This window comes from Meles meles, chromosome 13, assembly GCF_922984935.1.
Source record: "Meles meles chromosome 13, mMelMel3.1 paternal haplotype, whole genome shotgun sequence".
Lineage (NCBI taxonomy): Eukaryota > Metazoa > Chordata > Mammalia > Carnivora > Mustelidae > Meles > Meles meles.
The window spans coordinates 12,928,479-13,072,657 of record NC_060078.1 but is presented as its reverse complement, the minus strand read 5'-3'; the positions used below and the strand labels follow the sequence as shown (position 1 = coordinate 13,072,657).

At 42.4% G+C, this 144,179-nt stretch overlaps 1 protein-coding gene and 1 pseudogene across 4 annotated transcripts; one reads left to right on the top strand and one right to left on the bottom strand.

The window, feature by feature from the left end:
• Positions 1–17,026: 17,026 nt before the first annotated feature.
• Positions 17,027–17,207, bottom strand: LOC123955579 (annotated as a pseudogene).
• A 23,771-nt stretch (positions 17,208–40,978) lies between these two features.
• On the top strand, positions 40,979–113,746 carry MINPP1 (multiple inositol-polyphosphate phosphatase 1). Of its 4 annotated transcripts, XM_046027646.1 has the most exons (6): positions 40,979–42,651; positions 45,481–45,678; positions 50,558–50,655; positions 58,256–58,389; positions 110,319–110,378; positions 113,551–113,646. In XM_046027646.1, exons 1-5 carry the CDS (start codon positions 41,490–41,492, stop codon positions 110,353–110,355), a joined length of 1,629 nt encoding a protein of 542 aa, XP_045883602.1. In that variant the 5' UTR covers positions 40,979–41,489; the 3' UTR covers positions 110,356–110,378; positions 113,551–113,646. The 4 variants fall into 4 exon arrangements, with proteins under 4 accessions (XP_045883602.1, XP_045883600.1, XP_045883599.1 ...); XM_046027644.1 differs by lacking the exon at positions 110,319–110,378 and having other exon boundaries at positions 113,551–113,746; XM_046027643.1 differs by lacking the exons at positions 110,319–110,378; positions 113,551–113,646 and adding an exon at positions 82,426–85,924.
• The last annotated feature ends 30,433 nt before the right edge of the window (positions 113,747–144,179 follow it).

Sequence of the window (144,179 nt, the reverse complement as noted above, 5' to 3'; positions counted from 1 at the left end):
CTTCTTTTTGTGGTGAGTTTTTCAGCCTTGTCATTTTGTCCAGATAAGAATATATAAAGGATCAAATAAAATGTTAAAAGGGTGGCAAGGACCCCAGGGAAATGTGCTTTAACCCAATCAGAAGAGACCCCAAATTGTGGGAGGGAGAAGGGGGATAAACAAGAAAAAAAAAAAGAAAGAAAGAAAGAAAGAAAGAAAGAAAAGAAAAGAAAACAAATAAGGAAAAAATATTTAAAAAAGAAAATATATGTATATACAAAAAATATAGTTAGATACAATGGAGGATAAAATATGACTATAATAATGAAGGTTCAAAAAAGGTTATTATTATTATTATTTTTTGTAAGGTATTGTTAAGATAAACTAGTTAAAAAAGAAAAAAGTTAAAAGAGGAAAGGGTAAAAGTTTTTTAAAAATTAGTAGAAGAGGGGTGCCTGGGTGGCTCAGTGGGTTAAAGCCTCTGCCTTCGGCTCAGGTCATGATCTCAGGGTCCTGGGATCGAGCCCCACATTGGGCTCTCTGCTCTGCAGGGAGCCTGCTTCCTCCTCTCTCTCTGCCTGCCTCTCTGCCTAGTTGTGATTTCTCTCTGTCAAATAAATAAAATATTAAAAAAAATTAGTAGAAGAAAAAAGCAAAAAAAAAAAAAATTAACTGCAAGACTAAAGAATCATGGGGAGAAAGCCACGAATTCCTTGCTTTGCTTTCTCTTCCTCTGGAATTCCACTGTTCTCCTTGGTAAGTGAAGCTAGTCCTGGCTGGATTTCTTGTTGATCTTCTGGGGGAAGGGCCTGTTGTAGCAATTCTCAAGTGTCTTTGCCAGAGGCGGAATTGCACCGCCCTTATCAGGAGCCAGGCTAAGTAATCTTTCGGGTTTGCTTTTGGAAGCTTTTGTTCCCTGAACACTTTCCGTAGAGTTCCTGAGGATGGGAATGCTAATGGCAGCCTCCTGATCCCTGGCTGGGAGGAGCTGAGAGCTCAGGGCCCCACTCCTCAGAGAAAAGAACCAATTGCTCCCGTTTCCCTGGCTTCTGGTCGCGTTTGGAGAAAAGTGCCCGGTCGCTCGTGCCTGGAGAAAAGTGCTCAGTCGCTTCCTTCTCCATGGCCTCTGGCCGCGCTCCGAGCTCACCCAGCCCACGACCAGTTCAAAGTAACCCCGAGCTGAGAGCTCACTCCTCGGCTCTGTCTCTGTAGCCGGCTTCCCTGCTCTAATACCTGTGAGCTCTGCGACACTCAGACACCCCTGGTCCTTCTGTGATCCTGCGGGACCTGGGGCCACGCTGACCCCGCGTGGGTTTCACCCCGGTTTAGCCTCTGGAGCAATGTCCCTCAGTGGAACAGACTTTTAAAAGTCCTGATTTTGTGCTCCATTGCTCCTCCGCTTGCTGGGAGCCGTCCCCTCCCCCCGTGGTGTATCTTCCCGTAGCTTCAGACTCACTTCTCCACAGGTTCTACCTTTCAGAAAGTGGTCGATTTTCTGTTTCTAGAATTGTTGCTCTTTTCTTCGATTTCCCAATTGATTTGTAGGTGTTCGCAACGTTTAGGTAAGCTATCTAGCTGATCTCCTGCTACCTTATATCATCTCAGCCTGCTACTTCTCCGCCATCCTGACCACTCCAAGCCTTAATTAAAACTTTTAATAAGGAGGGGCACCTGGGTGGCTCAGTCGGCTAAGTGGCTATTTTGGCTCAGGTCATGATCTCAGGGTCCTGACGTTGGGCTCCGTGCTGGGCCTGGAGCCTGCTTAAGATTCTCTCTCTGTCCTGGAATAAGAAAAGACCCCAAATATCCAGAGGAATGTTGAAAAAGAAAACCAAAGCTGGTGGCATCATAATTCCAGACTTCAAGCTCTATTACAAAGCTGTGATCATCAAGACAGTATGTTACTGGCACAAAAACAGACACATAGATCAGTGGAACAGAATCAGAGCCCAGAAATAGACCCTCAACTCTATGGTCAACTAATCTTTGACAAAGCAGGAAAGAAGATCCAATGTAAAAAAGTCTCTTCAACAAATAGTTGGGAAAATTGGACAGCCACATGCAGAAGAATGAAACTGGACCATTTCTTTATACCATCCACAAAAATAGGCTCAAAATGGAAGAAAGACCTAAATATGAGACAGGAATCTATCAAAATCCTAGAGGAGAACACAGGCAGCAACCTCTTCGACCTCAGCTGCAACAATTTCTTGCTAGACATGTCCCAAAAGGCAGGGGAAACATTGGCAAAAATGGACTACTGGGACTTCAAGATAAAAAGCTTTTGCACAGGGGCGCCTGGGTGGCTCAGTGGGTTAAAGCCTCTGCCTTTCGCTCAGGTCATGATCCCAGGGTCCTGGGATTGAGCCCTGCATCGGGCTCTCTGCTTGGCAGGGAGCCTGCTTCCTCCTCTCTCTCTCTCTGCCTGCGTCTCTCCCTACTTGTGATCTCTATCTGTCAAATAAATAAATAAAATCTTAAAAAAAAAAAGTTTTTGCACAGCAAAGGAAACAGTTGACAAAACCAAAAGACAACTGACAAAATGGGAGAAGATATTCACAAATGGCATATCAGATAAAGCTCTAGTATCCAAAATCTACAAAGAACTTATTAAACTCAACACCCTAAGAACAAATAATTCAATAAAGAAATGGCATGAACAGAGAACATGAACAGATATTTCCCCAAAGAAGACCTCCAGATGGCCAACAGACACATGAAAAAGTGTTCAACATCACTCAGCATCAGGGAAATACACATCAAAACCACAGTAAGATACCACCTCACACCAGTCAGAATGGCTAAAATTAACAAGTCAGGAAACGACACGTGTTGGTGAGGATGTGGAGAAGGGGGAACCCTCCTGCACTGTTGGTGGGCGTGCAAGCTGGAGCATCAACTCTGGAAAACAGCAAGGAGGTTTTTCAAAAAGTTGAAAAAGAGCTACCCTGTGACCCAGCAATCGCATTACTGGGTATTTACGCTAAAGATACAAATGTAGTGATCTGAAGGGGCACGTGCACCCGAAAGTTTATGGCAGCAATGTCCACAATAGCCAAACTATGGAAAGAGCCCAGATGTCTCCTGACAGATGAATGGACAAAGAAAATGTGGTGTATATATATAATGGAATACTATGCAGCCATCAAAAATGAAATCTTGCCATTTGTGACGACATGGATGGAATTAGAGGGTATTATGCTAAGCGAAATAAGTCAATTAGAGAAAGACAGTTATCATGTGACCGCACTGATGTGAGGAATTTGAGAAATAAGACAGAAGATCATGGAGGAAGAAAGGAACAAATAAAACAAGATAAAACCAGAGAGGGAGACAAACCATAAGAGACTCTTAATCACAGGAAACAAACTGAGGGTTGCTGGAGGGAAGGTGGGTGGAGGAATGAGGTAACTGGGTGATGGGCATTAAGACGGGCATGTGATGTAATGAACACTGGGTATTATATAAGACTGATGAATCACTGACCTCTACCTCTGAAACCAATACTATATTTATGGTAATTAATTAGATTTAAATAAGAAATGTTTTTAAAAAATGAAAAAACAAACAGAAAGGGTGCCTGGGTGGCTCAGCGGGTTGAGCCTCTGCCTTTGGCTCGGGTCATGATCTCAGGGTCCTGGGATCGAGCCCCGCATTGGGTTCTCTCCTTGACAGGAAGCCTGCTTCCTCCTCTCTCTCTCTCTGCCTGCCTCTCTGCCTACTTGTGATCTCTGTCAAATAAATAAATAAATAATCTTTTAAAAATAAATAAATAAATAAATAAAATCTAAAACAAACAAACAAACAAACCCGGAAACAAAAAGATTCTCTTTGTGCCCCTCCCCTGTTCACATACACACACATTCTCTCTCTCTAATTCAAAAAAATTTTTTAACCTTTTTTTTCTTTTCTTTTCCTTTTTTTTTTTTTTTGAGAGAGAGTGAGTGAGCCAGGGAGGAACAGAGGAAGAGGGAGAGAGAATCCTAAGCAGACTATGTGCTGAGTGTGGAACCCAACATGGGGCTCCATCTCATGACCCTGAGATCATGAACTGAGCCAAAACCAAGAGTTGGGTGCTTAACCCACTGAGCCACCAGGCACCCCCCAAAAAAGTACCTCCAATAAGGAAATCAGTATAATGTATTTTGGATGTTGTTAAATTTTTAAAGGACTTTCTTTCACATTACCATATACTTGTAATTTTTTTTTCTGATTTCCTACAACTAAGCTAATTACTTCTGGGATTATTTCACATTTTTCTTCCCATTTAGATGATAAGCCTCATGAAACGAGGAACTGACTTATTCTTAGCACTTATCACGTAGTCTGCACTAAATAAATACATACTTTATAAACTTGCCATCTGCACCACTACTTGGAGGTAGGGAGTTTCCCAAACTTACTGCTTTCTTTTTATTTACTCAAAAATTTATTTCAAACTCCTAGGAATGCTCCTTTGTCTCATTATTCTAGGGTTTGGTGAGCAGAATGTGTGTCTCCCTGTGTCCACCCTTTCAGAGCTATCTAGAGTGACATCACACCCTGAGATCTCCACTTTTCTCATCAGTGAGACCCAGTGTACAGGCTGCCCACAAAGCCAGTTCCTAACACCCTCGTCAGTTCTCTTGGTTGAAGGACCAACCTTCAACCTTGGTTGAAGGCCAACCGTGGTTGGGCATGATGTCCTTCTCAGGATGCCTGGGGATATGAGGAAATAAAGACAGTGATAGTAATCCCTTCACTTCATAGTCCGAGCTGCTCCCACCCCTTAGGTAACTCTCTACGACCGAAACGGAGCATGCAGCACTGAGATTGCATAGGGCTTGGTGGGATGTTTGCTGAAGTTCTTGCAATCATCCAGGGCATAATCTTTTCTCTTTCACCTCTCCTTCAGAATGTTCTTCCACAAAAGATACCTTGAAGTGCAGAAGGAAAGCAATTTTGAGCATGCAAATGGTCCTGCAGTTGTATCAGGATGGAAACCCTCAGTGGGCTCCTGCTGTGGGCACCTATCGGGTGCTCAGTGCTGACTCCCTGAAGCCCCATGCTCTGAACGCTGGCCCTCATTACTTCCTGCAAATCCCAGCAAGTGACCAAGGATCAAACTTTAGAACTTCCCCTGTGCCTTTCTCTCCAACCTTCCCTTTTTCCCAATGTTGCTGGCCTCATAGCCTCAAGGGTCCAGCCCAGAATCCACAACATACTCTACTCAATAAAGCCCAGATAATTACAAACGTGATCTCATTTTTCACTTTGGCTTGGTGAAAATTAATAGGTACTTGGGAATTTTATAGGTATGACTCCAAGTTTCAGTTTGTCTGTCTAATTCATCCTGACTTCTACATTTATAATCTAACTCTAGAGCACTTTCTTCCAGCTTCCTTGAGGTAAAAGGCATCAGCCTGCAAGTGTTCCACTTGGTTCCATGATGAAACGATTCTCTCTAGAGCGAGCTTCCTTACTGCAGGTCGAGCAGCTCCCTTGTTCCCGATGGAGATATTTTCTGTCTTGGACTTTGGTCATCTTGAAAGCAAGGTACTTCATTCATGTCTGTCTCCATCTTCTGGTTGACACATTTCCCATACTTTCAAGCCATGGTATCTCCAAAACAATTCATATTTCTTTTATTATTAAACTCCCTTTTCCAGAGTTCTCCTCTGTAGCCTATAATCCTCCTTCCTGATATCTTTAAATCCTCAAGGAGGCCTTAGACCCTAAGTATACATTTCCCTTCATCGTTTCTCATTACCAAATTTAGAATGACAAAATATTTTATTTTTCACATCATAGATCTTTTTTTTAATTAAAAAAAAGATTTTTATTTATTTAACACGCAGAGAGAGATCACAAGTAGGCAGAGAGGCAGGCAGACAGAGAAGGGGAAGCAGGATCCCTGCTGAGCAGAAAGCCTGATGCAGGGCTTGATCCCAGGACCCTGAGCTGAAGGCAGAGGCTTAACCCTCTTAGCCACCCAGGCACCCCCATCATAGATCTTTTATTCTTTTAAGGGGAGGCATTCTCAAGGGGTCACAAGTACCCAGAACTGCTCATAGTATTCCTGGGAAGGGCACATAGTGAATAGATGAAGATATTGTTTGGCATTGATTTTTATTTTTCTTGACAATGCTGGTCCAATTTTAAAAAACATGCTTATCTAATTAAGAAAGAATACAATAGTAACAGATATTAATTGTATATTATTTAGAAAACTTAGCTAATATCACCATCCAGAGAGACTTGATCCCAGGACCCCGGGACCATGACCTAAGCTAAAGGCAGATGCTTAACCGACTGAGCCACCCAGGCACCCCCTGATTACATTTTAAAGTACAAATTTAAATACATGTGTATAGAAAGGAAGATTGAAAGGAAAAATATAAGTCTCTCTGAGTGGGGAGCCTGATTCATGCTCTCTCTCTCTTAAATACATTGACCCTTTTAAAAAGGTCAGTGGCATTAAGCACATTCTGATGTTGTATAATTGTCTTTACTATCTCTTTCCAGAATCTTTCCATCATCCTACATTGAAACCATGTATCCATTAAACAACAGCTCCCCATCCTGCCCTCCCTACAGCCCCTGGTAAAGTTTATTCTTCTTTCCGTCTCCATGAATTTGCCTATTCTAGGTGCATCATATATGTGGAATCACACACTACTTGGCCTTTGGTGTCTGGCTTATTTCTCCTGCTATAATGTTTTCAAGGATTATCCATGCTGTAGCATAGATCTGAATTTCACTCCCTTCTAAGGCTGAATAAAGTCCACTTTATGTGTACATGTTTATCCATCTGTTGATGAACATTTTGCTTGTTTCTACCTTTTGGCTATTCTGAATATTGCTGCAAGAACGCTGATGTATGAGTTTCTGTTTGAGTCCCTGCTTTCAGTTCCTGGGGGTTTACCCCTGGAAATGTAATCACTGGGTCACATGGTACCTCTGTGTTGAACTTCCTGAGGAACCCCAAACTCCTCTCAGTGACTTCACCATCTTACATTCCCATCAGCAATGCACAAGGGTTCCAATTTCTCCACATCCTCGCCAACACTATTTATTTCCTAGGCTTTTTGTTTTGTTTTGTCTTAATAATAGTCATCCTAATGGGTGTGAAATGGTGAGATTTTGTTTGTAGCAAATATTTATTTATTTGCTTGTTTATTTATTTATTTTAAAAGATTTTATTTATTTGAGAGAGAGAGTGAGCAAGAGAGAGAGAGGGAACACAAGTGGGGAAAGGCAGACGGAAAGGGAGAGGGAGAAGCAGACTCCCTGCTGTGCGGGGAGCCCCGTGTGGGGCTTGATCCCAGACTCCCGGATCATGACCTGAGTCAGAGGCTGTATCAAATTCTTAAAAAGCATGCAGTTTAAAATGTCAAATATTTTGTTATGGTTCACTAAGGAAAACATCAGTCTTAAATCCCTTCTCCCTTCCCCTAGGACAATCATTTTTATTTCGTTTACTGGACATGTGGGTATCTATTGCCGCATCTCCAAAGAACGAGCATTGACTGGTATTTCTGGATCTGCGGTTTTGGGAATCACCCACTGACTTCCCACCATGGGCTATGACGGCCCCTACCACACCTTTACTTTTTCACCCCCATGATATGGTGGCAGCAAATTTCCTTTCGATTATATCAAAAGGTTGACAATAACATGACTATGTGAGAACTACTCACACCTGAGCCAGGTAAGAAACTATGGTTGATTTTCCTTTCCTGAACAGCCTTTTACTTGCTCTGCAGCAAATTGTCTTATTTCATCATTAGTCTAGTTTTTCAGGTTTTTAGGTACTTGTCACTAATTTACACACCATTTTTTTTTAACCAGTTCTCTAAATCTTAAGGCTTATTGATTTCATCTTCCCGGTGAAATATCTTCTGGATTCTTCTGACAGCTCCCGTGTTGGTCATCGTGCCCAATCTACAGCTGCTGTCCTGGGACTGTGCCTTCACCCTCCTCGTGGGCTGGCTTCTTCACTCCCTGGTCTTCTGGTCCTGGGTCTCATTTCTTCTTCTGGTGAGGCTGTAACCATCACTGTGGAGAGACTGGGCTGGGCAGTTCCATTAGGGAACCTCTGAGGTCACTGCTTTTGGTTTTTTCCTCCTGGGCTGGTCCGCCAAGATTCTTGCAGTCCTCTGGAGAGGAAAGTGGCAGCTCCCAGCTCCCGGAGCCGGGGAGACCGGGTGAGGGAGGGTGAGCAGAGATGGCTCCACATGTATACATTCTCACTGTTTCCCAGGAGATTCCCCAACTTGGACTCTGCTGGGGGTGCCACAGCCAGAAACCTGTTTTACTCTCTCGACATACCCCCAATGGAAGAGGAGCAGTAGGGCAGCTTCTCAGAGGTCAAAGGGATCTGGTATTCTGATTCTTTTTTTTTTTTTAAGATTTTATTTATTTATTTGAGAGAGAATGAGTGAGAGAGAGCATGAGAGAGGAGAAGGTCAGAGGGAGAAGCAGACTCCCCAAGGAGCTGGGAGCCCGACGCAGGACTCGATCCTGTATGTCTGGGATCATGACCTGAGCCAAAGGAAGTCGCTCAACCAACTGAGCCACGCAGGCGCCCTGGCATTCTGATTCTTCAATAAACTTTCGATGCACCTTCCTTTTCCAGTCTTTCTTCTTCACCTCATTTCCTGAAGAATCTGAACCTGTTAATTCCTGAGACTTCGAGGATATAAAACAAGTTGCCCCTTGGCTTTGCTGATTCCAGCAAAGTAATTTGGTTGTGGGAGGCCTGCTAAGTCATCCACAGCCCATCCACCATCTTCCAAGTTTCCCGTTTTGTTCTTTTCATTTCTTCCCCTATTTCTCCTATCTTAGGGGCTTTAAAAATTCAGTCATTATTTTTGGCTCAGGTGATGATCTCAGGGTTGTGAGATGGAGCCCTGTGTTGGGCTCTGTGCTGGGCGTGGAGCCTGCTTAAGATTCTCTCTCTCTTGGGGCGCCTGTTTGGCTCAGTTGTTGGGTGTCTGCCTTTGTCTTGGGTCACCTTCCCAGGGTCCTGGGATTGAGCCCCACATTAGGATCCCTCCAACGGGAAGGCTGCTTCTCCCTCTCCAACTCTCCCTGCTTCTGCTCCCTCTCTTGCTGTGTCTCTGTCAAATAAATAAAATCTTTAAAAGAGAGAGAGAGAGAGATTCTCTCTCTCTCCACCTCTACACCTCTACCCCCTAAAAAATAAATAAATAAATAAATTTTTAAAGAAATTCAGTCATTTTCACTGGATTTGGGGGGACCCAAATTTGATGCATGTGTTTATTTTACCCTCTGTCCCTGAGAACTCCATCGAATTTCTACCAAGACTAACTAAGACAGCTGACACCAGAGGTCCTGCAGATCTGAGTGTGAGGACGACGCCCTGCAGTGTGCTCATTCACCAGCTGCTTCTTCACTGCCTGGTCTCTGGCATGCGGCGGTGGGGCAGCCGCCAACACTTTCCCCTGTGCTGAACCAAGACAGGATATAGGTCGAAGGGAATGCACGGACCCGTGCACGGTGTCTAATATCGGAAAGTGCTGGAGAAAGATCCGTTGAAAGAATGTGAAACTGGGAGGCTGCTGCTAAGGACCACGGGTGCCCTGAGCCATGCAGAAGACAGCCGCAGAGCCGGTACAAACCCCACATGTGTGAGTCAAAGGGCTCCACTGGCGGCTCTCATTTTTATTTTTTTCAAGATTTTTATTTATTTGAGAGTGAGAGAGAGCGCAAGAGAGAGAGCATAAGCAGAGGGAGCAGCAGACATGGGGAGAGGAGAGGGAGAAGTAGCCTCCCCGGTGAGCAGGGAGCCCAACCCTGGACTCGATCCCAGGACCTGAGGTCATGACCTAAGCCAAAGGCAGATGCTTACCCCACTGAGCCACCCAGGCGTCCCTTGTGGACAGCTTTTAAAGAAACCCTCATCACTGGTGACCGAAGGGATGACAGGGCTGAAGACCAGACATGAACTTTGATGAAGACTGGCAGAACTTCAGGGAAGTTGACTTTTCAGCCCGGGCAAATCCCTTCCACAGTGTTGGGGCCTCATAGCAAAGGAGTGGGACCGTGAGTCGTGCAGCACAGACACCTTTAGACACTCAAGGGCCCTCATCACCAAGTTTCCCCTGAACACTCCAGACCTACAGAGGTAAACCGCTCCCTTGTCGGGATACAGAGCACCTCCCTGTTTGGAAACGATATAGAACCTTCAAATGAGCAGAGTATCTTAGAAAACAATGCTGGCCCTGCTCAGAATTTGCCCCCACATTTCTCCGGGCCACCAGGCTGTTCTCGGATCAAACCGTACTGTGATTCCAACAGAGGAGTGCAGGGTCAGCTAAGGGAAGACAGGACTCTATGGCAAAGGCGCCCGCAGGACCTCAGAGAATCAGGCTGCGGCAGGTCCCCAGAGGACTGGATCCAGCAGAGGGAGTAGGAGTTAACATGCTGGCGAGGGCTCTGGAAGGACTCTAGAAGTTTGGCTTTCTTCCTATTGCTGTGACATTCAGAAATTCATTTCTGACCACGTTTACTAATGGATTGTTTCTACAAGTGTTTACCGGCCACCGGGTAGGTACGAGGCGGTGGGTCTCCAGGGCTCCCCAGGACTGATGTGCCCCTTGACCTCGTGGGGCTCAGTGGGAAGGACCGGAGCCCACTAGGAAACACACAGGTAAAGCACATCAGGCTGCAGCCAGGTCTCTGAAGCCCAAGCAGCGGGTGCTGTCACAGGGACCGGTGGAAGGAGCCTGGTTCAGCAAGATGGTCAGGGAGCGCCTCTCTGCAGAGGTGACACGAAGCGGAGAACTACAAGATGAGGAGCCAGCCATGCCAACAGCTGCCCTAAGAGCTGCCAGGCTGAAGGGAAAGGAAACACAGCTCCCGAGGCGAGAAGGAGGCTGGGTGTCTCCCGGAAACTGTAAAAGGCCAGAGCTAGAGCGACACGCTCCCTGGCTGCTGTTTTGCTGCTTGGGCTTTAAAACTCAACTTGATATTCGGAGCTTTGTGCTTCTGGGAAAAATGCCTTTGACGGACGGGACAGGTACATATGTCGTAAAGTTTTTGCTAAGAACTCACACATTGTTATTTTTGGATAGAAACAGTAACATCAGTTTCCATTTATTTATCCCACTAAACGCCAAGTACTTTACGAATATTTCTTATCGCATTTAACCATCCCACCAGTCCTGAAGAGTGAACGTTACCCTGTTTTACAGATGAGGAAACAGACTTAGAGAGGCTACGTAGCGGCCACAGGATTTCTTCCACCATCTGCCCCCCAAACCCCACCCCAGCAGACTCGGTTGTGGGATTCCGAATGGAAAATTCTAAGGCCTTTATTTTATTTTAATTTCAACCTTTGGCCCGAAATGCAGCATATTACTTTAGGATAGAAAAACAAACGGAAGAGGGCCTCTCCTTGACAGGTACAAGAGAGCACCCGCGTTCTGTTTCACTGGCCTGCGTCTAGCAATTCTCTTCTTAAGCCCAGAGGATGCTACTTCGACCAATCAGCCCAGGTTTGGTTTGGAAGGCAGAGCGAAAACAAAACCCATCTCGGTTTAAGTTAAATTCAGCAAATGACAGGACCAGGAACTAATCAACAATAACGACAAAAACAAAGTAAGATGATATTTGAAGAAACTTGTCAGTTTTTTATATTCCAAAGGGATGCTGCCAGAGACTTACCAGGGACGTCTGGAGAGCACCAGAAAAGAATTCACAAATTAAACTCTCATTTTAAGGGCCAATCCAAAGGCTATAAATATAGTCATTAAAATCCAGGCATGTATAAACATATAAACAAGCAAACGGTATTGTTGCTAGGGCTCCAATTTCTTAATTACAGAGTAGAAAATCAAGGTTACCATCTCGAAATCCCTGGGATAATTACAAAGGACTAAAGGAAGGCAGATTTTTGGCCCCGAAATGTGATTGTCAAGTTAGTGCAGGATCAAATTCAAAGGCTGTTGCCTACATGCAGTGAGCACGAGTAATGAAAGGGTACATCTGGCCAAATGATTCAAGTGGTGGAGGAGACGGGCTGTTTCAGCGTGACGGAGAGGAGAAGAAATGGAAGAGAAGTCTGTCTAGTCCAAGTAGAAATCCACTCCACGTCCCCAGTGACTCCTGCTCCACACAGAGATGAGCTGCTGGACGCGCACGCCTGGCAAGGCCGGCTGGCGAAAGAGGCGGACGCTGGCTAAGAGGAGCCGAAGAGACACTTGTTCTCAGCTGGACCGTGTACTGCCCTGTGGTCATTTTAAGGAAAAGAAAATGTATGTCCCTGGGAATGCGTGGCTTTGAGAGGCTAAAGGTGTCTGTGTCCCTTGGTGGGCTACAGGACAGGGAGAGGAGAATGAGCCACCATTCTCCACCCCCTGGCTCCCTGTGGACTTTGTATGGTTTAGGAGATAGGATCAATCCCCAGCTCAAGGAGCGTGGCTCCTTCCACACTGTTGGTGTGTGACTAGCTCAGATAACCAAGTGCAATACCAAACTGCCCCTCCTTCAAGCGCACGGTACCGCTACATTATTCTCCAAGGTTGTTCTTACAAACGAAGGAGAAAAGTTTCTGATGGACTCACTCTCTGCTGCTTGTCACCTGTCGATTGCTTCAGTTTGAGCTGATGTCTGTGGACCAGCAGGGCATGGTTGCTCAGTGTTGATGGTGACCGGGCCCCTCACAGCCTGATCTGGTTGAGTTTAACAGAGCTACCTAGATGTGACTGATGAAAAAACATTACAGCGACTCCGTCACTGCTACTAGTGCCTATGAAAAGAAATTCTAAGAAAACAGAAAGATGTTTTCTCTTCAGGCCTTGAGTTAAGGCAAATTTCAAACAAGTCCAGATTAAAGAGGAGACCAAGAAGCTGAGATTTTAAGGATCTCAGGACAGATATTTTTTCCCCCAACATAAATGTTTCTATGGGTCCTGATACGTCCCATGTTAACCATTTAATGGGCTCTGTACAAGTGCAAATGTTACCTGAGCTAAATAGCAGCATTCACTCGATTTATCCTATTAGCCAGTCAGATGACAGAACCCCAGGAAAATTGAAAAGAATCAGTAAGTTCTAATAAATAAAAAGAGAGAGCTTCAGGGGCCGCGGGGTGGCTGTCGGTTGGGTGTCTGACTCTTGATCTCAGCTCTGGTCATGATCTCAGGGTCATTGGATTAAGTCCCACATTGGGCTCAGAATGGGCACGAAGCTTCCTTTTGATTCTGTCTGTCCTTCTCCTTCTGCTCCTCTACCCCTCTCTCTGAAAAAGAGAGAGAGAGAGAGAGAGAGAAGAGAGAGAAAGAGAGAGAGCACATGCTTAGGTTTGGGATGCTACCTTGGGCTGGTAGACTTCAAATTGGGAAGCTCCAGACTCAAGCAAGTCTCCCGAACTCAGTGGGTACATATGGCGCCAAACAAAGGGAGTGTGGACAAAGGAATAAAGAACTCCAAATGCATATATTGGCTGCTTTTTACGCCTTAATCTAGAGTCTTCTTGAACATGATAAATCCTGCTCAACTCAGAGGAAAACATTGACAGAGCTAGGATGAAGTATTTCAAGTTGTGTTCCCTGCGTTTCATGGGAAATCTTAGGAAAATGTGCTAGATACTCACTTTGTATCAGGCTTTGACCCACTCTATCTAAATCATGTATTTCACTGGAGACCTGAATAACAGATAGGGTAATTATACTTTCCCCTTTGACAACATTTCAGTCAAATATTCAAATACTCCAAAAGCCTCTTTATGCTAGGGATGGAAGTATAGGACTACACAACATTAAGCACCAATCTTTAAGGAGTTCTAATTCCACGGGGAACAGTCTGATGTGGAAGCAACATATTATCTGCCTAATATTCCATTTGTCACACATCTATCCTGCTCTTTTTTGGCATGCTATAAGTTTTAAGATTCTCAAGCACACTGTATTTGCTATCTAATCAAATAGCTTTAAGAATGTGTTTTGTGGTAAGAATCTCAGAACGAGAAGGAAATATTCCCTTAGATTTGCAGAAGAGGACATATTATCCCATATTTTAAAGCCAGTTCTGATCAAGTGGAGAATTCAGTCCATTCATAAAATTATCGCTCTCATTCTCATGACTTGTATAAAAACTATATAATCTTATTCTAATCTTCTTTGGTTTAACATGAAAGTCTTTTAACCATTTTTTTTTTAAGAGAGAGAGAGCGAGCAAGAGTTGGGGGAGAAGGGGGCAGAGGAGAGGGAGAGAGAATCTTAAGCAGGCTCCACGCCCAGCACAGAGCCTGACATGGGCCTTGATCTTACAACCCCAAGATCAGGACCTAAGCTGAATTCAAGAGTCGGGCAACCAACCAACTAAGCCACCCAGGTGCCCCAACAGCAAAGTCTTTCAAAGACACCTAGACTTTTGAGTCTATTGCGGCATCCTGTGAAAAGAACCTCATAACTGCAAGAATTCTGTAATTCTGAATGGTTGACTTATGCAATAATTTCTTGCTTGAGGAAAAATGTTGAAATTGATCTCTCTTTTCTGAGAAGGATAAATGCGTGCAAGATTACTTCAGTAAGCATGAAGAGCTTCATAATGTCCTTTTTCTCCCTTCATATACAAAAAGGTAATAAACCTATGATTTTGTTGCATTCCTTATTCAAATCAAGAGCTTGAGAGTCTTTGTCTCATGTAAATTCACATTGCTAAGTGCTCTGATGGAAGTTAAACTAAGAGTCATTGCAGTCGGGACAGGGTGCCTGGGTGGCTCAGTCGGTTAGGCGTCTGCCTTTGGCTCAGGTCATGATCCCAGGGTCCTGGGGTCCAGCCCCACATCGGACTCCCTGCTCAGTGGAGAGCCTGTTTCTCCCTCTCCTTCTGCCTGCTGCTCTTCCTACTTGTACTTTCTATCTCTGGGTCAAATAAAAAAATAAAAATTAAAAAAAAAAAAGAGTCATCGTGGTCAAGAAGAAATAACAGTCCCTTCTGAGGACGGGGACCTGAGAAAGCTTCACACAGGAGATGACATCTCTGATACTGTAATAGAAGAGTCGTATTTCTGCAAGCGAACAAGAGAGGAAGGGGTTTGGTGAGGTAGTGTTTCTGGTGGAGGGAGTGGCAAGGCCTTGAAAACGCAAGTGCTGAAGGAGCACTGCCTGTTTCGGCGTGGGGAGGAGTGGGAACTGCTTTCTCAGAGAAGCTGGGAGAGTCGCTTGGGTCAGATCAAAAGCTGAATGACGCATTCTGGGACTTTAAGAAACATAAGCAGTGGTGTGCAGTAAAATACTTGTGAGTAGGGGGTCATGTGATTTGCTATTCACTGAGAAATGTAAATAGCAGGAGGATGAAAGATGTATGGAAGAGAGGAAGACCCAGGGATAGGGTCACCATTTAGGAAGCCACCTGAATAGTCTCTGTGAAGGGTGACAAGGTCCGTGGCCATGGAAGGAGAAGGTGAACAGAAATTCAAAAGATGTTCTAGAAGTGTAATTCCCTGGAAATGAGAACGAAGACGGGAGCAAGGTTGGGTATATCCTGTGTGTCTATAGGATGTCTCAGAGGTGAGAGATAGGGGAGTGAACTACATAATTGCTGGAGGTTTTCCCCTAATTCTGTTATCTGTTGTGTGTCCATGTCTGATCTTCCCACCCATCTAAACGCATTACTGAAACCAGTCAGTCTAGCAGATGTGCAGCTTCTGGGAGATTTAACAAATACGATACATCATCTGGATGTACTTGCAATTTTATGGTTTTTTTAAAGATTTTATTTATTTATTTGACAGACAGAGATCACAAGCAGGCAGAGAGGCAGGCAGAGAGAGAGGGGGGAAGCAGACTCCCCACTGAGCAGAGAGCCGGATGCAGGGCTCAATCCCAGGACCCTGAGATCATGACCAGAGTCGAAGGCAGATGCTTAACCCACTGAGCCACCCAGGTGCCCCATTACTTGCAATTTTAAAGGTGATGATAAAAATTATGAGAGAACTTTTAAAAGTTTCCTAATTCAGGCATTACACGATATGACCATACACCACAGGGGCCATGGAACAGGATCAGCTCCAGCCCGGCTCATTTCACTATGAAGGCCACCAGAGGGTAACTGCAGACTCTTCTCTGCATGGACCCGTCAGCTGCCTTGACAGGATGGTTTGAGGGAAGCTGGAGAGGACGGCTTTTAACCAAAAATGTTCCATTACTTCCTGCTCAGAATCCAACTTAGTACGTGGTAAGTATCTTAGCTTGAGTTCACCCTAAAGCAGACCACTCAAAGAGGACCTGCGACCAGACATTTCATTTGATGGTGATTCTAGGAATTAGACATGAGGGAGCGGAAGGAGTGAGACACGGAAGAGAGCAAGCTCTGGAGAAACCTGAGAACAGAACATCCGTCCTTATCTCACCTCATGTGAGAGCTCTTAGTCTATAAACCAATTTGCTGCTAGTCTAAGAGAGAAAAATACCCCTACGTTATTTTTCACTGAGTATTCTGATTTAAAGGAACCTAGGCCCATTTAAGAGAACATAAAGAAAGGGTACTGAGTAAACGACTAGAGCAGATGACTCACACTCCTGCAGAAATAATGGAACAGGCTGAAGAGCTCTTCTGCAATGAGATGAGAAGTCTCAGGGAGATGGAATTAGAGAGCACAAAGTAATTTCTGAAACTTAATACATGATTTCCACTTAAAATTCGGTAGAAAATCTGCGGACAAAAACACCCCCGGAGAAAAATGACGTGGAAGAATAATGAAGGAAATGTAACACGAAGCCAGATATAAATAAGAAAAAGTAATGAAAGACAAGTCAACAAAAAAGGAAGCATAGATTCAGAAGACCTTATGTGAATGGAATTTCATAAGATGACTAGAACCTCCGATGAGTTAAAAAAAAAGAAAAATCTTTTTTTTTCCCCCAAACAAAAGGTCTCACAGACTTATTACCGTACCAACCTACTGGTGCAGAAGCACTGTATAACAGAGAAAAATCGCTTTGCTGATAAAGCATGTCTATTGCTCAGTAATGTACTTTACAGAGCATATGATGCAAGCAGGGGCACTTTGTGCCGCACAAATATGTGTGCTGTGTCATGTGTGATTGGACCCTTGCAGACCCAGCTTGGGTCTCCTCCAATACCTCCTCTTGGAGTTGTACGTTACCTGTTTTCATCTGAACCCACTGGGGAATGGGACGATTCTGGGTTTGTTTCTCAGCCAGGAATCACTTGATCTTGAAAGTCTTGTGAGGAGACACGGTGAGGACGGTCATACGCACCACGATGGTGGAGGAAGGGAGCCAAGATGGTCAAACTTTGATCCCGGGAAGTTAATAAGAATGGGAAATATGAGCAACAATAAGAAAAACATTAATTCTGTGATGTAATAATTCTTGAAAATAAGTTTTGTTATCAAATTGTAATTATTGCATATTCCTCTTTTTGCTTCTTAAAGTGGAAATACATTGTGTTTGTGAAATTAAATGTTTGAAAATGTTGTTTGTAACACAAAATATTTCTTAAGGTTTTACACTTTAATTACTTATATAAGTAGTATAGATCTATTGAGAGGAATTTTGATTGTTTTGTGATTTAAAAATGCTAGTTTTTAAAAAAATGCTAGTTTTTCATAGATATTCATATTAGTTTGCCAGGATTGCCATAAAAAAGCACCACTGACTAGGTCCTTCGGGTACCCGGGACACTATTTTTTTTTTATGCTGCTTAAACAACAGAAATTTATTTTCCCATTTGGGAAGTTCAAGTTCAAGGTTCTTGGAAGTTCAAGATCAAGGTTCTTGGAAGTTCAAGATCAAGATTCTTGGAAGTTCAAGATCAAGGTGTCAGCAGTGCTGATTTCTTCTGAGGACTCTCTGTTTTGTGCATGGCAGTCTTCGCCTCGTATCCTCACAAAGCCTTCCCTCTGCGCTTGTGTCCACAAACAATCCACCTCATTGTTTCTTACTTCTTGGTTTGTTTTGGAAAGTTGAAGAGAAAAAGAATGCCATCTTGGCAAGCTAAAGCGGGTTGCTGACTGGATTGAAGGTTTTTTAGACGAGGGGTTGAACGGGGATCAGAATAGGGGACTTGTGAGCGGGGTCCCCTATGTGCCACTCATAGATTTTTATTACAAAGTTTCACTTATCGCATCACAAGATTTTTTCCAGACCCATCTGTTGGTTTCTTATTGAGGCTCTCACAAATGACCACAAACATCGTGGTTTAAAACATGAAAATTTGTTCTTTGACAAGTTTTAGAGTTCGGAAGTCTGAAATCACTTTCAGTGAGCTAACGTCAAGGTGTGTCAGAGCTGGTTCTCTCCGGGGGTGCTGAGCAGAGAATCCACTTCCTTGAATTTTTTCAGCCCCTAGCGGCCTCCTGTATCCGTTTGCTTATAGCCCCTACCTTTGTCCTCAAAACACAGTGCTCCATCTTCTGTCCCAACATCCCACCACCTCCCCCTCTGACGTGGACTCCTCCTCTGTCCATCCTGCAAGGAGTGTCGTGATGACACCAGCCTACCCGCATAATCCAGAATCATCTCCCGTCTTAAGGTTCTTAATCCATCTGCAAAATCCCTTTGGCCATATAAGGTAAAATTCACAGATTTGGCAGGATTAGGACAAGGACCTCTTCAGAAATCATTATTCGGTTTACCACACTATCCCTAACACATTTCATGCGTATAGATTTAAATTTTAGAAAACTGAGGGTTTTTCCTAGAATCGAGGTGTTCTGTAGGCTGGCTGCACCTAATTTTTATCCTTTCATAATGATATATTGACATAGTCTGTCGGTATCATTGGAAACTTATGTGTGTCTTATATGTGAAGTATGTCTACTTCACTATAATTACAGGGTTATCTAAATGTTTTATTTCCTGGAAGATGAGAAAATGAGTGTGTGCAGTTAGCTTTCTTTAGGGGGGACCTTTGTCTAATTTTTCATCTTGAAGCACGTCTTCATGCATACCACTGGACTCTCATTTAAATGGTTACTGTGTGTGATCGGCTGATCACACACAGTAATCGCTGTGTAATAGCTGATCGGCTATTACCTTCTGTCCCCCAGGAAGATCCCACTTGCTGATTAACCCTTCCTTGATACAGGTTTGTTTTGTTTTGTTTCCAGAACTGTTGGAAAAAAATTCACGAACATCAGTTCCCTTTTTCTGTCCATACAAATAGAAACAGGAATGTAACTTCTTTATGAATGGATATACTTACTAAAAATAGATATATTATAACTACTAATTATATATTCTATAATAAACATTATCCTACTTACTAAAATTAACAAAAGATAAATATAACCTATTGACCTTTTTATGTATTACAATGATCACTTACTAAAATTAACAAAAGGTAAATATAACCTATTGACCTTTTTATGTATTACAATGATCACTTTTATGCCTTGTATAAGTTTTCCTTTTTCACATCATTATAATCTCATGGTCTTTTAAAAATTCAATGAGTTCTAATTTAACATAATTTTTATAATTTTTTGCAAGTTGGCTCAACTTGGTGATAGGGAACCCCCTAAAATTGGCCTCTTCGTCTTTTTAGAATTGCCTCCAAAGATTTCGAGAACACCCTGACTTCTAGAAAAATATAGGAATTTCTGGACGCCTCCTGATTGTTTCCTGCCCCAGGACATTAAATTAACTATCCGCAGGAGCCTTGATTTCCTCCAGTAGAGAAGGATGTTAGCAATTGAAATGTGGGTTCCAGAGGTGTATAACAGAAGTGGTGGTAATGAGCCGAAGGGCTGCTTCTGCGGCTGCTCAGGACAGCCACAATCAAGATTTCTTTTTGGGGTTCTCACAGGGTTCACACGTTCCAACTGAACGCATTCTGTACTTTGCTTATTGGTATATGGCTTCATCAGCCACCAAGAGTTTCCCATGTTGGCACTTGTAAACAAAACAAAATAAAAGCCAGCAGTGGGATATCATTTTTCATCTTTCAAAAAGGAAAAGATTAGGAAGATTGATGATGCTCGGCGTTGGCCAAAGGGAAGGGAAATAAGACATTCCATGTAAACTGCTGTAACACTTGGGTGCCTGGGTGGCATGTCAGTGAAGCCTCTGCCTTTGGCTCAGGTCAGGACCTCAGGGACCTGGGATCAAGTCCCACATCAGGCTCCCCGTTCCACGGGGGCCTGCTCTTTCCTCTGCCTCTCTTTCTTGGTATCTCATGAATAAATAAACAAAATTAAAAAAAAAAACCTGGTATAACACTTTCAGAGAACAACTTGGCAACATCTATTGACAGTACAATAATCTTTAGCCTAAAAAATTTTACTCTTAGGAATTTACCTAACATATAAATTTCTACACAGAATGTATGACTACCTCGGCATGGCCTGAGCTGGTGTGTAACAGGAAAACATCTAAATGCCATCATAAGCAGACGGGTTAAATAAATCATCGTGGTACAACCATATACCGTGAGACACTATGGAACCATTAAAAAGAAAGAGGCTATACATGTTCCCATGGAAAAATACCTACAATACATTTATGGGTTAAAAAAATAAGGTAAAGAAAAATTAGTTTAGACTGATCCCATGTGTGTATGTGTCTGTGTATTTGTGTGTGTACATATATCCACATATATGTACACACACCTATGGATACATACGTACATAGACACATTTGCGTTCTAAGCAAATGGCTGGATATATAAGAAAAAATGGTTTTACCTCTGAACATCTAAATGGAGGTGGTTAGAGAGTGGGAGACTTTCACTTTACAATATTTTATAATAATAAACTTTATAAATACTGTCAATATTATCTCGGGGAAAACAGTTTTATTGTTGGGCTCATCAGTTTATGCTCTTAAACAAAATTCAACCGAGTAACCTTCAAAAACCTTTTGGCTGTATTCAGTGATTCATGGATTGGGCAGTATCCCATGGAGCAGAGAGGAAAGAGCTCCCCGAGGAGCTGTACAAAATCAAAGGCTTCTGTAGCCAGAAGGGAGTGGTAATAAGACAGGGACACTAGCAGGAAGTGGACTGCTTTAGGGGATGGCAGGGATCCATCAGGCAGATTTCTTCACTAGTGCTGATCAGGTGATTCCTGATTAACTGGTGTGAGATTCCATTTCTGGGAGAGATCAAAACTTGGTTTGATTAAGTCTTGGTTTGGTGACCCGGGGCTTAGCGTAAGTGACTCCATTTTGGTTCTGCTGTCTTGTTTTTTAACAATATGGACTAAGGGTTAAGTTTAACCTTTGTTTCAAGTTTTCCCTACTACTGACTGAGGATTCCTTCTTCCAGTAGTTTCTCTGTTTTCAATAGCATCATTCTCTACACTGAGTCACTGCTGAGCTTTGTTTCCCCTAATTATAGTGTCAGTACCTGGTAAGAAGGTAAACTCCCTTCCCCAGGAATCTGATTGCATTAAAGGCTGCAGTGTTCTGTGTGACTAGAGTAAAACCGAGGCTGCATGGCCTACCAATGACAGATTCTTAAGGGGGAAAGGTAAATTTTATTAAACAATGAAAACCTTTTACAGACTGCCTTCATTTTGCTGCTCTAGTGACCATTTTCTCTAGCAAAAGCGGTTAAAATGAACTGATTAAAAGAATTCAAGGGTGGGGGCGCCTGGGTGGCTCAGTGGGTTAAAGCCCTCGCTTTCGGCTCAGGTCATGATCCCAGGGTCCTAGGATGGAGCCCTGCATCCGGCTCTCTGCTCAGCAGGGAGCCTGCTTCACCCCCCTCTCTGCCTGCGTCTCTGCATACTTGTAATCTCTGTCTGTCACAAAAATAAATAAACTCTTAAAAAAAAAAAAAGAATTCAAGGGTGAATCAAATTCTTAGAGATTTTCAAAGAATGATACTATTTCCCTCAAAATCACACATCTGTTGTGTATCAAATAAATTTTCTCCTCCTCTTCAGAGGAGACTATAGAAATACGAGATCGGAGAAATCAAGGCTGCTTTTAAGTTTTATTTCTTTAGATATTTCCTCTCTGGGATTTCTTGTCCACACACCTCATTTTTATCCAACCAAGTAATTCACCAAACACCATACTTATCAAAATAAATACCATGACCAGGACTGGACTTAGATTGGGGACTATATATGTTTAAAAAAAAAAAAGAGTAGTGTTTACATTTACAAATGTATGAAACAAAAAGAAAAAATAGAGGGTCAATCTGTAGCTAAAAAAAAGACTTAAAAGACTATAAACTAAGTTCAAGATGTGAACCTTGTTTATATCCTGAGTCCAGAAAGCATATTTTAAAAATGATGAAAAATTAGAAATTTAAATTCTGCCTGGATATTTGATGATATTAAAGATGTTTAATTCATTTCTAAATGTGATAGTGGCATTGTGGTTGTTATAAAAAGGACTGTTTTTTAGAAACACATACTGAAATACTTGCAAATAAAATCATACAATGTCTGAGACTTCCTTCAAGATAATACGAAGCTGTGGGGAATGGGTAGGGGTGTGGTAGGGACAGGACCGTCCACGGTTCGTGGTGACTGGGACTAGGAGATGGTACATGAGGACTTATTGTTTTATTCTGTGTCTTTCATCTACTTTCAAAAAATTAAAAAATCTGCCCTTCTTCCCTCCCTTGGAAAAAAAAAAAGATACAAATTTAATCCCTACCTTCCTGGAGTTTTCAGTCTTAAGTAAAAAAGCAACATTCACTGAGTAAATAAAAATGAAGTGTGTTAAAAAGGAGAGTGTGGGGGGTGCCTGTGTGGCTCAGTCAGTTAAGCGTCTGACTTGATTTCGGCCCAAGCATGATCCCAGGGTCCTGGAATGGAGCCCCGGGTCATCAGACTCTCTGCTCCGCGGGGAGTCTGCCTCTCCCTCTCCGGGCATGACCAACCCCCAACCCCAGCTCATGCTCTGTCTCAGATAAATAAAATCTTAAAAAAAAAAAAAAAAATGAGCGTGCAGGGTGATAGCAGAACTTGCAACTGAGCGAGATCCCTGGAGACTGAGGGATGAATTAGATGAAAGTTTCTTTAGTGAAATTTAGTTGAACCAAATACTGAAAGCTGGGGTGGAATTGTGGGAGGGGAAAGACGGAGGTCTTCGTCAGGCAGGAAACAACATGTTCAAAGGCCTGGAGAAGTGGGTATATATGTATGTATCTTACAGTCTGTACAAGTTAAAATAGGACGTAAATTTAAAAAGTTGGCTAAAAATTTTGTTTGCGTACGTCACAACATTTATCTGAAGTTGAAACAGGTCTTTTATACCGCGGCACCTCCAATCACTGCGACTGAATTCAGGGAGCTGTGGTCTCACTATCACCGATGTAAAGTCACATAATAATGTACGGGTGCTGCCTGTAGGAACCTCACAGTCTAATGACAGCAACAGACGTTTCGATACCTGTGTATACCTTCTCAAAATGAAATGTGACAAGATCTCTACTAACAGAATACAGTGAAGATTGTAGGGATACACAGGAGGAGCGGTTCCTTCTGCTTCTGGGAACAGCGAAAGGCTCAGAGAAGCACGGCGCTGGAGCAAGGTTTTAAAAGCTAAGTAGGACTTGGTGACTGTCAGCCAGGGAAGACAGGGCATTCGAAACCGAGGGAACAGTGTGAGCACCCACTCAGAAGCATGAACGTACATATGATGTCTGGGGAGTCACAGGTAAATGATGTAGTTAGAACATAGAATTAAAATAAAATGTAAAACAACTCTTTAGTGCTGTGATAAGAGGTCACATGGACGACTGTGTTTCTCAAGCTCTTCACAGGTAAATAAACATTGGTGAGCTTCAGTCACAAGCATTTCAGGAAAGGAAATGCCTCGGTGGAGACGCACACAGATAGTACAGAGGAGCCGTGGATAAAGACAGAAGCTGGATCAGGATGTCTCTATTTTTTTTTTTTTTTTCATCTAAGAAACTGTTGACAGGTACAACTGAGGTAACACCAAAGCATCAAACCAAGTTTTGGTAAATGAATTTGGTTATTTTCATGATGCTAGAGTTTCCTTGCTGGCTCTTCTCCTTTGGTCTACCTCTGGGTTTGGTAGTTTTTCTGGGCTTTTCCCTGAATCTCTCTTTAAAAAAAATCATATTAGTTTCTTTTTATGTGGCCTCAAAAAAACATGTATTATTGTATTTACCAACAACTTAAACTCTTCTGAACCCCCAATTGGATATATGGTATATCCAAGGGCTTTCATGCCACTGTGACTTGAATGTCACACAAATATAAGACCTACAGAGCTGTCTTGGGGCACCTGGGTGGCTCAGTGGGTTGAGACCTCTGCCTTTGGCTCAGGTCATGATCTCAGGGTCCTGGGGTCGAGCCCCACATCGGGCTCTCTGCTCAGCGGGGAGCCTGCTTCCCTCCTCTCTCTCTCTGCCTGCTTCTCTGCCTGGTTGTGATCTCTGTCTGTCAAATAAATAAATAAAATCTTAAAAAAAAAAAGACCTACAGAGCTGTCCTCTTGTTCTTCCCATCTTCATTAATCACACCACCCTTGACTCTCCTCCCTCTTCCTTCCCTACACATCAAAACTCTCACTAAGACCTTTCAGTTCTCCCCCAAATCTTGAATCTCTCCCTATCTTTCCTTTACTGCTGTGGTTGGCATAAAAACCACCATCCACCAGCTAACACGGTTGCCCCAACAATGCAATCTCCATCTGAGAATGACAAGACTGGGTAATTCCTCTGATTAGATCCTTTTTTTTTTTTTTTTAATTTATTCATGTGACAAACAGAGATCACAAGCCGGCAGAGAGGCAGGCAGAGAGAGAGGGGGGGAGGCAGGCTCCCCGCTGAGCAGAGAGCCTGATGTGGGGCTCGATCCCAGGAACCCGGGATCATGACCTGAGCCGAAGGCAGAGGCTTTAACCCACTACCACCCAGGTGCCCCTGATTAGATCCTTTTAATGGCATCTCTTTGCTCTTAGACACAATGCAAAATCCTCAATAAAGCTGACAGCTTTCTGCAAGATCCCACCCCTGCCTCTCTCTCCCATCTCATTTCTAATCATTTGCTAGGTTACTGTTGTATCAGCTTTTAGGTTCTTGAATGTGGGTTAAGAACTTTCCCAGTTTATAACCTTCACACTTGCTCTTTTCTGCCTGGGAAGTTCTTTTCCACTCTCTTGCCTGGTTATTTCTTTTAGACTAGGCTTTAGCTGGGGGTTAGATGGTGAAAATCAGCTCCATCTCTTACCAGGCTGGTTAAACCAGCACAAAGTTTACAGGAAACTACTTCTCTCAAGAACATGCTATTTCTCCCAAGGTCAAGTGTCAAAACAACCTTTTCGTTGAGTGATTACTGTTGAAAATCTTTTTTCTCTAAAACCACAGACTATCATAAGCTTTGTTGTTTGTAACTATACATTAAGAATAAAATATCTCACTCTTACCTGGAGATTCTAAGACAATTTGACACAGAGACTCAGCCTCAATTTCCACCCCAGTAAGTTAAGGGGGTTCTGGACACAACACTCTGCATCTATCTTAACTTCGTAGTTTCTAAGGAAACAGGATGCCAGCTCCTTCTTGGACCTGATGCTGACCTCTGATTTGATTTAAGTCTATCCAAACACTGCTTCATTTCTGTTTCAACAAAACTGCACTCTTACCCCAAATCCTATTATAACTTTATCTTTTCTTGGTTTGGTCAGATGCCTCACAGTCTTCTGTGTGTGATCTCCCTCACTACAATGGGTCAGTAAAGCTGACGAGTCCAGGGTGGTCCCTTGTAGGCTAATTGTGCTAGGACAAATGACAGTTCTGATGTTTTATCCCAGGATAAAGTAGTCTTCCCAATACACTCCATGATAAGCACATTCTGCTTTTTTTTTTTTTTTTAAGCACATTCTGCTTTTATTTCTTGGTTTATTATATCCTTCAACTCCCCTAAAGCAACGCAATGATTTAGTTAAAATATCTAGTTAGAAATATTAACTAGTTATTTTGTTCTTCTCTACTGGCAACTGTAGAAAGTCGAGAGCAGCCTACGTGTTCCCTCTTAATGTCCGAAGCAATTTAAAAATATGCCTTGCCTCCTACCCCACCTCAGGGGTGGTACATAAAAGGTGTAAAAATTTGTAGCACTTGGAAACATTGTTTTGACCAGTTGGGGGAAAAAAAACGTTTCGAAACAAATTAAGTAACATCACCAACTAAGCAAAGCAGGCTTGACAAACCGCAAATGAATCAGAAAGAAAGACACTAAAATAGCAGGAAAAAATTCTAACATTTTTTTGTTGTTTCTTTTCTTATATATATTTTGTTGGTTTTTTTCTTATTCTGAAAGCAAGACATATAATTACAAAAAAAAAAAAAAGACAAAAAGAACATAAAGGACACCGTAATTCTAGCTTATCCGCAGGTAACAGAATTTAACACCTGGGTGCCGTTTCCTTCCTGAACACACATTCTCGCTCTTCCTCTGAACACAACCACCTTGCATCCTCAACTAGCAGCAACTCTGTCCCTGGAGGCCTTTGGTAACTAGTTTCCAAGCTCTGAAGCCTGAGGGGGGAGCAGGGAGGCTGAAGGCTCGAGAACAAGCATGGCAGCGAGACTGCAATACACCCTTCTGTGTTGCGATTTTTGCCTTGAGGTCAGTCTGAGACCTAAAGCCAACCAAGCAGCCGCTGAGAAACTGTCTCACAAGCCAATGACCAACAGATGTGTCAAAAAACAAAATCGGTTTAACACGTGTCTATGTGATGGTCGATTGTTTCTAAGGATGCTATTTCCACTCTCGGGATTAAAAAAAAAAAAAAAAAAAAGAGCACAGTGTTTTCAACTCTTGACATGGGCTAGGGTGGGCACAAGTTAGCTCCTGCCTGCCCCCCCGCCCCTTCCACTATCCACATCCACCAGCCGCGGCTAACTAGCACCTATCGCTCCACATTTTCTCACCGCCCCTAGGCGGTGACACGAGATATTTTGTTTAATCCTACTTGGTTACTGCTCCTGTCAAAAACTGATACCTTATCACTGGGATTTGACCTGAGGGCAGAAACTCCACTGTACTCAGCAGTCCAAACATTAAGAGCCTTTTCTTTTAAGGGGGAAAAAAAAAATATATATATATATATATATATATATATATATATATATGTACATATATACCAGCCATCTCTCATCTACATTCCAAATCGAATGTTTACAAATTTTGAATTTCTAATCAAATTTTGAATTTCTTTTGTAAAGAAATTTACAAATTTTGAATTTCTTAAAAAATGGTTTATAGTGTTCATACGTAAAAGAGAGTAAATAAAAGTGGCCCAGTATTAAGCACCACTGCTACTTACTTCAAAGAATGCCCTCTAGATTTGCTATTGTTTGCCAAACAAATATATAAGACATACATTAAATATTCATTGTGAACAATTATGCAAAGCTTCAACCAACGGTACTTGTGCCTAATCTATCATGTAACAATATTCATTATGAAGTAGTTTTAATATAGAGAATATTCTTTTTTCCAGAAATTGTAAGAAAATGGAACTTTCTTTTGGGAACATCTAAGGCGTGTGAATATTTGACATTCAAATGCCCAAAGCAGAAATGGCCAGGTGTTTCCATGCTTCCTGCTTTCCTAAACTCCCCATGTGAATGAGAGCCACGCTATCCTGAACTGAACTTTCCTGAAGACGCTGAAGTACCCATCCCCAAATCTCTTTCTATCTTTTTCTCTCTCAGACTGGTAACTCTCTTACTGGTAACAACTGCCTTTAATCCATCACAAGAAACCGAAAGAGCTCGGCTCGGGGCTGTTCTCCTTCAGCACACGCCCAATCATGCCACTACTACAGGCCCTTAAAGAAATTAACCTCGTAGAGCCTGTTTCCTCATCTATAAAAGGAGATAACAGTACCTACTCAAAAAAGTGGTAAGGAGGGCGCCTGGGTAGCTCCGTGGTTTAAGCCGCTGCCTTTGGCTCAGGTCATGATCTCAGGGTCCTGGGATCGAGTCCCGTGTCGGGCTCTCTGCTCCGCCTCTCTGTCTACTTGTGATTTCTCTCTGTCAAATAAATAAATAAAAAGTGGTAAGGATTTTTGAAATAAAGTATGCTAAGCTTTTAGCACAATGCTTTGCTGGAGAAGGCATTGTAAGCGGTAGTATTATCCGCATTCCTCTCTTCAGCAAGGAGAACAATCCTTCTCAAACCTATACTCGTAAGTGAGTGATAGAAAAATAGTGCTTGTGATAAAACTGTTTCTCAAAAAAGTAATAAAAGCTTTGGAAGTAAAATTTGTCATTGCATTTATTGTGTTGCTGCTGTAACAAATGTATGATGACAAACTTAGTGACTTAAGTAACACAAGTTGATTATCATAAAGTCTGGAGATGGGAACATTAACATGGGGTCTGCAGGACAGTTTTCCTTGTGGGGGCTCCGTAGGGAGAACCCATTTCCTTGCCTGTTCTGGCCACCAGCTCCGAGAGGCCACCCACATTCCTTGGCGAGTGGCCCAGCGTCACTCTGACTTCTCTGCCCCTCATCTCTTCACCTCCTTTCCCTCCGCTGTCTTCACTCTGACCCTCTTACCTTCCCTCAGAGGGACCCTGGTGATGACTTGCTTACACAACGTACTCTACCCATCTCAAGATTCTTAACCACATCTGCAATGTCCTTTCTTTAATTTTTTTTTAAAGATTTATTTATTTGACAGCCAGAGATCACAAGTAGGCAGAGAGGCAGGCAGAGAGAGAGAGAGGGGAGGAAGCAGGCTCCCAGCTAAGCAGAGTGCCCGACGCGGGGCTCAATCCCAGGACCCTGGGATCATGACCTGAGCTGAAGGCAGAGGCTTTAACCCGCGGAGCCACCCAGGCGCCCCTGCAATGTCCTTTTTTATCATGTAATGTCACATATGAACAGGCCCCAAGAATTTGGATGTGAACAACACTGGGGCCATTATTTAGCCTACCAGAGTCATTTAAACTGATCAGGCCATTTAACCTTCTGGAAACTGTCCTGAAATTTCACCAGAATCTACAGAAAAGTTTCTATCTTCTCATTTTTTCACTAATAAAATCTGCTTTTCTTTAGGTGTAACCAGTTGATAAAAATAATGCCATTTCAGATTCAATGTGTTTTCCTAATTTGGCTAATTATCAATGTTTTGGTAGAGTAGTACACTACAAGGTCATGGCAAATGTGTATTCTGTGCGCAAACTGAGACGCAAACAACCATCATGATATTTATCCTCTAGGTGAATTATCTCATACTCCCAAACAATGTGCTCACCAACTTGCAAGACAAACTATTTTTTTATTGTGATAAAATATACATAAAGTTTGCCATTTTAACCACTGTTAAGTATACAATCTAGTGTCGTTAATTATACTCACAATGCTGTGCAACTATCACCACCATTTCCAAAACTCTCTCATCACCCAAACAGAAACCTGTACCCACTGAGCAATAACTCTCATTCCCTCCCTCTCCCAGCCCCTGCAAACCTCAAATCTACTTTCTGTCTCTATGAATTTGTATATTTTAGATTATTTCATTCAAGTGGCATATTATATTTGTCCTTTTCTCTCTGGTTTATTTTACCAGAGAGAATATATATTTTTTATTTTTAACATTTAATTAATTAATTTATTTTTTTTCAGCGTAACAGTGTTCATTGTTTTTGCACCACACCCAGTGCTCCATGCAATACGTGCCCTCCCTATTACCCACCACCTGGTTCCCCCAACCTCCCACTCCCCGCCCCTTCAAAACCCTCGGGTTGTTTTTCAGAGTCCATAGTCTTTCATGATTCACCTCCCCTTCCAATTTCCCTCAACTCCCTTCTCCTCTCCATCTCCCCATGTCCTCCATGTTATTTGTTATGCTCCACAAATAAGTGGAGAATATTTTTTAAGGTTCAACCATGTTGTAGCATGTACTAGTACTTTGTTTTGTTTTGTTTTAAGATTTACTTATTTATTTGAGAGAGTGGGAGAGAGTGTTTATGCAAGTGGTGGGGGGAGCAGTGGGAGAGGGAGAGAGAGAATCTCACACAGACTCCATGCTGAGCAGGGAGCCCAATGCTGGGCTCCATCTCATGACCCTGAGATTATGACCTGAGCCAAAATCAGGAGTCAGACACTTACCCGACTGAGCCACCCAGATGCCCCAGTACTTTCTTTTTATTACTGAATAATATTCCATTGCACATGAAATACCACATTTTGCTTACCCACTGATCTGTTGATGATACTTGGGTTGTTTCCACCTTCTAGCTGTTATGACGAATGCTGCTGTGAATACTGCTGTGTGCGTTTCAGTCTGAGCCCATGTTTGCATTATACACTGGGAGTGCAATTGCTGGATGACAAAGTATTCTACATGTGACTTTTTGGGGAACTGACAAACTGTTTTCCACAGTAGCTGTTCCATTTTACGTTCCCACAAGCAATATACTAGAGTTCTCCTTTCGCCACATTTTCACCACCACTTGTTATTATTTTCTTTTTAATTTTAACCCTCCTAATAGGTGTGATGTGTATCTCCTGTGGTTTTGATTTGCATCTTTTCATGTGCTCACTGGCCATCTGTGTATCTTCTGGGGGGAAATGTTTATTTCAAGTCCTTTGCCCATTTAAAAAAATTAGGTTTGTGTTCTTGTGGTTGAGTTATAGGATTCTCTATATGTTTTGGATATCTGTCCCTTATCAGGTATATGGTTTGCTAATATTTTCTTTCATTCCATGGGTTGCCTTTTCGCTCTCTTTTTTTTTTTTTTAGATTTTTTTTTAATTTATTTATTTGACAGATAGAGATCACAAGTAGGCAGAGAGGCAGGCAGAGAGAGAGAGAGAGGAGGAAGCAGGCTCCCCGCCAAGCAGAGAGCCCGATGCGGGACTCGATCCCAGGACCCTAAGATCATGACCTGAGCTGAAGGCAGCAGCTTAAACCACTGAGCCACCCAGGCGCCCCCTTTTCGCTCTCTTGAAGTCCAGCTTATCGCTTCTTTCGCTACTTGTGCTTTCGGTGTCATATTTAGGAAAATATTACCACACCTAAGTTTATGAATATTTTTTCCTATTTTTCCCAAGTTTTATCGTGTTTAACTTTTATAGCTTTTAAACTTAGGTCTTTGATCCATTTTGAGTTAATATTTGTATACGGTGTAAAATAAGAGTCCAACTTCATACTTTTGAATGTGCATATCCCAGCACCATTTGTTAAAAGACTGTCCTTTCCCCACTGAATGATTCTTGGCAACTTTGTTGAAAATGAAGTGATCATAGATGTGAAGGTTATTTCTGAGTTCCCAGTTCTCTGAAGTCTCTGGAGTGGTTTGTAGGTCTTCCTTAAGTCAGTCCCACACTGTTTGGAGCATTGTAGTTTTGTAGTAAGCTTTAATGTCAGGAAATGTGAGTCTTATATAACTTTGTTCTTTTTCATAATGTTTTGGTTATTCTGGGTCCCTTGAAGTTTCACATGAATTTTAAGATGGGCTTACCATTTTTGAAAAAATACTGTTGGGACTTTGATAGTGATTACACTGAATTTGCAAATCACTCTGGTAAAATTGTCGTCTTAATATTAAGTCTTTCAACCCATGAACACAGGATGCCTTTCCATTTATTTAGATTTTTTTCTAATTCTATTAGCAATATTTTGTAGTTTTCAGTGTAAAAGTTTTGTGCCTCATTGGTTAAATTTATTCCTAAGTATTTTATTCCTTTGGATGCTGTTGCAAATAGGATCATCTTAATTTCTTTTTCAGATTTTTCACTGCTAGTGTATTAAAATTCAACCAATTTTTGATTTTGCATCCTGCAGCTTTGCTAAATTCATTAATTAGCTCTAAAAAGAGTGTGGGAGGGTATGTATGCATATTTGCACGTATTCTTTATGTTTTCTACATTTATATAATCTATGATATAGACAGTTTTACTTCTTCCTTTCCAATTTGGCTGCACTTTTTTATTTCCTTTTTTCTTGTCTAATTGCTCTGGAACTGCCAATACCATGTTGAATAGAAGTGGCAAAACAGGCATCCTTGTCTTGTTCCTGGTATTAGGGGAAAAGCTTTCTCTTCTTTCCCACTGAGTATGATGTTAGCTGTGGGTTTTTTATATATAGCCTTTATTATGCTGAAAAGGTTCCTTCTGTTCCAGGTTTATTGAGTGTGAAGGGATGCTGGATGTTATCAAGTGCTTTTTCAACATCAGTTGAAATGATCATGTGGTTCTCCCCCCACCTTCATTCTATTCATGTGGTGTATTACATTGACTGACTTTGTATGCTGAACCACTATTACATTTCTGGGGTAAATCCCCCTTGGTCATGGTGTATTATCCTTTCTATATGCTGCTGAATTCTGTTGAGGATCTTTCTGTCTACATTCAGAAAGGATATAGGTCTGTAATTTTCTTCTGGTGTCTTCTTGGCTTTGCCATCAGGGTAATGCTGACCTCATAGAATGAGTTAAGTATTTTCTTCTCTGCTATTTATTTAATAAAAGGCTTTCCTTTGTTGGGAGATTTTAACTTTTATTTTTTTCTCAGTGTTCCAAAATTCATCGTTCATGCACCACACCCAGTGCTCCATGCAATACGTGCCCTCCGTTATACCCACCGCCAGGCCCATCCAATCTCCCCCGGCCCCCAAAACCCTCAGTTTGTTTCTCAGAGTCCACAGTCTGTTGGGAGTTTTTTTTTTAAATGCATGTGTTATTATTTTTTTCATGAATAGAAACCACATCACTTTATTTGTTGCAGTGAGTAAGGCCAGGCAATAATTCAAGAGGGCTGCAGAAAGCTTTTTCATCCACGTAACAGAAACAATAAGCACCTTCGCCATCCATCCTTTTTGTTAGTTTTTCCATTTGATCTCTGTCCCCCACCCCCCAACATTGCAATGTTACTTCCAGAATGGTACTCTGCCCTCAGATCCAATAATCTAATATTCATAATATTAACATAACATAAACATAATTATAATCTAGCTGGGAGGCTAGTCTATCATTTTGCCTTAATAAGCATGGAAGTTGTTGGGAGATTTTTGATTGCTGTTCCAGTCTGCTTACTTGTTATGGATCTATTCAGCTTTTCATTTTCATTTTCTTCTTGAGTCAGTTTGGGTAGCTGGAGTGTTTCTAGGGATTGTCTGTTCCCTCCAGGATATCCAATTTGTTTGGCATACAAATATTCATACTAGTCTCTTATAATGCTTTTTATTCCTTTTATCAGTAGTAACACCCTCTCTTTAGCTTCTGATTTTATAGTTTAAGTATTCTTTTTTCTTTTTCTTTTTTTAAAAAATTTTTTTAAAAGATTTATTTATTTATTTAACAGAGATTACAAGTGGGCAGAGAGGCAGGCAGGCAGAGAGAGAGGAGGAAGCAGGCTCCCCGCTGAGCAGAGAGCCCGATGTGGGGCTCCATCCCAGGACCCTGGGATCATGACCTGAGCTGAAGGCAGAGGCTTTAACCCACTGAGCCACCCAGGCGCCCCTCTTTTTTCTTAATCTAACTAAAGATTTGCCAAATTGTTGATCTTTCCAAAGAAAGAATGTTTGGTTTCACCAATTCTATTATTTTTGTATTCTCTATATATTTTTGCTCTAATCCTTATTATCCTTATTACTTCCCTCTTCTTTATGGCTTCAAACTCAATTTAATATATTCCTAAATTACTTTTTTCCCTCAAATACCTAAAATGTAAAACTAAATAAGTACCTCTGTGCCATCAGACAAAGAATAGCCTATTCATTAGATTTACTGTGTAAATCCACACGAACAGCCCTCAGGTAATAGAATATTACTATGTCTTTATGAAGACCTTCAGAAGAGGCCTAAGGTCATGGGGGAGAGCTACCCCAGACCGCATGGTAAGGCCATCCTCTAGTTTTCAGGACTGTGTCAGCCTGAGAGAGAGCAATACCACGAGCCTCTTGGCACTTACACGAAAAACTGAAATCAAGCCTCTCATTTTTGGACTATGGCGTCATCATGAAACACATCAAAACTTGGTCTGTTTCTGTGGAAAATAAGTATGACAAGAATCCTCTGATAGCCTATAGACAATGATGCCTCCCCTTGAGAGAAAACCGTGGATCTAAGTGACACCATTACTATAATGCGATTCTATAACTCTCCCCAGAGATGTGCTCTTATGTCCCCAAGACCAGGTTTCTAAGGGTGTGCTGGGGAAAACTGCCTTCCCGCTCATTCCCATTTGCACTTCTTGCTTAGCGTTCACACTTCACCTTATCTGACCCAGATCACCATGACCAGATATCTCGTCCTACCCACCTCTCTCCTTCTCTTCTCTGGACTTCCCATGCTTCATAAACCATGCTCATACTGAGTGAGACACCCCAGGTCAGGTCAAAGGAGATGGGATCAGGTGGCTTCAGCAAAATCAAGAAAGGCATGACAGGTTTCACCAAAAGGGTTAAGTGAGGTCAATAATTACTTACACCAATTAGGAGACTTTCTAAGGAAAACAGTGAAACACAGTTCAGACAATAAAGATGGTTATTTTCTTTGATGACAGGAAGCCCACAGGTGATATACTCCAGGTTGACTTCATCAGCTCAATGGCATCAGGAAGGACCTGAGGTTCTTTCCACAATTGGCCGTGTTGTCTAGCTGTGTTGGCTTTGTTTTCAAGCTGGATCCTCACTGGTTCTAAGAGGGCTGGAGCAAATCTAATCTTTGCCTTTGGACATGCTAATGCCCAGAGAAGTTGCCTCTTCCTCAAGTGTATCATTCTCTTGCATTGTAAGAGTGAAGTTTTGTTTTGTTTGTTTAAGATGTTTAAAATTATTGGCATCTCTGTGCTTTCAATCTGTCTCATCTTTCCAAACCATGAATTGCATTTATTAAAAACAAAATGTTGGTATAAAATAAAATCTTAGAAATAAGCATCATAGAACAGAAGCCGAGTGAGCTGGGTATTTTAAAGAGTTGGATAGAGGGAGAGGTGCATAGACTAGTAGAAGGTGGGGATCTAGTGGGGGTTAAATCCTGCTGGAATAGAAGTTTAGAACCAGGAGCAAAAGTTTTGAGCCAGGATTTCTTGACCTCTCCATTTTTTGTTTGTAACTTTTTTTTTTTTAAGATTTTATTTATTTATTTGACAGAGTGAGTGAGAGACACAAGCAGGCAGAGCAGCAGAGGGAGAGGGAGAAGCAGGCTCCCCATTGAGCAGAGAGCCCAATGTGGGGCTCGATCCCAGGAAGCTGGGATCGTGACCTGAGCCGAAGGCAGTCACCCAACCGACTGAGCCACCCAGGCGCCCCTGTTCGTTTGTAACTTCTTAATTCTAAAAGATTTGCATTCTATAACTTGTCTTAGCTAAATTTTCTTAACCTCATGTTTTAAACTGTCTTGCTGAATCACGAACAAGTACTCCATCATCTCTGAAATACCTATTTTAGGCATTTCATTCACTGAATACCATCTCCTTCCCTTCCAGGACATTTAGTGTGCCAACTGCAATATTCCTTTGAGTCATCAGCACCTCTGATCCACTCATCCTATAAAGTGTTGTGGATTTATCACCCTATCATGTCTTTTTTAGAACCAAAAAAACTTTCTCAGAAACTACTAAGTAGACTATGCCTTCTATCTCAGTGACTAGAATTGAGTTACATGCTCTTTCCTAAACCAAAACTGGCAAGAAAAATATAGTTACCAGGATTGGTTTAAACCAGTCAGGACTTTTTCTTTAAGTGGGGACACAGTGACCTTCCTGAAAGGTGAATATGTACGCATTGATTCCAAGAAAAAAGGGAGAACAAATGTTGAGTGGTTAGCTAGTATAACCGCTATAGTTATATTATATAGTTATAACTATATATAGATATTTGTAATATATCTATATATATGACTTGCAGTTATAACTGCAAGATTTATCCTTTTAGCCCCATCTACAAATGACACTTTTTGAGCTCATTATTCATTTGTCAGGAATGGGTAGGTATCAGGAAAAGAAACACAAAGATAGCTCTCTGTCCACTAATCATATTCTAGAACTGGTTCTACTATGTACTTGTTAGATGAGATGACTTTTGGCAAGGCATCTAAGCTCTCTTTGTTTTGATTTCCACATCTACAACATGGTCTAAATGCTGTTCTTCAGAGGTCATGGGATAACTGGGAAGGTAAAATAATTATGTTGCATAAATACAAAGCAATGTTATTTCCACAGTTTATCTTCCCACACTGTTTTTTCTTTTTTAAATTTTTATTTATTTTTTCAGCGTATCAGTATTTTTTGTTTTTGTATGACACCCAGTGCTCCATGCAATACGTGCCCTCCCTATTACCCACCACCTGGTTCCCCCAACCTCCCACTCTCTGCCCCTTTAAAACCCTCAGGTTCTTTTTCAGAGTCCATAGTCTCTCATGGTTCATCTCCCCTTCCAATTTCCCTCAACTCCCTTCTCCTCTCCATCTCCCAATGTCCTCCATGTTATTTGTTATGCTCCACAAATAAGTGAAACCATATGATACTTGACTCTCTCTGCTTGACTTATTTCACTCAGCATAATCTCTTCCAGTCCCGTCCATGTTGCTACAAAAGTTGGGTATTCATCCTTTCTGATGGAGGCACAATACTCCTTCACCCACAGTTTTCTATCTCATTTATTCATTCATACATACAACCTTTTAACAAATAATTGCTGACAGTCTACTTGATGTAAGGGATGGATATTTGAGTATCAAGAAAGTTTCCTCCTGGCTCTTGCATCTAAGGTAATAACTAAGAATGAGTTAGTAGCAATTGCTTTATCTCTTGGAGTACTGAGTCAGACAAGATAGTGCTGGATATAAGACAGGAAAGGTGGGGTAATTAGGGTGTTGTTTATGGAACCATAATGGTTGCTTCAATTGGAGTGTGAACTGTCCTGTTTACTAAAGTTGCTACAAACAAGTATGTAAGTCCACAGATGCCAACATTGTTTTTCTAGCTTAGGGTAATGTTGGATTTTAATACATATAGGCAAAGCAACTCAACTCAAGAAAGATGGTTTTATGTTACAAGAAAATAATGAACAGGGGCACCTAGGTGGCTCAGTCAGTTAAGTGTCTGCCTTTGGCCCAGGTCATGATCTCAGGGCTCTGGGATCAAATCCCATGTCGGGCTCTCTGCTCAGCAGGGAGACTGCTTCTCCTTCTCCCTCTGCCTGAAGCTCCCCCTGCTTGTGCTCTCTTTCTCCCTCTCTCTCTGTGTCAAATAAATAAATAAATAGAGTGAACAAGAACTGAAAGACAGGTTCATGCATAGGCTAGGGAGACAACATGAAATTGACATTAATGTACTAAGTAAAAAACATTTTTCCTGATAAAGAGCTAATGAAAAAATTTTCTCTGAAAGTTTTCTCTGTACTTGGAAATAAGGAAATACTGATGGCTTTAAAGTCAGCTCATCCATATTCTTAAAGGTCACATTCCTCAAAGAGATTTTCTGATTTTGGAAAACTAACACTTCAGAAAAATATAAGATGTTTCAACAATTGCTATTGTCTATGCTTGTTGGAAGAGATTTTCCCCCCAAGATTTATAACACATTATTCATCTTTGTGATGGGGTAACTAGATATTTTGGGGGGCACTTCTGGAGGAAATTATGCCTCTGAGCAACAGTACTGCCATGTACAGGAAAACCAGTACAGAACAAGACTAGAAAGTGAATAGCTACAGTTTCCTCCTATTAAATGGAAGTAGCAAAGCACAGAAAGAATGCTGGCAATTTAAACATTGTATCTGGTTTCTAAAATATAGCTCAATGGATTTCAAACCAACATTTAATGGGAGGGAAGAATTCACATCAAAGTCCTATGATGTGTCAAGATACCAGAAGAGAACCAGAGAGTCTAGTTTCAGAAACCATGTTTTTAATAAATATTTTCTATCATAAAGTAACTCCCTTAGCAAGGCATAATCGAGAGCGTAAAAAAGCAAGTCACCCCCATCATTGTTCACAATTCGGTGAAGTTCTACTCATCAAATCAAACACAATGTTAAACAATTCAGCTTGGTTTTTGTATGCTGGGGAATGATGTGGTGCTTAGCTACCAGAGATGCTGATACTGTTCTTTTGAACAAAGGTATCTTATCCATGGAGTCTGGTGATCTATGCAACCTCCACATTCAAGCAGGGTTGAGGGACTGCGGTTGAAGCATGGATCACTCCAGCCCAGGCCATACACGTGGACCCTTCTTCTGTTGGCTGTTTCAAAACCGCAATAAAAAACAAAGAAGCACTAAATTGATAACCAGGAAAGGAAAGATGAAATAGCAGGGTAGTAAGATACTAGAGTTAAAATGGTCTTGGAATAGGCACAAAGTTAGTTGCTTAATGTAGTTGTAAGATAACAAATATCTATGACAAACTGGCCATTGTCCATTTACTTGATTAGAGCAAAAGCGGTAACAAGAAACATTTTAATTATGTTCAGTAAAATTTACAAATTGATTTGCGGCCAGAACTATATAAAGTCTTTATGTAAATTTCCTCATTTAACCCTATCAACAACCATATAACATAGGTATTATGCCCAATTTATAGAAGAAAACAAATTGAAGCAACAGATTAACTTGCTCAAGATCTCATAGATACTAAGCAAAAGCTGGAATTTGAGAACCAGAGAGTCTAGTTTCAGAAACCATGTTTTTAATAAATATTTTCTATGCTTACACAGATAGCCTGCCCTATCCCCCAAAGCATTTAGCCCTTTCCCTTCCTTTTTGCTTCTTCACCAGAAAGCCTCTTCTTTAGTAACCTTTAAAAAAATGTCACAGATGTCTGTAATTTAAAATGTTGTATTTGACACCATGCCCTCTTTAGAGGGAAACAACTATTTCAGAAATCCTATGAATAAATAATCTGCAAATCACCATATCCTGTAATACAGTAAATTGATTAGAAAAGTTCTACTTAAGACAGATTAGAATAATATAGAACAATAGAATTCAACTTTTTTCTTTTCCACTAGGAAGGACAAAACAGATAATGTTCACTTCTGGATAAAATTGTACAACCACTGGCAATTCAAGTTTTTCATTCTCTGTTGGATATCCAGGGCTGGCCAACCAACTTTTTACTTGCTTCCCCTTCCTCTTAGTTGCAAATTCTTTCCCATTTTTCTCAGTTCTAAATCCAATCCATTTCTACATTCCAAAGACCTAAGTCCTATTCTCCCATCTCTTCAGACTATCTTGCCTCCTACATCATTGAGGAACCTGAGGCCATCAAGCTTGAAATCCATCTCAGAAAAACAAGGTCTCCTCTTGTTCTGGTCCAAATCAAATTCTCTGTGCTCTTAGTTCTATGTTCTCATCTCTTCAAGGAATCTGAACCACTAATTTTCCATTCTACCTCTTATTTTGTGGTAGATTTGTCAAATACATTGCTATCATCCTTGCCGCCTCCCATGAGGGAAAGCGATCCATCCAAGGTCTTTATCAAGGGGCAACCATGTTTTACACCGTGCAAACTCCTGGGTACTAGCTGCTTGGACAAGGTGGGCAACTATCTCAAAGGGCCCCCAATTTACAATTCTGGCCAGAGAATTAAGACTTGGCCTGGCAATGAAAAGATGAGCAGGGCCTGTTGCCTACTTAAAACTTCTCAAAGGTACTCACTACTTTGAGAATGAGAAACCCATTTTAAGGAAGATGAGTAGATTTTTATTATTAGAAAAGTTATGAAATGATCTTTGATGCATATCTTGCTTGTGAAAGTTAATGTTCAGTGGAAGTTTATACAGAGTTATATGGTATTTATATTCAGTGGAATATAAATATTGGAATTGTAGAATATATATATAGGAATATATACTGGAAATAGTGGAATATATAAATATTTTAATGTTCAGTGGCAGTTTATACAGTCTTATACAGTACTTATACAGTAGTTGCTAGAGAGCTATGTATCTTAGCACAGAAAAAACCTATATTACTGGAAATTACTAACAAAAATACCTTTCAAAGAAGCCTATTGTACGAATTTTAAATGTCATCTGATTCTTAGAATAATTCCACAATGTAGGTTCTAATATTTGTAATTTCCAAATAAGGAAACTAAGGCTCAGAGAACTTGAGTTACTTCCGAAGGTCACTCAGTTAATGACTGGCAGAGTTTGGCAGAGTTTGGCGTCTGGATCCAAGGCTTATACTTTGATACTACCTCTGGCTTTTTCCTAGTGAAAAACATGAAGGCATTGCCTAGCTTTATCATGTCATCTTGGCCATAACAACAAAATGACTGGAGCTGGCTTAATAAACATCTAAAAAGCGTAACATTAACAGATGAGGAATCAGAGGAAGGGAAAAAAAATCAAGGTGAGGGCAAATTTAGAGTACAGCAAAGCATGCCATTGATTTTGTAAGGTAGACAGGATCTCTAAAGATTACTTCATTAGGAAGGATAGTACCTTTGGGAAGACTTGGTAGCTCCTTGAGGATACAAAAGATCAAGCGTGAGAGGTGATCATTAGGCGCATATATTAAGCAAAATACAATGACACACAACTGGCACACATGCTTGCTTAATGCACTTAGAAATATCAGGCATTTCAGCCGATAAAAAGTAGGGGTGAGGAAGTCCATAAAGAAAAGGTACATGTGGGCGCCTGGGTGGCTCAGTGGGTTAGACTGCTGCCTTCGGCTCAGGTCATGATCTCCGGGTCCTGGGATCGAGTCCCGCATCGGGCTCTCTGCTCGGCAGGGAGCCTGCTTCCCTCTCTCTCTCTCTGTGCCTGCCTCTCTGTCTACTTGTGATCTCTCTCTGTCAAATAAATAAATAAAATCTTAAAAAAAAAAAAGGTACATGTTTACCAAGTATTAATTTGAGCGAAGTTTTGTGAAAATATCACTGACCCTTGAATATTCAGACATTCTATAAAGTGGAATATCGAAAAAATAACATCTGTCAATGGTCTGAAGACGGCTTCCTGCTACAGACCGTCTTAAAATCTGCAAGCGGCCAAGTTGGAATCTATTCCTGATTTTACACCATTTTGTTCATTGTTTAACATTTAGAAGTACACCTCTCTGAACCAGAGACACCTCAACAAGGAGAAAAGTAGTTAAGACAAAGATTGGCTTACCAAGAGCGACTTACTGGTGTCTTTGAAGGAAAAACCCCATTACAAAGACATGATCCACATTGCCTTGAATTTGGATCACCACATGACTTCTTTAATCTTTATTCTTTACCCAACTAGCATACAAAATTGTGCTCAAGCGGAGAAACCAAGGCATTGTTCAGATTGGTGGTATTTTTTCCCTTGGATCAAAGATTCTGAGCATCAATCTATGAAAACACGTAGCTGTTGATCTGAGTATGTAATTACACGGGAGCAGTTTTAGCTTGGAGGGATGGTAAACAGAGAGCAGGTTTGCTCCATAGAGCAGATTGGCTCACACTTAATAATGCACCAATCACGGGCTATGAGCCAACATGCCAAGGGATCAGGGCTGTGCTGTCCCTACTCTGAAAGACCCTGAAGCCAACAAGCACCCTCCTGTGGCTCCGTGTCGCTGAGCACAGCTCCACTGGCCCAGGTCCAGACACAACCAAAGGTACCAAAGGCTCGGGCACCGGATTTCCTGGAGAACATGGCTTTTCTCCGGTCTGGTCGGCCCGGCTGGACGCTATGTTCAAACTCCAACCAGAGAACAGATTTGGACCTCGGGAGGCAGGCTGGGGCAGAAACCGGGGAACTGCTCTGTGAACAACAGCCTCAGGCGCCCCGCAGGGTGGTTCAGAAAGCACGTTTTCCGCACCGCAGGTGGACAGGGCGTTACAGGGTGTCCTGTGTGGCCCGCCTCAAGGCATTTCAAAGATCGGGGCAGAGGCTGAGTCAGTCCCGGCGGCGCCCGCCACAAGGAAGCTCGCCCACGCGAGAGGCCCAGCCGACGCCAGCTCCGCTTCAGCCGCAGGTCTCCGAAGTTCCCCGGCGTTTCGCGCCGGTGCCACCGGAGCCGCAGGCGGGGGGTTCCCGGTACGAGTACCCGCGGCGCGCCATACCTCGCAGCGAATCCTGGGGGCCCAGACCCATCCGGAAGGCCCTCCCCCTGCCCGCCGGAACCGGAAATCGCTGTCCCGGCGGGTACGTCGCCCTCCGCGGGCCGCGCCGCACCATGCTCCGCGGGCCCCAGCGCTTCATCAAGGTCTCGGTGGCGCCGGTCGCTGCCCTGGCTGTGGCGCTGCTCTCGTCGCTCTCGCGCTGCTCCCTCCTGGAGCCGGAAGACCCCGCGGTTTCGGCGCTCAGCCCCTACTTCGGCACCAAGACCCGTTACGAAGATGCCAACCCCGGGCTGCTGCCGCACCCCGAGGCGCCGCGGAGGGACCCCGAGCTGCTGGAGGACACCTGCACCCCCGTGCAGCTGGTGGCCCTCATCCGCCACGGCACCCGCTACCCTACGGCCAAGCAGATCCGCAAGCTGCGGCAGCTGCACGGGCTGCTGCAGGCCCGCGGGCCGGGCGATGGGCGCGCTGGCTCCGCGGGCGGCCGCGACCTGGGCGCCGCGCTGGCCGACTGGCCGCTGTGGTACGCGGACTGGATGGACGGGCAGCTGGTGGAGAAGGGGCGGCAGGACATGCGACAGCTGGCGCTGCGCCTGGCCTCCCTCTTCCCGGCTCTCTTTAGCCTCGAGAACTACGGCCGCCTGCAGCTGGTGACCAGCTCCAAACACCGCTGCGTGGACAGCGGCGCCGCCTTCCTGCAGGGGCTGTGGCAGCATTACCACCCCGGCCTGCCGCCGCCCGACGTCGCAGGTGACAGCCTTGGGGCCGCCGGGGGCAGGGTCCTCTGGCTCAGTCTCCCCTCGCTCCCTCGTCCCCAGGCCCCCGGGTGCCCATCCCGTGTCGCGTGTTCAGGGCTGAGTTGTCTGTCTCCCTTGTCCCCACGCATATTCATCTGTCCGTTCATCAGGGATGCAGTGCACACCTTTCTGGGGCTGGATGCGCTAGCGGGCGTCGGCTGACAGGACAGGAGAGGAGACTGCCAGGCGCGGTTCTCCGTGTCCCATTCCCAGACAGAATTGCCCCCTCTCGGAGCACCAGCCCCGCCTTTCCTCCCTTCCTGGCAGCTGGTGCCAGCACTTTCTTTCCTCAAGCTCTGCTTCTGAAAACTGCTTGGGTTTTTTTACTTATCGATTCCTTTTTTTTTTTTTTTTAATTACATTGGTTCTGGACCCACATCCCATATTAGGAAGCGACTCTCCAGCTCTCTTGACTGCTGTGCTTTTTTTCTCTGTTTTGATCTTGTATATGCTGTAGACTTACCCTCCCTGTCGCTGTGGTTCAGGGTCATACTCAGTACTTGTCTGATTCATTCTATTTTGCGGAACTGGAGAGATCATCTCGTGTGGCCCTGGTATTCCCCAGGTGAAGAAGCTGAGCCCAAGAAAGCCTTGTTCATTGTCCTTGGTTCATCTGAGGAGTCAGGCCTGGAATCCATGCCAACCCCCCCCCCCCCCCCCCCCCCCCCCCCCCCCGCGCAAAAAGTTTAGTAGTCACAGATACTAATAATAACTGATACTTAACACCTGCTTTATGGCTTTGTGCCAGGCATGCCTGGCATTTATTTCACTAATCCTTACAAAAGCTCTCTATTTTCCCTCTACCTAACAGCTGAGGAAATTGAGCGACAGAAACACTAGTCTGCCTGTTTTCACATGGCTAGGTATGGACCCAAGAAATCTGATTTGGAACTTGGTCTCTTAACCTGTATACTCTACAGCGTCCATTCACCCTGTAACTAGGAGTAAGGATGAAAGCATATAACAAGTTTGTGCCAGAGGGATGAGCAAGGGTTAGTATTTTGTTGGCCAGTTTTTAGGTCAGAGATGACGTGAGACATTGTTTAGCTTTAAACCCAAGTGAAAAATAAATTGGACCAGTTTGTCATTTTTCCAGTAGCATCCTCTCTTAACACAGTTCCACCATCTCCAAGAAGTCATTCTTTTGATTGTGTGTCATGTTACTGCTATGTGGGTAGTTCTCTTGGCTGACTTGTTTACTCACTTGTTGAATTGTGCTTTTTAGTGATTAATATAGTAGAAATTTCCCACAAATCTGTTAAATTCAGTGAACATTCAAGGCAGAATATACTTCGCTCTGGCACAGTGTATATAGTGTATACCAAAAAGGGGCTACTGGCCCTGCTGGGATGAAGTCTTAGAGATTGAACCCCTTGCCTAGCTATTTCATTATGATCTCTGTAGTGTGTGTATGTGTATATGTGTGTGTGTGTGTGTATATATATGTATATATATCTCCATATATATATATGGAGATACATATACATATATATGTATATGTATGTATGTATATATATATATATATATATATATATATATATATATATATATGGAGAGAGAGAGAGAGAAAGTTGCCTGTTGTGTACATCTGGGTTTTCAAGGGGGTCCACTGAATTAGATTTTGTATTATAGCAACAGGACAATACCTTTGTTTCTGTTTAAAGAACGGCAGGAATGAGTTAATAGCAAGGACAGAGAATCCAGATCCACTTGGGAAATTGTATTTTGAGGACACAGAGAAAGAGGACAAAGGTCACTTATTTTCCAAGTCCAGATGTTTTACCAACTATAATCCAGTTGGCAGTGACATTGGGTAGGATTATCCATTTCAGGAGATCCTGAAATGAACATGCAACATACACGTAAATATGTTTTTTCACACTCACATCCAGAGCAAAACGGTATGACTGATTTGATTTTCTCATTTTGTAAAGAGTAGTGGTATTCTTGGTGTTCTTTTTGTGGTAAATTATTGGAGAAAGGATGATTGAAATCGATGTGCTTTGAATATGACTGAAAAAACAGGCACCCCCCCCCCAAGTAGTTAAGGCATGATTGTGGATGCTTTTATAATACATATTTGCTGCCAAATTGGGGAAATAATGGAACTTAGGGATTCTAAATGGAAAACATCTGGGAGCTTTAGTTATGAAATAAACCAAAAGCAGAAGCACCAAACACCATGAAATACAGAGGACCTGAAAGGATGTTTTGTGCTGTTGTCAGTAGTTTTTGTCTGAAGCACTCTTTTGTAAAGTAACACAGTGTTGGGAAAGTTAATACAGAAAATACACTATGTAGGCTTTGGCTTAGAGGAGAAAAACAGATTTGATCTGTTGAATTAGTTTCTCAACATTGCTAGTTTCCATTGCTAGTTTTCAGTTTGCTTTCTCCAAGTTTTCTGTGCCCGTCAGAAGTAGTACTTACAGAACACGTTTCTGCACTTATTAGGCTTTTCATGTCTAATTATTTTTGTTTTCTTTCAGAAAATATTTATTTCAGCCACCTTTTTTTTTTTCACCGTATAGTAATGCAGTAACATTTTCTCTCTGATTCTCTGTTTCTTTAGTCTTTTCTAGGATATACTTTCATGAATTACCGCCATTACAAATGGGGAATAATTTTGCCCTGTCTCTCTTGATCATTGTGTGCTAAAGACATGCCAATAAATAAACAGGTTTTTAGTGTTCTTTTTCACGCTTGAAACAAAACTTTTAGTAATTTGAGATTATCATTTATGTTGATGGTATATGTATAAACAAAATTTTTTTTTCTGTTTCAGACATGGAGTGTGGACCTCCAAGAATTAATGATAAACTAATGAGATTCTTTGATCATTGTGACAAGTTTTTAACTGAAGTGGAAAAGAATGCTACAGCTCTTTATCATGTGGAAGCTTTCAAAACTGGACCAGAAATGCAGAACATTTTAAAAAAGGTTGCAGCTGCTTTGCAGGTGCCCGTCAGCAATTTAAATGCAGGTAATGTGCCCATTATCTTTCATTCGAGCTCTGAAATAATTGTAAATGGTTCTCAAACTCTGAAAATGAAAAACTATGGAAGCATGAAGTAATTCCTTTTAAAGGCCCACGATTGATTTTACATTAAGAAAATAATACACTCTTGTCACGAAAATGGTATATATCATGCTTACTGTTCTGTGATTCATATACTTCTTTGAGCTTTATGTAGATGAATATACATGATTTTTGCTATATCCTGGAATTTTTTTTTTTGAGAGCAGAGTTATATAAAGCTTTGACTGTAAGCATTATGTATATAAATTACATTTCTAAAAATTATTTCCTCAAAATGATAAAAGTGGAAAATTACATAAAATTCTTTAGCTGTTGAAGCTGTTCAGAAGTGTGTATGTGTTCATGTTTTGAGGAGGGATATTAGAAAGTGAAAAAAGCAAAGTAGTGTGGGCATTTTCTTTGAGGCTTTTAAGCCTAGAGATGCTAAAAAGAGTGCGCATTTGTGTCTGTCAAAAGGTGTTGCAGTAGATAGGCTGTCAGTTGCAATTTGTCATGCAGCCTTGTACACCGGGGGGTGCAGGGGGCACTGTTAATAATTATGCTGGAGAAAGCAATGTCCACAATAGCCAAACTGTGGAAAGAACCCAGATGTCCATCAACAGATGAATGGATAAAGAAGATGGGGTGTATCTATACAATGGAATACTATGCAGCCATCTAGAGAAATGAAATCTTGCCATTTGCGATGACGTGGATGGAACTAGAGGGTATTATGCTGGCGAAATAAGTCAGTCAGAGAAAGACAGTTATATGATCTCTCTGATATGAGGAATTTGAGAGGCAGGGTGGGGGGTTGTGGGGGGCAGGGATGGGAAAAATGAAACAAGATGGGATCAGGAGGGAGACAAACCGTAAGAGACTCTTAATCTCACAAAACAAACTGAGGGTTGTTGGGGGCAGGGAGGGTAGGGAGACGGTGGTTGGGCTATGGACATTGGGAGGGTATGTGCTATGGTGAGTGCTGTGAATTGTGTAAGACTGACGATCCACAGACCTGTACCCTTGGGACAAATAATGCATTATATGTTAATAAAAATAAGTAAAAAAAAATTATGCTGGGGAAGCAGGTGGAAAGCCAGGGCACATGTTCACCTGCCAATAGGAAACAAAGAAAAAATGGATTTTTCTCTGATTTCTAAGAATTCATAATTCATATAGCAAATGTCAACAAACATACATACAAAGATTGTGGATTTCTTACATTGTGAATAAACTTCCAAAAGGCTGGAAGTGGTAGTGGTTGGGAAAATAATAGACTAGAATCACGGAGCCTGAATGCTTTATCATTCATCAAAAAAGTGAAGATGCCTATACTAGCATTCAAAATTGAATTTTTTTCTTTCCCCAAAGTGACTTTCCCCAAAGTGACTGACCATTGAGGTCACCTCCAGAGCTTTAAAATTTATTTATTTTAGGGGCACCTGGCTAGCTCAATTGATAGAATATGTGACTCTTGATCTCAGTGCTATGAGTCAACGTTGGGTGTGGAGATTATGTAAAAATAAAAATTTTAAAAATGATTTTAGTGGCAAGTAATTCAAGCTTATAGATAATAATAAAGGCTGATACAATGACCGAATGTCAATATACCCACAACTTAGTTTTATCAAATTTCAACATGCTGCGGTTAGTTTCTTTAGGGAATTGAAGTCCCTCAGTTCCTCTCTGGAAGTTTATTTCTCTTCTTTTCTTCCCAGCGGTAGTCATCATGAATTGAGCATTTAAATCACCCCATGTCAGTTTTTATGTTTCTGTACATAAATGGTATGTTGTTTTGCAGGTTTTAAAACTTAAATGAATGGTATTGAACTATGATTTCAGTCTGAAATGTGATTTTAATTGAGCTTATTTTCTATTCTTAAAATTTTTTAAAAAGATTTTATTTATTTATTTGAGAGAGACTGAGAGAGAGACAGCGCATGAGCAGGAGGAAGGGCAGAAGGAGCAGCACAGTCCCTGTGCAGTGGGGAGCTCAGCACGGGCCTCAATCCCAGGACCCTGATATCATGACCTGAGCCAAGGGCAGACACTTAACCAGCTGAGCCACCCAGGCGTCCCTCAACTTTTTATTCTTTAATGTGTGTGATTTTAGTCCTACATTTTAACTTTATGTACTGAATTTGTTTATGTAACTATACCAGTATCTAGCTATGCCCTTGGTTAGTAGGGGGTTAGACTGTTGAAGATTTTTTAAAAAATAATTTTTAGTCTCAGATTATTTGTGTTTTACTGATGAGGTGACTGAGAGCAACTTCTTTTTGGAGGCAATATAAGCATAGTGGTTAAAATCATGGGTTCTAGAATTGGACTGATTGTATTTGAATCTTGACTCTGTTATACTGTCGACTCACTCTGTGGTCTTTACAAGTTCATTAATAGCTCTAGGCCATGGTTTCTTTTTCTGTAAAGTGGGTATAGGAACTGTACCTTTCCTTTAGGATTATTCAAGGATTATGTGAAATTAATTAATGCGGAGCATTAGTACAGTGCCTGGCAGAGTAATGGCTCAAAACTACTGTAGCTATTTAAATCCTTTTGTTTTTAACATAGGGGGTGATAATATATGTATTTACTGTAACTCATTTTTACTTAGCAGTGTATCTGTCTTATGTAGATCTGTCTCGTTTTTTTGAATTCTATGTGATTTCATAGGATATATGATTCAGATTCTAGGTCAGTGATAGTTAAAAACTTATTTAACCCATCAGATTTTACTGGTGGAGGGCACTGGACCTAATACAGTGCAAATTTTTTTTGTAGGGAATCATTTTCCTACTGAGGTTTTTCTTAGTTTTTCACCCTTTCAGATGATGCTGCAGTAAACATTTTTATCATCTGGGTTTTGCCCTAGAGAATTTATAAAGTGAATAACTGGAGGTGGAATTGTTGGGTTAAGGACAATGAATATTTTACACCTTGACACATACTTCCAGATTGTTCTCTGAAAGTGCAGAAATTATATCAACAATATGAGATTTCCCCCTTATCCAACAGTAGCTGTTGTTAGTCGTTTTGATTTTTGCCAGTTTGATTAATGAAAAATGGTATCTGGCTTTAATTTGTATTTCTTTGGTCACTTGTGAAGATGAGCATGTCTTCCTGGGTCTGCTAGCTACTTGCATTCCTTCTGGGGTTTGCCTCTTCCTTATCTTGTCCATTTCTGTCAGATTGTTTTTGTTTTTCTTGTTCTTAGGGACCCTTTATGTGTTACAGATTTATTAATTATATATCCTTTAATTTTGCTTGACAAAGGATAAATTCTTTGCCTATTGTATATTCCTAACAGGTTCTCTTAATTTATGGCTCCACTTTTTAAGTTTATGGTGCCTTTGACTGTACCCTTTTTGTCTGTTACATAGCCACGTCTGTCTTTTCATCATGGCTGTTTGATGTTGTGTTTTGCCTAGGAATACTCTCTTACCCCAAGATTACTATATTTTCCTATGTCTTCCTTTATTTTACTTTAGTTTTTAATGTTTAAATCTCTGATCTATCTCAAATACCTTTGAGGTTCCAAAAGACGGGCCAGGAAGTCAGCATGGTCTTTGTAACACCTCATGAAGCGCTCACACTTATTTTGCAGGTGGGATGATTGAGACCAGAGAGGCTGGAGCCCCTTGCTCAGGATGATTAGTGGCAGAGTTAGGTCTCATAGCCTGTAGTCCTCTCAAGTGTTTTTTGGTGAAATTTTTCTGTCAACTTCCTTCCAGTTAAAGAACAGACCATTAGGATCGACTTTCATAGTTTCAGAACTAGAACTTTGTGAATAAGTCAGGTTCTTTTCATCGAACATCCATGGTCCTTAGAAGTCACTACATTATATTAGGTATTAGGACTATCAACCCTTTTGTTTATTCAAGCAAAGTTTGTAAATGCCTTTTACGTGTGTTCTCAATTAAATACTCTTTTTGTACTATATACTGCCTTAGGGGAAGTTCTTTAAACTCAAACCTGGTTCCTTGGGAATGAGGAAAGACACTGAAGTTAAAAAGCAAAGCCCAGGGCAGTGGCTCCCGTTGGCTCCGTAGCATGGAGCAGCGGCCCCGTGCCTGTGACCAGACAGCACAGCCACCTCTCATGGCCAGGGACTTGGTGCCCTACCCTTCCCTTCAAAACCCGGGGCTATTTCAAGGTCATATAATCAGCTCACTCTCAATGTAAAAATCCAGGTAACTTAACCTGACATCTGCCACCTCATTGAGCAATTAAAACTGAAAGACGGTGCTGTTAGCATGCTCTCTCTCTCCAGTGTGGGACTTTCCCCTCTTCGTTTCTTTCCTTCTTGACCCTTGGTTTTCCCTCCCTCCTGACCTCCCATTTACTCGGCCCTCTCTCCATCTTTTGCAGTCCTCTTCCGTTTTTGCATCCTCCTCTCTGTACTCCTGCCTCACAGAACATTGTGTTGTGTCCTTAATAGTGCAGTTCAGCAAAGGGAGTTTGTTATTCCTCATTTTCAAGATGGGTTAAACGCTGTTGGATTTGGTAGGCAAACGTGCTCTTAACAAACACATTACTTTTAAAACCAGAAAAAATGATAACTTGTAGATACCAGTTGAATGCTTTGGTTTCATTGGACTGAAATTTCTACCTCCTCGTGGTTTCTTCCTGACAGTTCTAGTTCTGCCTGTTTGGATGGTACAGAGTGGGTCTTCATTCTTCGAGAATCTGATAATCAGGAAAAAGCCGAATCATCTTTTTCTCTATGCTGAACCTACCCAGGTCCTTGGACTGTGCTGCTCGTGGCATTCTGTAGCTATTTAGCCTCTGGAAGATTATGGAGAAGAGTTACTCACAGATTCTACCTTTCTTTTTTTCCCCCCAGATTTAATTCAGGTAGCTTTTTTTACCTGTTCATTTGACCTGGCAATTAAAGGTGTTAAATCTCCTTGGTGTGATGTTTTTGACATAGATGACGCAAAGGTAAGTATGACTTTTGCGGTTTGTTTGCTGTTTGTTTATTGATTGATTGATTGCATTATTTTTGTTGTTGTTGTTACTTGAAATAGCTTTTCAAAAAATAAGTGGAACAGGGAACATGCACTGTCTTGACAGACTTATAATTTTCCTTACTTAGGGAAAGAATTGTTCAAATGGGGTCTACATACTTACAGTTTGGGTTCAGAAAACTTTGGAAAACATTCTTCCATGGTGATTTGATTTCCAGGTCCACCCGATTAAAACCCTATTTTACCCCTCATGAGATTTTATTGCTAGAAGGGATTGTAGAGCTATTAAAATCCAAATTCTTTTTAATGGAAGCCAGAGCTCAGAGAGGATGAATGGTTTTTCAAATACCTAACTTTTCTTTCTTAATAGTTTTTGTGATAAATTGAGCTCCATGTTCCACCTGGTAATGGCAGTAAGCCCTCCACAGTTTCTCTCTGCCTGCTTCATATGTTCTTTCTTCTCTCTTCAGTCATACTGCTTCTTTCAGACTCTAGAAAGAGAAGGCCAGACAGGCCTCAGCTGACTTTATGCAAGGCAAATTCTGGTTATTTCTGGGATGTCGGGAGCCAGGAGGTAGGGTAGGAGAGTGTTAATGGTTTTCGTGAGCATTGAGGATAGCGGCATTGGATAGGATTCTGGTGTCTGTGTGGATCATTCAGGCATGTGGACTTTTGAAACTTCAGTCATCTTTCGCATACATATAAAATGTTCAATATGCCATGTGAAAATCAATCATTAACTTTAAAACTTAACATCAGGTTTTGAAAAGAAGTGTACTGTTTGCCAGATACTAGCAGGTTTTTTAGCCAAGAGCTAATGTACATTTGAGGATAAACAAGTGCTTTATTTTGTTACTCAAAGACCAGAGTGACCACAACAGATTAAAGGTGGTTTTACGTGTTACCAGGCTCATGTGGGACTGGGGCTTAGCCATGTGATTGGAAGTAGAGGAGAGGACCCTCAGTGAATGACTGCTCTCAGACACTGAGCACCAGTGGGAATGGGTATGATCTGTTTTCTCTGTCTGCTTCTCTCCTCTAACTGTCCAAAACTCATCTCTTAGAAATTTCCTGACCATAAAATTAATAATTATGCCAGTGTAGGTATAAACTGAAATTTAGGGTCACCATTCACATGGGTCAAAATACTGCCCTCCCTTTTTTCCTTCCGTACCCAGTTTGCTCGAGGGAAAAAAGGTGATAAACAGAAGTAACTGAATACTGTATAAATGTTTGGTGGGCATTGGCCAAGGGAAATTCACCTCTTAACAGAAGAGCAATTTCATTTGCCCTCGTTACTGCTCGTGGTGGGATGTTTGGCGCGTGCTCACCAGGCCCTGCTCTCGGCGCAGTTCCTGTTGTGAGCAGCAGTATCCCTGGGGTCTCTTCCACGTACCGGCAGTTTCGGGGTTAAGTACCAGCTGCTTTTCCATGCTGAGGACGCACACCTCCATCGTAGCCAGCCACTACCTGCCCTGGTTGTCCTTGCGACACCTGCCACTTTCCCTTCCTTTTCCTTATTTGGATCCTTCTCCTTGGAAATATTTTGCTCTTGCTTTTTGTGCATCTGTCTCTTTGGGAGGTAGTTTGACGCATTCCAAACCCCTGGAAGTCATGATCTGCTTCCTGTGCCTTGATTCCCACGTGTGTTAGAAGATGGAACATGGGGTTACGCAGGTACACCCCTGTAGTTCTAAGATTCTGGACTACTTTCTCTTTCTTCCCCCTCCCCTTTTTAGTATTATCTTTTCGTCTCTTTATTATTGCCTGTGAAGAGTTTTTTTTTTCCTGCAACTTATTTTGAAAATTTTCAAACTGACAGAAATTGTAAGAATGATAACAAATAGTAAACTACCAAATAGTTTGGTAAACTACCAAACTATTTTTGATGTCCCAGCTTATGTTTCTGTCTTCTTTTTCATATCTTTTTTTTCCCCCCACTTTTGACTTTATTTTTTTAAATCTTTGGAATTCGTGGTAGTATGTTCATTTACTCAGCAGTTTTCATTCAGCTGACTGTTTTAGGTATATAGCAGTTTTCTTTTTCTTTTCTGTGTTTGTATAGATGCTGTGCTGGTTCCCCTTTTTAATTATTACTCATCTTTGCAGCAAGTTCAGCTTTTCTTCCTCCCTAGCCGGCCAGTGGGGATGAACAGCTATTCAGAAAGGAGTAGTGTTCCTTCCGCTTCAGAGTTGCTTTCCTCTGAGATCCTCTGCAGGTGTTTCCTGCTGACCTTGACCACCAGTCCGTCTCCTGGGAGCTGTATTACAGACTGTGCAGGGAGGCTCCCCTCAGGCATCATTCTGTGGCCTCCTGGTTTCAAGCTGAGAGGTGTTGATTGTGCTCCTCCTAGTGTTCCCTGTGCTTTGAGGATCTGCCTTCCGCTGGTTTTGTGAGATGTTTTGATTTTCAGTGCACTTGGGAGCCCTCCCTTATTTATGACTGCGGTCAGGGGGATTAAAGGCCTTCTAATCTCTTTGACGAAGGCATTTGCATTTCTCTTCTTCAGGCATTTTCTTTAGGGTGATTTTGAGAGAACAGAGAGGTATATCCTTATTCCATCCTATTAAAACCCAAGGATTTTTTATTTTCCAGTGAAGAACACTTGTAATTCTTTGTCATAAAATGTGATATATGTTTGGAGTAGTCTCATAGTTATTGATGTAATTTTTGAATGTTGGTGTGTTGGTGGGGTGAGGTCTGGAACTGATGCCTAAGAAAGAATTCTTGAGACATCTTTGGTGCAAAAAGGTGGTTTTATTAAAGCACGGGGGCAGGTCCATGGGCAGAAAAAGCTGCTGCCCGGTGATTGTGAGAAGCAACTGATTGTATACTTTGGGCTTGGGGGAAGTAAAGATGAGGGAAGTTTCGGAAGGATTTTCACATGCTGAAGAGGACTCAGGAGAAACGGAGGCCTTGCTGTTGTCAGACTGAGGTGGTTGTTCCCTCTAGCAAGGCATTAACTGGGAGACAGTTGGGAGCTTCCTAGAGGAATGTTAATACTCTGCCTTACCCGAGTATTTGTCAGTGGGCTGCAGGTTATAAGGACATTTAATTTGAACTGTATTTCCTTCTGCTTTTGTTTCCCACATCAGTTATCATTACCAATTAAGGAAATATTTATTTCCTGCTTACCGAAGCCTTCTATTTATTGTTTTTAAAATCAGGGATGTATGCTGAATTTTTGTCACCCAGGAAGATGATTGTGGTTTTATTTATTTTTTTAATCTTCAACATAGTAAATTGTTAGTACATTTTCTAGTATTGAATTATCCTTGGATTCCTTCTTTCTTAAGATAAATTCTCTTACAGACTGCTTTTTCTCCTAGTTAGAGCTCATATTTCTTGTTTCTTAATGTATTTCTAGCAATTTTTTATTTACTGGACATTGTGAATATTATATTGTTGAATGCCTAAATTTTGTTGCCTTCCTTTATACAGTTCTGAATTTTGTTTTATTTTGCTGTTAGGTTACTTGTGGGTCACCTTGATCCCTTTGAGGTTTACTTCTGAGTTTCATGCATTAGATCTGGCCTACAAAACTCAGAAACAAACCTTTATTTGTAAACATGCCTTTACTGTTAAGTGTGACCCTTCTGGGGTCTCTTTTGGATGTCCAGGTGTCTGCTGAAATTCTCCTACTTAGGCTGCTTGGAACTTGAATATCTCCCAGCCTTGTGATAGCTCTGGAATTCAGCTTGTAATTCCCACAACACTGAGCAACAGAGTCAAGAGGACCCCCAGATTTCTGGAGCGGTTTTTCTGTGTAGCTTCTTCCTTCCTGATACTCTGCCTTGCTAATTCCAACCCCTTAAGACTGAGTTCTGACTCCTCTCCTCAGCAGGACTGCATGCTTCTGCCTGACATCCCTTCCCCCCTCTACCCCCCCAAACTCTGCAGGCCACAGTTTCAAAGTGCCTCCAGACAGAAACCTGGGCATTTGTAGGGTTTGCTTTGTTTTTCTCCTCTCCGTGATCACAGTTCAGTGCTCAATACTCAGTGACTGAAAACATTTGTTTTACATATTTTGTCCTGTTTTCTACTTGTGTATGTCCGGAGGGCATGCCTGGTGTTAGTTACTCCATCATGACAGATGGTACCTTCTTTCAGTAGACTGCTGAATTTTTTTTGGTAATTTCATTAAATTCAAAATTTAAAAAATGAAAAAAATTTTTTGATAATTTCATTAAAATGTTTAAATGAATTAAACATTTATTAAATTGTGTTTGTGGTGAGGTTGTTTATGGCCATGGCTCTCATTTGTGAGTGGTACTGCTGGCCCAGCCCTATTCCTTTTCCTGGCTGGGGGGTTAGAACACAAGAGGGGGATTTCTTTGTGTACCAGTGACTAAGAGCCATAGTTGAGAGCACAGGAATTGCAATGCAGCGGGCTGAAGTTTTCCTGGCTCTTTTCTCTAGGCTTTCTTTGTTCAGTTTTGGGTACAGGCTTCCATTGTACTCCTAAAATGAGTTGAGAAGCTTTCTGATATAAGAAAAACGTTAAGGTTCGAAGTTGGCGGCCAAGAAAGAATCCTTGAGACGTCTTTGGTGCAAAAAGGTGATGTTATTAAAGCATGGGGACAGGACCCGCGGGCAGAAAAGAGGTGCACTGGGGTCGTGAGGAGTAGCCCATTATATACTTTCAAGTTGGGAGGGAGTTAGGGATGGTGTGAATCTCTAAGGAATTTTGGAAGCAAAGTTTCTAAGACCTTGAGGAAGCTCGCTGTTGTTGGGAAAAGGTCATTTATTACCATCTAATAAAACCTGAGTCATGAGACCCTTCAGATGTATATCCGTCGGCCGTATGCTTGGGGGGTGATTGCCAACATGTATCTTGGGGGGTTTAGAGATAAAGAAAATTTCCAAAGGAATTTTTATATGTTAAAGTAGACTTACAAGATCCTGGAGGTCAGGTTAAGATTGCCTGTTGCCCTCAGCAAAGTGTCAACATCCAGCCAGCTGAGTCTCTAGAGGAAGGTCACTCTGCCTGTTTCAAGGACTTGTCTGTGGGCTCTAGGTAGTGAGGAAATTTAATCATTTTTTTTCTGCCTTTGTTTCCCACATCACTTTCCATCCTTTCCTGTACCCTGGAATAACTTAATTATTAGGAACTAACTCTTCGTTAAAGATTTTTTTTTTTTTTTTTTTTTTGACAGAAATCACAAGTAGGCAGAGAGAGAGGAGGAAGCAGGTTCCCTGCTCAGCAGGAGGAAGCCTGCTTCCTCCTCTCTCTCTGCAATCATGACCTGAGCCGAAGGCAGAGGCTTTAACCCACTGAGCCACCCAGGCGCCCCAGGAACTAACTCTTCTTGAAGGTTTGGTAGAACTCCTACTTTAAACCAAATATGCCTGGTCTCTTTCAGATAGACTTTTATCTCTAGTTATTTTGTAGAGTCAGATTTTTCTCTGTCAATTTGGCTAATTTATATTTTCCTAGAAAAACTGCTTATTTCATTTACATTTTCATACCCTTTTGAGATAACATTTCAATAGCATGCATATGTGATTTTTAAAAAATCTTCAGGCATATCTCCTATTTCATTTCTGATACTGTTCTATTTCTTGAATGGATTTGGCAGAACTTTAATTCTTTTAATTCTTTCATTTAAAAAAAATTTACTTTGTCCCTTTTACTAACTTCTTGATTTAGTTGCCTCTTTAATGTATATTTAGTTTTGTTTTTGGTATATGACTCTTTGCTCTTAAATTTACTATGGCCTACACTTAGTTTCTCTGGGGGCTTTTTTGGGGAAGAATAACAATTACTGCAGTCTTCTCTTGTACCCATTTAAAAAAAAAAGATTTTATTTATTTATTTGACAGAGAGAGAGAGACAAGTTGGCAGAGCAGCAGGCAGAGAGAAGTGGAGGTGGGGAGCAGGCTCCCTGCTGAGCAGGGAGCCCGATGCCGGGCTTGATCCCAGGACCCTGAGATCCTGACCCGAGCAGAAGGCAGAGGCTTAACCCACTGAGCCACCCAGGTGCCCCGTACCCATTTTTATTTTTAGGTAAGCTCTACACCCAGTGTGGGGCTTGAACTCTCACCTCCTCTCCCCCAAGATCAAGAGTCACATGTTCTACTAACTTGAGTCAGCCAGCAGCCCAACTTGCATCTCTTTCCACGGCAGGTTTTAGTCCCCTGGTTTTGGTGTTTATCTGATCATATGATACATGAGTACAAAGTTTAACATTCAAAGAAAGTCTGCCTTTACGGCAGGTTTTAGTCCCCTGGTTTTGGTGTTTATCTGATCATATGATACATGAGTACAAAGTTTAACATTCAAAGAAAGTCTGCCTTAATCACCAATTGTAATCAAGAGGCTCCACAGAGATCAGTCCCTGCTGTCTGTTCAGGGTGTACCTTTTAACCCTTTTCAGTGCTGCTATTTATAATCTGTATCACTCTTTTTTTAAGATTTTATTTATTTATTTGACAGAGAGAGAGATCACAAGTAAGCAAAGAGGCAGGCAGAGAGAGAGAGGGAAGCAGGCTCCCTGCTGAGCAGAGAGCCCAATGCGGGGCTCGATCCCAGGACCCTGAGATCATGACCTGAGCTGAAGGCAGAGGCTTAACCCACAGAGCCACCCAGGTGCCCCAATCTACATCATTCTTCAAACAGTAAACAGTATAATGTGTGTTTATAGGTATGTGTGTCTTGGTAATAAATGGTATTATACTGTAGTTATTCTTAACCTGCCCTTCTCATTCAGTATGTCTTGGAGAGATCTGTCCATATCAGTACATGTAGAGTTACAACATACAAGTTTTAAATAACTGCCTAGTATTCCATACTATGTGTATACCATTGTTTAGTCAACCATCTGCCTATTAATGAAATTTAGGTATTTCCAGGAATCTTTCTGCTGCCCTATAAGCAGTGCTGCTGTAAGATGTTCTTAGACATGCTATCTTGTGTTCATCTGTGACTATGACTTCATAAGAAATGGAATTAAATGGGCCATAGAAATGTATCCTTTTATGGATTTTGCCAATTTGAGCTTTAGAATGTCTGTACCAGTGTACATTCCTTTTCTATATCCTTCATCTACTTTTGTTAGCATTTTTGCAGAAGTGATACACGAACCAAAGTAACTTGTTTTCTATCTGGTTTCTAGCTTTATAAAATTCTTAAAAGTTCCTGATCCATTGTTCACATCTTCCTGTGGTACAATGAAGATTCTTCTATTTCTCTCTTTTTTCCTGTACATATTTTTGCTATCACTTGCAGGTAATTTTAGCAGCAAGGGGAAGTGAGCGCCCGTCTTTAGCCCTCTGTCCTGAGCGTCCGTGGGTGCTGGGTTACCGGCCATGAGTACTAACTCGCTCTTGCATGCCAGCCCCCACGTTCCCACAATTCGGGTTCTTGTTTCATCGTAAATCTCTGCATGGCATGGACTTTTGGGGCATCTCTTAAAAGCTCAAAATGCAAATATAAACTCAGTGAATGCTAAGATTCTACTATACTTTGTGGAGAATGGTAATTAAACAATGTCATCTTTTCTGAGAACCATTAAATCAAGGAATCTGTTAACATTAATGTCATAGTAATGATTTTTGAAATTTTTATTTTTAGGTATTAGAATACTTAAATGATCTGAAGCAATATTGGAAAAGAGGATATGGTTATACTATTAATAGTCGATCCAGCTGCACCCTGTTTCAGGATATCTTCCAGCACTTGGACAAAGCAATTGAACAGAAACAAAGGTAAAAACTTAAAATAACTTTTTTTGATATGTATTCTCTTTAGTGCCCAATTAAGCTTCTTGAAAATGTTTTATAATGGATGAATTTTTAAAAATAGGTTTTGCTTGTGTTTTTTAAAAAATATTTTAACATAATATTTAGGCTTATGAAAAAATTAGATGACATAATGTGAGTTATAAAACATTTAAACCCTTCATTCAACCCAAAAGCTATAGAGCATTACTAATGATTAGCACGTGCGGTGGTTCCCTTTTCTTGCTGCCTCTTGCCCACTCTACTCCTTATCCCCTGTGACTGCTCCTCTCAGGTTGGTGGATATCATTGCTTTGCCTGTTTAAAAATAGTCTTTATTATAAATGTGTGTGTGTAGATAGTATGTTTAGTTTAGCCCGGAGTTATATGCTCATTGTCTTCTGGGATTTGTTTTTTTCCCCCCTTCAGCATTACATTTACAAAGTCAAAAACTAAACATTTTTACTATAGTGTAATATTCAGTAATGTGTGATATTCAGTAAAGAAGTACCACAGTTTATAGCGTCTTTTGTCAGTGGACATTTGGATAGTTTCTGTTCTTGCTGTTATAAATCGCGTAATTGCACATGACTTCTGGTAGAAATACGAAATGTTTTTATTTTGAATGAGAGTTTCTCATGGAAAAGCCTTTGTTAACATTCATACTTTTCAACTTTTCAAGGTTTAAAAAAAAACTTTTCATAATTTAAACCTGTGATAGAACCTAACTCCATTTTATTTGATAATATGCTCTTTGAGAGCTTATGCATTAATAATTAAAGGCAAAAATGCTATGAAGATGAGACAGAAAGATTGAAGATTGTGTATTTGTGTTTGCAGTACTAAGTTTTATACACACATATAGAGAGAGAGAGGTGTGTGTGTGTGGATATGACTCTAGTTTAGGAAATTTTCTTGGGTTTGATGGGAGTTAGGGAAGATAACTAGATTGAGTATTTAGTTTCTGCTACCAGACACTTTTCGTGGGGGTAGTAAAGTCAAAGCAGGTTCCATCTTTGATATAGGCATTAACTTCTTTCTTACTTAGTTTTATGAGTGGTTTATAACCTGTTAATTTCATAAGAGAACAGCAAGAAAAACTCTTGCTGTTTGTTCATTGTTACCCTGTTGTTGAATGTGAGGAATTGCAAACTTAAAATTGTGTCAGAAAGGTTCGTAAATAATTTCTGCAGGATTGGCTACTACGATTTGATACCAGATTTAAAGTTTGAGAAGTTATTGTTGTTTCAAAATGATTGAAAGCTTGAGAAGTTATTGTTGTTTCAAAATTTTTGTACCCTGAAAACTATGAAACATTAGGGAAATTACAGATGGCCCAAATAAATGGAGAGATATGCTATTGTTATGGATTGGAAGACACATTGATCATCTATAGGCTGAATGCAGTCCCTATCACAGTTTCAGTAGGTTCCTTTGTAGAAGTTGAGGGGCTTACTCTAAAATTCGTACAGAAATGCAAAAGAACCTTGAAGAGCTAAAACAATTTTGAAAAAAAGAACAATAGCAACAAAAACTTTTAATTATCTCATTTCAAAGCTTACTATAAAACTATAGCCAAAGATAGATAGATCAATGAATAGAATCAAGTCAATAATAGGCTGTTATATGGTCAGTTTTTGACAGAGATGCTAAGGGAGTATCCTGGAGTAAAAAGGGTAATCTTCAGCAGATGGTGCTGGAACAGTTGGGTGTCCATATGTTAAAAAATGACATTTAGGGGCGCCTGGGTGGCTCAGTGGATTAAGCCGCTGCCTTTGGCTCGGGTCATGATCTCAGGGTCCTGGGATCGAGCCCCGCGTCGGGCTCTCTGCTCCACAGGGAGCCTGCTTCCTCCTCTCTCTCTCTGCCTGCCTCTCTGCCTACTTGTGATCTCTCTCTATATCAAATAAAAAAAAAAAAAAGACAGTCCTGTAGTTCATACTGTACACAAAAATGGGTCATAGATTTAAGTGTAAAATTGGAAATCTTTCTGAAGAAAATGTGGGATCAGCGACCTAAATGTAAGAGATAAAACTATGAAACTCTTAGAAGAAAACCTAGGAGTTAAATCTTCACAATCTTGGATTACGCCAAGATTTCATACTAAAACACTCAAAAGCTTGATCCATCAAAAAATTGATAAAATGGACATCATCAAAATTAAAAAAATTTGTGCTTCTAAAAATACTATTTGGAAAATGAGAAGATAAATTGTAGACATAGAGAAAGTATTTGTAAAATATACATATATGATTAAGAATTTGAATCCAGAATGCATAGGATGTTACGTCTCAAGGAGACAACCCAGTTTTTAAAAAGCAGGAGAGTTTAACAGACAGTTAAGAAGGCAAATAAGCGTGTGAAAGGATGCTCACCGTCATTGAACAGTAAGGGGCACCTGGGTGGCTTAGTCCTTAGGCGTCTGCCTTCAGCTCAGGTCATGATCCCAGGGTCTTGGGATCAAGCCCCGCATCAGGCTCCCTGCTCAGCAGGAAGCCTGCTTCTCCATCTCCCACTCCCCCTGCTTGTATTCCCTCTCTTGCTGTCTCTCTCTCTCTGTCAAATAAATAAATAAAATCTTTAAAAAAAAAAAAAGGAAAAAAAAACCCACAGTGAAATACCATCAGTATACCCCCAAACTGGCTGTGAAATAATAGAAAAAATATATATTGGTCTCTGCCCCAGGTTCTTGACATAGGATTCCTGAAACCATGTGGTTTCCTGGGTGATCAGTATCTTTTATTCTAATGAGGCAGCTTTGAGTGGGACCATGGACAGCTCCAGGATGCGTTGTCACTGAAAGACCAAGCCATTAGTAGAAGTTTAGAATTTTCAGCCCCGAGCCCCATTGTCTCGAGAAGGGGAAAAGGCTAGAAATGGCAATAATGATCAATCATGGCTGTGTGATAAAAGCCCTAAAATGTTTGAGGTTTATGGAGCTTCTGGGTTGATAGATAAATAGGTAGCAGTGCTGAGAGAGTGACTTGCCTGAAGAGGGTGTGGAAGCCCTGTATACCGGCCCTTCCCATCTCCCATGTGGACGTTCATCTCTATCCTTCATCATATCCTTCTATAATAAACTGGTAAATGTGTTTCCTTGAGTTTTGAGAGCTGCTCTAGCAAGTTAGTAAACCCAGGGAAGGGGTTGTGGGAACCTTTGATTTGTAGCCAAGGTGAACAGAAGTTGTGGGTAGCCCAAGACCTACTTGCCATTGGTACCTGGATGGGGGCAGAAGAGGCAGCCTCATGGGCCTGAGCCCTTCGTGGTCTCAGGTGCTGTCCAGGGACACAGTGTCAGAATTGAGATAAATTGCTGGATACCTAGCTGGAATGCAGAGATCTGCTTGGTGTGGGGAAAATGCCCCACGTGTTTGGTGACCAGAAGTGTCCAGAGTGGTACCAGTGTGGTGTGAGAGTAAAGCAGAAACACAGGAGGAAAAGACTGGGTGTTTTCTTTATTTACTGGCTAAAATATAAATTAAAAAATAAAGATTGTCCTGAATCTTGGCAAGATGTCTAGAAAGTGGAAACTCTGTACTTTGCTGGTCGGAATGTAAAATTAATACAGCCACTTTGGAAAAGTTCAGCAGCTTCTTTGAAAGTTAAACATATATCTGCCATACGATGTAGGAAATTTCGTCCTGAGTACCCTATAGAAAAGAAACTCCATGTCTACACAGACTTCTGTGTGACTGTTTACAGTTTTTAGCTATTATGAATAATGCTACAGTCAGCAATTCGGACGCCCACCAGCAGCCGGATGGGTGAACACAAGGTGGTGTGTCGATGGGATGGAGTACTACTCGGCAGTAAAAGAGTAGGAACTGCTGGCACACGGGACAAAACCAAAGACTTCAAAAACGTGATGCTCACAGAAAGAAGCCGGTTGCATAAAACGGTACATTGCATGATTATGTTTATTTGAAATTTCTAGAAAAGGCCAAACCTTAGAGATGGAAGTCTGTCAGTGGCTTCCTGGATCTGGACGTCGGAGCCAAGATGAGCTGTGGATGGGTACGGAAAAGTCTTTAGGGCCATGGAAGTGTCCCAAACTGGATTGTGAAGTTTGCACACACAGCTGTTTTACTCACTAAAATTCATCTAAGTAGGGGCGCCTGGGTGGCTCAGATGGTTAAGCATCTGCGTTCTCTTCAGGTCATGATCTCACGGTCCTGGGATGGAGCTCTAAGTCCAGCTCTTTGCTCAGTGGGGAGCCTGTTTCTCCCTCTCCCTCTGCCTCCTGTGCCCTGCTCATGCTCTCTCTCGCTATCTCTCTCTTTCTCAAATAAATAAATCTTTTAAAAGAAGATTCATCTAACTCAACAGTTAAAACCAGGTGGATTTTATGGTAGTTCCATTATACTTCAATAAAAATTGTAAAACAGTATGGGTAGTTAGTAAAAGGGAAAAGGGGGGAAAGAATAAAATAATCTATTGGTAAAAGTGGAAATAATTTTCAGAGAATTTACTAATTTACTAAATGCAACTAATTGATTACATCGTCGTGTTATCTCTATACTTAGACGCTGCTGAAGCTGATTTTCATGCATGGTGTGTGGAATCATATGTAGAGGCAGCGTGAGGTTGTGGGCAGATGCTTGGATTAAGTTGGAGTCCTGCTTCTTGATCGAGGCTGCAGGTTCCTCACTTCTGAGGGGAGCTGTGTCTCCTGACTCACGGGGTTGTTGTGATAATGAAATGAGATAACGTCTTTAGAGCCCCAGTGTAATGGGATGTTTTCATTGTCAGGATGAGGAAAGACTACTCCCTTTGCATGATTACTCCTTTGTGAATTGAAGAGAAGACTCATTCAACAATATTTTAAAACACCTGCTGGTATGTGTTAGGTAGTGTTATAAGACCTGGAAACAGTGAGGCGTATGACAGACTCATTGCACTTGTGACTCTTACTATCTAGAGAAAATAGAAATGTATGTAAAAGCCCTGGGTAGTGGTGTGCTCATTCATGTGAGATTGTGAAACATTATAAAAAGTTAAAGGAAGGAGAGTTTGACCTTGTATGATGGGAAGTCATCTTTTTCGACCTGAGGAAGCAAAGTCCGCAGTAATTGTGAAGAAACTGGAAGGTACTTTTCGGGGACTGGTTATCTCTGTACATAAAGACTGATTTAGGGTTTAAAAAAAAATTATGCAAAAAAATTTAATTGTCTTAAATAGATCAAAGGAAGCAAGTGTATTTAGAGATCTCTGTCCAAACCCAGATTTGTACTGACTGGTTTTATACACAGGGTAAGCAGTTAGCCAAGAGTACTTCTAAAGAAAACTGACATAAACTCAGAATAACAGGCTTAAAAAATGAATAGACTTTGTTTTTCAGGGCAGTTTTAAGTTTACACCAAAATTTGGGATGGACGTTACAGTTCCCATATAGCATCCCCTCTTCCACACACACAGCCTCCCTCAGCATTCATAGCACACGCAGGTGTTGTAGAGTAAGATTGTAATAGAGTCTTCTGTCTTTGTACATTTTCTGATCTATTCCATCAAAACATTAACCTTTTTTTCTTCTGATTCTTAAATTTTTTCTTGTGTTTGGATTAGAGTCTGTAAATGAGTATATTTATATATGAGCAATACTTTGTCGTTAGCTATTGTCTGAGGGAAATGTCTTTTATTTCTACAGTCCCCAGACTACCCTTGCTTTCCCTGTTCCCTCCTCCATCCCACAATGAGATGGTACTGTGTGCACAGGTAGTTTACCTTTTTATAGTAATATTAAATCAGAGATGGTCTTCAGTGTTTCTGACTATTTCTTCAACATAATTTTTAAGAGCATGGTTTCACTTTCACAGAGAAACTGAAGGTTGCAAATAATGTTAATTGGCAAGTGTCAACATTTTGGCTGAGTATTGGGACCTAGAATTTTATTTTCTTTCTTGAACTGTCATATCAGTGATGGGATTAAAGTTTAGACCAGTGCATCTATTATTTAAGCAGATTTAAACAGCTTTTGCTGTTAAAGCAGCTGTGATTAGAAAAGCAGATTGGGGGAATGCCTGGGTAGCTCATTGGTTAAGCATGTGACTTTGACTCAGGTCATGATCTCAGGGTTCTGTGATGGGCCCCACTTCGGGCTCTCTGTTCAGCAGGGAGTGTGCTTATCCTTCTCTCTCTGTCCCTCCCCCCCGCCCCCAACTCCTGCTTTCTCTCTAAGAAATAAAATCTTGAAAAGAAGCAGATTGGATTTACAGAAGAGATGAGAACTATTGGATTTTATTCTACTCTTCCCTTCCCCATTACTTCTGTTGATGTATTTTTATCTTTCTGGGTTGGGGAATTCAATAAGAAATTCAATAAGCAGGAAGTGTCCTACTTTTTTTAAGTAAGGTTTAAGGGCTCCTGGGTGGCTCAGTTGGTTAAGCATCTGCCTTCGGCTCACGTCATGATCTTAGGGTCCTGGGTTTGAGCCCCATATCAGACTCCCTGCTCAGTGGGGAGTCTGCCTTTCCCTCCCTCCCTCTCTCTCTCCTCCTGCTTGTGCGTGCACTCTTTCTCCCTCTCAAATAAACAAACAAAATATTTTAAAAATAAAGTAAGGTTTGCATTCTGAACTGAAATTGCTAGCCTCTTGAGAGCGTCCACTTCATCATGTGTATTCTCCGACACCAAAATTAACTGCAGTAAATATTCCTTACTGTCATTAAAGTCTCATTAACTTTTGTCTACCTATTCATTGACTCAAATCTTTTCGATATTTTCAGAGTTCGCTGTTGCGAGGATATGGCTTTTTAATGTTGTGTAGTTCCATGTTTTAACATAAGATGGCAGCACCGAAATACACGTGTAGTGGCAACAAGTGATTTTTCAACAGCTGCTTTGGTCAATTATGTAGCCCAGGGAAATGAGGGGGATTTTGGTCTTTTCACGTTCTTAGCAATGTGTACAGATTCTAAGTCCTCAACTCCTTGTTTTGCTCTCTTTGTGAAGTCAGGGTTCCATGGAATCTGAGTAGGTATAGCAGGAAACTCTGTTAGTGCTTGTGGGAAGAAACTAAAGGTTAAAAATATAACTAGCCTGGCTGGGCTCTGAGTTCAGTTTCCAGTGTCCAGCTGGCTCCTGGGAAGACTCTGACTCTCGGTGGACTGCAGGCCTGTGATGTCTGGAACTCTCTTTCAGTGTTCACTCTTCAGTGCCGAGAGCAAGCCTGCGGTCCAGGTGGGGGTCAGTAAGCACTAAAGGAGTATCTGACATCGTCCCAGGCGTCCGAGCCGCCAACTGCTTTATGCTTGACTCTGCCTTCCTCACCTTCTCCATCTGCTCACCTGGTTGTGTTCTGGTTTTGTTGGTTTGTTTTATTCCAGTTTTACATCTATTCCTCCCACTTTTCTGGACGCTTAGTGCTACAACTTCAATTCGGGCTAATATCTTTCTCCTAGATTTTAGCACGTCTCGGAAGTGCTGGCTTTGGTGTTACTCAGACTCTACTCAGTGGTTTATGCAGGCAGTAGAGGGTAAACATTTAAATTACTGTCCCAAGGAACCCATGTTCTAGTTTGGAGGATATTTATGTAATAGCACTAAAACACATTTTTAAGAAATGTGCTAAAGGAGAATTAATTTGATCTGTGGAGTTTGGTAAAGGCTTTATGGGAGTAGGAGTCTTTGAAGTTGGTCACTTAAGACTTCTTTCCATAACCTCAGCATATCTACTCTTAATACTTGTTTTAATTCCCTAAAAACAGTTTTACTGATGTAAAGTAAATGGCACACATTTAAAGTGTACAATTTGATGAGCTTTTGCATGTGTATGTATGCATGAAGCCATCACCGCAACCAAGATAATGAAATACCCGTCACATGCAAAGATTTCCTTGTGGCTCTTCCCACCCTCCATCCGCACACCTCATCTGCTTTCTGTTACTACAGATGATTTTTTCCTGGACTGTTATATAATGGAACTGTATGCTTGTGTACATTTTTTGTTTTGGCTTCTTTCACTCAATGTAATGGGTGTGAGATCCATCCACATCATTGTGGGTATCCCATAGTTCACTCCTTGTTAGGGCTGAATGTATTCCTTGGTACAGATACACCACAGTTAGCTCATCCATTCTCCTTATGACCAAGAATTGGCTGTTTCCAGTTTGAGGCTATAACAAATAAGCCGCTGTGAATTTTGGTTGTCTTGGTATGGACATTGCTTTTCATTTCTCTTGGGTAAGACCTAAAGACGAACTAGCTGAGTCATATGGAAGGGAATGTTTACATTCTGAAAACATTGCCAGGCTCTTCCCGTCCGTGTCTGAAAGCTCAGCTGTTGCACAATGCTGGCGGAAGCTTGATGAGGGAGGGCTTTTTAATTTTAGCAATTCTAGTAGGTGCGTCATGGCTTCTCAATGTAGTTTTAGTTTGCATTTCCCTAAACACTATTGATTTTGGCTGTCTTTCCATGTACTCATTTACCGTCCCTCTGTTTACTTTGGTGAAGGGTCTGTTTACACCTTTTGCCATTTTGTAATTGGGTTGTTTATCATCTTTTATCGTTTGAAGAGTTCTTTGCATATATTCTAGGTATAAGTTCTTTCTCCGATTTATGTCTTACAGATAGATACTCCTGGTCTGTGGTTTGCCTTTTTGTTTTTGTAATACTGTCTTTTGGGGGCTAACTTTGCCCCACTATGGAGACAGTTCCTCTAGAGCATCTGTTTGGTACCCTGTACATTTTGAGGTTTTCCTAGTCTGGCTTATGGAAGCAGACTCTTCCTGGCCCTGTGCTAACTCTGGGAAGTTTTTTCACTTGTTCTTTTCCAGTGATTTCCCTGGATTTGGATAGTTCTTGCATGCGCATGCTGATCGGTACCAGCTGAAAGCTCGAGGGCAGTCCCGGCACATCTCTGTTCTCTGGGACTCTGTCCTGTGAGCTCCAGCCAGTGTGGCCTCCCTAAGTTCTCAGTCCTGTCTCACGTTCTCAGGAAGATTGTCGTGCTCGCTGTGGAATCCCCTTCCCTGTGCTGCTCCCTGGAAACTAGGCGGTGAACTGTGAGGGTCTTAGGGTTTTACCTTGCCGCACTCGGGCTCTGCCTAGTGCAGTGTCTCAGAACTGCTGTCTCATTTATTGTTTCTGGCTTTAGAGGAGTTGAAGGCAGGAAAGTAAACCCAGTCCCTGTGGCTGGAAGCAGAAGTTATTTTTGTTTTATTTTTGTTTGAGAAAAAATAATGCTGAAGTGGTTTTATTTTATTTTATTTTTTTAAAGATTTTATTTATTTATTTGACAGACAGATCACAAGTAGGCAGAGAGGCAGGCAGAGAAAGAGAGGGAAGCAGGCTCCCTGCTGAGCAGAGAGCCTGATGTGGGACTCGATCCCAGGACCCTGAGATAATGACCTGAGCAGAAAGCAGAGGCTTTAACCCACTAAGCCACCAAGGCGCCCCAACTAAAGTGATTTTAGTTATACATTTGTGCTAAGCTGTCAAACTGATGCTTCTCCAAATGCCTCATTGGAGCTGATGTTTCAATCAGATATATTAGAAGACTTAAAAAATATATTTGTTTTTCCTGGTAATTTTCTTCCCAGAGCATCTCCTATCTCTGGTACTTCATATTTATATATGTGCTTATATAAGTATGGGAATTGTCTGAGCTGTCTAAAGCTTGATTTGATATTCTTGGATCATGTTTAAAAATACACTTTGTGTAATACTAGTTGAGTGTGAAACATGGATTAAGAGCTTAGAAAGATCTAAGCTGAGGACATTTAGAGGAAAAACATTCAATTATTAGTTGTTTTTCTGGTTGAGCTTTTTGAACGACTTTCAAGTACCTTCTTGATGTATTTTACCTAAATTGAACACATACATAGTCCTCATTTAACAACATAATTTTAGACTTCAAATTAAATTTGGTTTTTTATTGAAGATTTGATAAGATCTCCTTACAGACTTATGTAAGTAAAACAGGAGGGGAGCTGTTCAGATACCTGCATTCTCACCCTGCTAGGTAGCATCTGTAATGCACTTGTCTTTTTCTTACTTATAAAATGAGAGGGCTTGACCAGATCTCAACCCTCAGACATTAGGATCCCAACTGTGTATTTCTATATATATTAGTACAGATTACTCATTTGTTTTCTTATATTTGCATTAATAGTTTACATTTTCTGTTTGTTTTGTTTTGTTTTGTTTTTTTTAAAGCCAAAATGTGCGTATCTTTTACAGTGGTTTTTGTAACGTTTGGGAAATGTGACATCCCAAGCTTAATGCCTTTTTATCAGAAGAAAGCAGAGTTAAAGGTGTCCTGTTTCATGTCTTTGTATTCCTTGTTCTTTGGGAGACCGTTCTGGTAAGAGTTGTAGAGAAAGAATAGTCACTACAAGTAGGGATAGAAGTTAATTTGAGAAATGTGACTAGTAGAAATCTGTGTTAGTTGATGAATCAGAATATAGAAAGCAGGGGCGCCTGGGTGGCTCAGTTGTTAAGCATCTGCCTTCAGCTCAGGTCATGATCCCCGGGTCCCGGGATTGAGCCCCGCATCGGGCTTCCTGCTCCTTGGGAAGCTTGCTTCTCCCTCTCCCACTCTCCCTGCTTGTATTCTCTCTCTCACTATGTCTCTCTATCAAATAAATAAATAGTATCTTTAAAAAAAAAAAAAAGAATATAGAAAGCATAGGAATAGAAAGATGCAAGAAAAATAAGCTCAAAGCAAATTATAAGACATCTGAATTATTAATTTGAAATTAAGTATGCAAATATTAAATGTTAATTAATCTGTTAAGACATTTTAAATATGACTCACTAGGGTAAATCATTAGACTTCCCTAGGATACATGTGATTGACGCAGGAGGTAGAGACAAGTGTGGGACAGAAGTTTAGTGGACTGTTCTCAGGATGTCGCCAAACAGTTCCGAGAGGAATTCTGGGGGTGTTAGAGAGTGAGCTCCCACAGCTGGATTCATATTTTTGTGGGCATGTGCATTTCTCTGGGAGGAAGTCCCATTCCTTTGGGCAGATGCTCAGTGGTTTTATGTCCCCCAAAGGTAAAAGCTACAGGGGCAGTAGCTACCTGGTATGCCTTACTACTGATTGCCCTGGCAGTTCCTCCTCTAAAAAACATTTACATTTTCTCACCAGAAGATTGCATTGTTTTGTTAAAATCTTGGTCCTTTCTTTCATGGCGTCTTGAACCTCCCAACTTTGTTTATGGAATGGTCATGACAGAGAAAGCTACATGGGATCATAGAGTGGAATGTAGCTGTCTTCTGAAAAAAATTACGTGGGGTGGTTTTAAATTAGGAATTGAGTAAACTGAGAAGTGATTTTTCCCCCCAACATTCTTTCCCTTTTTATTCTCCTGGACATGATATTCTCTCTTATTCCGGCCCTCCATGCCAACATACACACTCCCTCCCTTCCTCCTTCATTCAGAGGCACATATGTTCCTACCCATTTTCTGTCGCCAGTATTTTAGGCTTAATCATAGAGCAGTTTTGCTTTGAAGAAGCTTGGGAATGAAACCCAGGAAAGTTCTTATGCCATCCTTAGGACTTCGGTGTGTTCAAGGGGAAGCTGGGGATTTGATTATTTTAAAGACCCGTGGGGACTGTACTAACGAGTAAATCAATTCCTAGCAGATGGCCTAGAACACTTGTAAGACTTAGTCTCTGTTATAAGACAGCAAAGAGCAGTGTGTTTTTGAAATGAAACCAACTTCAGAGAAATTACTGATTTACTGTATAGAACCTGGCACATACCTTTAATGGCTTCTGATGAAAGTTGGATCTTAAATACTCTTATGTATTTACTTTGATGTCTTTAGAGTTACAAAAACAAACAAAAAACCCTTATTGTGGGATGCCTGGGTGGCTCAGTCAGTTAAGCATCTTCCTTTGGTTCAGGTCATGATCTTGGGGTCCTGGAATCAAGTCCCACATCAGGCTCCCTGGTCACTGGGGAGTCTGCTTCTCCCTCTCCCCCTGCTTGTGTTCCCCTCTCTCTCTCTGTCAAATAAATAAATAAAATCTTAAAAAAACAAAAACCCTTATCACGTGTGTGTACACACAGGCTCCACAGCTCTTTAGCAGTCCACTAATTGAGGAATCCAAGTCCCCACTTGTAGTGTGTAGATATAATTTAAGATAGAAATACAATATGTTTTTCCATTTAACATTAATGCTACTTAATTCTGTCAAAGAAAATTGAAATGTGAGTAAGTCTTAAAAGGGGGCAATTAGGTATAAGCTTGAGCAGCTGTTTAAGAGGGATTATATTAACTCTTTGGAGGGGAAGTATACTCTTTTTGGTCACATTTATTCCCATAGCAGTGGTTGGTTTCTTTGTTTTTGTTTTGTTTTGTTTTTAAATAATGAGCTTTATTTCTTAGATCAGTGTTAGGTTCATAGCAAAACTGAGCAGAAAGTCCAGAGTTCCCATGTACTCCCTCTGCCGCCCCAGCACAATCTCCCTTGCTGTTGACAGCCCCAGCACAGTGGTCCCTTCCTTGTAACTGGTGACCCTCCCCGGCACATAATTAGCACCAGAGTCTGTGGTGGTTCGCATTGGGCTTCACTCTTGCTGTGACACATTCTCTGGCTTTGGACAGATGCATACTGTCTTCATAGTTCTGCCTTTTCCAGAATGCCATTTTTTTGGAATCATACGATATATAGCCTTTCCAGATCAGCTTCTTTTACTTAGCAATATGCATGTATGTTTCCTCCACATCTTTTGATGGGCTGATAGTGTTTTGGTTTTTGTGTGTGTTTTGGGTTTTTTTTTTTTTAGCGTAGATTAATACTTCATTGTCTAGATGGACCACAGTTTATTTTCCCATTTACCTACTAAAGGGCATCTTGGTTGCTTCCGGGTTTTGACAGTTATGAATAAAGCTAGTATAAACATCCATGTCCAGGTTTTTGTGTGGATGTAAGTTTTTAATTCATTTGCATAAATACCAAGGAGCACACTTGCTGGGTTATATGGTAAGAATATATCTCATTTTCTAAGAAACCTCCAAACTGACTATCCACAGTGGCTGTACATTTTGCTTTCCCCCCGGCAATGAATGAGAGTTTCTGTTGTCAGCAGTTAGTATTGTCAGGATTTGAGATTTTCACTCTAATAGGTGTGTAGTGGTATCTCATTGTTTTAATTTGCAATACTTAGTGATGTATGATGTTGAACACCTTTCAGTATGTTTACTTGCCATCTGTGTATCTTTTTTCACGCAGTGTCTGTTCAGGCCTTTTACTCATTTTTTAATTTAGGATTGGTTTGTTTCTTATTTTTGAGTCTTATGAGTTTTTTTTATATATTTTAGATAACAGTCCTTTATCAGGTATGTCTTTTGGAAATATTTTCTCACAGACTGTGACTTGTCTTTTTATTCTCTTGACATTGTCTGGTAGAACAGAAGTTTTTAATTTTAAATGTTCCTTTTTTTTTTTTAAGATTTTATTTATTTGAGAGACAGAGGAAGCTAGAGAACACAAGTGGGGAAGGAGAGGCAGGCTCCCCTCAGAGGAGGGAGCCCGATGTGGGGCTCAGTTGCAGGACCCTGGGATCATGACCTGAGCAGAAGGCAGAGGCCCAATGGACTAAGCCACCCAGGCACCCCAGAAGTTTTTCATTTTAATGAAGTCCAGCTTAAATTAATTATGTCTTTCATTGGCCATGCCCTTGGTGTTGCATCTGAAAAGTCCTTGCATACCAGGGGTCATCTAGGTTTTCTCCTATGTTTTAGGAGTTTTACATTTAGGTCTGTGATCCTTAATTTTTATGATGGGTATAAGGTCTCTTGTCTAGATGCATTTTTTTCTTCCACATAGATGTCCAGTATCCAGCTCCATTTTTTGAAAAGATTGCTCTATTGTATTGCCTTCACTTTGTCAAAGATGAGTGAACTATATGTATGGGATTCTGTTTCTGGGTTCTCTATTCTGTTCTGTTGGTCTGTCTACATTCGCTGGACCACACTGTTTTGATTACTGTAACTTTACAGTAAGTCTTGAAAAGTTGTCGTGCCAGTCCTACAACTTTGTTCTTCTCCTTCAATATTATGTTGGCTTATCTGAGTCTCTTGCTTCTCTGTATAAACTTTAGAATCAGTTTGTTGTTATATGCAGAATCTCTTGTTGGGATTTTTATTTGGATTGTATTGAATCCATAGATGGAGTTGGGAGGAATTAACATTTTGATAGTATTGAGTCCTACTGTCCATGAACAGGGAATATCTGCATTAATTCAGTTCTTTGATTTCTTTTGTAGGAGTGATTTGGTTTTCTCGTATGGATCTTGTACATATTTTATACCTCAGTGTTTCATTTTGGGGATACTAATATAAAAGATAACGTTTTTAATTTCAACTTTCCACTTGTTTAGTGTTGGTATATAGAAAAGCACTTGACTTTTATGTATTAATCTTGTATTCTGTAACCTTGCTATACATACTTATTAGTTCCAGAAGTTTTTTTGGTGATTATTTGGATTTTCCACATGGACAATCGTGTCATCTGCAAAGCCAGAGTTTCATTTCTTCCTTCCTGATAGGTAAACCTTTTGTGGGGGCAGGGGGAGGGGGTTCTCATTGTGTTAGCTAGGACTTTCAGTATGATGTTGAAAACCAGGGTTAGAGGAGACATCCTTGACTTGTACCTGATCTTAACAGGAAGTCTGCATTTTTTTACCATTAAGTATGATGTTAACTATAACTTTTTGTATATAACCTTTATCCAGTGGAGGAAGTTCCTCTATTCTTAGTTTGCTGAGAATTTTTATCATGAATAAATGTTGAATTTTGTCAAATACTTTTTCTGAATCTGTTGATAATTGGGATTTTTCTTTTTTAGCCTGTTGATGTGATTGTTTACATTAATTGGCTTTTGATTGTTGAGCCAGCCTTGACACCTGATACAAATCCTACTTGGTTGTGGTGTATAATTCTTTTTATACATTGTTGGATTCAGTTTGTTAACATTTTGTTTAGGATTGTTGTGCTCATCTATCTTAGTGTATATTGGTTGTGTATATATAGTTTTTAAAGTATCTGCCTGGCTTTGGGTCATACTGGTTAGGAGTATTCCCTTTGCTTCTGTTTTCTGCAAGAGTTTGCAGAAAATTGGTAGAATTTATTCCTTAAAGGTTTGGTAGAGTTCACTGGTGAATCCTTTGGGGTCAGTGCTCTTTTGGAAGGTTTTTAATTACTGATTTAATTTCTTAATAGATACAGACTTATTTAGATGATTTTTTCTTGTGTTAATTATGGCAGATTGTATCTTTCAAGAAATTGGTTCATTTCATCTAGGGTATCAAACTTGTGGCCATAGGGTTGTTTATAATATTCCTTTATTATACTTTTAATGTTCATAGGATCTGTGGTGATCTTTTTTCTTTTCTGATAGGAGTAGTTTGTGCCTTCCCTCCTTTTTCTTAACATGGCTAGAGACTTATTGGTTTTATTGATCTTTTCAAAGAACTAGTTTTTAATATTACTGATTTTTCTCTGTTGCTGTTTTAAGTTTCATGGATTTCTGCTTTTATTTTTAATTTGACTTTCTTCTGCTTACTTTGGATTTGACTTGCTTTTTTCTTTCTATATTCAAAAATGGAAGCTTAGATAGTTGATTTTAGGTCTTTCTTCTTTTCTAATGTATATATTAGAGGCTATAAAATTCCCTATAAGCACTGCTTTCACTGCGTCCCATAAATTTTGATGAGTTGTGTTTTCATTTTCATTTAGTTCAAAATGTTTTTAAATTTCTTTTGAGATTCCTTCTTTGACCTAATATGTTATTTAGAAGTGTGTTGTATAATCTCCAAGTGTTTGAGGATTTTCTCATTATCTTTCTGTTAGTGATCTAGTTTCATCAACTGAGCAGATGTTGCATGATTGCCTTTCTTTTAAATCTTTAAGATGTAATTTATGTCACAGAATGTGGTCTCTTAGTAAATGTTCCATATGAGCTTGAGAAGAACATGTAGTCTGCTATTGTTGGATGAAGTCATCTATAGATGTCGGTTGGATCCAGTTGATGGATGATCTTGTTGAGTTTATCTGATCCTTACCAATTTTTGGCCTGCTGGATGTGACCATTTCTGAGAGAGAGTTATTAAAGTCTCCAGCTAACAGTAGAGAGTTTATCCGTTTATTCTTGGACTTGTATCAGTTTGCCTCATGCATTTTGTGTTCTGTGAGGCATACATATACCTCTAAAGAGTATTATTTATTCTTGGGGTATTGACCCCTTTGTCAATATGTAATACCCCTCTTCATCCTTAATAACTTTCCTTGCTCTGCGGTCGGCTCTGTCTGAAATTTATCTAGTTATTCCTGCTTTCTTTTGATAAGTGTTAATTAGCATGTTCTGTCTTTCTCCATGACTTTACTTTTAATTGGTATGTGTCTTTACATTGAAGTGGGTTTCTCATAGGCAGCATATAATTGGGGCCTTGTTTTTGATCCACTCTGACAATCGTTTTTAATTTTGGTATATTTTGTCTATTGACTTTACATAGTTATTGATTATTGATATAGTTGAATTAGTAAGTCCCATGTTTGTTACTATTACCTATTTGTTGCCCTTGTTCTTTGTTCCTGGGTTTTTTGTTTTTTTTTGTCTTTCACACTTGAAAAACAGTTGCCTTTTGTGGTTTCAGTTGAACATTTTATATCATTCAATTTCCTCTCATTCCTTAGCATATCAGCTGTCTTTCTGTCTTCCTTCCTTTCTTTCTTTTTTTTTTTTTTTTTTTTTTTTTTGGTGGTTGTCTACAATTTGCAATATGCCTTTACAACTAATCTAAGTCTACTTTCAAATAACACTGTTCCACTTCATGGTTAGTGCAAGTACCTTATAATAACAAAATATTTCTAATTCTCCCTTCCTGTCCCTTGTGTCATTGCTGTCATTCATTTTACTTACACATACACATACATATTGTATGTGTGTACAACACATACGTGCATACATAATCAAATGCATTATTGGTATTATTATTTTGAACAAATTGTTATCTGTTAGGTCAGTTAAGATTAAAAAAATGTAAATAAAGGCTTTTTTTTTAAGATTTTATTTATTTATTTGACAGACAGAGATCACAGGCAGGCAGAGAGAGGAGGAAGCAGGCTCCCTGCCGAGCAGAGAGCACGATGTGGGGCTCGATCCCTGGACCCTGAGATCATGACCTAGAGCCGAAGGTAGAGGCCTCAACCCACTGAGCCACCCAGGCACCCCAAGGCTTTTGTTTTATCTTACTCATCTCCAGTGTTCTTTCTTTTTTTTTTTTTTTGAAGATTTTTATTTATTTATTTGACAGACAGAGATCACAAGTAGGCAGAGAGGCAGGCAGAAAGAGTGAAAGGGAAGCAGGTTCCCTGCCGAGCAGAGAGCCCTATGTGGGACTCAATCCCAGGACCTTGAGATCATGACCTGAGCTGAAGACAGAGGCTTAACCCACTGAGCCACCCAGGCGTCCCTCCAGTGTTCTTTCTTTATGTAGCTCTGAGTTTAACATTTTTCTTCTCTCTGAAAAACTTTTTTTTAACATTTCTTGTGAAGTATATCCACTGGCAACAGATTCCCTCAATTTCTGTTTGTCACTTCTGAAGGATAATTTTGCATGGCACAAAATTCTTGGTTGGTGGGCTTTTTCTCTCAACACATAATTATTTCACTTCACCACCTTGCTTGCATGCCTCCTTTCAAGATTTTTTTCTTTGTTTTTGATTTTTTGAAGTTTGAATATGGTATGAGCTTCCTGGATCTGTGTTTTAGGATCTAACATTAATTTGGGGACGTTCTCAGTCATTATAGCTTTAAAGATTGCCATGTTTTCTGTCTTTCCCTTCTTTTGGTATTCCCATTATACATGCTAATCAGACCTTTTGTAATTGTCCCACAGTTCTTGGATATTGTGGTTTTGGTTTTTTGGGGTTTCTTTTTTTTAAGTTTTAATTCTCTGTGCTTTTTAGTTTAGGAAGTTTCTTTTGTTATATGCTCAAGTTCAGAGATTCTTTCTTGAGCTGTGTCCAGGTTACAGACCATTCCTCACTTCTGTACCATGTTTTTAATCTCTAGTGCTTTTTTTATTCTTTCTTAGAGTTTCCACCTCTCTGCTTACATTATCCATCTATTTTTGCATGTTATTGAGCTTTTCTTTTAAACCCCTTACATATTAATCATATATTTTTACAACATTCCTGGCCTGATAATTCCACCATATCCGATTCTGGCTCTGATACTTTTTCAGTCTCCTTAAACGGTGATTTTTTTTTTCCGCTTTTTATTTTATTTTTATTTATTTATTTTTTTTTTTTTAAGATTTTATTTATTTATTTGACAGATAGAGATCACAAGTAGGCAGAGAGGCAGGCAGAGAGAGAGGAGGAAGCAGGCTCCCTGCTGAGCAGGGAGCCTGATGCGGGGCTCGATCCCAGGACCCTGAGATCATGACCTGAGCCGAAGGCAGAAGCTTTAACCCACTGAGCCACCCAGGTGCCCCTTTTTCCGCTTTTTAATATGCCTTGTCAGTTTTTTGTTTAAAGTGGACATGACGTACTGGGTAAAAGGAACTATGGTAAACAGCCTTTAGCAATGTAGTAGCGTTGGGAGGGATGTGAGGAGGATGCGTTCTGAAGTCCTGTGGTTAGATCTCAGCCATTTGCTAAGCCTGTGCCCCAGGCTATGAATGGCACCTGTGCTTCTCAGTAGTCTTTCCCCCTCCTGTGTGGGGTGGTGGCATAGGGTGGTTGGAGGTGGCTAAAGTGGGGTGTTTCCCTTCCCTGAGGCAGGTTAGGCTGAGCGGGGAGAAAACAGTTTTTCCTGAGGGCGGGCCTTGTTTAAAGGAGCAGAAGGCTCTGGCATCTTTCAGATGGTTCCTGGAGATAAAATTCACTAAGTGTGGGTACTCCTTGGGTCCCTTGGAGTTTTTAACTCCGGCTTGTCCACACTGAGCCTTTAGCAACTCGTTGGTTATAGTTTAGGTTTTCCTGCCCCTCCCTGGTTTCCATGGAAATTTCTACTCTTGTACTGGTGATTTGCTGTGCCCACCTGTCTCTCCTGTCTGGGAGCAACACTTTGCCTTGTGAACTTCACTGATAGATCTAAGACGACTTGTTGATTTTTCAGTTTCTTCCATTCTTTGTTGTTACTGTAAGGTGGAAGTTTCTAAGCTCCTGACTGGAAAACAGTAACGTTCCAGTTGGTTTGCACACACACACACACCCAGATTTTGATATTTTGATAGAGTTTCAAACAGTAAAATAAAAATCACTTTACATATTGCTTAGTCATTATTTGTGAGAAAAGCGTTCTGATAATCATAGCTCTTAGTGGATCCCTGACTTAAACTATAGAGTATAAAATGGCTTAAAAATTATTAGCTAAGTGCTTTTGAATTTTATACTTTGTAATTATGAGGTAGATTTTTTACTGCTACTTTCTTGGGGGGCCTGAAAGAAGACTGCTTTGTTATATTTAGTTTTAACAACAGAACCATTAAGGATTACTAAGTTGAGTTTGGCTAGGAAAAATAAAATAGTGAAGAAAAACAGTTATGTTTGGGACTGAGGTGCTTTATATTGCGAACTGTAATTTAATGGAAATACTTTTGAGTTAGTGCAAAAAACACTGAACATTCTTTTGGATCTCTTAACTTATTTAAGAGTGTGCTAAATTCTTTTTACCTTTAACCCAACCTAGACATTTAGCACTGAATTTTCTTTTTGAAGTGCAAAAATCAAGAAGAAAGATTTTTAAAAATTGTATGGAACATGAAAGTGCTTAGAGATTTTTTAGACAACTTTAGGGTTTCAATTTTATGTTCATGTTAGTAGCATATTTTATAAACTATAAAGCAATCTGTTCTATTTTATAAGCTTTGTCTTTATGAGGTAAAATTTCTGTAAGCCAGATTTCGAATAGTCTGCTTTCTTGATGTTTTCGGGAAGCCATAAACGAAACAATCGAGGGTCTTGTTACTGTATGCCCAGTAAAGGTCTGTGCACACACATTTATGATCAATTTACATATAGTCCTTGAAGTGATTCTTTTTTTCAGGTATGGATGAAGCAGATTAATGAATGAGTGTTTTTGTAGTGACTTTAATTGGTAGTTCAGAGATAGCTTAGGTAAGGAAGTTTAACCCCAGTGTTTTTGTCTGTGAACAGAGGGTGGGAACATCTGCATCCTAAGATAAAGCCGGTGACACTTCCCTGAGGCCACAGTGGGCAGCTTTTCTGCCGTAAGACTTCCTGGGAATGCATTTGTCACCCTGCTCAGACCCACCTCCTCGCAGAGCACAGCCAGCTCCTCCCGGGACAGGAGGGCATGCTCTCCTGTTCGCCCACCGGGTTCCCCTAACTCTCACACGAATGCTGGTCTGCAAGAGCCAGGAATAGCTTTCCTTTGTTTTTGGTCTTTCACCTCATCACCCTTCTAGAAACAAAACAAAAACCAGCATGGTACCTGGCACTTGGCAGGGAATGATTCAACCTATGACATCTAAACAATGTCAAATGGATTTTTACTCCTCTTTTTCCGTTTTGGAGAATTGGGGGCAGCTCTTATGTGCAAGGCCTTGCGGCGTGAACACGGACAGCACCAGCCTGCTGCTTCCTCCACAGTCGTAACAGCACCTGCTGGGTGTGCAAGGCACAGAGGGGGAAGTAGACAAATAGAAATGATCATAGTGAAACTGTGTATTTGGTATTATCTCATAAACATCAAATATTTTTATCTGATTCTTGTAGAAAATCCAACCTACATATAATTGTAAGTTCGTTATTTTCTACAGGCACTTTTTGGATTTCTAAGCCAATTAGTGTTTTAGGTTTTTAAGACTGTTTTGGGGAAGGCTCCGTCAGTTTTCACTCTATAATCTGTAGTTATCCTTATCTTAAGTTATTACTACTGTATTGGTGAATTTAACCAGACCTTTTTGTGTTGCCAGCTTCTGTAATAAAGGTTGATCTGTATAGGAAGATAGTAGTCTTGGCATTTATTTAAAAATTAGACTTTTTCTTACTATTTGCCTAGAATTCTAAAATTAAAAATTATTTATTGAAGTATAATTAACATGCAGTGTTATTAGTTTCAGGTGCACAACATAATCCACAATATTATACATTACTTAGTGCTCACCATGATAAGTGTAATCACCATCTGTCACCAAACAACGTTATTACTGTCATACTGACTGTATTTCTAGTAGTGTACTTTTCATCACCCCGTTGCTTATTTATTTTGTAACTGGAAGTTTGTACCTCCTGATCCACTTTATCTATCACATCCATAATCCCTAGCCACCTCCCCTTTGGCAACTAACTGCCAGTTTGTTTTCATATTCAAGAATCTGTATTTTTATCTTTTTTTCTTTTTGTTTGTTTCTTAAATTTCACATATGAGTGAAATACAGTTCCTGTTTTTTTCTGTCTGATTTATTTTACTTAGCATAATAAACTCTGGGTCCATCCATATTGTCACAAATGGCCAGATCTCATCCTTTTTTATGGCTGAATAATACTCCATTGTGTCTTTATATCACTTGTATATAACACATCTCTATCCATTCATTTATCAATGGACACTTGAGCGGCTTCCATATCTTGGCTATTGTAAATAATGCTGCAATAAACATAAAATAAGATTTTTTAAATTTAGATGTATCAAATGGCAGAAGACATATATTTTTGTTGATACAGCTCTCTATGAATTAATATATAAACTTATTTGATTTCCCATAAAACTCATATTAAGCTTTTTTAAAGCATAGTTTTGCTCAAGTTTCTTCTCAAAAGTAGCTGATTTTAACAATAAAGCAATTCAGAGGAGGAAATGTATTGCTTTTTATATAATAAACCTAAAACTTAAATTGGGAGGGGGGCACCTGGTGGCTCAGTTGTTAAGCATCTGTCTTCGGCTCAGGTCCTGATCCGAGGGTCCCGGGATCACGCCCCTCATCAGGCTCTCTGCTCAGCAGGAAGCCTGTTTCTCTCTTTCCCTCTACCCACTCCCCCAGCTTGTGTTCCCTCTCTCGCTATGTCTCTCTCTGTCAAATAAGTAAAATCTTTAATAAATAAATTAATTTTACAAACTTAAATTTGAGTCACAACCTAATTTTCTTCTGTAGCTCGGATATAATTATAGAACTTCTCTCATGATTTGTACATAGCCTTATTGGTTTTATCCCCTTTCCCAGTGCACACTTTTTTATGTGTGTTTGTTATTTGTCTTGTATCTTTTTCTCTCTCTCTCTGTATTTGATTGAGTGCCGCCAAGTCTAAGAACGTGTGGCTGTGTACCCTATCCCGCACCGGCGACAGTACTCCCAGCCCCGTGTGCGGTACTCAGCACGTGGAAAGGGGCTGGTCTGAATGGAGATGTGCTCGAAGTGTAAAGTATGCACTACATTTTGAAGACTCAATAGAAAAAAAGAATGTCAATCATTCTTTGATCATTTTGATGTAACTTGTTGAAACCAAACTATTTTATATTATATATGGTCTTTCACCGTGCTCCCAGTTTGCTGGAGTTCCTCAGTCAGTCAGGTCTTTCTGTGAGACCATGGCGGTGTTGCCGTGTCCTTCCTCACCTCTTGTCCATCCTGTTGGATCTCATAGACCACAGTGGTGGGCATTAGGCCAAGGATTGTGCCTCGCTTTGAGCTTGCTTCCTTCTGGTGGGAGGGCTTAAAATCTAAGCCAGAACAACACAAGTTTTAGCTGTGGGTTCACGTACATGTGCATTTTTTAAAAATAAAATCACAGTGCTGTGTATATATTTCCTCTTATGATTTTTTTAAAAATAACATTTTCTTTTCTCTTTATTGTAAGAATTCAGTATATAAAACTACAAACTATGTGTCAGTCAACTGTTTATGTTATCAGTAAGGCTTCTGGTCAACAGCAGGCTATCAGTAGTTAAGCTTGTGGGGAGGCAGAATATTATGTATGGGGGTGCCTGATATACTCAGATGAATACTAGATCTGTCTGCATGCTGTGTGGCTTCCCGCTGCACTCTTCTTCGCGGACACCGATAATGATATTCAGGTCTTGAGGCTGTTTGTGGTTCACTGAGAAAACTTTTCTGTACGGTTATTTGTAAATGTTTCTGTGGGGTTTGGACCTACTCTCTGGTTCCATCTGTATTTTGTGGGGACTCTGATGCAGATTCTGCTGTCCTCCAGAAAACCCAGCACTGTTTGTAGTCTCATGTGGGGGGTGGCAGCAAAAAGTCAGATGGTTGCTTGTAATTTGAATAGATTTACAAATTATGTTTAAGAAAAAAGTCATATTCTTCCTATTAAAGTTGAGGAAAGACTAAGCAGTCATTTGCTGCTGCTTATATTTAAAAAGGCTTTACTCAACAACAACAACAAACAAAAAAATAGAAAACTTGGAATTAAAGGTGACTTAGCTTGCAGTGTTGAAAAAGCAGTTGTACTTCTCACATTGCATAAACTCTGCTCCCAGCCACAGACCCAGTACATCAGCGACAATAGGTTGCGTCTCTACCCTTTCGTGGCTGTCTTCCAAATTCAGTGCCCAAGTCAGGTCTTGTAAAACATTGAAGGATTACATGAGTTACCATTCACTGTTCAGACTTGGTTCCAACCAGGAAATTTATTGAATGTTGCTTGTCTTTATTTCCTAGACACAAATAAAATAGCATTTGAAGTTCATTCAGAAGACCTCCCTGGAATAATTTATATCGACTAAAGGCCAGTTTGCTCAGTTTCATTCATGGAAAAGCAATACAATTTTGAAATACATATCTGCTTCAGGTTCCTTAATCTCCTAATTAAAAACTCTCTTCTGTCTGTGAACTTGAAGAATAGCAAGTGCGCAGTGTTTTAGATGGATTTGCAGTACCACAGTGATCCTGAATTTGGAACCGAACTCCGAGTATAAACAGTTTAGTTCTTGGCCACACAGAATTTTAGCCATATTGTTGACTTGTGTATATAAAGATTAAAAAAACGAGGACATTGTATACTGCTTCTCCTTACTGTAGATACTATCTTCCATGACGTGAGTCTATATACATACTTTCTCTCCATTTGTTTTTTAAGGTCTCAGCCAATTTCCTCTCCAGTCATCCTTCAGTTTGGTCATGCAGAGACCCTTCTGCCACTGCTCTCTCTCATGGGCTACTTCAAAGACAAGGAGCCCCTGACAGCTTACAATTACAAGGAACAGATGCATCGCAAATTCCGGAGTGGCCATATCGTGCCCTACGCCTCGAACCTGATATTCGTGCTTTACCACTGTAAAAATGCTAAGACTCCTAAGGAGGAATTCCGAGTACAGATGCTGTTGAATGAGAAGGTGTTACCGTTGGCTTACTCACAGGAAACTGCCTCCTTGTACGAGGATCTGAAGGACCACTACAAGGACATCCTTCAGAGCTGCCATGCCAGTGAAGAGTGTGAATTACCAAAGGTGAACAACACATCTGACGAGCTATGAGTACCTGGAGAACAGTTCTCGTTCATCGGGGGCTGATCCATAGGGAGTGATTACATGCTTGGAATAGGTGGGCAATCCACGGTTAGAGAAAGCTTTCACAGTACTTGAGTATTTCTGTCTTTTCACAGAAAAATGTTGAATTTCTTTTTGAATCTGGAGCATGGATGTGTAAGAAACTATTCTTCACTGGAGCAGCTCTCTTAGGAGAAAAAAATCGATTTAAAGAACTAGCTGGCCCTGCAGACGTTTACAGAAATTAGATCCTTCCTGTTTATATGAGAAATCTCACACTGAGATGGAGTATGACTTCAAAGTGATACTTGAAAGTGCTGGACTCACAACGTATGTCATTTGGATGATCTGTTACTTGACCAAGTGCAGGAACTTTCCAGTTGTGATGTCTTCTCTGTCTTGCCCTCAGGTAGCTCAGCTCTGGCATCGTCGGTCTTCAGCAGACATAGTGTGGTGCTGGGACTGTCGCTTTGGAAGCAAGCTGACATCTCTGTAGTTAAGATTTGAAACCATATTAAGAAACAGTGTGATTTTCAAAGGACACCTTCACTTGAAGACAAAAAGCATAATAAAATAGATATTTTTGTTAATAGTATTTATAAAGTATTTGAACACTTTTTCAATAATTCCTTTTAACCTCGTAGTAAGTCTTACAAGGCCTTTCTTTAGTATCTTACCTTTTACATTTATAACAATGGAGGACAAAGAGGACCATTAGCAACAAGGAAGACAGAATCAGAGTTTCTTAAATCCATTGCTTCACAGTTTTTTTCATTCTGTCACTTTGCTTCTGTTTTTATATTTTGCTATTACGTGAAGTGTATCTTTTGGTTATCACTTTTCCACTCTTTTTTTCCCCTCTGAGTAAAGACTTTTTACTGGCTGGATTAGTTTCACAGATCTGAACCCATTTCAACGAGATACTTCTGAGTTTTGTCAAATGCCGTGAAAGTGTTTGCTATAAAAATAAACAGAATTCCTGTGACTTTACTTTCAGGTCTTTTCTGCTGTGTCGATATACAATCAGTAATTGATGGTAAAAGATTGGGACTTCAAGCAGCTTTGACAAAATCAGGCAATATAAGGCAATTTTCTTCTATTAGAAATTTCCTCAAGTAAATTGCCACTTCTTTTTTGGAAATAGATTTTATTAAAAATCTAAATAAGAAATACCACAACTACATATTGAAAATTATAAAAGATGCATGGAATCATCTGTTGATCATTGATTTTCAGATGAATTACATCCATAAAATAGGTCATTACCTGATACACTGCTGATTGTTCCCGCAAGGGTCTGCTGCTGTCTAATTTTTTCTTTTTAATTTATAAGTGGGTGGATACGAAGAGAATAATCTTAACAAGCATTCATGTGCGCCATCCTGTTTCATCAGAATAACACTGTAACATATGACTTGGGTCCAAGTAAGAACAATTGATGTCTTTTTTGTGTTCTGAGCCTCGGGGTAACCACCAGCATAAAATTCAGTACTCACCATTCCATTGCATGCTTGACTCTGGAAACTCACAGTATTGTGGGGATTTTAAAATTTTCTAGAAAACAACCATTTTGAGTATCATATTAGTCTTGAATGGGTGATTTATTTTAACTGCTGTGTTTTCTTTTCAGGACTTTTCTTGATCTGGATTATTTGTCACAAATCAATATTGTCAGCTCATCAATACTTGCTCAGTACTTTTAGTGAACAAACACTAGACTTGGTCTACAGGTGTATGAAATTGAATGAACCTAGTTCTTTCAACGGGGTTATCTCAAAAGACCTTAAAACAAATTTACTTGGTGTCTGACATATTGACTAGATAATTTTTTATTAAAGATTTTATTTATTTATTTGACAGACAGAGATCACAAGTAGGCAGAGAGGCAGGCAGAGAGAGACAGGGGAAGCAGGATCCCTACCGAGCAGAGAGCCTGACACGGGGCTCGATTCCAGGACCCTGGGATCATGATCTGAGCCGAAGGCAGAGGCTTTAAACGCACTGAGCCACCCAGGCACCCGAACTAGATAATTTTTGATTCACAAACTTCTCCTAGACTATGAAAGTTTGTTTTGTTTTTTAATTTTTTTTAATTTATTTATTTGACAGAGAGAGATCACAAGTAGGCAGAGAGGCAGGCAGAGAGAGAGAGAGAGAGAGAGAGAGAGGAGGAAGCAGGCTCCCTGCCAAGCAGAGAGCCCGATGCGGGACTCCATCCCAGGACCCTGGGATCATGACCTGAGCCGAAGGCAGAGGCTTAAACCACTGAGCCACCCAGGCACCCCGACTATGAAAGTTTTATAGGAGGTATTTAATTTTGTTGTTGAAATAGGAAAACACTCTTGTTGTAAAAATACTTTATAGTATTTTAAGTAAAAATACTTTATAGTATTTTAGGGTGGAGGGCAAGTAGGGTTCATTTTTGCTAATACTACAGAGATTGTGTTACTATTTCTGATGCTATTATTCCCATTTAGGATATACCTGAAACTGAAAAATTTCATGATGAAAACTGAAAGCTCTTTAGCATAGGCTGTATAGAAAGTTGAACATTGAAAACTCATCTTTGGCTAACATAGAGCTCATTCAGAATAGGTGACCAAATCACTCAGTTAAGCCACACTTAAATGACTATTTGTTCTGATATTTTCATCAATTAATAAACAGCTATGGACATTAGCCATTTTTCTGTCTAATCTACAATTTGGTGTGCGCAGTGCATTGTACTCCCATTTTTATAGTCATGTGCGTTTGAAGTTTCTGCTCTCCAGTACGTAATCATTCACTTGATACTAATTTGGTGTATAGTCTTGATTGTAACTTTAACACTGAAAGCAAAACTCCGCTTGAAAAAAGAGCTGTTTTTTTTCCCCAGGCCTAATAAACTTTTATATGTTTATTAGATTACTTTCCTTTTGTAAACCACAGAACTGGTGCATGCCCTTAAATACTTGGGAGTCACGTACAACCAAACCAGAACATATTTCCTCTAAGATGGATATTTCATGTGGTGTTCATTAATGGTCCTTGGAATTTGGCCTGTCTTCTGCCAAATGGAAGCTGAAAATAAATATTTGCATTACCATATAATTTGCCTGTATCTAGCGGTCATAAATTTACTTCCCAGATCATTGCGTTCTCCCCGGGCCGTTCTTTGTCTCTCGCTCCCTTAGCATTTCCTTCCACTCACCTCACAGCCCAGTCCACTCTTAAGCACCTTCACATCAATCTGTTAAGCTGCTTTTATTGTGTGTACCTGGTATTTTCGAGAAAATTCCACAGCACCACTCCCCACACCCCCAAAAGATGTCATGTTCTTCCAGTTAAAAGACTTGTAGTTTGAACTGCCTATCTGGAACTTGGCAGGAGGTTAACCTTTAGAGCTTTAACAGTGGGAGGTGCCTGGCTGGCTCAGTCCATCGAATGTGTGGCTTCTGATCTTGGGATCGTGAGTTCTAGTCCCATGTTGGGCATAGAGTTTAGCTAAACAACAACAACAACAACAAAAAAAACAACCATCATTACTGAAGTAATACATCTTAGGGTAGAAGGATTCTTCATTGTTATTCTGCAACGAGTCTCAATTCAGCATCTTCCATGTACTAGTCCCAGATTTTAAACCATTGTTTAGACTAAGCCATTCATATACACACTCTTGTTTGATGAACTGGGAGAAGACATATTCATTAAAATGGTGGCCTTCTAAAATAATATTCCTAGTATAAAGAGAAAATACCATTAGAATATTGCACATGATTTCTGAAATCGCTAATATGGAAAATTATGGTGGGATGAAAATCTATAGATTATCTCTGCTTTTTTCATTAGAGTTTATCCTGCCAAACTTGGTTCTGATTGTCTTTTGACTAAACATGAACAATACGGATGCTTTGGGAATCTTTTTCAACAAATATTCTATAAAACAAAAGTCCAGGTTCAATATAAATTATGCCAATATGTACTGGTGAAACATGTCTTTGGATACATCCAGATGAGAAAGTTCTATTTAATTGCTAAGAAGCATTCTTACGTGGAGATAGGAAGGACACTAGTTTTGCTCTCCCCCTGAGAGACCAGCCTTAGTCTCTTCCTTACAATTTCTGTCCTTGCTCTTGCCTTTCCAAGGAGGTGTGAACCCTGGTATTGGTGTGGGACAAGAGAGTGCTTTTTCTGTCTGCAGTGTTGCTCCCTGAAACTTGCTGTCGCTCTTCGTGTTGGTGAGATTAGGACGAGAGCCCAGAGTTCTAGCGTGACTGTTAGTTTTATAGTCTTCTTAACCCATCCCGAATTCTGTCCATGGTGGGGAAAAAAAGCAATTGGGTTTCACAGTTTTTCTTGCCACTTTACTGCTGGTGGCTGAAAAGAGGCTCAGGAGAAATTAGAGTTTGAGGGGAGACAATGGAAGGAATGAATGAGAAACCATCCCCTGCCTTTTCCTTGCTGAGTGGGAGCCCGACCACGGAACTCCCAGGCACATACAGGGAACCAGAAGGGGCTGGGATTCTGCATGAGGCTGCTCGCAGGTCTTCGGGCCTTTCTCATACTGGAAACGGAAGGGAGCAGCCCGAGCTGCGAAACTCTTTCAGACAGGTGCTGCTGATTTTTGTCTCAGTCACCTCCGGGAGGGAGATTAAGTAATACTTGCTTTTCAAGTCTAGCTGTTCTCAGTCTTGCTCTTGAAAAAATAGAAGCCCAGCCGGAAGACTTCCTTCCAACCCGAGGGCGCATTATAAATCTCAAGAGAACTGAATTTTTTTTAACAGCTCTAAAAACTCTGGTTATGGGGCTGGGTGGCTCAGTTGGTTAAGCATCTGCCTTTGGCTCAGGTCACGATCTTGGGGTCCTGGGATTGAGTCCCACCTTGGGCTCCCTGCTCAGCGGGGAGTCTGCTTCTCTCTGCCCCTCCCCTCGCTCATTCTCTCTCTTAAAATCTTTAAAAAATAAAAGTTATTAAAGATGTTACAAGCACCACCACAAACAGGGGGCCATGCATTTGTTAGTACTTGTCACGTCTCATCTTAGGAGAAACATCACCTCCTGTTACAAAGTCATAATGTAACAAGTTACTTGATAAGTATCAGCGTACCTGGGGTTAACGAAGTCCCCCATGTGTAGAATTCTAGTTACCACTGCGTAAGGAAACAACGGCCTGAGCCTACCGTGTACTAGAGAAGGTGTTTCACTGACTCCACTTAATCTCCATTACGGACTACCGAGTCGGCCGTGTGAAACCCATTTTGCAGATAAAGAAATGAGGTTGGGAATGAAAGTGCTTTTTTTTTTTTTTTTTAAAGCACTTGACGCTTTATTCCATGTGTTTGTTCTATCAGTGATAAAGTGGAATTTTGACCGGGCTCCTACGGGGCACTGTGGTGTGCAGATTGTTTGAGTACGGCGCTGGATGATAAACTCCATAAATCTCTTGACTCTGCTCACCAGTGCAATAAAAATGCTGCCATTCTTTATCCTTTTCCGTAGCCACTGGCTCTAACTGCTGAGCTCAGGAAGATGCACCCTCAGCAGGAACGAAAGGGGACAAAAGCGTCACCCAAGTCTTTCACACGACCTTTTCCAAGACAGACCTTTTCCAAGACAGATCACTTCCTTCTGTTCCCTCAGGCTCAGCCAAGTGCACCACGCATCTGGTGTGGAAGGCTTTCCGAGTCAGCCCGGAGGGGCAGGTTCGTTGCCTGCGGTATTACAAACCATCCCTTAAAATTGAATTTGTAGTACTTCACAGCAAAACACAGTTCAGCCTTGCTGGAGCGTCTAGATGGTTTCAGTTCCAAATTAATGGGAACGGTAGCTTTATTGTGTGTTTACTTCCCTTCCCTTCACTCAGTAAAGCAGCCACTTAGGGGAGCCTCACTCCCATACGTACCTGTTGAGTCCAGAAAGCCAGGCTCCTTGAGCACACAGCAGGGGCAGCTGGCAGATGCCGCACCAGATAGCCATGAGGAAGATTCTAAGGGGGAGTGAAAAAGACAAGAATTTACTGCAAGTGGAGTATGTTACGCCACATCAGTGATCTCTGCCCCACACCATCCTATAAATATGCCTCTCTGATCCCCATTTCGATGACAGTGTGGCTTACAGAAAACACATGACTACTCAGTTTCCTTAACGCCAGTGGAGTCCCACTGCATATGGGAATAGCTAGAAAGTGTTTCCCAGTCTGAGGACCCGAACACAAAACTTGATTTCCTGTTGATGGCCACTTGACGGGCAGCCTGCAGACCAGCCGCATTCGGCATCATCTGGGCGCTTGGGCACTGACCAGTGGGATGGTTCCTACCCATCTGCGGCTCATTCATTTTCCTGAACCTTGGCTGTGGTGGCGGGGGACGCAGGGGGAGGAATTGGTCAGACGAGCTGTCCCCTGCCCTTTGTGAGCTGTCCTGATTCAGTTCCAGGCCCCATTTTCGTCTGGGCCTTCTCCTTCCTTTCCCGTTTCCGTTCCTGTCCTGCTTGGTATGGATTTTTATTCCCAGGAGGTTCTCCTCAAAGTGGGGCCATGTCCTAGAAGGGGAGGTTTGTGGGGTCCCAGGGCCCCTGCTCAGCCCCTTTCATAGCTGAAGTTAAGCCAGCCGCAGTCTGGCTGCTGTGCGCTCAGCGAGTAATCGTGGGTGACTCCAGGGTCCCCCCCTTCCATTAGCTGCTCCATTGCTCCACACAGAGGAGACGCTCGTGTGGAATGGGCCGTGGGGGTTTGTCCCAATGTCTCAGTTTGGGGGACCCTTGGAGGATACTTCACCAGCTTGTGTTGTAGAAGTTGTCGGTGGGGTGTTTGGTTTTATAATTTTTGCTGCTCTGTGTTTATGGGAGGCAATGGGTTGGAGAAAGTTAAAAAGTTATGCCATCATTTGCCATCTTCTCAGATTCTTGCCAAGTCTTTTAAGAGAGTCACCACCATTCCCCTCTCTTCTTTTTTGAAGTCCTTGTTCACATACTTGGCCCAAAATTGGGTTGTCTTCCATTTACTGAGATGTATACGGTTCTTTACATATTCTGGATACAGGTTCTTTAATAGAGGAATGTTTTGCAGATACTTTCTTCTAGTCTGTGGCTTCTTTCGATCAACACTCTGGCATGAGGTTTATTGTTGTGGTTTCATGGGTGGTGGTTCATTCACTCTCATTGTATTACATTGTTCACGAATATACCTCAACGTACCCCTTCATCTTTTGAAGGACATTAGGGTAGTTTCAAGTTTCTGGTTACTAGCATGGTGCTTTTATTAGTGTTCTCGTGCCTCCTTTGGTGAGCATCTACATGCATCTCTAAATCTGTATGCGATTCCATTAGGAGCAGAACTGCTAGGTCATAGGGTATGCATACATTAGGTTTTGGTACTCACTGCTAAACATTTTCCTAAAGAAACTGTACCAGTTCACCTTCCTGGTGACGGTCCGTGGAAGTGCCATTTGGCTGACATTCTACTTGGTCTTACGTGTCTTTTTTACTTGAACCATTTTTGTAGTGTGTTGTTTCATCGTGCTTTTCATTTGAATTTCTTAGATAATTAATGAAATTAAGCGCCCTTTCAAATGGCCATGACACAGCTTCTTTCGTGACATGCATGTTTGAGAATCTTCTCCACGTTTTTCTGCCGGATTCTCTGCCCTTTTCTTGTGTTGAGCCATAGGCTCTGGTAGCTTTTAGATTTTTTCTCTCTGTCCCTGATATTCTGAAGGCTAAGTGTGAAATTGTCTTTGTTCTATATGAGAGGGTGGACCTCAAAGCCCATGTCATTTCCCAGCGCTGCAAAGTCTTGATTGTCTTTCTTTAAGTATTATTTCTCTGCCATTTCCTCCATTCCCATCTACTGGAACTCCTGTTAGGTGGATGTGGGATCCTTTCCATCGCTTCACCTGTGACTTGGTCCCCAATCCTCTTCACTGCTTTCTGTATTTTTTTTAACCCTTTGTCTCTCGATACTGCTTTTTTATTCATTTACTTTTTAGAGCGGGAAAGAGGGGAGGAGGCACGGGGAGAATAATAAGGAGGCCCCATGCCCAGCAGAACTGAGGTGGGGTTCGACCCCGCGACCCTGAGATCATGACCTGAGCTGAAATCAAGAGTCTGAAGCTTAACCAACTGAGCCACTCAGGCACCCCTCTTAATACTGCTTTCTGAGTAATGTTCTTACTACTCCAATCTGGTGAGATGGGTTTTTTGGTTTTTTTTAAATTCATGACTACTCTTTAAAAACTTTAATATTTATATAAATATAATTTCTAGTACTTCTAATTGGTTCTTTTTCATATCCACCTGTTTTGTTTCTGTGTTTTATCTTTTTTTGTTCTCTTAAACTGAAGGTTAATCTTCAGTTTATCTCTTTGGTCATTCTGAACATTTATTTAAGTCTTTGTCAGCCTGTAGCATAAAATTCATTTTCATTTCATCCTGAATGAACTCATGTTCGCTTTGTTGATTTTACTTATTTATTTTTCTTTTCCTAGCATTAGATTTCTTTCTGGAAATGTGTCTGGCACACTTGTTTCACAGAGAAGTTGTGTGTGTTTCTCCCTGCTTTCTCTCCTTCTCGTCTTTCATTCTGCCCTCACCTCGAGCGGCTGCAACAGAGATTCCCAGTCCCAAACCACATCTCACGACAATGCTCCGGGGTGTGGTGTGTCACTGAGCCGCTCCTGGTCCTCAGCACTGTCCTGCCGGTTCCCGAGGCACAGTGCCCCCTGACCCCCGGTCGGCTACTTCCTCTTAGGCCATGTCTCCTGAGAGTGGGTATGCAGCGGTTTCATTTCATCCTTTGAAACCCCAGACCCTGGTTTCAAGCAGCAGATCATTAATCTCTCATCCCATTTGGAACATTTTTAGTCCCCATTAAATTCTGGAGGTCGTGGACCCCGTGACCTCTGCTGCTTCCTGGTCGGGAGCAGCCCCTCTCACTGCTCCGTGCTGCTCGTCTGTTCCGGTTCATGGGCTGTGTAGCCTGTGTGTGAGGCCTTCCCATCTTGTCTCTTTTTAATACCATATTATTATTTGAGCAGGAGAGGTATGTCAACGTAAGGACCTCCTGACCATCTTGACCAGAAATCCAACTACTGTGTATGTTTTCAATATTGGTGGCTATTTCCAAATGTGGGGGAAAGTATGAAACTTCTCTGGACCCCGGCTTATTCAGCTGTAAAACAAGGCTTTTGGACTGAGATCCTCAAAGTCCATTCTACTTCTGAATTCTGTAGTTTATGTGACCTAATGCCTATGGTTGTATCCATGTTCACTCAGACCATTTGTAGTAGGGGGATTGGAACCCACGGCTTCTGCTTTCTGGCTCAAGAATTGCAGCTGCCATAACTCCAAACAGAAGGCCGGATAAGGTTCCCAAAGTAGAACCTCTCTGATCCAAAAGTTGATCTTTTTGCAAAGACCAAAGGGCAGCCACTGAGAAAGAAGCTTTTTAGCGTGGTCGTTACAGTCTCAGAAACCCAGGAACAATAATCAGGGGTGAGCGCCTTGTCTGGAGCAGAGATGGAAAAGATTCTGACTGGGGAATGGATGCCTCTTGGGTCGTGAAAGCGGTTAGAGGTACCACACCATCAAGGAAGTAGGGCCCGGCCAAAAGTACCGGTGGCTTTTCATCTCTCCGCTAGACGAAGTTTTTAAAAGTCACAAGAATGTGAAACTTTCAGAAAACTGATAACGTTCTTTTCAGCCAATTCAAGAAATCCAGGCTCTGGTTCTGCCATGCTAGCGGCTAGTTTGCAGAGTAGCTAAAGGCTGTCTGTGGACAGTGCGAAGGCTGTATTGTGTTTGCGGAAGAAACAAAAGCACTAAAGGTCAGCCCCTGGGGTCTCCTGTGATCTCTGCCATGCACTAGCAATGGGACTCGATACCTTCGTGTCTCACCTGCTTGTCCTCCTCTGGAAAATGAAGAGAGATTGTTAGTGATAGACCAAGCAAAGATAGACTCCACCTGTACAGGGAGACCTGTTGGGGGCGGTGCAGGAGGGGGGAATCTTCTTCCTCTGTGAATTCTGTCCTTTGTTTCTTAAGCACAAAGGGTCCTGATCAGCTGAATTAGTTCAAATTTTCAAAACCCCAAAAGTCAAAAATAAAAGATGTTAATAGAAGTTGATTTAATTTTCAAAGGTGGTGAGGATGAGTGAGTAGGAATTTGGAGCAACCGCTGGAAAAATCCAGCCCGGCTCTGACTTGGAGGAGCCGGTGCTGAGCTCTCTGTCCACCACACCTGCAGCTCCATTTTAGGAGCTCTGCTGGCATGACCCATGATGTGGATTGGTCTGGAAAAGAAGCATCTGGTGGGGCATCTTTTTATTGTCTCTAGCACTGGGCCTCAGCTCAGCTCACCACGCCTGAGTGGATCATGACCGCCCACAGCTAATCCAATGCTCAATTCTTCCTGCTCGTGATTTAAAGCAAGCACATTAATTCCCAAAGCAAACAAGCACAGGCTTTCCCCAGTCCAGACCAAATGCACATCTTCTCCCTTAGGCCAAACGGCAGCCCTGTGACGGATAAGTGAGGCCTGCAATGACTTGGGACCGAGGGGAAGAACTGAGGCTTTTGTGCCTTCCGCAAGGAAAGAGGCTTTGTGAGAGCAGTCCCTGGGGGCCAGCAGGACCCCCGCATCCTGAGTTCAGAAAATGAAACCAGAGGAAACAACCCAAAACGTCTGTCTCTTGATGCCTTCTGTGACTTGCTAGTTCTGGAAGCTTAAACCTCCCTTCTGCCCGCTCTCATCCCCTCTCTCACACCCTGTCCTCAGCCCAGGGCAGGGTAGAGGGCAATGCCATTGACAAGGGAAGGAGTCAAGTTCTGAGAGCAGAGGGCAGGTTTGGAGGGCATCAGGTCAAGGGCCTGCGTCTGTCCTCTTTGTCCCTGTAACTAATTGACTTCTGAACTAGGCGGTGGGGTGGCAACGGGGCTGAGGGGAGGGAAAGGGGAGGAGAGAGGCATTTGGAAGCCCGGTCCCTTCCTTCTCTCCCTGTGTAAATGTGACCTGGAGGGGGCTGTGGGCTGAAGCCGACACACCATCCATGTGCACGCCAGCTTCCCGGTTCCTGATCTCAGGCATGCCGGCAGGCAGACAAGAGCAGAGGGACCGACCGGCTGTGTGTGCACCCGGCTAGGCCGGGACAAAGTCCCTCCCCTAGAGTCTTGCCCTCCCGCGGTAGCCCATGAGGGAGATAGTCTTGTTACGGGTATTTTTCAGAAAGAGGTTCCTTGTCCAAGGTCAGGGAGACAGATCCCAGCAGTCAGACTCCTGAGCCGGTGCCCTCGCCCATGGTGTGTGCTCCCCTCCCCTCTCCCCAACACACAGCTGCCAACAGTATGGCCGCCATGGCCCAGCCTCGCCCATGCACAGCAACACACTGTCCATGCCGCAGGCTGCATTCACGCTTCCACCAAAGCCAAACTGCCACAGGTCTGTTTTTCTTCACAGAAATTTGTCAAAATCTGAGTTTGTTGGTCATTCCTCAAACGCCAACTAGTTTAAACAGCTCCTTTTTGTAGCATTTATGTGTCATTTTGGGAAGGGAATGGGCCCGTGATTATTCTTTTCTGGAATGTTTCAGCAACAGAGCTGCCGAGCTACAGTTGGACAGCTGAAGGCCGGGATGGGGGTGTTTCTGTTCTCAGTGAAATAGGGCTTTAGTGACGCTGACGTGAAGTCAGTTCAGGATGACGAGGATGTCAGCCAGGGGACGAGAAGACCATATTTCCTCTCAGGAGTCTGATTGGGTGCCCTTGGCAATCACTAGGTCCGCCCAGAGGAGGAAGGACATAGAGGAGCTCTATATGCACTGGGATTACCATCCACTTTTAGGTGATTAAAAAAAAAGTATTGAATATATTCAAGGAACTACTTCAAGGAATAACACCTTTCCCTGCCAAACACAAGCATCTTTAGCACATAAAATGACTTCCTTTTTCAGGTAACACTGACTTTTTAAAATGACCGGCTTGAACTTTGCTGAGCTAGAAAGGTGAGGCCCAGATTCTCTTCTTCTCCCTCCTTCCTGCCCACATATTAATGGCTATTAACTAAGGCTGATTCATTCTTAGGTAGTTGTGCAATAACAACTCACACGAGTGTCAAAGGTCACGGTAAAATGGGACCATGAAAAGAAATGTAATGGGTAGAGCTGTTCCCCAGTTCAATGGTAAGACATTATGGCTTCCTTGCCGTTGTTTCAAGTGTTGTCATTCTCTGATGATGCTCTTCAAAGAGAACCAGGAGACCTATTGTTTCCCAGTTGGCCGTCCCCATACGTGCTAGCAGAGTTCATCTGAATCTGATGCCCAGGGGCACCTGGGGAGCTCAGTCAGTTGAGGGTCCAACTCTTGGTTTCAGCTCAGGTCATGATCCCGCGATTGTGAGATCGAGGCCTGCCTGGGGCTCCACGCTCAACAGGGGGTCTGCTTGAGATTCTCTCCCTCTCCCTCTGCTCCTCTCCCTGCGCAGGCTCCCTCTCTCTGTAAAATAAATAAATCTTTAAAAAAAGAAAAAAATCGGATGCCCAGAAGGTATGCCTCCTACGTCAGGCACACCTGAGCGTTTCCTGAGGCTCCCTCCCCATCCAGGCCCGGGAGAAATGACACAGCCCCTACCTCAGAGCTCCTGGTCTCTCTCTGCAGGAGACAGACCCTGGAGAGGGCCCTTGTTACAGAAGCGCTAAAAGGGAGGCACAGAGCACTCAGGGGGAGAAGCCTCCTGGAGAACATGACCCCTGCGTGGGCCGCGAGGGCCCAGCAGCCGCCACCTAGTGAGAAAGCTCAGCAGAGCGACGCTGAGGGAACGGCAGGAACATGTCTGTTAATCTCACAGTTATGAAACTCGAATACTCTTTTTTTTTTAAGATTTTATTTGACAGAGAGAGAGACACAGCCAGAGAAGGAACACAAGGAAGGAGGGGGCAGGCAGAAGGAGAAGCAGGTTTCCGCTGAGCAGGGAGCCCAGTGTGGGACTCAATCTCAGGATCCTGGGATCATGACCCGAGCTGAAGGCAGACGTTTAATGACTGAGCCACCTGGATGCCGCAAACCTCGAATACTCTAGATGTAGGTCTAAGCAAAACAGCTATAGCAACTGCTGGTTTTCCCGAAAAGCATGAACACGAGGCCTTTGTATTGAGGCAGACCTGATTCTACCATGTATGGACCGTAATCCGGAGGCTCTAGGGTACTATCTCTCTCTGAGCCTGAGTTTCCTTATTTGTAAGATCAGCATCATACTTACTTTGTGGGTGGGTTTTAGGGGTTACGAGAGATGGCACATGTACAGACCTGTGACGAGTAGGGTTGCTGGATTTGGCAAATAAAAACACAGGAACCCAGTTAGATTGGAACTTCATAAAACGACAAATAATTTTGGAGCATAAGTATGTCCCAAACGTTTCATGGGACATATTTACACTCAATAATTATTTGTTGTTTATCTGAAATTCAAACTTAACCGGGCATCCTCTATTATTTTATCTAATATAATAAATTCTCATCGTAAATGAACTGTAACTCAGTAAGTTATTGGCATAATGAGTATTTTTTTTAAATTCTGGGAAGTACTGACTTGGAGTAAGCAGGAATTTTGGACACTACCTGATATGTGGGTATGGATGTGCAAACATGTGGATGTTTACATGTTGCAGTGGGAAAGCTGTTAGTTAATGTAAGGAATTCAAAAGCTTCTCCAGGATTTACAAACATATAAAGAATTTTTTTTCAAGTTGGTTACCACCACCAGCAACAGCAACAAAGTCAAGACATTCCTAAGAACGATTTCAAGTCTAAAGTCCAATCTAACACCCCCCCTCCACCCCCAGATCTGACTTTTGGCACTTCACAACCTTGAACTTCTTAGGAACTTGAAATGCTATAGCTGTTGACCTTTTTTCAAGGCATAAAGATAGCTGCTGGGCCCTTACTAGGTCAGATTCTACGTTTATGGCCTTTCTCCTAATCGCGCTGCTGGGTCCTTGCCTAATGAGAGGACGGCGCCCAGCAGCCCAGCCAGAGGAGCAGAGTCTAGAACTTCACAGGACACAACTTACACCGACAGCTCTGGGGAGGGGTTCAGAAGGGATAAGATAAGTCCCCTGCCCTCTAAGAGTTTATAATGATGCTATTGGGTCTGGGGAAGGAAAGAAGGATCATCGTTGCACGGAGTCACTTCCTGCAACGTCTGCTGTGCACGGGTGAGGTTGGCTTCAGTCTCCCCAAAGCTCCCCGGTCCCTGACACACACTAGAGGCCTCCTGAACAGTTCCTGGGTAAATAAACCGGTGTGGGCGGGATTCCCGCAGGAAGGGCTCAGGGAATCGTTGAGTCGGAAATGGGCCTTACAGGAAGAACCCTTGCTGACCAAAAAATCGTCCTCGTCGTCATCGTAGAGCCGCCGTGTGCCATGAACCAAGCACGGGGCAAAGTAATTTACGTAAACTCTGCTCAGACGTTTCCAGTACCCTTTACAAGGTTAGGTCCACGTGGCCCAAAAGCCCATTTTTCTTATGCCAATCAGGTTGAGTTTTGACCCTTCAGGGAGATCTTCCCTGCCCACACTATCAAAGAGCACGCCTTCTTGCTCTCCTCAGCCCTATTCCTGCATGGCTTTTATGACCACTGAATATGAATTTATTCATTCTCTTTGGTCTGCCTCTCTGCGGTTCCTGAGGGCGCGAGATGTGTCTGTGTCTTTGCTGCTGCGTTCCCAGCACCCACCAGCCATCTCATTTCCTGGCACTTAGTAGACCCTCAGTAAATATTTATTGAGCAAGTGCATCATCTGCACAGAATCATCTCCTCAGCCAAAAAACCAGCCAAACAAACAAAAAACACAACACCTAAAAACAAAACAAAAAAACCCATAGCTGACAAGGACTCGCCTCCGAGTTCCCAGATCCAAACATCCAGTGGTGGGCATCTTTTTCTTTCCTTTTCTTTTTTTTTTTTAAATTCTGTGTGTGACTCGAATGCGTAGCTGAAGATGAGGGTCTCCTGGCGGGCATGCCACTGTAAGGAAAGTGTGCGGACCCATGCTAAAATCTCACAGATGAAACGTCCTCTCTGCAGTTTTCCACATAAAGCTTTCTAGAACATTCTCTACTGTAAGAAACATGACGCCCAGGGCCTTTACTCAATATAAGCTTGTTTCTGTGGAGAGTTTCTAATCACCCATCATATTCTCGTGAATGTTATTTTATTTTAATTCCAGTAGAGTTAACATACAGTGTTTTACTACTTTCAGGTGTATGCTGTAGTGACTCAGCAATTCTCTCCATTCCTTAGTGTTCATCAGGACAAGCGTGCTCTTCATCCCCAGCACCTGTCTCCCCCACCCCACCCCCTCTGCTCTGGTGGCCATCCGTGTCTTCTCTGTAGTTAAGAGTCTGTTTCTTGGTTGACCTCTCTTGCTCTTTTTTTTTTCCTTTGCTCTTGTTCTTTCCGACTTTAAAAGTGAGACAACACCACCATAAGCAACACGTATATTTGAATTAAAATGTATTTTCTGTGACCTTTACACATGAAAAGATGCTCAACCTCATTCAAAGTAAGAGACAGGGAAGTGATAACTACTGATACCACTTCTCACCTGTCAGGTGGTGAAAATGCAGAAGTCTGACAATGCATCTTATTGGCAAGGCAGTAAGGAAGCAGCCACTCAGACACATTCCTGGTGGAAGGCAGCCTGTGGTGTGCACACATGATGGTCTACTCAGCCATTAAGAAAAATGGGGAAGCCATCTTATGTACTGGTATGGAGTCATCGCCATGTACTTTAAGTATTTTATTTTGTAGTGTTTTAAGCAAATGTATTATTTTTAGCAAAAAAAAAAGCACAAAAGCGAGAGGTAGATCTTTATAGTATGATACTTGTGTAAATAGGGGAGGGAAATATGAGTATATATAGGCATTTGTTCATGTTTTTTAAAATAATGGAAAGATAGGGGATGCCTGGGTGGCTCAGTCGGTTAAGTGTCTGCCTTCGGCTCAGATCATGATCCCAGGATACTGGGATTGGTCCCACATCAGCTCCCTGCTCAGTGGGGAGTCTGCTTCTCCCTCTCTCTTTGCCCCTCCCCCTGTCCATGCTCTATCTCTGTCTGTCTCAAATGAATAAAATCTTAAAAAAAAAAAAGGAAAGATAAACCTAAAACTAATAAAAATGATTAGCTACGAAGAAGGGAAACTAGGCTTTTCTCAATATATATACTTCATTTAAAATTTTTATTTGTGACATATTTACACTGAGAAGAATTATTTCACACTAATTTAGAATATAGTGTTTTGGGGCAGCTAGCTGGCTCAGTCAGTAGAGTGTACGGCACTTATCTCAGGTTGTGAGTTCAAGTCCCATGTTGGGTATAGAGCTTATGTTAAAAAGAATAGGAAAAAACCCGTAATATCTTCGGAAATATTTTAAGAGCAAAAATAATTTTAAAGAAACTTAATGTATAGCCTATAGTCTTATTGTTAGTGGTTATGTTTGGTTTTTAAATGTTTGATGTTATTATTTATTTATATGATTTATCATGTTGTTAGAAATCAAATCTTTTAGCCTAACAAAGCTGCAAATATAAAATAAAAGATAGTAAGTAAAATCTTTGCAATATTAAATTTGAATTGAAACTATTAGCATGACCTTGACTACCTTTCCCAAAAACACACAGTTAATAGTTCTGTCCAGTGAGGCCCAAGAACAGTGACAGTCCAATAGTGAAGACCAGTTTCTGTTCTCCAAATGCCATTTCCCATCAGAAGGAACCAGGGCACGTTGGAGGAGTGACTGCTTCCTGGTCTGGAGCAGGAGCCTACGAGATGATCCTGGGGAATCTTTGGGGCCCATGGCAAGTCTCAGGCATCTCAGACTGATGGGGTCCTGTCAAAGGACCAGAGCCAATCCGGAGGAGCCCCTAACCGGCCAGAGATGAGACCATTTGAGCATCAAAAACAATTGCTGCCATCAACTAAAACACATTGAATATAGAAAACACTGAGTTCATAATGATACTTAAAATGAGAAATCCAAACATATGACACAAACCATTCCCCGCTGAAGGCAGCTGGCACATTAATTCCTTACTTTGAAAACTGGTCATTAAAAGGAAAGAATTAAAATTCACCTTGCCTCGAACTCCTCTTCTTTGTGGAGTGGCCACACAGGCCTGGAACTGCCTGGTTGTGGAATTTCTTTAGAAGATTTATTTATTTATTTTTAAAGATTTTATTTATTTTCAAGAAACAGAGAGAGCACAAGCAGGGAGGGGAGAGGCACAGGGAGAAGCAGGCCTTCCCACTGAGCAGGGAGCCCGACGTGGGACTCGATCCCAGGACCCTGGGATCCTGACTGGAGCCGAAGGCAGACGCTTAATTAACTGAGCCACCCAGGCACCCCAGAGATGTGGGGCCTGACGTAGGGCTTGATCCTACAACCCTGAGATCACAACCTGAGCAAAAACCAAGAATCGGACACCCAATTGACTGAGCCACCCAGGTGCCCCCTGGAAAGCTTATACACCAGAGAGAAACCGTGAGGTGTTTAACTCCCTTTGTTGGGATCTCTGTTGTGTACAACCAAACTTAGTTGTAGCTGAGGCAACGTGTATAAACGAAACACTACATTTTCTTGACTAGTGAAGTTGCTTTCTCCCCCCATGGCTGGAACCCTTCAGTCTTTGTTCAATGTACAGTTCTCTCTGCCAGTACTGTGTTGAGATAATAATTATAATCAGGGGTGCATAATTTCAGCTCTGAAGAGGAGCTGGACGGAGTCTTGGTTGACAACAATAAAACAGATATGGTGACTGTTGCTGCCTTCCCACGCTGAAGCTGTCCAGAGGAGAATGAAAAATATTTTAAGGATGATGGGGAGGAGAAGAGAAAGATGATAGTGGAAATTCTGTGAAAGAGTGACTTTCGTGCAGAAGTAGATGAAAGCACCTGGGGTTTCCGTGTCAAGCCCTGGGCTCGCTAGAGGTGTTCACTCCGTCCCTGATTTCATCGCGGCTAATGTAACCTGGTCTCCACAGTCACATGTGACTCCCCTTCCTTCCAAACTGTTACGTTGGCATCTTCCCATTTTACCACTGCTCCTTTCTGGAGGTGCCAGTGAAAAGTTAAAGGCCCCAGAAGCCCAACCACGGAGGTCGTTGCTGTAGGCAGAACAATGGAACCGCAAAGACGGCTGGGTTCTCATCACAAACCTGTCGGACTGCGTGGCAGAGAGGAATGAAGGTAGCAGACAGAATTAAATTGCTAATCAGCTGACCTCGAGAGAGAGGGAGCAGGCCCAGTATAATCACAAGAGCCCTTCAGTCGGGGAGAGGGAGGCAGGAGAGAAGGTCAGGGTGATGCTGTGGGTAAGGACTCAGCCAGATGTTGCTAGCTCTAGAGATGGAAGGGGGGCCAAGTTCCAAGGGCTGTGGGTGGCCTCTGGGAGCTGGCAAGAGAAAGAGAAGAGGCCCGTCCCTAGAGACCCCAGAAGGCAGTGCAGACCTGGGGAGTCCATGCCCGTAGTCCCATGAGACCCATTTCAGACTTCTGGTCTCCAGAGCTGGGCAGTCATAAATCTGAGTTGTTTAAGCCTCCAAGTTCATGCTTTCTTGTTGAGCAGCAGTAATGGGTAAGTACTCTTATTTACGGCCACGGACTGAACCTCCAATGGGAAGATGAACTGCCAGTAGCATTGCTGGGAAGCCCTTCTTTCCAGAGCCCAAAGGAAAGGGGTGAACCAGTCAAAGGAGTCTAAGAAGTTCCCGAGGATACTTGGGTATAACTTGAGCCCTAGTGTCGGCACGTGCTTTCACAAGGCATCCCCGCCATCCGCCCAGCTTGGACCTCTTGTTCTTTATAGCCCACCTTCCCTCGGGGCCTCAATCTCTGTGTGAGAGGTAAGGACCACATTTCGCTTCAGGGCTACATTTTCCTCCTGTAGGTGGAACACCCCTAAAAAAATTTTGAAAAGAAAAAAGAAAAAGAAATTAACGGGTTATGTCTAGGTGTTAATCTTTTTCTTATATTCTTTTCATTTGTGGGTCATAGGATGGGCTCTTGGATTCCCCGTTCCGTGGCCTGTTTTCTTATCAGTAAAGTATTCTCTTCTTATTAATTCCCTGCTTATGTTTAATCCTGGCTTGTTTTTTTTTTTTTTTTTCAAATTTTTATTTATTTGACAGAGATCACAAGTAGGCAGAGAGGCAGGCAGAGAGAGAGAAAGGAGGAAGCAGGCTCCCCGCTGAGCAGAAAGCCTGATGCGGGGCTTGATCCCAGAACCCTGGGATCATGACCTGAGCCGAAGGCAGAGGCTTAACCCACTGAGCCACCCAGGCGCCCCCTGGCTTGTGTTTTTGGGAGAGCTGTTACCTTCTCGATGGATCTCCAGTCTCCGCCCTACATACTTGTCACATTTTCACCTCTCACTTTTCCCCTTTTTTCTCCCCCCTGAGTTGAGTGTCCACTCCACTCCCACACCCATACAGACACACGTCCGACGCACTGCCCCCCGGGTCCCTGGAGACACAGACTGAAGAGAACACATAATCCAGGGGACCACTGGGTCATCCTAAAGGTTGCAACACAGAGTTCACACTTGGGCCTGGTGAGGAAAGCTAATGCCAAGGGGGAGCTTGATTAATGAAGGAGCACACTGAGCATGGGTTCTAAATTCCCAGATGGTAGGAAATGTTTGAGGCTGAAATCAATGAAAAAATGAGCACATGAAAAACACACAGAAGAAAATAGGTTATCTGTTTTTTGTTATGCTTTCCTCTTCTCAGGCTTAGTCTCCAAATCACTGCTCCGTTTCCCTTTCCTGTTGATGTGTGACCAAGTGTGTGACTGTATTTCTAACATTTTATTTTATTATTTTATTTATTTTTATTTTATTTTATTTTATTTATTATTATTATTTTTAACTGCAGTCCCATTATCTCATACAGCTTTTGATCTGATTCCCTCTCAACTAACTCCTTTATCATCCCTTTGTTGTCGTATCCATATTTGGTCTTCTATTTCAGAGATCCATATCTTCCTCAATCTTATGCAGAGTTCAAACCTGATGTGTTCTAAAATGAGTTAGGTTTCTTGTAGAAATATTTTTCAAACACACGTTCTTCTGAAAACGTCAAGTGCTAGATTCTCTCTTGTGTAGGTGGGTAATGTTCGTAGGTTCCCCGCATGACTTTTTCAGTATTATCCTTAAAAAAGGAGATCTGTATTCAGCTCTAGCCAATGCCCGTAATCATGGGGAGATGGTCAGTGTCAGAATCCTTTCTTTTGCACCTGAGACCGGAAGACGGATATGCACACCCCGGAACCCATCTTTCTGTTAGCTTGTAACTTATTTTCATTCCAAATCTGCTCACTCTAAGGGCCAGGTCTCTGAACCTTCCAGGAAAGAGCTTCCGGTCTTCAACGTTGATCCTTCCCACAGCCCAGAGAATAAACTGGCAGTTCTGCCCGCATTTGCACCTCCCCCCAACACCACTCAGAGCTCCTCTGTTCTGTCTCTGGGCTTCTCCCTCCAGGCTTTGGTACATAGACATCTGGCAGATAACCAAGCAGCATTTCCAGTTTCGAATGCTGCTGTAACTTCTTTATCTGCTTTCTTTGGTTCACGAGTATCTTCATAGGATGTAGGAAAAGGGTCATCAGTGTTGCCTGGTTTCCCTCTGGAAGTTTTGGTTAAGAATCCGTGGAGACTTCTCTGGGCTTTCAGAAACTCACTGCACTTTCTGATTTGCGTACCCCCAAATATGAACCCTATGCCAAGGGTCTCCTGGTTTCTTCCCCTCCTCTCTGAAATAGCACTTGCATTCCAAGGTCGCCCTCTGCAGAGTAGCTCCACAGGCTGGGCTCCCGCACAGCTGACTCTGAGATGGTGATAGGGTCCAGGGAGTCACTAGGGAGAGCCTGCGGTCCACACCCTCGGAAGGGTTTCAGGGGAGCAAGGGTAGGCAGAAGCGAAATTGAGACAAAGGCCTCAGACGACTCTACAAGGAGCTCTGGGGCTGGGCTGGCCCTTTAGATATCCCAGTTTGGGATAAGGGGGCAAATGATTGTTCTTGGGATGTTGGCCACCCTGGAAGGAGGCATGACCTTGGGTCAGGCAATTTAAATAGGGCGGATGATGAAGACCTCTTCCAGCAGCTCTCCAGCCTCTGTGGGAACAAATCCTTCCTTCCGGAAGGGGAATCTGGGTGGGAAAGCAGTGTCTTACCTTGGGCAGTCAGTGGATACGACCGCCCGGTGCTCTGACCTCTCACGTTTTAAGGAACTAGGTGGGAACATACAGAGTGCTATCTTCAGTGGTTGCTTCAGGTATAAGGGCATATTACTTTTTGTAATAGATTAGGGTTACAAAAGTTTATAATAACCAGATGGCCTTAGATCGTTTAGAGTAAGTACTTTAAGCTAAAAATATTTTTTAATGTTTAATTTTTTTAAAAGATTTTAAATACATTTTAAAAATTTATTTTCAATTGAGATGTAACTGACATTGACATGTGGCATGTAAGTTTCAGGAGGACAACATCATGATTCCGTATTTGTATGCATTGTGAACCGATCACCACAGTAAATCTAGTTAACACCCATCGCCTTACATAGTTACCAAAAAAAATCATTTTTTCTTGAGATGGGAACTTTAAAGATCTTTAAAGATCTACTCTCTTAGCAGTTCTCACGTATGCAATGTGGTATGATTATATCATACCATATTTATATTATCATAACTATGTATATTTATTAGCTAAAAATATTGTTGGCAACTGGGAAGCAAACACAGAATGGCATTAAATACATACAATCCTCCAGAGTAAGTGGTTAAAACTAGTACATGTTGGGGGCGCCTGGGTGGCTCAGTGGATTAAGCCTCTGCCTTCGGCTCAGGTCATGATCTCAGGGTCCTGGGATCGAGCCCCACATCGGGCTCTCTGCTCCGCAGGGAGCCTGCTTCCCCTCTCTCTCTGCCTGCCTCTCTGCCTACTTGTGATCTCTGTCAAATAAATAAATAAAATCTTAAAAAACAAACAAACTAGTACGTGTTGCCTGCTCTGCAAGGAGAACTAATGTGGAGACTCTTGGATCCTCAGAATTTATGCTGTCTCTGTTGTCTCCCTACGTGTTCTGTAAGAGCTGGAAAGTAGAAAGATCCCAAACCTTAAGTACCTATAGAAGAGATTTTTGTCTCATTCAACCATGAAGTGAATCCCTCGTGTGCCTCCTGTCTTCCTCAGAGATAATTAATACCTAGTGATGGCAGCAGTTCCAATGGGGGTTCGGACCTGCAGAGAGCGGGAGCGGAATGGGAGTACCTGTGAGCTGGATGGGAGCACTCGGATTAAGGTGGTAATCCCTCCTGCCATCTGCTCCTCACCATCTCTATGTGGGGTTCAGGCCCAATGCCACCAAACTGTGATTTTGCAAGAGAAGCTAGAAATCCAGACTTCCATGTGAAATTCGAAGATTTTTTAATATGGGAAATTAATTCATAATTAAAAATGGAACAACAACAACCCTGTGTAAACCAGGCAATAACTGTTACCAGGTGAAGTCAGGCCTATAAACTGCCAGATTATGACTCTCCAGTGATGTCTTTCCTCAGAATCCTTTTCAGTAAACTTAGCGAGAATTAATGACTCTATCGTTTGCAGTTTTAGTTGGCCCCAGAGTATTATGTTGAAATAGACAGCCAATACCGAGCATATCACTAACATGCATTGTCAAGATCATAACTATGCATTCCGTCCTATTTGGCAATAGTCCAAGTCAGTAAAAAGCCCTAAGGCTTTTGACCAGAGGTCATTATATCCCGTTTGCTCTTCAAAGTCAGTAGTGATGTGGACACTCACTACTTTTTATTAGTACCTCCTCTTTCCACTGGGAATGCCTCCCTGTTCTTGGGAATTAGTCTCCCTCTTCCCCGTCCCAGCAGTGTGGCTCCATTGGGAGCTGCTGTGTTTTTCTCTCATCTGGATTTCCTGTTCATGCTTTACTCATCGGATCCCGAGTGCCTGACCCAGGGCAGTTGAATCAGAGCTCCCTGAGGACAAGCTTGGGCCCTCTGTTGGGGGGAGGGGCAGGATCTGAAGCAGGCCTGGGCAGCAGCGGGTGGTCCCAATGAGAGGGAAGGAAGCTCTGCCCACGCAGAGGGAAGCCCAGCAAGTGATAGGACAGAGGGAGTCTTGGCTGTATTTGCGATCCTGACTCTAGTGTTTCCCAGGCCCCACTGCCTCCCTTCCTGCCTTGGTTCTCACTGTTTATGAAAACCAACAGCGTTCATCATTCGGGAGCTACAGGTCAAACCACAATGAATACCACTTCCGGAACGCTAATACAGCTGTCATTGAAAAGACAAGACAGTGGCAGTTATAGGTGAGGGCGTGCAGAGATTGGAACCCTCACTGCTGATGGGACTGTAAAATGGGGCAGCCAGTTTAGAAAAAAGTGTGGAAGTTCCTCAAAAAGTCAAGCATGGAGTTACCACGTGACCCAGCAATTCCACTCTGAGGTGTATGCCCAAGAAAATTAGAAACACGTGTCCACCAAAACTTGTACTTGACTGTTCATAGCAGCATTATTCATAAGAGTCAAAAAATGGAAACAACCCAAGTATCTCTCAACTGGTGAGCAGACAAATAAAATGTGGTCGATTCATACAGTGAACTATTATTCAGCTTTCAAAGAGATGGAGCACTTAAACGTGGTACAGTGTGTATTGACCTTGAACTCATTATGCTAAGTCAAAGGATCCAATCACAAAAGGTCACCTGTCATGTGACTGCCTGTGAATGAAGTGTCCAGAATAGGCAAATCTGTAGAGAAAGATCCAGAAAGATTAGTGGTTTCCCGAGGCTGGAAGGAGAGAAGAGAGGAGAGTGGGTATTAATGGATATGGGGTTTCTTCTTTCAAATACAACTTTTAGGGGCGCCCGGGTGGCTCAGTGGTGTAAGCCTCTGCCTTCGGCTCAGGTCATGATCTCAGGGTCCTGGGATCGAGCCCCGCATCGGGCTCTCTGCTCAGTGGCGAGCCTGTTTCTCCTTCTCTCTCTGCCTGCCTCTCTGCCTACTTGTGACCTCTCTCTCTGTCAAATAAATAAATAAAATAAATACAACTTTTATTCTGAGGCTGTATGGTGGTAATGGTTCCATAACTACAAATATGCTAAAAAAATAAAAAACAACACTGAGTTGTATACTTTCAAATTTTGGGGCGCCTGGGTGGCACACTCGGTTAAGAGTTCAACTCTTGGTTTCAGCTCAGGTTGTGAAGTCAGGGTGGTGAGATCAAGCCCCACATCCGGCTCTGTGTCCTGAGCTCAGACTGTGCTCAGTCTCCTTAGGATTCTCTCTCCCTCCCTCTCTCTCTCTAAAATAAATAAATCACTCTTTTAAAAAATTAAAAATAAAAGGGTGAGAATTTTATGCTATGCAAGTTATGTCTCCATAAAGTTGTTGTAAAAGGCAGTGAGGTATACTTGTTCGCAGTAATTTTGTTCAGATAACGTCAGTAATTTTGTGTCAGATAATGTCAGTGTTTCATTTACCTGTCCTGTTTCATCAGAAGCCTAGTAACTAGCAAGACTCAGCAAATTAATATGCTAACATCCAATAGCTACAACAGTCTTTATCGCAGGGAGTGGAGGATGTGGTAGACAAAAGCCCTGGGAATATAAAAAGGGATTCAGAACAAAACAAAGATTTAAAAGGTGGAGAGTTCGATGCAGCCCTGCCCCAGGTGTGGTCTGGTTCAGGATAGAGCGTCCTCCGCCTGCCAGGCACATGGTTCACTACACAAGGGCACAGAGTGAACAGTTGAGTAGGGCCTGAGGTTAGTCTGTTCTCTGCCCCCAATGCCATGCGCCCTGGTGCTTCCATCCAGAAGGACGCCTTTCTCTAACCTACACCAAGGTGCCCTGCAGCCTAGTGACAGCCTTCAATGAAGCAAGAGACAAAAGGTGATACACAGCAAAGCAGAGGGTAGTCCCATGAGGTGGGACAGTTAAGAAAGCCTTTCTGAGGGACGCCTGGGTGGCTGGGTTGGTTAACCATCTGCCTTCAGCTCAGGTCATGATCCCAGGGTCCTGGGATCGAGCCCCATATTGGGCTCCCTGCTCAGTGGGGAGCCTGCTTCTCCCTCCCTTTCTGTCTGCTGTTCTCCCTGCTTGTGCTCACTTGCTCTTTCTCTCTCTCTCTGACCAATTAAAAAAAAAAAATCTTAAAAAAAAAAGAAAGAAAGCCTTTCTGAAAGATGTGAGGGTGGAAATGGGCCTTGAAGAAAGGGTAGATAGATGTAGACTGAGTGAGGAGGACAGTGAGGGGTTGAGAGAGGCGCTACAGGAAAAGCTGAATGAGGAAGTGGAAATGTCGGGGGCATATTTGGGGAAACACATGTGGCCCAGTTCATTCACTGGTCACACATTTCCTGAGCCAAGCACTAGGACTAAAACACCACCAAGACAGAGCCTCTGGCCCAAAGGGCCAGAAATCTGATAGGAGGGGGGAGACCAGCATCCCACCAGAGGGAGACAGGTGTGATGGTGGAATGTTCCACAGCCTCTCGGTTCTCTATAACCAGAGAAAGAGCAGTTCACATAGGGGGTGCTTTCTAGTGTCCAGATGACCAGAAGAAAATCCTGGATGCCGAAGTGCAGCAGGAACAAATGTCCCTGAAAATGTTCTCCTGTCTAAATAAAACTGATTTGCAAGTTCTCTGCTTGGAAATCTCATGGAGTCAGACCTGGAACATAGGCTCTCCGAGGCTGATTTATCTTATGGCTACTTAATTGTCCTCAAGCTGTTGTCTGGGGTCGAACCGATTATGAGCCAGTGTATAAAGGGCGTGGCCTAGGTTTCACTTCTGCTTCGATGTTGTACCCTCAAAGTCAAATGTCAGAGAATTTCATCTCGTTCCGTGAAAGACAAGAGAGGACATGTGATTTCACACTCATGGGGTTACAGAGCAATTAAAGCGAACTCCAGTTTGTTCTCGGATACTCCTGAGTTATGTCGTGATGAGAAATGAATGGAAATTCTGTATAATCTTACTCTGCGGAAGTGTGGAGAGGCGGCTGCTCAGCGACCAACACAATTATGAGCCTCTCTCTCCAAATATGAAGCCTCAAGCACGTCACCAGCCTGGATCTGTGCTAATGTTTTTTTCTGGAAAGGTTGTTTTAGAATATTGGGTCATTGAATTTAGAGGCCTCAGGATTCAAATCACCTGAATATTTAGGGGACCCCGTTCATAATCATGATCAACGAATCAGACAAACGAAGTAGACTTCATGTTAAATGGTTAGTCCTCTGGGCCAGTTTCACCCAACCGTTAGGCTCATCTTACATCTCGAAGCCTTTTCTATGGATGAGCAAGAGGTTTCCAATCAGCTTGACGTTCCAGCTTCGTGTTCTAACACGGGTGGCAGTCACGGGACGGAGAAGGTCATGAGTCAGAATGAACATCTGGCATGGTCGAGTCGCTGGTAGAAGGCCGGGGGCCATCTTGTCCCTTGGTTCTCATCCTCCGGGAAATAGGAGAGGTCAAAGGACCTGACATCACAGGAAGGAAGGGGGCAGCCCTCTTTATGTCCTCCGGAGACTTAACCAGTGATACCAGGCTGTCTTTTCTGATAAACTTAGGCCTGTTTTATTAGAGGTAGACTATGGATCCAGTCTTTTTTGTATAAGAATATGGTTTCTGTTAAGAATAGAGCTTCCCTATGACCCTGCAATTGCACTGCTGGGTATTTACCCCAAAGATACAGATGTAGTGAAAAGAAGGGCCATCTGTACCCCAATGTTTATTGCAGCAATGGCCACGGTCGCCAAACTGTGGAAAGAACCAAGATGCCCTTCAACGGACGAATGGATAAGGAAGATGTGGTCCATATACACGATGGAGTATTATGCCTCCATCAGAAAGGATGAATACCCAACTTTTGTAGCAACATGGATGGGACTGGAAGAGATTACGCTGAGCGAAATAAGTCAAGCAGAGAGAGTCAAGTATCATATGGTCTCACTTATTTGTGGAGCATAACAAATGACATGGAGGACATGGGGAGATGGAGAGGAGAGGGAGTTGAGGGAAACTGGAAGGGGAGATGAACCATGAGAGACTATGGACTCTGAAAAACAACCAGAGGGTTTTGAAGGGGCGGGGGCGGGGGTGGGTGGTTGAGGAACCAGGTGGTGGGTAATAGGGAGGGCACGTACTGCATGGAGCACTGGGTGTGATGCCAAAACAATGAACACTGTTACGCTGAAAATAAACAAATAAAAAAAAGGGAATATGGTTTCTGGGTTTTTGTAAGCTATTTTTTTTGAGGTATAATACATACAAAATGTTAGATTTGCCATTGTAGCCGCTTGTGACTGTGCAATACGGTGACATGAATTACATTCGTGTGTGCACCCATCACCATTAACTGTTCCAGAATTTTTTATCAACTCCAGCAGAAGCTCTATACCACTAAGTGTAATTCCTTCTCCCCTTTTCCCCACAGCACCTGGTCACCCCTAACCTACCTTCTGCCTCTATGAGTGTGTCTCTTCTAGATATTCCAGTAAGTGATATTATGCAATATTTTCCTTTTATGTCTTGTTTGTTTCACTTTGCTTAATGTTGTCAAGGTCCATTCGTGTTAGAGCACGTGTGAGGACTTTCTTCCTTTTTATGGCTTAATAGCATCACATTGCATGTGTATACTACATTTTGTTTTACCCATTTATCTGTCAATGGACACTTGGGTTGCTTCCAAACGTTGGCTGTTATGAATAGGACTGCTGTGAACATTGGCAGATGAGTGTTTGAGGCCCTGTTTTCAGTTCTTTAGGGTATATACCTAGGAGTGGATTTGATAGGTCGTACGGCAATTCTATGTTTAACTCTTTGAGGAACAACCTAACTTTTCCTCAGTGGCTGCACCAATTTCACATTCCCACCAGCAATGTACAAAGGCTTCCATCTCTCCACATCCTCGCCAACACTTGTTATTTTCCATGTTTGGATTATATTCCAGTTGTTGTGAAATGTTTTCTCATTTTGGCTTCAATGAGCATTTCACTAATGATGGATGATGGGGCATCTTTTCATGTGCTTTGGATAATTTGTTTGTCTTCTTGGGAGAAATGTTTGTCCATTTTTTAATTGGATTGTTTGTTGAGTTCTAAGAGCTCTTTATATATTCTAGATATTAAATCCTTATCAGATATATGACCTACATAGATTTTCTCTCATTCCATGGGTTGTCTTTTCACTCTCTTGATAATGTAGTCTGTTTTTTAAGCAATATCTTCAGTTCTACTTTTTTAAAAGATTTTATTTATTTATTTGACAGACAGAGATCACAAGTAGGCAGAGAGGCAGGCAGAGAGAGAGGAAGGGAAGAAGGCTCCCCACTGAGCAGAGAGCCCAACGCGGGGCTCGATCCCAGGACTCTGGGATCATGACCCGAGCCGAAGACAGAGGCTTTAGCCCACTGAGCCACCCAGGTGCCCCAGTTCTATTTTTTTTTAAAGATTTTATTTATTTATTTGACAGACAGAGATCACAAGTAGGCAGAGAGGCAGGCAGAGGGAGAGGGAGAAGCAGTCTCCCCACTGAGCAGAGAGCCCCATGCGGGGCTCGATCCCAGGACCCTGAGATCATGACCTGAGCTGAAGGCAGAGGCTTAACCCACTGAACCACCCAGGCGCCCCCAGTTCTTTTTTTTAAGATTTTTTTTTTTTTAAGTGACCTCTACACCCAACATGGGGCTGCAGCATCTCTAATTTTTAGTGGAAGGAGGAAGCCATAATTGGGAATAAAGAAAAATGCAAGGAAGAGACCATGGGAATAAAGTGGAAACGAGCAGTGGGAGGAAGAGTAAACGCACGCCTCCATGGAACAACTATCACATTCCCCAGAGCCACAGACTCCTAAAAGCATCTGAAGCTCTCTCCGCTTCATCTTACCTGGTTTGCCGGAAATGAAGGATAGAAGTGTAGAACCCATATTTCAAGAGTCATACAAACCTGTGCTAGAATCTTAGATCAGTCACCTAGTAGTTGCGGAACTGGGAGAAGTATCTGGTCTGTGTGAACTTCAGTTTCTTCCCCTTGTAACCATTCAGTGAGATAATATAAAGAAAGCATTTAGGGGTGCCTGGGTGACTCAGTGGGTTAAGCCTCTGCCTTCTGCTTAGGTCATGATCTCAGAGTCATGGGATCGAGTCCTGCATCGGGCTCTCTGCTCAGCAGGGAGCCTGCTTCCTCCTCTCTCTCTGCCTGCCTCTCTGCCTACTTGTGATCTCTGTCTGTCAAATAAATAAAATTTTAAAAATCTTAAAAAAAAAAAAGAAAGCATTTAGTGTTTCTGGCACACAGTAGGAACTCAATAAAGGGTAGCTGTGAAGATCATTGTTGTGCTACATCAACATCTAGCCCTGAGTCTTTCTGGTACCCTCTTAGCTCTCCATGTGACCTAGAAGTCTGCAGCTGATCTGCTACAGAATAGCTCCCTTGAACATCTCCCTTCTCTGTTGGTCGTTGACGTCGCTCACCTTATCAGGTGGGAACTTTAGTCCTTACCTTTGAAGCACCTACATGTATTTTCATATCTTGGTACCCCTGTATGTTCTGCTTATTATCTTCGGAGGGATGTGAGGGTTGTGGGGGGCAGTCTGTTCACTGTCTTTCTTTTGGTACATTTTCCCAGATTCCCTGAAGAACGGAAAAGGGTGGAGTCCTGCATACTTTGCTTTGTTACCTGTAGGATTTGGCTCCTAATTTAAATGAAGGCATTGAGAGTCAATGGGCTTGGCAGCATTCTATATGGAATTCAGATTATGAATGAGAAACATGTGCAAAAATTGACGTACAAGGCAGAAAATGATTAGTACTGTGAAAATGACACAAGCAAAATATTACAGGTTTATATAAGGAAATATTTACTTACGGTCAAAGGATTCATAAAAGGCTTCATGGAAGGGGTGTCTGCATGGCTCAGTTGGTAGAGCACGTGACTATTGATCTCGGAGTTGTGAGTTCGAGCCCCATACCAGGTGGTGAAATTACTTAAAAATAAAATCTTAAAAAAAAAAATCAGGGCGCCTGGGTGGCTCAGTAGGTTAAAGCCTCTGCCTTTGGCTCAGGTCATGATCTCGGGGTCCTGGGATCGAGCCCCGCATCGGGCTCTCTGCTTGGCGGGGAGCCTGCTTCCTCCTCTCTCTCTCTCTCTCTCTCTGCCTGCCTCTCTGCCTACTTGTGATCTCTATCTGTCAAATAAATAAATAAAATCTTTAAAAAAAAAAGTCTTCGTGGAAAAGGAAGAAGTTGAAAGAGTAAGTTTTTAGATTCAATGAGAGGATACAAGATTAGTGCTCCAGGTATACGGAAGAATACCAGCACAGACATAAAGGTCGAGTGTTACACGTGTTTTCTTATTTAATCTACCAACCAGCCTATTAGCAGGGGCCTCTGTACTGTGCCCATCCCTGGGATCCAGACATGTTTAGGTTTGCCTGGCCTGTTAGGTGGCCCCAAAGACAGCACATGTTTACTCAGTCACTCTTCAGTAATAAATAGGCTTGTTGGAGTACAGCCCAATGTGCCGCTTTTCATGTCTTCCCTTTGAGTGTGCACCCGACCTCATGACTTACCTCTAAGAAGAACATGGCAGAAATAATGGGATGTCACAGCTGAGATTCAGTTATAGAAATACTGCGACTTCAATCTTGGACACTCTCCCTCCCTTAGGCTCTCTCTTGGATTTCTCACTATGCCAGCTGCCATGTTGCCTGCAGCCCTGTGGAGAGGCCCACGTGGCAATATCTGTGGCCAACAGCCAACAAGATCCTGCGGCTCATCATCAAGGCTGAGTGAGCTTAGCACATACCACAGGTGAGAAGCTCCAGCAGACACCTTGACTGTAGCCTGGGCCAAAGGCATTCATGATGTACAGAAAGTTAGGAGAAAATAAAAGATTTTTTCTTAAATTTTAAGTTGCTAAGGTTTGGAGTCATGTGTTATACAGCATGTTATGCAGACTTTGTTGAAAGTTTAAATTTATTTAGTATCTTTATCTCCAAACAAAAAAAGATAAAACACTTAGCTTCTTTTACTTTTCTCCATACTTCTCTCAACTTTCCTGTTACTACCCCTAAAAGTTTGGCTCCAGCTTGTTTTTAAACACATAATTTTAAAAACGTATTATTTATTTTGATTCACATCAACAATTTTTTTAAAGATTTTATTTATTTATTTGACAAAGAGCACAAGTATGCAGAGAGGCAGAGCAGGGAAGGGAAGCAGGCACCCCACTGAGCAGAGAGCCCAATGCGGGGCTTGATCTCAGGACCCTGAGATCATGACCTGAGCCGAAGGCAGAGGCCTAACCACTGAGCCACCCAGGTGCCCCATGCATCAACAATTTTTAATAATTTATTTGCTTGTGGTAGCTTTCTGCAATCTTTCTTTAGATTCACTTTTTTTTTTCTTGCTGGAGTACACCCTAATTTAGTTCTTTCAGAGACAATCTTTGGATAGTAAACTTTTTAAGTATTTGTAGGTCTGAAAATGTTTTTATTTTGCCTTTACACTTGGATGATAATTTGGGTAGATAGAGAATTCTGGGTCCCAAATTACTTTTACACATTGAGTCCTGCCTTCAGTGTTGCTGATAATCTCATTCTCATTTCTTCTAGATATTCTGGTATCTAGAAGATACCTTCTTCTTCTTCTCTGATAGTTTTTAGAGTGTTCACCTTATCTCTGATAGTCTGGAATTTTACGTGATATGTTCATGAATGTGTTCTGCTGTACGCTTTGTGGAAATATTCCAATGGAGGACTCATTTTTTCCCTTCAGTTTTGGGATGTTCTTGCTAGTATGTATGTTTTTGACTCCCTCTCTTCACTATTCCTTCAACTCTGCTTCTGATACTCTTAATATATATCAAAACATCTGGTTGTGATGTCATGTTCTTCTTAAACTTTTCTTTAATGTTTTCCCTCTCTCTATCTCCTCGAGCTGCATTCTGGTAGATATACTTTGACCTTGGGGTTCATTCATTCCCTCTGCAGCAGTGAAGACCCACCAGGAAGCTCCTTTATTGGATATTTTCTTCCCATAGCTATGTCTTTCGTTTTAATATTTCTAGTCGATTCTAATTCTAGCACATTCTTGTTTCAAACTCTCTTTTGTTTTATGGCTTTTTATTCCCACCTAAACTTATTTCTTTGAGGAGTTTGAGAATATCATCCTCGGGGAGCTCACCCTCCACCCAGCACTCATAGGTACTGAACAATACATGTTTATGGATGGATCAAATTGAAATAAATGTCCCAAGAGCTAGAAGCTTCTCTGGGAGGGAGAACCAAGAACACTCCTATCTCTTTCTACTTTCCATCTTCTCAAAGGATGCCACATGAGGATGAAATGGAGATGTTTCTAAAATGCATTTTACACACTCAGAGAGAGTTACAGGAAATTATATTCCTCTGGAGAGGTGCTGCGAAGTCACTTCCCTTTTTCCTCCCCTTCAAGCCTTAATATAGAAAGCCCAGAGGACATATCAATCAAGAATTGTTCGTCGTGATCAAAAGTTTATGAGGAAGTATCATCGCAAAGCAGACCGAGACAACAGACCTACGAACTCACAGTGGCCAAGACTCTTGGCCTCCACAGGCTAACAATTGGAAGCTTAATTAAACAGTGGCACAAACCAGTAACAAGAAGGGAGAGCTCTGTCTTTAACATCTGAAATCTGAGATCAGTAATCGGGTTAATGTTGTAATTTGGATTTAGAGGAGATTTTATCTTAATAATTCTAGTTTGAAACTTGAGCTTTGCTGGGAGGCTGAGGATGTGTAATTCGAGTTTCTTTAGGCCACATTGAGAAGCCTTGAGTTTTGCTTGATTGCTGTTCAACATGGAACAAAACAAAATATGAAACAGCTGGTTCTGAAGGTGGGGTGGACATTTAGGCCTGTGAAATGTGGAAGCGTCCTATTAGAGGCCTGTGTCACCAAAAATAATGTTGCTCTGAGAATTTCATCATTGCTAATTATATTTTCCATTTCTTCTTATACCCCAAGTGATATTTGACCCCATGAGGTTTGTTTTCCTTCAGGGTGGATTTGTTTCTTCTTTCAGAGATACGGTGGTTTGAAATGATTGTCGATAAATAGGGACTTTGACAACTTGATAATACCACGGAGCAAAGGGAAAGCTACCAGACCGTTCTGACTGCTTGGAGTTTCATAGGTCACATACTGTTTGAGGACCCCCTCCTGTAGCACTTTCCAGAGTCGTGCGTTCTGCTCACCATGGATCAGCAGGTGTTAAATGACAGTCCTAGGTCATTTGTTTATTGTGTGTGTCCTTGGGAGGAATTGTCTGTCAAGACGTCAGGGCAGGAGAAAGTAAACTTATCAAGAAGCCCAGACCTTTCTCTGTGCCATCACCAGAGTCCCTTGCAAGCTCTGTTTGCTGGAAAACCTGTTTTACAAGTAGATTTTCATTGTGTTTTGGTGAAACCTTTTGTGCCAAATGAATCAGCAAAAACGTTTTCTAGATCTGGTTGGCCCTCCACATCAAAGCCGCTAATGCTGTTCCAAAATGACGTTTTGTTCGAGAAGTGCTTGGGCTGTAAAAATGACGGATACGGGTTAAATACCGTTGTAGTTTCCATCTGTGTGAGGGAGTGACTCTAATGTGAGTAAATAAAGTAGTTCCCATCTGTGTGAGCGAACCGCTGCGCTGTACGAAACTTACATACCAGGTTAGAGCACAGCTTTTCAACACTGTATTTTGAAACCTGAGCACGTCACATATACTCGCTCCCTCAGCCTGTGCTTCTACCCTGTGAAATGAATGGCTTCATTAAAACCTAGTTCTTCCCAAATCTAACAAATCGCCTTGTCATACAAGGGCTCTAAATAGTCCATTTTAGAATTTTCTAAGAAGTGATTCTCCAGCTTTCCGAGTACCTTGGACGTGGGGTGTTTTCGTGGTTTGCCTCACCTTCCAGAAAGAAGTCCAACATTTGGGGGTACCTGGGTGGCTCAGTGGGTTAAAGCCTCTGCCTTCGGCTCAGGTCATGATCTCAGGGTCCTGGGATCGAGCCCCGCATCAGGTTCTCTGCTCTACAGGGAGCCTGCTTCCTCCTCTCTCTGCCTGCCTCTCTGCCTAGTTGTGATCTCTCTCTGTCAAATAAAAAAAAAAAAAAAAAAAAAAAAAGAAGTCCAACATTTGTTGCGAACCTACTGCGAGCCCAACGCTGCACCGTCCTTAGATATGTTCTCTTATTTCAACTCTGTAACGGCCTCTGTGCCGTAGCTGTCCTGTCCCCATTTTACAGATGAGAACACCGAGGGTCAGAGAAGTTGCGTGAGGTTCCCAAGGCCAGTAAGTGGAAGACCAGGGATTTAAGCCCAAGTTATCTGGTGTTCTTCCCATGGTGGTACCCTGCGGAAAGGAGGAGCATGGAGGGACAGGCCCACCAGCTGGCAGTGGGGGGCAGGTCGGTGCCTCCTGGCTGAGAGCTCACTGCACGAAGCCCTCCCTGAGGAACAGCTCGTGGGCAGGCCCGCCAGCCCAGGCGCAGGCTTTCCTCTCAGTTTTCGCTTCTTGTATAAAAGTGTTCACGTCGGGGTTTCGGGAGCCAAGGCTGGGAGCCAGCACGTCGCTCAGGCACTCTCTTTAAACCAGTAGCAACCTGGCAACTGTATTTTCCAAGTCTGGCCAGACAGAGCCTTCTGTTTGGCTTTGTTACTTGCAAAGGAGCCTCCCGCCCTTTCACAGACTCGGTGCTGGGTGGTAGGCTACATTTATAGAGTGTTCTGGATAATGAGGTCAGGCAAACACTTGGAGAGACAGCTCACAGAGTACAGGGACACCACTGTCTTTTTCCAGGGTGATCTGGGAAAAGAAATTGGATGCTGGACCAGACAACGTCTGCGGTTCCCTCCGAATTGGTGCAGCGCGCCAGTGCCTGGCTAGAAGGGGACGCAGCTGAAGAAAGCACTGTAACAGCATTATTCTGGAAGGTGGTATTTTTAGTACGTAGTGTATAAGGTGTGACTCTTCTGTGGGGCGACGCAGAATGGAAACTTGCTTCATGCCAAATTGCCACCGCATGATGAACTGAAGTGAGCTGAAATTCCTAAATCCTGTGGATACCTTCAGAGAACTTTCCAGCAGAGACCCTCAGATTTGTTTTTATTTTAGTCAGACACACAGACTTACCGAGGGAAATTAAAATAAGCCAAGATTTGGTATGTCGGTACCTCTTGCTGATTTTCTCCCATCGGTTTCCCTGAGGTTTTGTTTCCTGACTGTCGTCCTAACAAGGCATCAAGGCACTGATCTCTAACCTTTGTTGACTTTGTCTCTCTTCACTACAAACCCTTGGGCACTAAGGTATACATATATACTCCAGTATATGTATATTTATGTAGGAATTCTAGCCCTTTACTATGGTGCTGACATTCTCTGCACAATATTAAACAGGCCAAAATTAAATTTTAAAGGATAAAATAAATAAAGATTAAACTTTTTTTTTCTCATTTGAAAACCGAATCGGCTTTATGCAAAATTCATGAATCAGGCAGCGTCCCGTCTAGTGAGTAGAAAGAGCTCCAGGGAGCTGTACAAAATGCAGTTTTGTAGGCAGATGGGGACAGGAAAAGGAAGTTTCTTAACAAAGAGGGGGCGGTGCCTGGATGGCTCAGATGGTTGAGCGTCTGCCTTCAGCCCAGGTCGTGGTCCCGGGTGCCTGGGATCAAGTCCCGCATAGGTTCCCTACTCAGTGGGGAGCCTGCTTCTTCCTTTCCCTTTGCCATTCCATCTGCCTGTGCTCTCTGGCTCTCTCTCTGCCAACTAAATAAATAAAATCTTAAACAAAAACAAAAACAAAAAACGAAGAGAGGATTCTTCCAGGCAGGGTCTTCCTTTGGGTAAAGGGTGGGGTCCCCCACACAGACGCCCTCACTATGGATCAGAAGGTTCCAGACTCCCTGGTGACAAGTCCCATTTCTGGGAGCTGGCTGAAACTGGGGTTAGATAGTCTTAGTTTGCCGATGTGGGGCTCGGCACGAGTGACCTCATCTTGGGCCGATGTGCCCTTAACACCGCCCTCCGCTACTGCTCTGTGGTTCTCTCGGCCTCTGTTGAAACTTCTGTGGTATTCCTGGGTCGTGACATTTTGTGCTTGATCCCAAGTCACAAGCCATGACTTCGGATTCAGTTCTGAAAGCAGTCTCTCTCTTCATTCCTCTTCCGACATTCCGGTCTTCGGGAGATCATTTGCTTGGTGGTTAGTGGCTACAAACATGCATTTTTAAAGTTTTTGACAGAAACGCATCAGGGAGATAACTTATAACTGTCTTAAACAGATAATTCCCCATGTCCAGAGTGGCCCTTGGGGCCATCGTTCCCCCCAGACCTAAACCAAATAAATTGAAGATCCTATTGAAGGAGTCACCTTTTTTTTTTTTTTTTTTAAGGTTTATTTATGTATTTGACCGAGATCACAAGTAGGCAGAGAGGCAGGCAGAGAGGCAGGCAGAGGGGGTTGGGGAAGCAGGCTCCCTGCTGAGCAGAGAGCCCGATGTGGGCCTTGATCCCAGGACCCTGAGATCATGACCTGAGCTGAAGGCAGAGGCTTAACCCGCTGAGCCACCCAGGCGTCCCAGGAGTCACCCTTTTTAAGCCGAGTAGCTTGCTCAGGATCTCCGGTCGTTGAATTTCAGCCTCCCCAGAAGGGTTTCTCCAGCCACAGCAGTGGTGCTGGCCACAGCGCTGCGCCTCCTTGCTCAGCTGAAAGATAAACACCAGCCACCCTATTATCAAGATCAACTTTGGCCAGAGAGTCTAGGATTTTTGTTGAGAAACTGTTGCTTTAACAACAGGTTCTGCGGTATTCTTAGGAGAGGTCCCTGATTATTTCACACTTAGTCCTAAGCAGGCAGTAGGGCCCCTGCCAGAGGAAAGAATCCTGAATCAGGAATGCCTCTTGGCCATTCCCATTTGAATCTGTGGCTTAAGACTGGATAAGTGATAGCCACGGAGGCCAGTAACATTTTAGGAGTCTGTAGACCACACAGGCAGTTTTGTTCTGGTTAGTCTTGCCTCGTGTCCCGTTTTTCTTTTTGCTTAAAGCCTAGACGCAAAGTTCCCCTCGGGTGGAACCGGCAGACGTCAACTATTGGGAGGGCAGACTGAGGGCTCCATGCTGATGGATCAGGAACAGCACACGGCCACCAACGACCCCCACGTGGATCTGCAGGCAGCATGTAGGGCTGCTCAGAACCCTGGGAACTGTGGTCCGAAAGGTAGGGGTGAGGCTCTGGGCTAAATCCTCGGCCGACTCAGTGGGGCTCCAGATTATAGGTGGATTACGTCAGCCTGCCCTGCCCTTCATGGGAAAGTCAATTATACTAGGAGCTCAGGGCAAAGAGAAGAGCTCAGAACCGAGAAGAACTTACCCATGATGCCCAGAAACACTGAGAAAGACAGAGAATTCAAAGAGGGGTTCACGGGACCTGGGCCTGGGTTTCTCATTGTCCCCAGATACCGTCAGAATTTCACTTTGGATCCCACCACTGCCACTAAATCTGGTAAAAAACAAAATTCGACCAAGTAACCTTGAAGGTCTAATTGGCTGTATTCAATGACTCATGAATCACGCAGCACCCCATCTAGCAGAGAGAAAGGCACTCCCAGGTTAAACTATTTTGAAAGTACTTTTAAATTGGGTTATATTTCGTAACAGTACAAAAACCACTGCTTTTGCTAGGGAGAACAATATGATTATTTAAATATACTTCTTTCTCTTTAAGAAAACAGGATTTGGAACTATGATACTGCAGTGCAGAATTTGGGGCTAGTTCAGTTTATTACGATACTTGTCTTTTTTTTTTTTAAGTTTTATTTAATGAAGTAATCTCTATACGTGGAGCTGGAACTCATGACCCGGAGATCAGGAGTCTTGTGCTCTACCGACTGAACCAGCCAGGCACCCCATACTTGTCTCCTTTTAATCTTTCTTTCCATTAAGATATAATTCACATACTGTAAAATTTGCCCCATTTAAAGAGTACAATTTAGTTGTTTTCAGGACATTCACAAATTGATGTAACCATCACCACTATGTAATCTGAGGATATTTTTATGGCCTCTGAAAAACCTCATACTTATTAGCAGTCACGCCCCACACCCTCCTTCCCCAGCTGGTGGCAACCACCAGTCTATCTTCTGTCTCAGTGGATTTGCTGATTCTGGACATTTCATGCAAATGGAATCAGGCGATATGTGGCTTTTTGTGCCTGTCTTCTTTCCCTTGGCATGACGTTTTCAAGGTCCATCCACGTTGTATCGCATGTCAGTACTATGTTCCTTTTCATGGCCAAATAATATTCTGTCATGTAGATATCCCACCTTTTCTTTATCTCTTTTTGTGGCTGGCTGTTTGAGTTGGTCCCCCTTCTTGGTTGTTAGGAATAACATTGCTATGAACATTTGTGTACAAGATTTTGTGTGGACATTTGTTTTCATTCCTCCTGGTTAGTATGTGCCTAAGCTTGGAATTGCCGGGTTGTACGCTAACTTTGTGTTTAATCACGCGAAGGCTGTTGAAGTGGCCGCAGCACTTTGCGATCCTGCCAGCAACGTTACAGGGTTCCAATGTCCCCATTGCCCCAGCAGCCCTGGTTACGGCCCATCTTTTATGAAAGCCATCTTTGTGCCTGTGAATGGTATCCTACTATAGTTTTGACTTCCGTTTCCCTAATCACTAATGTTGTTGAGTATCTCTTCATGGTCCTGTTGGTCTTCTGTATGTCTTCTTTGGAGAAATGTCTCTTCAAATCATTTGTCCATGTTCATAATGAGTTATTATCTTTTTATTGTTGAGTAATAAGAATTCTTTATATTCTGAACACTAGACCCTTATCAGATATATGATTTTACAAAAAAAATTTTTTTTCATCCTGTGGGTTATGCTTTTCACTTCTGATAGTGGTCTTTGAAGGACGAAAGATTATTTTGAGAAAGTCATTTTATCTATTGTTTTTTGGAGGTTGCTTGTACTTTTGGTATCATATCTAACAAACCATTGCCTAATCCAAAGTTGTGAAGCTTTACATCTGTGTTTTCTTCAGAGTTTTATAGTTTTAGTTCTTATGTGCAGGTCTTTCATCCATTTTGCATGAATTTTTGTGCACGGCCTGTGGTAGGAGTCCAGCTTCATTCTTTGAATGTGAATAGTCAGTTATTCCAGCATATTTGTGGGAAATACTATTCTCATCCCTGTTGAATAATGATGGTAATTTCTCAATTCTGTTCCATTGATCTGTACATCCCAGTACTTGCTTTTTTTGATTTTGTTTTCAGAGACAGAGAGAGAGAGAGAAAGTTCATGTGTGCAGCAGGGGTGGGGGGCAGAGCGAAAGATAGAGAGAGAATCTCAAGCAGGCTCCATGGCCAGCACGGAGCCCAACACAGGGCTTGATCCCATGGCCCTAAGATCATGACCTGAGTGGAAATGAAGAGTCTGAGGCTTAACTGACTGAGCCACTCAGGCATCCCCCAGTACTTGGTTTTTAATTTATGCCACAGCTGAAAAGATAACTCACAAAGATCTTATATCAAATGGAAAAAAAAATGCATCATTGGCTCCTTTCACTAAGCATTTCCTAGCACATCGGCCAATTAACCAAATGTTTGGCTAAAGATCTAGCTAGTGAGTTTCCATCTTTTCTGATGTCTGTGAAGTGATCTTGCAAACCGATAGTAAGGTGTTGCATTTTTTTCCTTTTTAACACGTAGATACAAAATTCATTAAAACCCTTAATTTGGAGAATTTTTTAAACGGGTTAGCAAATTCTTTTTCTGTGTGTTCAAAAATGCAACTATGAGAGTTTTTAGTAAGTTCTTGTTACACTTTTGTAATTTTAGCAACAAAAAGTGCAGGATAACAAAAACATTTTGAAGGATTTATTTATAAACGCATCTTTCCATAGCTCATGTTTGTTACCTTAAGGAGGACGTAATTTCTTTCTTTGTATCGCTCCAATTTTAGTATATGTGCTGCCGAAGCAAGCATGTAATTTCTTTCTTAAAAGCTGTACTAGGAAGTATCAGAAAAGTCAGCTCATTTATTCTCTTGTTATTCACTTGTGACTACATTACTAGTATCCTCTTCAACTATGTATGGTTTCTTTGCAGCAAAGATTTTTAAGCTCCATGTCTGTATTGGGAGAGTATGTTAATTAAGGTTAATAATGTAATCTGTTGATTTTTTTTAAATGTCATTAATTACTTCATTTACTGTCCTTTCCTTCTACATTTTTAGGGGCAATTCTAGTATTTTTTTCTCGAAACTCCTAAGTTGGCTGATATTCACTTTTTCCTTCAGGGGGTTCCCCAAACCCAGCTCAGGTTAATGATTTGCCAGAAGGACTCACAGAACTTACTGAAAGCTCAGTGGTTACGTTTTCTCGACAAGGAAAGGAGATAGTTTAAAATCAGCCAAAGGAACAGACGCATAGGGCCGAGGTTGTGGCATGGCAAATGCAAAGCTCTCCTTGTCCTCTCCGTTGGGGCCAGCAGGTGTTCCCCTGCCGGCATGGGCATCGATGTGGGACAATCCCCAGGGGGCTTTGCTGGCCAGAGACGCTCATCTGAGCCTGTGTCCGGAGTTGTCGCTGTCCTCGTTGGTGTTCATTTTTAAGACGTTGAAGATGTACGGTGCGTTTGATTTATTAAGTGTTCAGAATTCTTACTGGGGCTCCTTTCTGTGGACATGATGTATGGATTGGTGATTGCCAGCGTGGCTGAACACAGTGTTCAGGTGGACCCAAACTGTGTGAGCCAAAGCACCCAGGCTACAGGTTCTGTGCAACGACAGGAGTAAAGCTTGGGGTTAAGTCTTGCAGTTTTCTCATTTCTGAAAACTTCCGTTTAGCCAGCTGACTCCAGCCAAAGTTTCCCTGGCGCAGGTCCCACTTTCCCCAGTGGGTAAAAGGTCTCTTGAATTCTTAACTACTCTCAGTTGGAGGGCTGCACTCTCTTTTGTAGGCCTGATCAATAAGGAGACTGGATCTTTGTCAGGAAAGCCAGTCCCCCTCAAACTCTTCTCAGCTTGCTTTCTCCTGCGCCCACTCCCTGACCCTCGGTTTGAGGGGTTCCCTCCTCCCGTTCTGTTCCATAGAACTTTGTTGCCGGGTTAGAGCACTTACCACAGCCTGTTGTTCTTCTTGTTTATTCACTCCTTACTGGCCCCTGAGTTCCTACCTTACTCCTCTTTGTATCCCTAGCACAGCCTAACACAGAGTAATAACCACTGTATGGAATGGACTGGAGCTTTGAAACACAGAAGACTGGCAGGAGTATAAAAAAGACACAGTCGGTACAAATTTTGCCTCGACCCAATCTTTGGTGTTTCTGTAAGACTTTAAGCTCGGGGCGCCTGCCTGGCTCAGTCAGTGTTAACATGAGACTCTTGATCTCGGGGTTATGAGTTCAAGCCCCAGGTTGGGTATAGAGATTACTTAAAAATAAAATCTTAGGGGCGCCTGGGTGGCTCAGTGGGTTAAAGCCTCTGCCTTTGGCTCAGGTCAGGATCCCAGGGTCCTGGGATCGAGTCCCGCATCGGGCTCTCTGCTTGGCGGGGAGCCTGCTTCCTCCTCTCTCTCTGCCTGCCTCTCTGTCTAGTTGTGATTTCTCTCTGTCAAATAAATAGAATATTTAAAAAATAAAATAAAATAAAATAAAATCCTAAAAAAAGAAAGGAAGGAAGGAAGGAAGGAATTTTAGAAAGATTAAAGAAAGAATTGAGGCTCAGAGATAACATAGGGATATTATCTTTAAATGTGTGACACAGTTTACAGAAATATTTGAGAAGAGGCGGCCAGTGGACTGTGCAAATGCTTGAGGCTCGATCGTAATTTCTGCAATCCATGTCTATAAAAAAAACAAAAGACTTTATTTGCGAGGGAGAGGGAGGGAGCTCAGAAGCAGGGGGAGGGGCAGAGGCAGAGGGAGAAGCAGACTCCCCGCTGAGCAGGGAGCCCCACACTTGGGGGCTCCATCCCAGGACCCTGAGATCATGACCTGAGCTGAAGGCAGATGCTTAACCGACTGAGCCACCCAGGCGCCCCTTGTTTAGGAATTTAGAAGGTACTGATTAAATAGTGTCTAACTACATTTTCAGTTTGAACATGTCATTTTGACTAATATATTTGATTCTTAAATTTGCACAAAGACAGTGACACAGGATTTCACTTGCATGCAGGGTTCTCTAAAGGGAAACAGATGCACGTGCCCCACTGTGGAGAGAAAATCTCCCGAGAACTTCTGTATTGTAAGCACCTGACTTTAAGTTTTTGATTGGAAAGGAATCCATCGCAAGCAGGAGACCCAGCTTCTACTAAAACAGCAAGATAAGCAGCCGTGTTGCCCCATATATGAAGTTCCCCTTTGAGAAAACCCCTGGGGACCCACATAGGTGACCACTTGGTGACTCATCGTCTCCCTTCCTGGACCCTCATTGCTGCTCTAATGCTTTAAATTAGTCAATAGAGGGTAAACTTGTGAAGTTTCAGGCACCCACGCTCAAATCCTAATAAAAAGAAGCCTTGGTAGGGGCGCCCGGGTGGCTCAGTCAGTTAAGCATCTGCCTTCGGCTCAGGTCATGATCTCAGGGTCCTGGGATCCGGCTCCACGTTGGGCTCGCTGCTCGGAAGGAAGTCTGCTTCTCCTGTGTCTCCCCTCCGCTGGTGCTCACTTGTGCTCTCTCTCTCTCTCTCGTTCTGGGTCAAATAAATAAAATCTTAAAAAAAAAAAAAAGAGCACCAGGTAAATGTTCCCTTCCTCTTCCGGTACCTGTGACCTTGCTGTGTGGCCTCTGAGTGTGCATGCCATGTTCCCCTCAAGCTTTGTAATGAGCCTTGTTCTTCAAGATTCCGTGATGGTTTTGCTGAGGCGTGTCCTCCAATCACCGTAAGAACGTAGAGAGCAAAATGGGTCTCTCACATCAAGCAGGGGCTGGGGTCAAGCAGGGATGTGAGCAGTTAAGATACCACGGCTAGGAGTCATCACAGGACCGGCGTCAGCTGACACCCCGAACTAATCATGAGCAGAACCAGAGGGGAGGTCTGCGGGGACCCCAAACCAGTGATATTCCCTTAAGAAAGGGAAGACTTAGGCAGCAAACTGTCAGGCTCTTCAGCCATGACCCCTCTATCTGACCCCTCCGCGTCAGAAGCCAGGTGTAATCACCTGCTGAATGCCCTTGAGTTCAAAATCCTGAACCTGCTTGATAATCTTCATTTCACTTTGCTTTATGACTGAAACCAGCTGAGGTTGTGAAAAGACACAACTCATGGGTGTACCTTCAGAGCCGGCCGTGATAACCACAGGGCCAGCCTGGCCACAACACTGGCCCCCATGGTGTTGGGGGAAACACCTGTAGGGCTTGCCTTGCATAAATGACCCTCCTGAGGGCCTCACGTACTTCTAGGCAAGAACATCACTATCAGTAGGCTGAGCAGACACAACGATTTTTTTTTTTTTAAGATTTTATTTATTTATTTGACAGAGATCACAAGTAGGCAGAGAGGCAGGCAGAGAGAGAGAGAGAGAGAGAGAGAGAGAGGAGGAAGCAGGCTCCCTGCCAAGCAGAGAGCCCGATGCGGGGCTCGATCCCAGGACCCTGGGATCATGACCTGAGCGAAAGGCAGAGGCTTTAACCCACTGAGCCACTCAGGCGCCCGATTTTAAGTAACTTTGGATGGAATGCTTCCAGAAGAAGCAAATGCAAAGGATTTCCTAGAGACCGTGCCCTCAAGGTCAGGCCTCGGGCAATTCTCAGAGAGAGCACAACAAATCTGGGCTCAGAAAAACAAGCAAACAAACAAACAAAAACCCACAAAGAATATTCAAGAAAGTAAGTCACCATGAATGAGAGGCAGCAGAAACAACAAATCATAAAAGCAACCCCATGAAGACTTCAGCTAGCAGGAGGTGGCTGGTTGGTTTTGTTTTGTTTTTATTTTTTATTTTTTTAAGATTTTATTTATTTATTTGAGAGAGAGCGAGAGAGCTGAAGCATGGGGAGAGGGAGAAGTAGACTCCGCACTGAGCAGGGAGACCTACGCCAAGGCTCCATCTCCGGACCCTGAGACCATGACCGGAACCAAAGGCAGAGGGTTAATGACTGAGCCACCCAGATGTCCCGAGGTGGCTGTTTTGAGTCAGGCATCCTAAGGTACGTTTTTTTTTTAAATTCAGGTAGCCAACATATAGTAAGTACATCATTAGTTTCAGATGTAGTGTTCGATAATTTATCAATTTCATATAACACCCAGTTCTCATCACATCACATGCCCTCCTTAATGCCCATCACCCAGTTACCCCATCCCCCACTCACCTCCCCTCCAGCAACCCTCAGTTTGTTTCCTAGAGTTTAGAGTCTCTCATGGTTTTTCTCCCTCTCTATTGACTTCCCATTCTGTTTTCCCTAAGGTACTTTTTAAAGAGAAATATACCGATTGAATTTACTCTAAGTACATATATTAAAATTCTAAGAGTAATCACCCAAATAATAGAAATTGAACATATATGCTCCAAACTTAAGGGGCAGGAAAATGGAATGGAAAAAAACCACTTTAATCAATCCAAAAGAAGACAAGAAAGGAGAAGAAAAATATGAAAAAAGCAATGCAAATAGATAGCCATCTAATATGCAAATGAGAAGAGAGCAAAAATAAATCCAAATAAATCAGTAATCATAAGAAAGGTCAATGGCATGAACTTTTCAGTTAAATGTCATGGACTCTTAGGCTGTATAAAAAAATTAAATCCAGATATGTGCTGTTGTCAAAAGACATAACAGAAATAGCAGAATAGAGAAAGGTAGAAAATAAAATTCTGGAGAATATATAAGCAGGTAAAGAAAGGAGGGGGAGATGGATTACACAGGTGGTAGGTGTTCAGGGGTGCACCTGTTGTGATGAGCCCTGGGTGATGTACGGACGTGCTGAGTCACACCGGACTCTAACATCACGCTGCATGTTAACTAACTGGAATTTAAATAAAAACTTAAAACATAAACAAACCGTGCTCGCTTCGGCAGCACATATACTAAAAAAACATAAACAAACCAACCGATAAATACTAAGCAAGAGAAAGCTGGTGCAGCTGTGTAAATCATAGTCAAAACAGACTAGAATTTTAAAACGTTGCCAGTAAGTTATCACTGAGCGATAAAAGGGGTATTCACCAGAAGAGTCTAATTCTAAACGCATGGTACCTAATAACATAAATAAACCTTCAAAGTATATTGGGTAGAAGCAAAGTGAAAAGGAGGAATAGCTGTATCTACCATTATTGTGGGAAATCTTCATACATTATTTTCTCAATAAATGCTAGATCAGATGAACCTTTCTAAGGCTATGGAATTGTCCAACACAATCAGCAAGCTCTAACCACTAGACAAATATAGAACATTCGACTCAGCAACTGGAGGAGATACTGTTTTCCTGAACACAGGAGCACTGTGCAATAAGGAATTTGACCTTACCAAAGAGCGGTCAGGCTTTTCCCCTTGACTTTGGGGGGGGGGGTGGTGAGTAACATATGTCCTACGTCACGGGAGTATCCCTGTTTAGGCTAGTTGTGACTGGCCACACCTACTGGTCTTCAGTTAGGGGCCAGTCATGCCGGGATGACCAATCATGTGATATAGAGTGGGGGACTTTGGGTCACACAGTATAGATGATTGGATTCAACCATGTGGGTGATTAATCTATCAACCAGTCATGTGTATGTAATGAAGCCCTAACAAAAATCCTGAATATTGAGGCTCAGATGAGCTTCTTTGTTTGGCTGTACCCTGTGTACACTGTCACAAATCAGTGCTGGGGGGCTCTTGTGTCCTGACCCTATAAGAGAAGACACTTGGGGGCGCCTGGGTGGCTCAGTGGATTAGGCCACTGCCTTCGGCTCAGGTCGTGATCTCAGGGTCCTGGGATCGAGCCCCGCATCGGGCTCTCTGCTCAGTGGGGAGCCTGCTTCCTCCTCTCTCTCTGCCTGCCTCTTTGCCTACTTGTGATCTCTCTCTCTGTCAAATAAATAAATAAAAATTAAAAAAAAAAAGAGAGAAGACACTTGGAAGTTTTACCTCAAAACAAAAAATAAAGACTGTTCCCCTCCCATATATTGGGAATTTAAAAATCACCCTAGTAGATAGCTTATGGATTGATATAGATCTAAACGAGGAATTTTAGTTTTGTATCTGTGTGTTAAAAAGGAAAAAAAAAAAAGCAACATCGTACTTTTGGTTTGCAAGATCACTTCACAGACATCAGAAAAGATGGAAACTTACCAGCTAGGTCTTTAACCCAAACATACGTGTTATTGGTGGATGTGATAGGAAATGCTTAGTAAATGGAGCCAATGACGTGGGTTTTTTGTTTTGTTCTGTTTTGTTTTTTGCCATTTGACCTAAGAATCTCGGTAAGTTATCTTTTCAGCTGTGACATGCATTCAAAACCAAGTACTAGGGCATACAGATCAATGGAATAGAATCGAGAGTCTAAAAATAAACCCATACATTTATGGCCTGTTGATTTTTGACAAAGATACCATGACAATTCAACAGAGCCAAGAATTACAGTTTTAGCAAATGTGCTGGGACAACAGGCTGTTCTGATTCAAAAACTGAAATCAAGCTCCTACCACAGGGCACGTGCAAAAATGAACTCAAAATGGATCAAAGACCTCAACAAAAGAGCTAAAACGCTAAAGCACGGATGGAAAGCTTCACCAGCTGGGAGTAGGCGGTGCTGTTTCGGGTAGGACACCCCAAGTGCAAACAACCCAGAGAGAGGGCCGTGGAATCGGAACTTCGGACCTGGTGTTGTGTCCTCCCTTTGACTCTGTGTCATCATTTGTAAAATGAGAGTCAACTACCGAAGGAGTTACTGTAAGAATTCAAGGAGATATGGCTATAGAGCATTCAGTATGGTGCTGCAGGCCACAGACGCGCAGTAACGGCCCTCATCGTGAAAGTTACAAGGATAAGGCTGACCAAGAATCAAAGTGTTCTAAGGGTTCATCTGATTATGAACCCCTGGGATCAATTGGAATAGCTCGGCAATTGGTAGATAACTGATCACAACGCTGTGTCATTCTTGTCTGTAGCTATGTAAATTCTGTCCTTTCAGTGGTTCAGTTGACTTCCTCCTCCTGCCCAAGGGGCAAGCAGTTTGCCTCTATTTGCATGTTAATTTTTTGATATTCCTGATCTTTAAGCGGGAACACTTTGTTGTATACTTTAAGTGGTTAAATTGTATGGTATGTGAATTTTATCTCAATCAAGCCATTAAAAATCTTTTTTTTTTTTTTTTTTAAGTGCCCCAGTGCTATTTAGTACAATTCTGTGAAAGAACCCGGGTAGGAACAATTCAGACCACTCTTCTGGAGCTAGAGGTGGGCCATAAGATCCTGGGAGGAATATCTTGGATAGAGAACACTCCACAGCACACGGGAGAAAACAGATACCAGGTCAAGTGGATGGCAGTCGAGGTCCCAGACTGAAAGGGACTTATAGAATTCTTAGGAAGGCACTTCAAAGTGTGGGGGCCCTCAGGGGCAGGGCTGGGGTAGAGGCCAAGGGCCCTTCACCACCAAGAAGATGTTTCTTTCACAAATGCTTGCCTTCAGTGTTGAGTTCTATGAATATATCTAATTAAATCAGAAAGCTGAGTACAGCAGAAATAAGTCCGAGCTACAAAATCCTATCTTCTCCAATGCTTTGGGTTGTTAACCTCTAGACAGCTTTCACACTTTCAGGGGCCTTTCACATTTCCAAACCCTGTTCCTAGAATCTTTTCTACCCTGCACAGATCACATTCTCCTAGAAGATATCCTTCCTGGCATCTCTTATTTCCATTTCCAGGAGGTGTTTTACATCTGCATTGCAAAACAGCAGCCCTGTCCTGCTCCCTTTCCAGCCCAGGGTAAATGTTATTTTCCCTGACTAGCCATCTGGATGCCTTCCAGCCCCCAAGGCCTGTGCATCAGTCTCTATGGAAACCCTTTTCCTTTCCAGACAAGCTTGTCTCCTCCAGTAGGAAATGGATTTTGCACTCTTTTGCCCTAATTCGAGCTGCCCCACTCCAACTCCTCTCCAGAGCTGCAATTCTTCTAGCAAGCAGGTGGAGGAAACCATTTCTGGCGGGCCAAGCTCATCTCCGCACATCCACACTGGACTCACTCCTTCCCCACCTCTTGCCCCCTTGCTGCCTTCGGTCCTGTTCCTGCCTGCACCTGGAATTCCCTCACCCAGTTTAATCACAAGGCCGAGGTCAAGTACCACCTTTTCCAAAGCACGATGTGGCTGTTTGCTGCAGAAGAGCCTAAGAAAAGAAGCCCAAAGTTGGCCACTTTGGCCACTGTACCAGGCCGGCAGGGAGAAGTCCAAAGGAACCCATCTTTGTACCCAGCCAGCAGCTGATTCTAGTAGCAGGCTATTCAAAATAATCATTTTTTTAAAAAGGGCCCAAATTTTACTTTTTTTTTTTTTTTAAGGCATAAAGTTTGTGTTTTGAAAATTCCTGCAGGTAGAACTCCCAAGACCCTGTGCATTTTGGGCGCACGGGCCTCCTACCATCATAAAGGCTTTTCATGGTCCCTGCAGTTTTCCTTTCTTTCTTTTTTTGGGGGGTGTGTGCCAGATGGAAAAAAAAAGAATAATTTTCTTTGATCCTAAGTTTATTTTTCTCTTCTGCTTTTAAAAGAAATGAAAACTGTTTGGCCTCTGAAAGTAATGTCATTTCAGGAACGGTTCCTAATGGAGATTCAGCCCTGAGACCGCATCTCATAATTCTCCTGGTGTAGCATAAAGGGGGTAGTTTGGTGGAGTGGTTCACAGGAGCAGTCCTGCGCCAGGCTGTCCGGGTGCGAATCCTGTCTGCCATTTCTAGCGGTGTGGCCACAGAGCAGTTCTCTGACGTCTTTGTGACTCAGTTTCCTCGTTCGTAAAATAGTTCATCGGGTCATGGGTACAGCTCAAGGGGCTAATTTGTGCCAAGACCAAGACTGACATGCAGCACTGTAAGTGTTAGCTATTATCATTGCTGATTATTGCCAATGTTAGGTACCTAGTCAATATAGAGTGAATGAAACAACGAATATTCTCCTTATGCCAAGGTACTATTTTCAGCAACATCAAACCATCTTAAAGGGATTTTAAACCTGAACATAATTATTTCTGTTTTTGAGAAAGAGGGAAAAATCCCCAGAGCCCCCTGAGAATGTTCTTCTGTAGATGCTGACCCAAAACCATGGCCCCTGCCATTTCCAGCCCATCCATGGGTCCTGCTTCTGTGTCCTTGAAGCTACTTAGAACAAGGTCATTCTTTTTCAGACAAGCTTCCAAGTATTTTTAGTTAGAGGTCATGTATCCGTTTATCTTCTGTATTCCAAGGTCATATCCATACTTTTTCATCGATGCTCAAGGGCCCATGATTCGGACTCCCGGCCAAGCTGGTCTTTCTCCTCAGGGCATAGTCGAATTCCACTCTTGTCGCGCGGCCCCCCCAGCACGCCGCCCTCTGACCAGGCAGGGAACCCTGATACCCTCCCCGCCTTTGGTCTGGCCCCTTTCTACATTCATACAAATATAGGTTGAGAAAGTTTGAGATGTTTTGTCAGTTTCATTATACCATTGGTTGGTTGATACTAAACCAGTGACCAAGTCTGTTCTCTTTTGTATACAAAATCATGAGGCCAGGCTTTCTTCGTCCTTCACTTCTACAGTTGGTTTTATAAACGTGAATGGAGGACTTTCCCTTGTGATGACTACTTCAAATCTTACCTCTTGCAGCCCAGTGTCTTAGCCTAGTAAATCCTGGTTTTCTTTGGACAGTCACATTAGTTCTCCTAACTTTTTATCACCTAAAATTTGGTGAGCATACTTTGTCTGGTTTTATCTAAGTCATTTACATACATCCCCCCCGGGGGCAAGGTCAGACCATTCACCTAAGGGATTGCCTTTGGGTTGACTATTTTTTGGATAACGTTACCCAGCCAGTTTTGAATCCTACCTGCCATCATTTACCTCTAACGTGAGGAGGAAATACTTTGTAACGAGCCAGTTCAGATGACATTTCATTTGTCTGGCACAACAGTTTGCAGACCAGGATGCCCTTCAGAATCATCTTTCCAGGGGCACCTAGGTGGCTCTGTTGGTCAAGGGTCTGACTCTTGGTTTCAGCTCAGGTGGTGATCTCAGGGTTGTGGGATCAAGCCCTGTGTCATCTCCAGGGCAGAGTCTGCTTGGGATTCCCTCTCTCCCTCTCCCTCTGCCCCTTCCCCGACTTGTACTGTCCCCTCCTCAAATAAAGAAATACACTTTTATACGTTTTGCATGGAGCACTGGGTGTTGTGCAAAAAGAATGAATACTGTTACGCTGAAAAAATTAATAAAAAGGGGAAAAAAAAAGAAATACACTTTTAAAGAAAAAATACAGATTCCTGGGGGCGCCTGGCTGGCTCAGTTGGTAGAGCGTGCAACTCTTGGTCTTGGGTTGTGAGTTCCAGCACCATGTTGGAGAGATTACTTAAATGTAGAGATTACTTAAAAATACTTATGTAGGGACGCCTGGGTGGCTCAGTTGGTTAAGCAGCTGCCTTCGGCTCAGGTCATGATCCCAGCGTCCTGGGATCGAGTCCCACATCGGGCTCCGTGCTCTGCAGGGAGCCTGCTTCTCCCTCTGACTCTGCCTGCCACTCTGTCTGCCTGTACTTGCTCGCTCTCTCTCACTCTGAAAAATAAATAAATAAAATCTTTGAAAAAAAAATATTTATGTAGAGGTTACTTAAATATAAAATCTTTAAAAAAAATACAGATTCTTGGGCCCCACCCCCAGAGACTCTATGTCAATAGGTTCTAAGTTCTGAGAATTAGTCATTTTTAAAAACACCCCAAGTCATTCTGCTCTGGCTGGTACCTGGGGACCACACGCTCTTGCTAATCAAACTGTAGTCTGTAGATCAGAGGTAGCAGCCGCCTCAGGGAGCTGGCTGGAGAGGCAGAACCTCCACTCCTACCCCAGACCGGCCAGATCGGTCAGCATCTAAAGATCCCCAGCTGATTTGTAGGCCCACTGAAGTAAAGGAACACATCTAAGCCATTCCTATAAGTTAGCTGAGTAATTCGAATTTCTCAAGAAGGAGACGGAAGAGGAGGAGGAAGGAGGAGGAGGCCTGAGGAAAGGAGAGAAGTTCTGGCCCCTCCACTCATTAGAAATTTGGAACTGGACACATTATTTCACCTCTGTTTCACCTCAATCCCTTCATCTGCTTCACAAGGGCTTTTAAGGTTTAATGAGTTTATGCCTGTGAATCACTGAGCATACTCCCTTCCCCCAGTAAGCTCCTGGCATGTCTGTTCTGGGTTGAATTGTGTCCTCCCCAAATATATCGAGGTCCTCCCCCTTGGTATCTGTGAATGGGACCTTATCTGGAAACGGGGTCTTTGCAGATGTGATAGAGCTAACATGAGGTCATTAGGTTGGCTCTAATCCAATATGGCCGGTGTCCTTATAAGAACAGGAGAGCGCCCTGTGAGAATGCGCAGGGAGCGTGCCATGTGGTGAGGCAGAGACGGGAATAGTGCTGGGGCAAGGTGAGAAATACCAAAGATTGACAGGCACCCCCGGAAGGACGAAGAGGCAAGGTAGGATGCCCCTACAGTTTTCGGAGGAAACACAGCCTTGCCGATTTCAGACGGCTAGCCTTCAGAACTGTAAGACGCTAAATGTCTGTGTTGTAAGCCCCTTAGTTTGTGCTTCTTTGTTACCACAGTTCAACAGCTGGACAAGGCTCTCTTGGTTCATCTTGTCCTGAGGTCTGTCACCAAGGCAAGCCACTCTACAGCCCTTTTCAAAACTGTTTCATCGTCAGTTGTATGCTAGAGATTCATTTTCTGGAGTTATGCTGAGGGAAGGGTTGCACCCGACACGTAGGTTGCTATGTGTGTTGGCAAAGCACGAGGGGAAAACTTAAACATGTGTATTTAGTCCTTTTTTTTTTTTTTTAAAGTGAAAGCCTTATTCATGTTTCCTTGAAGTACACTGTAATGCTCAATTTCCCATCAGTCTCCGGAATCTCTGGAAGCACAGCATGGAACCCCTCACTGCCAGCAAACACCACAAGGCTCTGTTTTAAGCTAAGGTTCTTTGCAAACACCACCCCACCCACCGAGAATGAGTCCCTTCTGGCCTAGAAAGGCTTGGGATCCAGAACAGAATGGCTAATGTATTAACAGAATGAAGGAGAATAATTCAATTAAATGCAATCCTACTGGATTATGCCATTTTCCATAAGTTTAGTGCCTGAAAAAGACGATTCCATGAACATTTAATTGGTGACGTACAGGTCCGAGGCCCAGGGCTGTTGGTGAGGGGAAGCTCCGTGAGACGTGGTCCTGCCTTCAGGAGCCCACTGCACATGGAGGTTCCGACACCTTACAGGCAACTGTAACCTCAACCGGGGGAGGGGAGATTTGCTGTGACAAGCCCAGAAAGCTTGGCAGAGAGAGTGGGCATCGAAGCCTTGGAAAATGGGAGGGTTTCAACAGTAGAGATGGGGGAGAATGTCGTCCTAGGAAAGGGAACAGTGTGGGTCAAGGTACAGAGCTGCTCATGCATGTAGTCCCCACAGTGAACCATGGTTTGACAGCATCAGGTGCATGGGGACAAGTGACAAGGATGAAAAGGCTCAAAATATGGCTTCCACCTTAAGGGACTCGAATACCTCTGTAAGGAACTGTAGTCAGGAGGCCGTAGGGAGCCATGAAGAGCTCTAGGCAGGACGTGGCATGATTTGGTTTGTGCTTGGGGTCAGTGACTCTGGGTGCAGATGGTGTAACGGATGGATTTAAAACAGAAAAGGTGGAGGAGCCCTCCTCAAGTGTCTGCTGATCTTCTGAATCCCTTACCACATAGACTTGATTGCACATGAACAGGTACAGGTTGTTCGTCCATGTGCTTCTTTCTTAGAAAGTGGCCTGCTCGTCTCAGGGAACCACTCCCTCACCCTGTCATTACGAAGATCATCTCTACAATTATAACATGAGCAGCTTCTTGTCTGAGGCTGACTCCAGCATTTATCCCCTTCTAGAAGGTAAAGTGTGTGCTTAAAACATTTACCCGTTTGGGTTAATATTGAAATGTGAGCTTTATTTTACAATAGGTGAACTCTTGGGGTGCCTGGGTGGTTCAGTCGGGTAAGCATCCAGCTCTTGTTTTGTTCGGCTGAGGTCATGATCTCAGGGTCCTGGGATCAGGTCCCGTGTTGGGCTCCATACTCATCTGGGGAGTCTGCTTGAAATTCTCTCTCTTTCTCGCTCCCTCTGCCCCTCCCCCTGCTTGGGTGCACACACACTCTCTCTAAAATAAATAAATAAATCTTTAAAATAAAATAAAGTAAACCATGTAAACTCTTTGATCTGACAATTCCATGGATCAAACTTTGCCCTAAGGAAATAATCAGGGTGGTCACAAAGATTGATCTGTAAGACCGTCATCTCTCTGTTGCATATAGTAATAGAAAATTGGAAGAAGCCTAAGCTTCCAAGAGAAGACTGGGCAAATAAGTTATGTAGCCTGTTAAATGTTTTTTGAAGACTATCTAATAATATGGATAAATGTTATAATGTACTGTTGAGTTTAAGAAGCAGATTACAAAGCAGTGTGATTCCATTTTTGTTAAAAATTTTTTTTAAAGAATTCATGGAGAAAGATTGGAAGGGCATTGACCAAGACTGTAACAACAGTGGCTATCTTTGGTTGATGAGTGAGGATTATGAGTGATTTTTATTTTATTCTTTGGCCTTTCTTATAATTTTTTAAGTTTTCTATAATGAAAATGTATAATTTTGGTTACCAGGAAGAAATGCTATTTAAAAATTGCTCTTACTCTCGAGGGGAGGAGTAACATTCAGGACTGTTCTTAGCTACTTTGCCTCCCTTGGGTGAGTCTGGCCTCCATTTGAATGAGAGGCTTAGTTTAGATCATCTCTAAGATCCTTTAAACCATAAGCTGTCTTACCACATTGTCTATGTCTTTCGTGTTCTCCCAGCGCCAGGTGCAGACCTTGTCCGAGCATCTATCACAAGGCTACCGTGTCTGCCTCTCCCCAGCCATTCAGCCCTTCAGGAGCTCCTTCAGCCTCTGTCTATGAGGCGCAGTCTGGTTTTAAGTAACATGCATTACTCAAACTGACTTGAGCAAACAAAGGAAATTATTATTAGGTCCCAGCCCTAGAAGATCTATTTTGTTGTAGCTGGATTTAATATCTAGATGACAGCACCCAGGCTCTGTCTCTTTCCACTCTCCTTCTGTTCCTGTTGGCCTCTTTGTTGGCTTCAGGCAGCCTTGAGCTCACACTCTCATAGTTGTAGCCTCAATGGAGGGGGGAGATCTTCATCCTCTCCGTAGTTTCACAGAAGTTCCAGATCACTTTTCTTTGAGTCCAATGCACTTCCCTGTGCCAGGGGCTTCGGTTATACCAGGAACCCCCCTAGCTGTGGTTGGTGGTGGTTGAGGTGGGATCGGAGCAAAGGCTAGCCCCTGCTGAAGAAACCACACGAACAAAGAACAGGTTCTCAAAGATGCTATCACTAGGTAAGAGGAAATGAATTCTAGGCTAGGAAGGTGCCTGGCATCAAGTGGGTGAGGACTCAGTACAGCCTGTGGGATGGAGGAAGGACCAAAGTAAGCTGTTGATTTTCCTCCCCGCAGATAAACAATCATCTTACCCGATTCTGATCAGCCAGGTGCACTCCAGACGATGTTTTCTATGGCCATTCATTCTGGCTCTGATCGTTTTTTTTTTTTTTTTTGAATAATTGGCTTAATCTTAGCTACTAATAGAAATTTGAACCTGCTTTTATGAAGTCATTTTCCCCTTCAGCCTTTGTTACACATTCATTTTCTCAGGGTCAAGTGAGAATTTCTATTGGATTAATATAAAATGAGAAGGACTACTGTGACTCCAGGCACTACAATGAACTGAAAGCCTGTTGGAACATTTCTTTCTATGGGTTGCGGGAAATTATCCATCTCAAATAGGGACTACTTTACTTAATGATTGCAAAACTCTTTTGCTAGAAAAGAAAACAAAGAGCATAGGAGTCCTGTTACTACTCTGCTTTGATACAGGTGAGATGCAGATTTTTTTTTTAGTTTCCTAATGATTGGGTGTCCATATTCTTATTTTTTAAAAATGTCATAAAAGGATATATAAAAAATTTCGAACAGTAAAAAGGAATAGCCCATGAAAATTAAGCCGTTCTTCTACCCCTGATATGCCTGTACAGAAGCCACCACAGCTAATAGCTTTCTATTTATTTTTCCAGGGATCTGCAACACAAAAGTAAGCTGACCTATGTGTATTTGTCTCCATAGCTCCCCTTTGCCTTTTTACACAGCTGGTAAATGCACCTGTTCTGCTCCTTGGGTTTTTAAATTTTTAAATTTTAATTATTTATTTTTAAAGATTTTATTTATTTATTTATTTGACAGACAGAGATCACAAGTAGGCAGAGAGACAGGCAGAGAGAGAGGAAAGCAGGCTCCCTGCAGAGCAGAGAGTCCGACGCGGGGCTTGATCCCAGGACTCTGGGATCATGACCTGAGCAGAAGGCAGAGGCTTTAATCCACTGAGTCACTCAGGTGCCCCTAATTTTTATTTTTTAAAGATTTTATTTATCTATTTGAGGGAGAGCAGAGAGCACAAGTTGTGGGAGGGACAGAGGGAGAAGCTTAATCCCAGGATTAATCTCAGGAGATCGTGACCTGAGCTGAAGACAGACGCCCAACCGACTGCACCACCCAGGCATCCAGGGATGTGTGTGTGTGTGTGTGTGTGTGTGTGTGTGTGTTTTAACTTATTAATGTGTTTCAAAGAGAGTGCCATATTAGAAGAGATAACTTCACCTTGCTCTTTTTAATGACTGCCCCGTATTCTAATATAAGACTATACCAAAAAAAAAATTTTTTTTTTGGATGCAGAAAGATGTTTTTATTAAAGCATGGGGACAGGATCCACAAGCAGAAAGGGCTGCCAAGTCTATAGCCCTTTTCACCACTCCTCTATCAATGGGCATGTAAGTTGTTACAGTCTTTGCTACCTCACCAACAAGGACTTTCCACTTTATCTGACAAGGCAAGATGTTTTTGCCTTTTATTGAAAGATCACAGGAGGGTTCCTCAGAGGATAAATAAAAAGAATTTTTAAAATTCTAAAGCCATGACATTGGCGCAGTACCACTTTATACTGCCAGGTCAGTTCTGGAATGCCTTAACTTTCCTGGCAGATGGTACCTCTGTCCTCACACTCTATTCCTACCAACTCCTGTGGGAAGATAAGGGAGGACTGTTATATTCTTGCCTTAGGTTCTTACCAGCCTTAAGTTCTGGAACCATACTACTCCCCAGAGCAGACCCTGAAATCTCAGATTCAACCAGACTGAACTCAAGGGGCTTGTGCCAAACTCCTTCTGTCTCAGGCAGGGAAACCTAGGAGCTACCAATTACCTCAATCACAAAAAGATTTGGAGGGGTTTGAGCTCTTCTTGGACAACTCTGAGGATCTTTCTCCTGGGGGGTTATTCAGCCCTTTGCTAACTAATTTAGATTTTCCTCTGCCTACTGTGGGGTTACACTGCGATAAACCCACTGTGAATTGAAAATACTGTAAATCAAAAATGCATTCAATGCCCCCAACCCTCGGAACCGGATAGCTTAGTGCAGCCCACCTTAAATGTGCTCAGAACACTTGCATTAATCTACATGCTTGGGCAAAATTACTTGACACAAATCCTATTTTACGGTAAGGTGCTGACTCTCCCACATGATCTACTGATCCCTGTTCCGAGGTGACAAACAGGACATGTGGGGAGCGGGGTGCAGAGTGGTGGGAAGTGTGCAGGTTGCTGACGCTCATGTTGGGGGCACGGCCTAGAGGCTGCTGCCTGGCGTCCCCGGAGAGGATCGCACTGCACCTTGCCAGCCCCGGAAAAGGTCCAAACTCAAAATTCCAGGTACAGTGTCTACTGAAGCATGTCTCTTTCACACCCTTGTCAAGGTGACAAAGTTGAACCAGTGCACGTCGAGCACCATCTGTAAGTACTTAACAGTAGAGTCACATCATACACATCTTTAACGTGCAAGAGTTCTATCGTGTGTCCTTCAAAAAAAGAGAAAGAATTCAGGTAATGCGGGAACGTCCCCGCTAGTGGCTGGAGGAGCGCGACCCCGGGAGGGTACGTGATGGTGCCTGAGACCAGCACCGCTGGTCCGCTGAGAACTTTGGAAGGATGGTGTGAATGACTATAAGGGTTTGATCCAAAAAGTGAAACCATTTTTTCCTGGTGGCAGGTATGAGAGTTTTTATAGAAGAAAGTAAGGAATTTGTTGAGCATAATAATGAACAGTGAGGGAACCTGGTAAAAGTATTTTCACCACTGACCACACTAAACCAAGAATCGGAACCGTACCTGGTTTTGTATCTGAAGGATTTTCAAGGTTACTGTTGCCTGTAGATGAATTGCACCCCACCCCGCCTCACGTGGTAGACCTTAAACCACATTAAACATGACCTCACCGTATCTCATCTGAGCTTCTGGGAGGCTCATGGGCATAAGGTAGCATGCCAGCATTTGCAAGCCATTAAGTAAGCGTCAGGGCTAGGATTCAAACCCATGCTGCCAGCTATGCCTAAATATTATTGCCTCCTCATTTCTAACTCTGTCATGTAACAAAGAGAATGACAATGGCTCTGGGCTGACCAGCTGGGCTTACCCAATACTAAAGGATTTCCTGGGACCTTCACTTTTTTTTTTAAATAGAGAGCAGGGAGAGAGGGTGTGAGAGAGCATGGGGGTGGGTGGGAGGAGGCGAGAAGGGCAGAGGAAGATGGAGAAAGAATGTCAAGCAGGCTCCACGCCCAGCACAGAGCCCCTCACAGGGCTCCATCTCAGGACCCTGAGATTGTGACTTGAGCCGAAAGCAAGAGTCGGACCCTTCACTGACCGAGCCCTGGGATTTTCACTTTTAAAATTAAGATAGTCCCAGGCAAACTGTGGTGGACAGTCAGACTGTTTGGGTTTTGGAAGGTTTAATTGACCTTCCTATTCTTTTTTTTTTGTTTTTTAAGATTTTATTTATTTATTTATGTATGTATGTATTTATTTATTTATTTATTTGAGAGAGAGTAAGAGAGAGCACAAGCACGGGGAGGGGTGGAAGGAGAGGAAGAAGTAGGCTTCCCACTGAGCAGAGAGCCCCATGCCAGTGCTGACGGGGAGGCTCCATCCCAGGAACCTGAGATCATGACCTAGACCGAAGGCAGATGTTTAACCGACTGAGCCTCCCAGGTGCCCCATTCTTTCTATTCTGAATGCTTCCTCTGACTTTCTGTGGCTGGACCTTATTTTAAGCCATAGTTCCAGGAATAATGCCTTGAAGGTTAAAACACAGACTGTGGATAAATTAAGTCTATGAGACCTAAGAGAGGCCCATCTGCCAATGACTTTGAACCCTTTGAGTCTTTTTTTGGAATCCTGAGCTCTTTTAAAATCAATATTCTGATGATGCAAGTAATCACCAGGTGACTCGGGTGCTTTGTGAATCTGTTTTCATGATTTTCTAGAGCTTGTGGATTGTAGTAAGATGAGCAAAGCCACGGGCACCTGGGTGGTTCAGTGGGTTAAGCCTCTGCCTTCGGCTCAGGTCATGATCTCAGGGTCCTGGGATCGAGTCCTGCATCGGGCTCTCTGCTCAGCAGGAAGCCTGCTTCCGCCTCTCTCTCTGCCTGCCTCTCTGCCTACTTGTGTTCTCTCTCTCTGTCGAATAAATAAATAAAATCTTAAAAAAAAAAAAAAAGGATGAGCAAAGCCAGTGACGAAAGTGTCAGGTTGCAGTACTTTTCCCGCGAGAGGCTGAAGCAGAAGCAGGTAAGAAACCAGTGATGGCTAGGAAGCTCTCCAGAGAAGATACACAGATGGCCAGTAAGCACATGAAGGGATGGCCATTGTCTTCAGGGAAATGCACAGCCAACCACACTGAGATCCTGCTTCGTGTGCGCTTGGCCAGCTCTAGTAAAACAGGATGGTCAGTAACAAGTGTTGGCGAGAGTGTGGATAATTAGAACTCCCGCACCACCCAGCAGGCAGGTAAAACAGTGCTGCCGACTTCAGGAAGAGGCTGGCACTTGCTCAAATCGTTAAACGCAGAGTTAGTGCGAGACCCCGCGGTCCTACTGCTTAGATCCATACCTGAGGGAAACGGAAACATGTCCACACAAAAACTTGCCCGTGAATGTACACGGCGGCACTATTCGCAACAGCTGAAAGGTGGAAACTACCCAAATGTCCATTAACAACGGATAAAGAAAATGCGGAATTTCCGTACAACGGGATGTTGTCAGCCATAAACAAATGAAGTGCTCATGAATGCTAGTAAGTGGGTGAACCTAGAAATATCATGCTAAAAAATGAAAGAAGTCAGATGCAAAAGTTCACATATTGTCTAGGAAATATCCAGAATGGGCACATGTAGAAAGATAGAAAGTAGGTTAGTTGTTTCCAGTGGCTGGAAGACCGGGGAATTACGGGGTGATGGCCAAGAACCGTGGAGTTTCTTTGGGGGAGGGTAATAGAAACATTCTAAATCTGGTTTTGGTGATGGGTGTACAGTACAACTTTGTGAATATACTAACTCCCGCTGAATTGTGTACTTAAAACAGATGCATTTTATGGTACGTGAGTTACATTTCAATGAAACGATAAGGAAAAAGGAAAAAGAAAGGAAGGAAGGAAAAAAAAAAGGAAAAGATGAAAGATTGTTCTCAGCCTTGCTTCTGTCTCAAGGCACAGCCCAGACCACGTTGCCAACCTCCTGACCCAAGGAGGTTAAGTCAAACCCAAGGTCAGCAATCAGACCCCCCTCTAGGTTCAGCTGGAAAGTTCTGGGGGATTTCGAGTCTCTTTTATGATAAGTAAAAGTAGGTGATCAGATCACCGCCCTCCACCACAGGCAATAGAGGGGCTAAAAGGGACTCCTGTTTGTTGAACTTTTACCAGCAGGCTCCCCACTGAGTAAAGAGCCCCATGCAGGGCTCTATCCTAGGATCTCGAGATCATGACCTGAGCCAAAGGCAGGCACTTAATCGACTGAACCACCCAGGCATCCCTTATTTAGGATTTTAAAATAATATTCAGTCCATTCCCTATGTCCTGGAACCTAGTAAGGAAAGAAAGCTGGTCACTAACATGCTCTGAGGCCAGTTTTTTGTGTTTTGGTTTTTTGTGTCTTTTTTTTTTTAGATTTTATTTATTTATTTGACAGAGAGAGAGAGAGAGATCACAATTAGGCAGAGAAGCAGGCAGAGAGGTGGGGGAGGGGGGGAAGCAGGCTTCCCGCTGAGCAGAGAGCCTGATGCAGGACTTGATCCCAGGACCCTGGGATCATGACCTGAGCTGAAGGCAGAGGCTTAACGACTGAGCCACCCAGGCACCCTGTTTGTTTTTTTGTTTTTTTTGTTAAAGAAGTCAAGATCCTTCCTTTGCACTCACCTGATAGGAAATGTCTGATTATTCATCCTGGGGAGAGCACACACCAGAAGTGCAGAAACACTGCAGCAAACCCATGCAGGGTTTGCTAAGCAAACTGACATTATTGACCTAACACACCTCAAGGATTCGTTAAACCTACAGGAGAGAAACTGTGTCTAAAGTTCACCAGAGGAGCACGTGTGAACGAAGCTCGTAAACACGAACTCCCCTTCCCTGGCAGTGCCTCGTCTGGAGGCATCACTCAGGAGCCGGGCGCTAGTTCTTGCCGTTGGAGGTCATTTGAAAAGAACCAGAAAGCATTTGCCTTAAAGCCATAAATAGGAAAATATTGATATCGTCTCCACAACCATTTAAGCTTCTCTTTTCCCTTATGCAGGATGACTTTTCCACTAATCACTCCAAGCTTAAGGCACGTTATTCTCTTTGATAAGTTTTTAAGGAACTATTTCATGCACAGGCACAGGCGGGCTGTGTGCCCGGTCGTTAGAAGCGTGGCAGGTCAGGCACACCCTGGATTGGATCCTGGCTCTGCTGTTGACTTAGCTCCTTAACCTCTTTATGTCTCATTTCCGCTTCCGTAAAACCAGAGCGAAGTGTTGTTACAAGCTTCTTGCTGCAAAGATTAAGGAAGTGAACAGATGTAAAGCATTTAGGATGGTGTCAGGTGCTCTGGGCCTTAGCTCCATTGTCCTGAGTTAGGCAACCAGGCATCAAGCCTAAAACAACAAGTTCATC

What these genes read in the sequence shown, in the direction of transcription:
- MINPP1 (XM_046027643.1), top strand. Translation starts at nt 41,490, where the DNA reads ATGGCTTTTCTCCGGTCTGGTCGGCCCGGCTGGACGCTATGTTCAAAC. An exon ending in CGTCAGCAATTTAAATGCAG is followed by an intron (nt 45,679 to 50,557) that starts GTAATGTGCCCA and finishes TTTTCCCCCCAG; the next exon opens with ATTTAATTCAGGTAGCTTTT. An exon ending in TTGACATAGATGACGCAAAG is followed by an intron (nt 50,656 to 58,255) that starts GTAAGTATGACT and finishes TTTTATTTTTAG; the next exon opens with GTATTAGAATACTTAAATGA.